The 144,179-nt window shown below is 41.3% G+C and overlaps 2 protein-coding genes across 5 annotated transcripts; one reads left to right on the top strand and one right to left on the bottom strand.

The window, feature by feature from the left end:
* Positions 1-25,860: 25,860 nt before the first annotated feature.
* On the bottom strand, positions 25,861-97,988 carry PDHX (pyruvate dehydrogenase complex component X). 2 transcript variants are annotated; one of them, XM_014851053.3, is made up of 11 exons: positions 97,698-97,988; positions 80,667-80,747; positions 58,460-58,560; positions 51,128-51,327; positions 48,567-48,665; positions 43,286-43,460; positions 41,521-41,668; positions 34,546-34,604; positions 31,309-31,467; positions 29,408-29,472; positions 25,861-27,004 (listed from the first exon to the last, which is right to left on the bottom strand). In XM_014851053.3, exons 1-11 carry the CDS (start codon positions 97,855-97,857, stop codon positions 26,746-26,748), a joined length of 1,506 nt encoding a protein of 501 aa, XP_014706539.2. In that variant the 5' UTR covers positions 97,858-97,988; the 3' UTR covers positions 25,861-26,745. The 2 variants fall into 2 exon arrangements, with proteins under 2 accessions (XP_014706539.2, XP_044606492.2); XM_044750557.2 differs by lacking the exon at positions 97,698-97,988 and adding an exon at positions 86,618-86,661.
* Positions 97,944-130,879, top strand: APIP (APAF1 interacting protein). Of its 3 annotated transcripts, none has more exons than XM_044750560.2 (8): positions 97,988-98,234; positions 116,212-116,253; positions 119,121-119,221; positions 124,251-124,299; positions 124,940-125,057; positions 126,749-126,884; positions 129,802-129,969; positions 130,557-130,879. In XM_044750560.2, exons 3-8 carry the CDS (start codon positions 119,124-119,126, stop codon positions 130,654-130,656), a joined length of 669 nt encoding a protein of 222 aa, XP_044606495.1. In that variant the 5' UTR covers positions 97,988-98,234; positions 116,212-116,253; positions 119,121-119,123; the 3' UTR covers positions 130,657-130,879. The 3 variants fall into 3 exon arrangements, with proteins under 3 accessions (XP_044606494.1, XP_044606495.1, XP_070343616.1); XM_070487515.1 differs by lacking the exon at positions 97,988-98,234 and adding an exon at positions 114,414-114,568; XM_044750559.2 differs by lacking the exon at positions 116,212-116,253 and having other exon boundaries at positions 97,944-98,234.
* Positions 130,880-144,179: the final 13,300 nt, after the last annotated feature.

Here is a 144,179-nt window from a genome sequence, read left to right as displayed (position 1 = left end):
ACACCAAGAAATGGAAGGACATCTAGTGTCCAAGGATTGGAAAACTTAATGTTGTTAAGACGTCAATACTACCCAAAGTGATCTACAGATTCAATGCAATCCCTCTCAAAATTCCAATGATGTTTTTTTCTAGAAGTAGAAAAATCCATCCTAAAATTCATATAGAATCGCAAGAGACCCCAAAGAGCCAAAACAATCTTGTAAAAGAAGCACAGTGCTGGAGTTCTCCCACCTACTGATTTCAAAACTTATTACAAAGCTGCAGGAATCAAAACAACGTGGTGCAGGCGTAAAGACAGATATGTGGAACAATGGAAAACAACAGAGAGCCCAGAAACAAAGACTCACTTACACGGTAAGAGGATTTTCGACAAGGGAGGCCCAGACCATTCGATGGGGGAAAAGACAGTCTTTTCAACAAATAGTGTTGGGAAAACTGGATATCCACACGCAAAAGAATAAAGTTGGACCCTTATCTTACACTATCTACAAAAATTAACTCAAAATGGATCAAACACCTATACATAAGAGCAAAACCTATAAAACTCTTAGAACAAAACATAGGGAAAAGATTCATGACATTGGATTTGGCAATGATTTCTTAGATGTGACATGACAGGCACAGATGATAAAAGAAAAGCATAGATAAACTGGACTACATCAAAATTAAAAACTTTTGTGCATCAAAGGACACAATCAACAGAGTGAAAAGGCAATCCACAGACTGGGAGAAAATATTTGCAAGTCATATGGCTCATAAAGGATTAATATGCAGAATATACAAAGAACTCCTACAACTTAACAACAAAGAAACAAACAATGCAATTAAAAAATAGGCAGAGGGCTTGAATAGACATTTCTTTAAAGTACACAAATGGCCAATAAGCACATGAAAAGATGCGCAACATTACCAATCATTAGGGAAATACAGATCAAAACCACAATGAGATACCACTTCACACCCATTAGGATGCTACTATAGAAAACAAAACAAAGAGCCAGCCCTGATGGCCTAGAGCTTCCAGTTCAGCGCCCTCTGCTTTGGTCGCCCGGGTTCGGTTCCCTGGTGCAGAACTACACCACTCATCTGTCAGTAGCGATACTGTGGTGGCAGCTCACACAGAAGAACTAGGACTTATAACTAGAATAGACATCTATGTACTGGGTCTTTGGGGAGGAAAAAAGAGGGAGGAAGATTGCCACAGATAGCTCAGGGTGAATCTTTCCCAGCAAAAACCAAAACAGAAAATGGCAAGTGTTGGCAAGGGTGTGGAGACACTGCAACCCATGTGCACTGTTGATGGGAATGTAAGATGGTGCAGCCCCTATGGAAAACAATATGGCAGTTACTAAAAAAATTCAAAAGAGAATTACCGTACGATCTAGCAATTACATTTCTGGGTATATAAGCAAAAGAATTGAAAGCAGAGGCTCAAGGAGATATTTGTATGCTCATATTCATAGACCATTATTCACAACAGTCAAAAGGTAGAAGTAATGTGTCCATGGATAGATGAACTGATAAACAAAATGTGGTCTACACACATAACGGAATATTAGTCAGTCTTCACCTTTAAGACATTACGCTAAGTGAAATAAACCAGTCACAAATGGACAACCATTGTACGACTCCACCTACATGAAGCCCCTAGGGTCGTCAAATTCATAGAGACAGAAAGGAGGATGGTGGGTGCCAGGGGCTGGGGAGGGAGAAAATGGGGAGGTGTGTAAGGGGTATGGGGCCTCAGTTTCCCGTGATGAAATGAGCTCTGGAGATGGGTAGTGGTGATGGGTGGACAACAATGTGAGTGTCCTGGATACCACTGAACTGTGCACTTAAAAATGCTAAGATGGTACATTTTACATCATCTGCATTTGACCGCAATTGAAGAAAAAATTACCAAGTATGCTCCATGGACAAGTTCAAGAGGTAGAGATTAACCCAAAAGGTCAAAGTAAAGTATTTCTACCCAAACGGGAAAAATTTTGTTTGCTTTTATTAAAAACCATTTCACAAAGAACACCTTTGAAAATTTACAACATGGCACAAGAAATAAATGTTCACTGTAGAAAATTCAAAAAGTACAGGCAATCAAAAATAAGAAAGGATGTAAAAAAAAATCACCTGTCATATTGCCACCAAAACGTGTATATCCTTTAAATGTATTTTATATATATACGTGTATTTATTTATATATATACAAATATATCATGTACGTATGTTACATTCATACAGATAACACAAATTTGATTGAAGATATTAGATTCTTACCTGCATGCACCAGTCCTGCCACTGTATCTGTAGCCACAGTAACTATACTGACGTCTACATGTACTAAAAGGTAATATTACCAGTGAGAATTGTTATCTGTGGTACAGACAGGGCTGAAAGGACAAGGATGGTCCTTTCACTCTGGGGACCAGTTCACACATGAAGGCTGTTTTATCTCCAATACACCTCTCAACATTTTTATGATGAACATTTTCAAATAGTCAGCTGAAATACTTTCAGAGTGAACACTGTATATCCACCACCTAGGTTCTACCACTAATGTTTTATGATACTTATTTTATCACATACATATCTATTCTCTTCTCCATCTATCAATCCACCTTATTTTTGGATGCATTTCAAAACAAATTGCAGATGTCAACACATATCACCCTAAATACTTCAGCATGCATATTAACTTCATAGTTTTTCCTTTTGATACACGATTTAGATACAATGAAATGCACAAATCTTAAGTGCACAGTCATTGAAATTTGACAAATGCATATAGCTGTTTAACCTAAACTTACCAAACTCTAGTACATTGTCATCACCCCGGGAAGTTCCCTCATGCCCCTTCCCCATAGCCCTGCCCTCACTGCCCAGAGGCAACAAGCACTCTGATTCTCTCCCACCATGGTTAGTTTTGCCCTTTGCAGAATTTCATGCAAGTACAGTCAGGCTTCCGCTCAGCATAACTAACGTCTCTGACTCCTGAGCTCAGACAGAAGAGTCTGGGGACAATTGAATTTCTTTCTGGGCTCCAGTGAGGGCAGGACACCCATTTGATACTGCTGCCACCCCTGCTGGCCACTTCATGTAGCAGATAGTCATATGTGGGTCTTGCCACAGCCTGTGAGGTTGATGCAAATGCCAGGCCACCAGTCAGTGGTGTCAGAGGAGAGTGGAAATCACAGGCTAGATGTTTACAGACTCTGTGCAGTTAACAGACACCTGCCCGCTCCCACTGGAGAGGGTATAGGGAGCTGTTGGAATAGTCTTGTGCAGTGGTCTCGACATTAACTGTAGAGTATAAATCCACAACTGTGTGTTTATTTTACTGTTCAACAACACTTTTATTTGGCAATAAATCCTTTAGGCAATAGGAGCCAAAAAAAAATTTAACTAAAGTTAAAAGTGTATGTTTAGTGAAAAATTAAATACTAAACTTCTGTATCTCAAGACAATCGATGAGGAAAGTGTAATGTGCACAAAATATGTTTGGCACTTACTACCCAAGTCTCTTACTACTAAGGGTAATATCCTTTATTTACTAAGGGTGTCATAGCAATGTCACCAACACCTGAAACCAGAAGGCACAAATGCACCGTTGAAGAAGCATCAGCACAGACCCAACAGCAAGTGGGTATTAAGAAACAACAGGACCGCAATGGGTGCAGCTACAGGAAAAACGTGCGTTCACAAATCACTTCATGACACATGGCTTTTCACTTAGATCAGCTGAATATTCTCCTAAACTAACTTTGCTTGTTTTCAAGTTCAAGTTTCTTGTGCACATTTGAAAAGCGAAGTGGTAGTTATTAGCAAATTGGGAACTTTGCACACAGTTAAAAATTGCCAATTTTACATACTGTCACTTGATACTTCAAATGAAAAATCAGTTTCGTTATTTCCTGATATTGGATTGGTTTTTTTAATCCAACTTATGGAGTCCAAGGAAAGCTCTGGAAGTTCATTCTGTCAAAAGTGAAACACTTGACCTTTTTCTGAATCTTCCTGTAAATTCAATTAAAATTTCTAACAATGATGATAAACTTATTTGCTTTTCCATGGATAATGGAAATGCAAATTTTGGTGAAGCACAGCCACATAGCAGAAACAATGTTCTTACTGAATGAAAACAGCCCATTGAGCAAAATTGTACTTAGAATTGGTTGGGTGTACACACAATCCATAATTTTGTACAAACAAGCCACAATATTTTATCAATAAAAATAGAAGCTAGAGTTGTCAAAATTTACTTACATGCACACACACCCACATGGCAACTAAACTAACAAATTTGTGAGGCAGGCTAATGCTGAAATAAAATTACAATCAATCTTGGCATAGTCATATGACCTTTCTCTTTGCTGCCCATAAGCAATCTCATTTTATATATATATACATATATACACACACATATATATTTTAAGATTAGCCCTGAGCTAACATCCATGCCCATCCTCCTCTATTTTATATGTGGGATGCCGCCCCAGCATGACTTGATAAGTGGTATGTAGGTCTGCGCCCAGGATCCAAACCAGCGAACCCCGGGCTGCCAAAGCAGAATGCAAGAACGTAACCACTGCACTACCGGGCCGGTCCCTGATTTTCAATATTTTTAAGCCTTTGAATTATTATTTTGTAAATCAACCTAAGTGTCCTACAATGTATTGAACTTTGGGTATTTGGAAATGAGAGTGCTAAAATTTGAATTTCATTTAAAATCAGTTGGAAATCTTTAGTATACAATGAATGGAAAGCTCCCTCATGCAGCTTTTCAAGCTTTTGGAGAACTGTCATGAATAAAAACAAAGCTTGTAAACAAGAAGACATTGAAATATATTCTTATTAAAGCAAAAATGGAACTAAACAAATAAGACAATGATCACTCAAATAGTGTATGAAATTTGATTTGGAAAATGGGTAATTGAGTTTGGAGTATCTCAACATGTAGGAATAATATTTTGATGGGACTTCTACCTGTGAAATATTTAGGCTGGAATATTTAGTTATTTCAATATTAAAAAAACAGAATTGAATATATCCTCCATCTAACAGAAATTGCCCTGATCTTTCCAGATACCTCAGCATCTATAAAATCTTTTCTCAATTAAAAATACATTTTTTGGGTTGGCCCAATGGCATAGTGGTTAAGTTTGTGTGCTCCACTTCAGCAGCCTGAGGTTTGCAGGTTCAGATCCCAGGTGTGGACATACATACTGCTCATCAAGCCATGCTGTGGTGGCATCCCACATACAAAATAGAGGAAGATTAGCACAGATATTAGCCCAGGGCCAGTCTTCCTCAGCAAAAAGAGGAAGATTGGCAACAGATGTTAGCTCAGGGCCAGTCTTCCTCACCAAAATATATGTTTTTTGACTTATTTATAAATAAATATATATATATATTTTATATATATATTACTATAAGTTATTTGAATATGCCAAGATTTTCAAATTTATTAGCTATAAATTACAACTTTGAAGCTCTCAGGAATTTTATGAAAAAGAAACCCACCAGAAAATGAAAATATACTGAAAAAAAATTATTCAGAAATGCTAGTGACAGTTTTAGAGTTAAAAATGGCTAAGAATCAATAGGCGGAACATAGAGGATTTTTAGGGCAGTGAAAATACTCTGTATGTATGTCCAAACCCATAGAATGCAGAACATCAAGAATGAACGCTAATATAAACGACAGACTTTGGGTGACAACAATGTGTCAGTGTAGGTTAACCACTTGCAATCCATGTTCCACTCTGGCAGGAGACGTTGATAATGGGGAGGCTGTGCACGTGTGGGGGCAGGAGGTATATGGGAGGCCTCTATAGCCTCTGCTCAATTTTGTTGTGAACCTAAAACTGCTCTAAAAAATAAAATCTATTAAATAATTTGCAAGCACAAAAAAATGACGTTGCTAACAGTATAATGACCTGATAAATGAAAAATTTATTCAAGCCAGAGAAATTTTATGATCAATCAAGGTATCACATTAATAAAGTATTATTTTTCATATTGTTTAAAATTTTCACACCCAAAATAATACTTTTCTAAATTTACTTTGTTATCTACACATCACAATCACCTATATTACATTTTATAATAAACGATTTTAAAGGAAAAAATGGCTAAGAAGTTGATTAAAGAACATGTACCGAGAATATTTATTCTTATTATGTTATTTTAATGGTTGTATAATCAATATATAGACATTTTAAACTGATTGCATTAATGTACATGGATATGTGTTATTTTCAGTTTATGAGAAATAATTTTTGAAAAATCTTTGACTAGAGCAAGAGTTTTTGTCATTCCATCAACATAACAACACTTTCTCAGTCAACTAATATTTCAAAAATATATAACAAATTAGTTTAGCATTCTTTTCTCTTCCCAAAAGTGTGCTGTCACCTTGAGGGCCCCTAAAAGAATCCCGCGTGTTCTGAACGCAGCTTTAAAATGGGGGTCACCAAGGCAATCCTGAAGGAAGACGCTTGGAAAAGGCCAACTCACGTAAAATGCCCAGCATAACACAGAGAAAATAGTCAGTCAGTCCCATCGACTCAGTTCCCCTGTTTGTAAAAGGCAAGAGTTGGTCCTCAACCAGATCCCACAAACCAGGGGAGGGAGTCACCCGCATGCAGTGCTTTAAACACACACTGAGCCCAAATCTCCGTGAGCGACACCCAGAAATCTGCACTGTAAAAGGCTTCGGGCAGATTCTGACGGACAGCCAAGCTGGAGCCTGCTGGGCCGGCTGACTGCTGCCTCTCTCCTTTGAGTGACCTTCTGTACATCCACAGACGTCTGCTCTACCACATTGTAGAGAACCGGGACACGGCTGCCATTCCAGGACACTCTGAGCATCTGCTCCGTGCGGGACATCACTCTCGAGTATGCGTCCTGCCCTCACGGTGCTGTGTGGCGAGAGGGCTTGCCTGCAGACTGCTTCCCTTTCCTCACGCAGCTTCCGCTCATCAAGGCCTTCCCTGGGGAGGAGGAAATCTTGCTCTTCACTCACGAAGCGAGCAACGAAGCTCCAGACCTTCCATCACCAGACATGGTCCAGTTGCAGCAGGTAGGTGCATATTCATTTCTTTTTCTTTTTTTCTTGACCCTTAAACATCTATTGTATTTTTTTCTCCTGTAAACTAGTTACGTACGCTTGACACAGAGAACATTGAAAAGACAGGAAAGTAAAAAAGTCAAATAAAATAAAAATCACGTAAAATATTGCCTTCAAGAGAAAGGTAATCACCGAGAATATGCTGGTTTGTATATTCTTCTAGTCTCGTTTAATTGCATTTTGTATAGATTTTTTTAAACAGAAGTGGAATTAAATTGTATATATGGCTTTGATTTCCTAAAAAATTAGTATTGTGATCATGTGCAGGGGGCGTTTCTTAAACTGTTCTATCACTACTTTTCCTGGAGATTAAAGTCTCAACGTAGATTTTTTAATGAGTCTCGATGTCTCATTAAAAACTTGGATGCACTCCCTCTGTCACAGCTTATCTGCATAAGTAGTTTTCTTAAAATCAACAGCTGCCACTAACGAGACACAGACATTAACGCCCCACAGCCAAATACATTACGATAGAAACGGTGCCTCCTTCCTGATGTGTTGCACACATGTTGGCTGAGATGTATCAGCTGCTCTGAAGTGCAAGATTAGAAAATTAAATTTCATCTATAATTTCCATAAACCAAAAGTCAAAAGCAAAGCACAGCCATCTGTGTCAGATTTGAACTTGGAAGTTAAGTGTAAATAAGACAGGCCTTGCTTTAAACAAAAGCTGCTGGAATCTGGAAGAGTCTTCTTCTAGCAGAGGATTGCCTGTGAGGTCCACTCCAAAAACACTGACCACTGGGGACAGCTAGTCTCATAATTTTGAGTGTTTAAAGTGCAGCAATTCCAGTTCATGAGCACTAATATAATTTGTGAAAACAATACACCCGAAATTGGCATCAGACTGAAACTCCTTGAGATCTCTCTTCTACTGGAGCGTACGGTTGGCTGACTGCTCTCGGTCATTAAGCTGGAAGGGGCACGGTAGGAGAACACTTTGAGGAGCAGAGCAGAGAGAACCAGGAGATTTAATTATTTCCCATATTTCTCTTTCCTTGCTAGTTAACTAGCAAACATTTCTTTCTCTACCCTATCTCTTTCTTGAGGTCATTCCAGCAATTATCTGCCCTACAGTTTATGCAAAGCTACCTGAATAATTCATAATGCAGATGTTTGCAGCTGTCTTCCATTCCCCTTTGCCCAAGAATAATTAACAATGAAAGATTTTTCAAACATACAGAAAAATACAGAGGTAACTAAAAGCACCCAGATTTAACAGAGGTTAAGACTTTACTGTACACGCTTAATATATTGTAACAAAGCTCTTTAGTCATCACTGCTATATTTACAAGAATATTTGGCCTTCTGCTATAATGTGTCTTATGAACACATCCTTTCTCTGAAGTGGCTGCATAGCTGTCAGCTCCATGGTCTCTGCTGTTCCAAAACGGGGCCCTCCGCAGGGTGGGCAATGAGAACAAGTGGTGTAGGGGTTGCAGCATGGCTTTGGGGCCATACAGAACCGAGTTCCAATCCCTGATGACTAGCTGAGTGAATGTGGGCAAGCGTTTGCACCTGGTTTCTCCCTATAAAATGGGGATAATATCTGCCTCGTGGAGGTGTGCAGCACAGCAGGGCATTACGAGAGCACCCAGCACACGGGCAGCGGTGATTATCAGCTTGTGTGTCTGTCGTGTGTGCCCAAGAACCCTCTTAAAGCTTGGGTCCATCTCCAACTGAAGCTGTATCTACCAGGAACCAGCCAACTGCAATCCAGATCATTAACAACTCCTTCCTTGTGGACTCACTAACACACATCACTTTTGTATGTGAGGTCCAATTTAGCCCAATGAAACGGTGGTCTTTTTTTTTTTTTAACAACTGGAGGTAACTTGTTCCCATGCTTCTGATTTCAAAAGAATGATGGAATTTTAGAGAGTTTTATAGCACTCACCTTTATGTGAAGTCAAATTAGCCCATGAGATAAGGGAGCAGTTGGTTATAACCATGAAGCAAGCTCCTCACGACCATGACATTAATTGACTTTATTTCTTTGAGCATCTCCATCTCTTCCTATCCTTAGGTTTATCTATTATTTGTCATTAAAGGAAATTGCCTTTAAAAGATCACATTGTTTAACTCAGTGGTTCTCAACCATGGTTGAGCCTCAAACTCACCTGTGTTAAAAAGAAGTCTATCTATCTGTCTGTCTGTCTATCTATCCATCTATCCATCCATCCATCCCAAGGCCCCCACTCAAGGCATACTAGAAACTCTGGGACTGGGAGTGGTGGAGGTGGATAGGATGAGGGTGGGAGGGGTTAATGTTCCACACAGGTGAGGCTGTTATGTCCCCAGGGCTGAGAATCACACTGGGTCAACTGCTTGAAATGGTACCTATCTGGAGAGTAGTTTAGCTTTTGGAATTAATTAGAAGTCTTCTTTTTTCTTCAATAATTTTGTAAGCAGGATACTACGATTCCAAGTCTTCTGTTGCAAATTATGTCTTCCATAGGAATCAAGCATACACATGGTCCATCCAAGCACACTGTAAATCAAAACACATGTGCACAGCTGGAGCAGAAGCATTAGGACCATCTAACTGGATTCCACTGGAACAAGTCTGTGTGACACCATGCTGAAGTAATGGTAAACAACCCGCCTAAAGAAAGCGACATGAAGGACAGCCAAAACACAACAGACACTGGGTTTAACTCAATTTTCTTAAAAAAAAAAAAGTATAATGCACACACTGTATCCTTTTGCCAACCAAAACACACCAAATGTCAAAAACTGGCATAAGAGTACACTGTTTTCCAGACAAGGAACCCAAACTTTTAATGACCAGCGCTTCCAATATTCACCTTCCTTCTCCCCCTCCTTCTTTATTCCCAATAGCTGTATACTCGCTCAAGCTAATCGGGCAGAGAAGTGCATCTGAAGATGGAGACAATTAAGAAACCATGCTTCTCTTTATTTATCAGTTTCCATGGCAAGAGCCAAATAAAACCCAACTGTGTTCCAAGCAACAAGAGCAAAAGAAGCAACATCTCTCTCGGGCAGGCAGACCTGAGGGAAAGTAACGGTTCCAGGGCCCTACGTGGGCCGATGCTCCGTGCCGTTCCCCAGCCGAGGCCACGGCTCTGAATGGGGCTGGCTACAGCTGAAGACACAACCCCAGAGTCAAGATGCTACCCCTAGACGGTGCCAACGTCTCTATTTTCTTTGCAGGCCTTGTTGCTAAGTTTCTCCTTCAACTGAGTTCCAGAAATCAGACAGTGAACTCTGTGAGGCTTTCCAGGCAACCGAGTCAATCACCAGATCAATTAAACCTGAGAAGGGTCAGAACGCTGGCTGACTTCTTGGAACAAACAAGACCCTAGAATTTGGGCTAGTGAGATACTCAGCAAGTTCTATCCTCAGGACTGAGTCAGCAGGGAAAACGGCCCAGACGGTCGGGTCTTGCAGTGCCTGAAGCAGGCCGCTCCACAGCTGGACCCCTCCTCTGAGAAGTCAGGTCCACCAGGCTGATTAGTAACATAACTCCCCTCCGTGCAACTTCACCCTTGTCACCTCTGTCTTGCATTCAAGTGACTTTGCCCATATAAACTGCAGCAGCTGGCTTTCCCTTTCAATAAAGGCTCCAAGTGTCAAATCATTAGTTTCCACAAACCATCCAACCCAATGACAGCCTTCTCCTGATTAACCTCCACGGACTCCCCTCAGAGGAGAGTGGAGAATGAGGCCTAGAGAGAAGAGGAAAGCACGAGTTTCTAATCATTTGCTTTCATTTTTTTAAAGGGAGGAAATTCTCTCAGTGGACTGATTTAGGGCAAAAATGGTGTCTTGGCTTGGACCTGCCCCTGCCTTCATTCACGTTGGTCCTTTCTATTTAAGTTTTTTATAGTAGGTAGGTTCCCCTCTGCCTAAAAACCGAAGATAAAAAACCCAATTCTTTAATTTACTCACATCCTGCTATGCTTTCTCAGGGTATTCATTTTCATACCGAGCCTCATCTCCAGCTTCATCTTCCTGTTTGAAGGAAAGGGGGAGACAGGTCTGCTGGAGGTTGTCCCGACCTCAGAGGGAGAGAACTCCAGGTGCCTCTTCCTAGTAGCCAGTACCAGGGCTGCCCTAGGCTATTTCACAACGTCAGCAGGCTCAATTCTAGAAGAACCGACCGCTTACTTCCCAACCTGCCAGGGCTCAGCGAAGCATAAAGAATAAATTAAGTAAATTAACTGACAAAATCTGGTAACTGCCAGTTCCTGAGAACCCGAGAGAGAAACAGGAAGAGGTATCCTGAGCCTTCAGGGGGATGAAGAGACTATCTTGGTGCAACAGATAAAGGAACAAGGAACTCTCCTCCTGTTCTAGGGGTGGCCCTGTGCTGTACCCTGACTCTAGGAGACCATCCAACCAGCAAGGTTGACAGTTGCCCACAAAAAAGCATAACCCTTGTTCCCTTACAGTGTGAGCCTGTGGACTGGTTTTACTTGAAGGGTAATTTTTCATTCTTTTCTTCCTGTCATGGAAGGTCACACTATGCCTCATCCCAATCTTTAGATCGAGGTTTCGTTACAATGAAATGAACTTTGAGGGTTGTCAAGAAGGAGCCACAAACGGGGGAAGGAGGAAGAGGCAGTAAAGAGGGGCCATAATGCCTACTTGGTTTGGTTGACGAGGATAGTCATGATCTTGGGGGAAGGATGGTGGGGATTTTGTGTAGATACGTTGAGACATGACTACAAAATAAAGGTACCCATTTTACTGCCTAGTTGGTGAAGCCAGTATTACTGTGCTGCCATACTGAATACGTACATAAACCACAGGTCTTCTTATTTATTTATTTAGCCCCAGTTGGAGAATCCACTTCCGTCTCCTCCTATGCAGACCCCTTGGACGACTATGCAGCCACCAGCTACCACCAAAGCAAAGTTGCACGGCCCTCCAAGTACGGGAGCTCTGGCCGGTAGCTATTTGTAATTTTGCCCTCTGAAATCCTTATCGCCTTCTGAGTTCACACACTCAGAAGTGGCATTATATTCTTAGACTATAAACTTACGCTTATTCAGAAAACCTAAGCAAGCAAGACTAATCAATCTAGAAAATGACTTTGGTCAGCTTGGGATCTCTTTGCCACCTACTGACCTGTCCCTGTAGTGATGTGGTTTGGGGTGGGAAATACTCGAATTATGCTAGATGAGGGAACCCAAGAGGCCAGGCAAAGAGTGCCACTCTCAAGACTAGTTCAGAGAATAAGCTGGGTCTCCAGGGGTCCTCAAAACAGCCGCTCGGAGGCCCGGACAGCCCTATTCTGATCTAGCAGCCTTAGCCTCCTGGAAAGCACATGCCTATCTGAGCCTGACTGGCCCAGTGAGATCTTTGCAGACGAAAAGACACGTTTGTTCATTTATAAAATAGGTCTGTTGAGAACCCCCAAACCCAACGACTCTCTATCAGGAAAGTTCTTGCCAGTTCACTACAGAGAGGTAGTGACAAGAATTTATAATGCCACCTTGATTCCAAGCTCATTGCACCAGGGTCCAAGGTCCTGAATTGGGCCTCTTTCCAATGCTTATTTACCATAGAAAAGTTTCACTGAAATATTATCGAGCGTTCAGTTCTGTGCCCTTCGGGTTTTTTCCATCATTAATCCTCCCGGAGCAGGGTGGGGCTAAACTGAGAACACCAGAATCTAACTGGTTGCAGGTGTCCTTATTCAACCCAGCACATCCATAAGGTAACCCCGCATTTCGGGGGAGACACAAGGGTGCTCTGTGATACAGCTTCAGGCTGCTAGTGGTCACCATCACCAACTTGGAAAGAGCTCTATACACTGATACTCCCAGAGACCTTACCAACCTAATGGCCATGTGGCACACCTGCTATCGTACAGCATGAAATACTTTTCTTTCCCTTGAGCTAGAAGCACACCGTGGAAGCCAGGTGTAGATTCTTTGCTACCATGTCGCTGATTTACCTACTGTACTTTCTAACCCAGGGGAGCTATGAATCATCCTTAACTTTTCAGCTAACAAAAACACGTTCCTTTTGACACAATCTCTTCTTTATCTAGATTTATTTGTTCTGAATCCTTAACATTCTTAGGGCATTATTTCTTACTGAAGACAGTTCTCCCTCGATGTTTGTTTAATAATAATTTTTAACTCAAGCTCTTCCTGACAAGTACGCCTGACCTTTCTCAAGGCTTTATATTCTCAGGACTACCTGAGTCACATGTTGACATATTTCCAGCCTTCATCAATCACAGGCAAGTGGCATATTTTCCTGACTCTTTTCTCTCCCAGGGGTCACTGAATAGTGTTAAAATTCGGATTTCTTTCCGAGGTGAGCTCAGAGACAACCTCTTATCTTTTCTTGCCTCTCTTCATATTCATTAGTTTTAATTCCCAGGTAATGCAACAGATCATTTATTCACTCAAACACTAGTTGAGGAATTACCACGTGTCAGGCACTTTGCTGGGTGCTGGAGATAGCTGAAGAAAGGGTCTGCTCTTAGGAAGCTCACAATATGGTGAATGAGATAAGAAAGGTCAGGATCAGACAAAGCAGGAAGTGCTCTAAGGAAAGAGCCACAAGGCATTTAAAGGGGTGCAGAGGAATGCTTGACCCAACCTGGAAGATCCCAGAAAAACCCATCCAAGAGCCAAGAAGAAGTGATGCTTCATCTGAACTTAACTTTAAAGGACAAGTAGCAGTCATTTCGGGCGAGCCCAAACAACAGGCGGATGGATGTGGATGCAGCAGAGGGACATAACTAAAGGAAAGGGTAGGGAGTCCTGGCCAGATCAGGAAGGGCTCTGTCCCTTGGGCTAAGGAATCTGAACTTTATCTTAAAGTAGAGAGGAGCCCCCAAAGTGCCAAGACAGCAGAATTGCAGTGTGGAATGGTATCACGAATGAAGGATAAAATCTCTGCCAAGTTCATAAAATGAGCATGATTCTGTGTCCCCATTTGCTTCATCTGACATTGCTCCTAGGCCCCAGTGACAGCACACAGAGTGTGGGGAGACGAGTCAGGGCTTCGCACCAATTCACAGCGCCAGTCTCTCTCCAGACTCACGGCAATAACCTTCTCCAAGCTCTCAGAGCTGTGCCTGTTCTGTACCATAGTCTGCCGAGGGGTACAGGAGAGTGATTGTCCTGGAAGCCTTCCTGGAACAGGATCTCTCTGCATAAGGTCATGAAATGAGCGATCCAGGCAGCACGCGTCAGTGAGAAGACAGTGTGTGCGCAGAGACAGAGACACAAGTCAGCAAGCCCCACGCGTGACACGTCAAATACAGAGGGGTGGGGAAGCGGTGGGAAATGTGGTGAAAGAGATCAGAAGATCTGTTGGCTCTCTCTGTTCCATGAGAATGTTGCTGCACAGAATACTGACACATCTCCATGCTGGAGAAGCTAAAGTAGAAAGAAATAGAGTGAACTGTCTCAGAACAAACGTGAGATGGCAGCAATTAATGAAACAAATCACACGGGCTTGCTCGCTTGTTTCCAATCTCTGTTCTCCATGCCCAAGAGCAGCCTGCCCGTCATATCGAGTTAGACATTCTCCCTGCGAAACCATGCATTCACATAGCTGAAGGAAGCTTCGGATGGAAATGTCATTGTTCTAAAAGAAAAAAGCTCCAGTAAGGCCCTGACCGCCTCCCACCGTGCCTCACAGCAGCAGCAGAGCTCACGTGCACTAGGGTACTCACGGCTCACCGAGGACTCGAAACTGCTCAGGGAAACAACCTGACTCCTGATGATCCCTCAACAATTCTTTTCACTTTCTTCTCTGGACACTGGCTTTTTAAATTTTCCAGGAGGAATTGTGGATAAAGCTAATTAATAAATAACAGAATTTTATGAGCGTATGGAAGTTTAGGTTTATCTGATTTCATGCACACCGGCCTCCCTGCTCCACAACCCATAATTTTTTCCCTCATATATATGTTCTTGATGGATTTTTCAAGAATTTAAAAGAAAAGTTTAAACTTTCACTCCAGCTGAGGTTCCTCAGTTTTCATTAATGTCACTGGCCAGGATGCATTGCAGGGACAAAAGCAGTTTCAAGATTGCCGGCTCAGTCACGCTGCCTGCAAGTGAGTCTCAGCCTAGCAAAGAATAAAAAGGTTTGTGTGCCGCTGCTGTCCCCAGACACACCACTATGCTAGTCTGTAACGCCCTCGGTTCCTCCCATTGGGTCACATTTCCTAATACAGCCATAAGGAGACAGGGCTGGATACTGCATGACGAACGCAGGTTCAGTGTGTTTAATGCGACAGGTGTATTTCTACAAACATGTACATAAATGAGGATTTTGTAAGCACCACTTAAAACTACCTGAAGGGTATTTTCTGTGGATCTTCTGATAAAGCAAAAGCTCTTTTGAAAAAAACAACATCATTCCCTACTGCATGTGTTCTAATTGCAGGTTTTCGTGAATTAATTTCAAAACATGATGGAGGTCCCATTCTTTTTCATTTGTTGAGCAAGCTCCACACGAACACAAGAACCCAGCACGCTTTGCTGTTAAGCTTTTCTAGACAAAGACATCTGAAAATGTGGGCCACTGAGACCAAAAACTTCCCCATGAGTCAGGAGCCAACCCCAGAAAAGAGCTCATGCTTCCAACTAAGCAGCCCACAGCCTTTCATATCCAGTTCTGCTTTTTCAGTGGTTTCTACGAGTCTAATTTCTGGTTAGGAACCGAGAGACTGGCTTGGTTTCTACTTCCATAGGATAGTAGTGACACTACCCAAGATAGCCCATGCTAACAGCGGTAGAAAAAGAAGCTGGTCCCAAGATCTCAAACACAGGAACCCTTTTGCCTCAGCCCCCATTCTACCCTCTACCCCATGAGGTTCCCGAGAGAAACAACATAAGAGCAGAGAACGAGGCCAGGTGAAGAATTATTGTTAGTGGGACTCCTGCCTCCAACCCTGACCTGGTGGATCCTGGTGAGCTGGCTTGGGCTATAAGCACTCTTGCCAGAGGAATGGTTCCCACATCTGGTCACACATCATGATCACCTGGGGAGGCATGGTTTTGTTTTGAATTGTAGTTCCAAGTCTCACCTCAGATTTATCGCCAGGGGTGGGATCCTGGATTCTGTATTTTACTTTTTACTTTTATTATTTTTTAAAAAGAGTTTATTTATTATCATTTTTTCTGTGAGGAAGATTTGCCCTGAGCTAATGGCCATTGCCAACCCGCCTCTTTTTTTGCTTGAGGAAGATTAGCCCTGCGTTAACATCCGTTGCCAGTCTTCCTCTACTTTGTATGTGGGTGATGAGTGGAGCTGGTCCGCATCTGGGATCTGAACCCACAAACCCCAGGCCACTGAAGAGGAGCACGTGGAACTTTAACCACTCGGCCACAACCCCTGCATCCTGTATTTTAAAAGCATGGCAGATTGGCATGTCTCCCCTGCTCCCACCCCCACTGGCATTAGAAAATCACTGATCTGAGCTGGAAGGCATAAGGCCAGTGGTGCTAGCTTGTACAAACTCATGAGAGCCGATCGTTAAATTTTCAGGAATTTTGCAAACCTTCATTAAAAAATTAAATTATATAAGCTTACTATTAAATAAATTATATCAAAAACAAAAATAATACCCAAAGCTCAATACCTCCTAATCATTTACCACATTCTACGATTACCTATGTTCTTGAGGTTTTTACATCTATTGTGCGCGTAACGATGGGAAAGCGATATGACAGTACACAGCTGCCCATCTGTCCCCAACTCTGCCTTCAGTGACACCACATTGGTAGCCTGAGATCAGAGCACTTATATCATGAAAAATCAGCAAGTGCTCAAAATCAGGGCTTGATTTATTGTTGACTGTACCTAGACTTAAGAAAGTGGTGGAAAAATGTAAACAATACAGATTAACTTAAAAACACGTCATGTCTGTAGCCGGTACCACAAATTTGAGAAATATTCTTCCAGTATTCAAAAATTGTCTGATTTCAGTAAAGTTGTTATTCTCTTCACTGACGAACAAGTGAACTTTCCAACATGTCTCTGGGGTTCTAACTTTCATCTTACTCTTTCATGTAAAGGAAAGTAACCAACATTCATGCTGGGAACCTACTTAGTCATCAACTGCAATCGCAGTTTGGCTACAGATGCAAGAGTTCCATAAAGTCAATGACAGCATTCTGTGAGAATCGATGAACTACATAAAATTTACGATGAAAAGTACCCTGTGTCTCGTTATCATTTGTGAATTTTACTGGATTATATTACTGCATTTATACACATTGTATTTAATAGTATTGCATATTCTATTAAATTTGTGAATTTTGTATCTTATTATCAGTAAAATTTCTAATAGGCATACCTTCAATGATACATGCATATACATTTCTTATCCAGAGAGCAGGGTGTTAAACATTTCCCAGCACACCACTGCCTGAGCCAAGAGGAAAAACAGGCTGAACAAGCTCTTCAGCTTCTATCCTGTAGCTCCACGCCCTTGTCTCAGCGCTTCAGTGTACCATTCTCGTCAAGAAAAACACAAAGAATTGTACAAGAACACAAACCAAAAGGAAAAGAGATTTTCCTGAGGACGCAAAGCAGATAATTTAACCTGCCGAATCCAGCCCTTCCTAAGAAGGGTCCAAGGAGGGACAGCTTCCAGCTGCTCTGACCACACCTGCCACGTGGGACAAATGAGAGCAGCTTAACAGACGGCAGTCTTGGCACCACAGCCTAACAAATGTCCTCCCCCTTGACTCCACATCAGATGGCTCCCAGGAACAGAGGAGAGGGAGTAGAGGTGTCAAAGCAGGGGACAAGAGGAGTGTCAACCTTCTTGTCGAATCTGGAACGTGTTTGTGGCACATAACTAAAGGACCAGAGAGCATTTCGCCTTTCACCAAGCAGAGTGCACAGGAACATCGTGGTTTCTTGCACATTCATTTTTAAATTGTCATTGCTTCTGACTTAAACGTCTTTCTAAAGGTGAAATAAAACAGTTACCAAACCAAGAAGTACAGAAATTTAAAAAACTCTGTTCCTTAGTAGTCCTGTTTTTTGGTAACTTTAGGCCGATGCCGAAAGCCAACCCTCAGCACTCCAGGGCTTCCTTCAGCGCTGGAAAGAAAAACTGCAATGAAACTTTAAAGTTTTCTTTAAAAAAAAATAGCCAGACCTGTCTCTAATCTGATCAGATTTCTGACTGGCCATGGTACTCGTGTCCTTGTCCACACATTTATTCAACACCATGAGTACTTTCCATTCGCGAGTCCCATTCCCCGCTCATCTTCTCCTTAATGACTTTTCTCTTAAAAAACTAAAGAAGCAAAAGCCCACCTAATATCTGTTATTATTATCTGAGTTTCATGAGGGAGAAACCTTTGCTAAAGAGTCATCCTAGAAGTAAAGGGAGTGTAAATTTTCATTTATAAAAAAACAACTGGTGCAGGTAAGAAAGGAGGAGTCTTCGGGTGAATGGCTTTTGGATGTCTCATTTATGGTGTTAAAAACATAACCGCACAAAAAGACTTCTCTGAGCTCCAAATAAGACATGAGTCAATGCCGCCATCGTAAAACTGTCATACATCCACACCCCTAAAAGGGTAACTGGCCTCAGAACATATTCCAGAAAACATGGTTCATCTTGACCAATGGTATCACTTTTGCTTAATCAGTGTGTTCTTGAAACCTAGGCACAGAAATGCTCCACTGACATTCCCCAGACCCTTAAGAAAAGACGGTTAGGTGAAGGTGAGACTGACACATTTAGGGGTTTGGGCGTGGGGAAGAGTGGGAGAAACCAACCAGTCTAGCGCCCTACAAGGCACGAGCCTGTGTTCTGTTTTACGAACACCGTGTTGCTGACACACTGTAAGGATGAGGGTGCAGAAGCGACAGACTTCACACACGAGCAGGTCCGAGAAACCTGCAGAACATCTGGGAGACTCAGGAGACACTTCTGCTTATCAAGCTCTGGCATCTGCAGAGAAAGAACATGACTTAAAACCACAAAGACATTTATTAAGGTTTAACCAATTTTTGTGACACATTTCTTTTTGCATAACTTATCTCAGAGCAAAACTAAAGAACTCTGGTTGTCACCCATTAACTTGCCCTCTAAATAAGGACATGGAGGTGCTTTCCTGTTTGACCCTTAATTATTAACCCATACCAGCTATCACCCCTTCATGAATCAGAATGTTAAATACATCACTCATTAATATTAACATCTAGAGGACACTAAATGTCAGATTACTGTGGCTTTAGCCACAGACTTATTTTGACGATTGTTTCTGTAGGAGATGCTACTGAGAAGTTCAACAAGCTGTTTTCACTATATCGACAGGCACTTCCCCAATCATAAATCTTTTTCTTTTTAGGTGAGGAAGATTGTTGCTGAGCTAACATCTGTTCCCATCTTCCTCTATTTTGTATGTGGGTTGCCACCACAGCATGGCTTGATGAGCGGTGATAGGTCCACATCCAGGATCTGAACCTGCGAACCCTGGGCCACACAAACTTAACTGCCACGCCACCAGGCTGGACTCCCATAAATCTTTTTAATGTGCTAAATGCCAGAATTTCCTAACGAATTGATGTTTTTAACTGAGGAGTCTTTTGTGAGGCTCTGGGGCCAGATTGCCTGCCCTGAATCCTGTCATTGCCACTTGCTAGCTGTGTAATCTAGGACAAGTTACTCAACACGTCTTCTGTGAAATACTGATAATACCGACACCTATCTTATGGGGCTGTGGGGAAGCCTCAATGAGTTATAATACATCTAAAGCATCAGAACAGTGCCTGGAACACAGTAAGGTAACTATGAGAATTGTCTTACTGTATTTTCATGGTCACCATGTATAGGTTGAAGAAGAGAAAATGAGAACAAAGTAATAAGTAGAAAAATTATACTGAAACATCTACCTAGAAAATAAAAGTCCTGTCGAGAACTTCCCAAGTAAAATGATACTTCTTAAAATTAATTTATGGTTTTTTTTTTTTACCAGTTTTTTCACTTTTAAGACTTTTTAGGAAGCTACTCCCCCCAATATTTTCCAAAGTACTAATGATCCATTTAGGAAACAAGGAAACAAACATACAAAAACCCTACATCCCACTGCATGTTGAGTTTCTATTTTGTCCAATTCATGGGCTCATATACTCTCAGATTAAAGGAATAAATGGCTTTAAGTGTTCTCTGAAAAATGGCTAAAACTGAAAAACTTAGGAGAGTTAGTCTACTCTCAGGACAGATACACCTACAAAACTTAGCATCCACGCTCATTCGTCGCAAGCTGTACCAAAGCATTAAAAGGGTAAAGAGAGGGCCAGCCCTGGTGGCCTAGTGGTTAAGTTCCGTGCATTCTGCTTTGGCGGCCTGGGTTCAGTTCCCAGGTGCAGACCCACACTACTCTGTTATCAGCCATGCTGTGCTGGTGGCCTACATACTAAAAATAGAGGAAGATGGGCACAGATGTTAGCTCAGGGCAAATCGTCCTCAGGAAAAAAAAAAGGGTAAAGAGAATATCTGGAAACTCATCATGATATTCAGATTAGTATTTAAGTAACAGGGTGAGATGAAATACATTCTTATTAATTTATCAATAAGTAATAGATGATTTAATAGCATAAGGTATTCAGTAAGTAATGAAGTCGAGTTGACTGTGGGGCTGTGTAACATGTGAAGAGTAAAGTTGGCCTCTCCATCTCAAAGGTTCATTTTGAACTAATAAATTTAAAGAACATACTAACTTGATATTTAGCATTAAAGATACTACTGAATAGTAAAAATAACACTCCTATAGTTTTGCTCAACTAGATGGAAAGCCCAAAGATGATTATGATTTTCTGAGAATAAATTTGATCAGGTGGTCCCTTGAGAAACAAAGCAATGGGCGTGGAGATACGTAAAGAAGTGGCTGTCCTGGCAGGTGATGTATTCATTAACTAAGTACACTTGCACACACAAGATGGTTTCAAAAAGTACGAGCTGGAGAAGAGGTAGGAGAGTGGAAATGTTAAAATATATTTCAATGAAACAATGTATGAGCATTTATTCGTAAATGAACGTAACTTTCTTTAGGCATGATGACTTGGCAAAGCACATTTTCTTTGCGAGACGTAGGGTGTCAAGCTTCCTCTACCCATGCAACTCCTCACTGACTAGCTTTGCTTCCAGCTCAGTTTCTAAGCTTTGCTGGAATTCAGGTTATTGCAGTGACGCGTACAGGTACCGAGTCAAAGTCAGTGGAAAGGAATGGCTGAGCTTGTATGTTAGGTTGTATAATACGTACTAAATATTTGGCTATTGAAATTAGAGAAACCAGAAACAAAAGGGCACTGGTCACAACCAGCAGTATAAAAATCTGGCTGAAATGTTCCCTCCTCTATGAAGCCTTTCTCTCAACTCAGGCCCTATGCAAACACTTTGATTACAGAATTTACTGAACTGCATTTCACTTACCTAAACAATGCGGCCTGATGATCACCTTCCTGAGGCCCTTCCAGTACAGACCCCACGTGCTCCAGGCCTCCCACCTGCAGTGGCACACTGACCCCTCTGGGCACCAGCCCACAGCTGAGGCTCACCTGTGCCCTGGAGGGGTGCTTCCTATTTCCCTGGGGACTGCAGACAGATCTGGCCTGGGCAACCCACTGAACCTCTGTGCCACACAGTGGGCCGCAGCCTCTGGACACTAGCTCGTCAGCCCGTGGTACAGAAGAGTGGACCCTGACTGATACAGTCACCTGTGTAGAAGACTGGAGCCCTCAAAAGAAAAACTGAGGTAACCACTTCTGGTTCTCAACTTGGAACAGATTCAAAGTTATTTATTAAAAGTGGAATGTTCTATATCATGCTTTTATCCCCAGAGGCACTAAGCCTCTGCTTTTTTTAGCTTCTATTTTTCTAAACCTTCCATTCAGAAGTACAAGTTATGACACTTAAGGTCAGCATTTCAGGTTAACAGCAGTTGTCCATAATGAAAACAAAACATCTCTCAGCGCTTTCTGCATACGATTACCAGAAAGGCACAAAGAGAACCACTACGGAGAGAACACGAATTAAGAGCAGTCGTGTAGTAAACACGTTGCTGTTATTACTGCAGAGAAGACCATCAGCTGCTGTGAGTGGAACACACTGCTCACACAGGACCATCTCAGCGGCAGCAACACGACACAGGAAGCCGCACACTGCACTGAGCTGCCTGAGTGTTCTGGTGCTGCACAGACCCAGGCTCAAATCCTAGCTGTGGCACTTCCGTACTGTGTGCCTTTGGCCAAATTCTACAACATCTCAGTGCATCTCCTTATCCTACCTTGCAATGAGACTGTAAAGTGGGATATACTCACCTCCAGATTGGAGAGGATAAACCAAAGAACTAACCACTGCTGTGGTTAACATCCCCCCCTACCCCCGTTTCCTCATTTTATAGATAAGAATATGGAGGCACAGAAATAAGGTTTTTAGCAAGGATGCAGTTAACATATCTGAAACTAGGCTTAAAATACTCTCGATTTAAGGATGCAAACTGGGGAAACAAAGTGTGTAGTAAAGACCGGCAGCTCGCTGAGAAATGCCGGCCTGGAGCTCCTCACACACGCCCCTCCGTATCACGCAGACTGCCGCGGAGCCACTGACCGAGCGCAGGACACGGCAAGTCAACACCCTACGCTCGCACAATACCTCATGCTTTATAAAGTGCCATGACCGACAGCTATGACTAGTATCATTTCATTTGAACACAACAGTCTTATCTTTAAAGAATGGCACCTGAGCTAACATCTGTTGCCAACCTTTTATTTTGTTCTTCTTCTTCTTCTCCCCAAAGCCCCCAGTACACAGTTGTATATTCTAGTTGCAGGTCCCTTTGGTTGTGCTACGTGGGACGCTGCCTCAGAGTGGCCTGATGAGTGGTGCCATGTCCGCGCCCAGGATCAGAACCAGTGAAACCCTGGGCCGCCAAAGCAGAGAACATGAACCTAACCACTCGGCCATGGGCCAGCCCCAGTCTTATCTTTAAAAGACACTTTTTAGAGATAGGAGTAATAAAGAATTTTGTAAACTAAGAAATTTCAGAAAAATAAATTATTTTAGGTGTGAATAAAGGCAAATCATGAGTAATGATTTTGCTAATAATTTCTTAACTTTTAATAAAAGTCCAAGTTTCCCTTAATTGTATACACCATATACAGAGGAGGTTAAATTAGGTTTAAAAAATAGCCATTTTGCTAGGAAGAAAAAGGCTGCCTGAATTTGTTGCAAAAATATAGGTAAGTGATAAAATGTGAAAGTAAACTTTATATGATCAAAGAAACAAAAGATTGCCACTAACAGATGGACTTTTCAAAATCCATCTTTATACCTTATAATTTCAATTACACGGTGCCTCCAACACGGCAAGTCTACAAAGCACACCTTCCATCCAACCCTGTCTGCCCCCATCTTTCCAAAGCAATGCAGACGCGAGAAAATGAACTCTACAAATCCACAAAACTACTTACAATGATCTTATTGGAAGACTAGTGCTTTCTCCATTTATAAGAAATTTCAATGTCTTCTGATATATACCACTTGCGGTACATACCTTATCAGACCTTCTTATTAACCTTCTGGACACTGGCTATGTGGGCCACGGGGCACTGTGCTTTGACCGGGAAACTGCATGGTGGCTGCGGCCTCATCTGACAGCACACACTTACCCCACAGATTCACGGTACACCCAGCACACTAACACGTCCAATATGCTCATTTTCTCCCTTCCTTGAAGCCAACTGACCCGGTGCAGAATCGAGTTAATGCACGCTTTCACGACAGCAGAAGCTTCCGGCTGCTTCCTGCTGACTCCCTCCTCTCTGTGCTTCGACCTGCCTTACACGTTGTGGCCGGACTGATCTTGAAGCCATTTTGCGCTGTTACTTCCTTCTTCAAAAATCAACAGAAGTTTTCCATTGCTAGTGTCATGTTTAAATTAATGGTTAATTCTTACCTGTAACACACTTTGTTCTTTTATTTCTTCATTTCACCTGAGACAAAGTCCATCATGATGCAATGTGGAATAAGGACAAGTTTTCCGTGAAAACTAAGATTTAAATGCCATGTTACTTTTTCTCCCATGCTCTAACGACAATATGTTAACTCATAGCACCACCTATCTTTCAAGCCGAGGCTAGAAAACTAGGCTTACTTCTAGCATAATTCCCAAATGATTGGCCTAGAGAATTTAGTGTGAAATTCAAGTCCAAAATGAAAAAAGAAAAAAAATCTAAAAATAGAAGTTCCATGTGACACTTTATACAAAATACCTGTCCCGGTGTATATAAATTTCTCAGTAATGTTTCAGACAAAGGAGTTTGGCCAGTAGCATACTGATAACTTTAATCTGTCACAGCATAGTGAGCAAACTATAAGTGTCAACTAGAAGACGTAATCGAGGAGAAGCAGGGCCATCTGGACTTCTAAATGCTAACAGTCACTGATACTCTCATGCCCAATGTTAACTCGGAACGTGCATAGCCTTTTCCTTAGAAGTCTTTCCAATGTTTTAGTCATTTGTCCTGTTCAAACGAGAAAAATGACAACCAGGTATAAAATTTTATTTTTATATCCTCTCAGTACTATGAATAAACAAATATATATAAAATGTTAACGGGAGCCTGCTCATGCAGCACAAAGTTCATGCTCTATAATGACCCAAACTAAGTAAACCATACTCCTTTCTCAAATCAGTGTTATTCTCTGACCTCATACTGCAATCGAATTCTTCTTTTGAGAAATGCCAACTTCCTTACATAAACCTAATCAATAGAGAAATATTAGAGAAAATACTTTTAGCTAGAATGAACAAGCATTTGTGCCAACAGCTGAGAAGTCAAACCACAAAAAGTCAAACCATGAGAAGCAACTGATTACACGAAAAGCCTGGCTGTGATGGGCATGAAGAAGTACCACGTTTTCAGTCCACGCAGCACTTCTCCTCTGCGGGTCACAGTTCCATCAGGAAGGCTAGGGCGAGTGCCAGGGCTGTTCCACTCACAGGGAAACAGATGCACCTCGGTTGATGCACGCCAGTCCCCGGAAAACAGAGCTCCAAGCTGAGGCCTTTTCAAGGCTGTCTCATGCTCTACACCTCAGATATAAAAATTCGAAAAAACCAAATAATTTCAGTCAAAACTGAATGAAAATAATGTAATAGAAGTTATTTCGCAAGTAGCACTTGGTTATAATTTTCAGTGTAACTGATAATACGGCAAAACTTTTACAGACTATTTTCAAGAACGGCTTGTTAACTTGGAGTCACTGGATCAAGCACTTTCCTCACTGCTCACTGGGGCTCCAGTCACTTCTGGAAGCTCCTTTGTTGGAGTGTCCGTACTCCATCACGTCATCCTGTACAACTGGCCCACACACTCCTTCTCCGGGTGATTCACAGCAGACACTAACACGAGCCTTTCTGCGACGGGCTGACCACACTGCCATCCAGTTTCAGTACGGTTACCCTGTCAGTTGTAGCAGAGCTTTTAGGAGTGAGAAATAAGCTCTTCTGGCCTTTACAATACTTAGCGAAAATCTATTATCAATGCGATCAAAAGGCTAGTTCTCACTTGCTTCAGAAGCCTTCTCTCCTAATCTCTTTCCAAAGTTTTCCCTTCTATACCCGTTATTTTCCGTATGTTACATCAATTTTAAATTCCTTCTTTCCTCCTGGAGAGCTCCTCTTTAGCTGTTCCAGGAAAATTACTAATCTACTTCAAAGTTTTACTAAACTTCTGTGTCCTAACATTTAAAATACAATAGAAATTTTTATATTTTCTCACATTTTATTGTACAATACAAACTTGATTAAAATGCACTCAGAAACAACATTTTGTGTTTAAATCAACACTATCTTAAACTGTTTAGCAGGAACTAGCATAATTTATTTTCATGTACTCCAGCTTACTGCGAACGCGAACAGTTTATTTCTGCAGGTTTAGATATTCCAACTATAGTTTACTACTAAAACAAATTTTTTGGTCTCTTTCTCTTCATTTTTGATTTTTTTATTCCTCTTTAGTTCACAGTGTCATAGAAGTGAAAAATCAGACTGACAAAACCCACTCTAAAACATACGGTTTTATATACATAAAAAATTCAATAATGTTGCCACAACCCCCAATACAATGCAATCCTTGCTTATTTACTATTATCCAGAATAAATTTCTGTACACATTGAACTGTTCAAGTTTATCTAGAGCAGTGCTTGTACAATGGGAGGCCCCACTGCCAAGTTAATAAGGGATCCTCTTTGCAGATCACTTCTAATTTCAATACAACGAAGGTAGAGTTCTAAAAACTTTTTGATTTTATAATTTACAATACATTCTCAAACATTCTAAAATGCTCAAATGAGCCAAACATATAATTTAATTTACACCTAGTTTAACATCACTTTGTAGAGCACCAGAGGTTAAAAATGGATCTAACCAAATACTCTCTCCTATCAGTTACAGTATGTTATCATTTATTTCTATAACATTAAACCCAAGTTGAAAAGGAAGACAACTTGGCTAAACTTTCACCTTAAATAAATAAACACTTGATCCACTTCACACTTAAATATGTGATTGTTCTCCTATAGTGTACGTCTCTGGGTAACAACTAGACAATTAACTAAGGCAAAGACCAACTTCTTCTCTCTGAGGACTAGATAAGCCTGGCAGGATTCTCTAGGTTTGCTTTAAAGCTTTCGAGAAACCTGGTGGCCAGTTCGTCATCCACCGCTCGGCTGTCACTGGACATGGTGACCTTTATGAGCTGGTGCTGCTGCAGGCTGGCGTTCCCCTCTTCATCCTGCGCGAGCTTCAGCACAGGTCGGAATCTCCCAACAGACAAGATGCACGCCTGAGGAGGGTTGATCACTGAAGTAAATTCATCGATGCCAAACATCCCCAAGTTGGAAATACTAGGGGGAAACAGAAAGCTCTGAGGTCGCACATCCTTCATCAAAGCACCTTGCCCTGAAGCATGTATTTTCACGTCACTAAAAACTGCACTACAGAACCTCATACCAAGTTATTTAAAGACCAAAGACAAACAACACCATTTATAATAGTGTCAAAAAATAAATATTGACACACATACAGATATGATGTCTAATATAAAGATTTATTCAGCACTGAACTTGGAAGTCCTCGGCAGTGGAATATGGCAAAGGAAAGAAATGCGAGTTATGACAACTGGAAAAAAGAAAGAGAACTTTCATTACAGATGAACTGATTGTATACACAGAAAAATCCAAGACTACAGATAAACTAGTAAGAATCCTAAGTGAATTTAGCTAAGTCACTAGATAAAATGTGAATATAAAAATTCATTTTGTATCTATATATAAGCTGTAATTAGAAAATAAAATTTAAAAACAGTACCATTTATAATAGTATAAAAAAATGGAGGAATAACTCTAATGAAACATATAGAAGACCTCTATACAAAAATTACAAAACATAAAGAGACCAAAGAACTGAACAAACAATGGTTTATACCATGTTCACTGACTGGAACACTCAATGCCAGAAAGATGCCAATCCTCCTCAAATTGATCAAAAGATTCAACGCAATCTCAATCAAAATCCCAGCAAGGTTTGTATGTGTGTGCGCATGTGTGTCTGTATGAAAAAGGGTAAGTTAATTCTAAAATATATTTGGAAAGATAATCTCGAGCCGGAACAAAATTGGAAGACTTTCACGACCAGACATGAAAAGTTACAGCCTGGGGGTACTGAGCAAGGGAGGGACAAGCAGGCCTATCGCAAAGAAGAGAGGATACAGAAATGGAGCCAACACACATGGTCACCTTCTCAGTGCTACGGAGAAGGAATAATCTTTCCAATAAGTGATGCTGGGTCAATTTAATATCCATATGGGGAGGGGAATTTTGACCTTTATCTTTACACACACACAAAATCCAACTTCAGGTGACCTACATGTGAAAAGTTATAAAGCTTCTGGAAGATAATACACAAGAATAACTTCATGATTTTGGGACAGGCAATAATTCCTAACATAAAAAGTATAACTATAAAGAAAAATACTGATAAATAGGACTTCATTAAAATTCAGAACTTCTGCTCATTAAAAACACCATCAAGGAAATTCCAAAGGCAAGGTAGAGAGTGAGAAAAGGGTATTTGAAATAATGTATATCCTACAAAGTCTGTGTATTCAGAAATAAGAACTGAAAATCATTTTTAAAAATGGACACAAGACTTCAACAGGTACTTTATCTGATTAGTTTCTAGACATCCAAATGGCTGATAAATGAAAACAGTATTCAACATTATTAATTTGCATTCGTCTGACCACAAAGAGTACCACTACACACCCCCAAAATCATTAAAATTTAAAACTTAACATTACGAAGTGTTGACAAGAACATGGAGCAACAAGAATTCTCATATGCTGTTGATGAAAGTGTAAGTTTATATAACCACTTTGGAAAACTGTTTGTCAGTACCTATTAACAGAGCTTCCAACTCAGCAATTCTACTTTCAGGTCCACACAAGAAAACTATGTGCACACACTCACCACAAAACATACGAACGTTCAGGGCACCATCATCTGTAACAGGAGCAAGCTCTAAACAACACAAATGCCCAACAACAGTAGAATGGATGCTGGTACACTACGCGGCATACCACAGAATCCTGTGCACTGTAATAATGGCAAGCATTTGACTGCTTCCCACAGCAGCAGGTTAATCTCACAGACATCGATACTGAGTGAATATGCAGACACCAGAGAACACGCACTTATGTAAAGATCAGAGCTAGCAAAACAAATCCATGGTGATCATTTGCAGAACGCAGTTACCTTCGAGGGGGGATGCTTATGAAGGGGAAGGAAGTGTATCTTGTCTTGGTTGGTTAGTTTTCTTCACCTTGTAAAACATTCAAGCTACACTCAGGGTACTTTATTGTATGTAAGCGACACAAAAACAAAGCTGATAATAACTGAAGGATCTAAGTGTTAATATTTTTCTCCAAAGTATCTTAAAACAAAGATCACAAGTGGAAAAAAAAAAACAGTTGAGATTTCTAAACATACCCTAAGTATAATTTTTAAAACTTTTTAAGTTTCAGGCCCTGAGTATCTTTCTATGAACATCTGAACAGGTTAAAACGAGCTAACCCTACTAGCTTTGATATGAAAGCCTGAGGATTCTGAAGGATATTTTCACATATCCTGCTGTCTAAATAAAGTATGCGATATTTAGCTTAAATTAAAAAAAAATGTTTCAGGAAATAAATGGAACAGGTTGACGTGGACTTCATAAGTCTCATATCAGTTAAGAGTTTAAAATTTTACCTGAAAGATCCTCCTTGGTATTCTTCAGGTAACAGTTTTCCATCTCTTGCCTTCTTTGACAGAGCCTGAGGAAAATACACACAGAGCATGACAACCAAGACCAGGTTACACAGTTGATTCTGTCACCTGAAACATCTGAGCAGGGTGCACACTCATCTCTGATGGGCGCTGATCTGACTTTATGAGATTGGTGCATGTAATGAAATCGTCTTCTCTATTACAATTAAAAAATGAACACGTTAGACCATAGGTGATACAAGAATCTAAAGACGTATATCAAAACTCTAGAAAAAATCACTTCCCTTTAAAAATTCTTCACATATTGAAATTACCCTTTGCACCATTACAACACAGAATGTTTCAGTGTTTTCTATATATAAAATACAATTTTCTATTTTGCCCATAAAATTTTTTCTTGTAAGACAAAGTTTTAGAAGAAGCCACTCTTGTCAATCTAGTAGCCTTTAAACAAATTATCCAATAGCAACAATTCCACAACCAACATACCAATTTTCCCCTTTCAGTATTTGCTTCTTTTCTACCCATAAGATATACGCAACTTCAGACAGTTAAAAAAAATAGAATTTTATATTTCACTTCTCAATATTATAAGCACCTTCTGTGTTGTTAGTCCTTATAAATGATTTCCAAATGTCTCCTTAACATTCTAAAGACTGTTTCAGGTCTGGCCCAGTGGTGCAGCGGTTAAGTGCGCATGTTTCGCTTTGGCAGCCCAGGGTTCGCTGGTTCGGATCCCGGGTGAGGACATGGCACTGCTAGGAAAGCCATACTGTGGCAGGCATCTCACACATAAAGTAGAGGAAGATGGGCACGGATGTTAGCTCAGGGCCAGTCTTCCTCAGCAAAAAGAGGAGGATTGGCAGCAGATAGCTCAGGGATAATCTTCCTCAAAAAACAAACAAACAAACAAACTGTATTTGCCACAATTTAGTCATTCCCCCAGTGTTATAATTTGGTTCACTGGATTCTTTAGAATTATTTCATATAAATTCTCAGAAACAGAATTACAAAGCCCTAGAAAAATGGACATTCTTTTGATTCTTGCTCCTACAGCTGAGGCATTTCCTGAATGAGCTAGTTCAACTTAAACTGCCACAAGGAATATAATGTAGTAATTTCCTAGGAGGATTGAAAACACTGCTTTCTAAAAACTTATAGAGGGAAAGACAGATGACACTCTGAGAGTGACATTAAGAAAAGTAGTTAAATTTTTCTCTACCTGCACTTGCAACCAGCCAAACTTATGTTTTTATTTTCAAAGCTTCCAAAAAAAGCAAAGGAACAGAGGTTGAGTCATTACATATAAAAATTAATAATGAAGTTCTTTAGGAGGGGAAGAATAGAGAAAAATGAAGCTATTTCATTTGGGCAGATGAAACAAATCTGGTGCTTACTTTATTTTCTGTATTATATAGCTAGCATAGGCACAACCACCATTGAAAACTATTTCATCTTAAACCAAAGATAACTGAATTGTTGAAAAATGAAACAATCCAAATGTGTTTTCCTGCTTGCAACCTAATTTTTTAAGTGAATATGTCTTTTATTCATTTCAGCCTGGTCCTCATCAGGATATGCTGAGATCGTCTGCCTTTAAAGAAATGCCTTTCGAAGTTCATGTGATATGTGCCTGTCCAATTCACGTGAGCTAGGATCTGTTGTTAGTCTTCTTGTTTCCTCCCCAAAGCCCCCCAGGGCATGGTTGTAAGTTCTTTGAGTTCTTCTACATGAGCCGCCACCACAGCGTGGCAGCTGACAGACTGATGGTGTGGTTCCGTGACTGGGACACGAACCTGGGCCGCTGAATGGGGAGAGCACCGAGCTTTAGCCACTAGGCCGCGAGGGCCGGCTCAGAAAGAACAGCACTTGTTAAGACGCACCTTTACAGAGTCAGCAATTTCCTGTATGCCCTTAGCAGCAGCATCTTTTATGACTGGTGTAATTAAACCTCTGTCTGTTGCCACAGCCACTGAAATGTCAACGAAGGGCAGCTGCTTTGGGCCCTCTCCATCCCAGCTTACATTGACACCCGGCATTTGCTAGGAAACAAAACAGAAAAAACAGCTTACTCAAAAAGTAGCTTTAGACCAAGGTGGCTACAGAAAAGTAACTAACATTACGATGCATTTTTGAAAGTGAATATAGCTAGACAGAAGGAAATAAAGACAAATTTGGTTTGAGAAAATGGTTTGGATCTCTGCATTAAATATTTTTTATGTTTGAGAAGAATAAACATATCATCTTTTTTGAAGCAAGCTGGAGGAAATTTTGAGAAAATACAAGTTCTGATCTCTTTATATCATGGTTAAAAAAGGGGCTCCCATTGTTAAATCTGATTGCCAGAAAGTATTTAACATTTGTTATACTTCTTGCCTCATCTGATGACCGACATGACCCTGAGGAGAAGAGGGGAGGAGGGTAGGCAAGTGACATTCACCCATACTATTCCAGTGACATGAAGGAGGTCTGATTTTCCAGAGCAGCCCTGGGAGACAGTAGCAGGTCCTTAATAAATGTCTTCACTATTTAAAAGCGATTTCCCAGGCTTCATAAACATATGATATATACTTCATATGATACAGACTAGATATGAGCATGTATATGTTTTATATATATACAATGGCACTGAGGATGAAAAAAACAGATGAAACGTCTAAATGCCTGGAAACCGTGTGTATGGATAATGTTGCCAAAGATCACAGGAGAAGATGATGCTGAAAAACAGAAATCAAAAACTAATTTCTCTTCTCAAAAACTCTTTCTAGAGAATAAGATCCAAGCCGCCCAGCACATCATTTAAGCATGGCATCCACAATTTGACTCCACCCTGCCTATCTAATTTCACTGGGGACCACTGCCCTAAGACGAACTCCCCACTTTACGCAGGATGCTCACTGCCAGGCAGGGCACACTTCCATTTCCTCCCTCTTCACTGGCCTTTTTCACTCTCCTTCTTTCAAGGCTCAGCTCGTTCATTCCACAATGCCACTATGTCAAAATAATAAAGTCTCAAACCCTCAGAAGATTTTAAATTCTTCATAGACAACACTAAGTAAGAGGAAAAAAGCGCCTCTCACAAATAAAGAATATCCGGCAAATAAATTTAACTAGAAACTACATAACAAAAACCTATGGGACATAGCCTGAGTTGTGTTCAAAGGAAAATTCATAATCTTGATCCTTCTTACTAATAGAAAATAATTATAATGAATTATACATTCAAATTTTCTGACAAAATATTTCTAACCAAAATAAACCTAAGGAAATGAAGGAATACATAATAAAACAATATAAAAGGAGTGAGAATACAAATATGCAATAATAAAAGCAAGACAGCATTCAGAAAAACCCCAGGCACTGAGGACATTAAAATAATTACAAGAAACAAATTTAAATGACTCCAGGCTAATAAGTTTGGGAATCCAGATATAGAAATGATTTTCCAGGAATATATAAGTTTCTAAAATTGATTCAAGAAAAAGCTGAAAATTAAACAGCTCAATAATTATGGGGAAAAAATGGGAACGTTACCAAGGCCCCTCCTCCAAACAGAACCTGGTTCAGATATTTTTACTGGTGAATTCTATACGCACAAAACATAAATCACAATTACTTACGGCTTCTGATACAAAATTATGAAATGAAATATTAACAAACAGCCAAAGACCACGAAAGATTCACTTACAGAAGGCAAGAATGATTCATAATTCAAAAGTCATCAATATAACTCAAAACATTCTCTGGTCAAAAGAGAAGAGCCATATGAATTTAGATACTGAACGGCTGAAAAGCCGTGCCTTCAAAACTCTTCCACTGCAGTGTTCCAGAAACAAAAATAAATTCTTTACAGACGCCCTTCAAACACAGCACTAACAGGAAGCGATCAGAAAGCAGCCTGGTTCTGGGGAGACGGAGTGACAGCAACAGGGCTGTGCAGGGGCAGGAAGCCTGGGCTTAGACTGGCGTCCCAGCCACATACTCCACTGAACTGCACCTCTCGTGTCCCCTGGCCCCTGCACTCTGCCCTGGGACACTATTAGGCTTCTGAGACCTAATTTGTCCAAACCAAACTCCAGACTCCCTGCCTCAAACCTGTTCCTCTCCCATTCTCTCGATCTTAGCACAGGGAAGGTTCCATTTCTCCCACTGCTCGGGCCCAAATCCTCATCTTTCTTTCTCTCACACTCCACATTCGGTCCATCAGCAAATCTAGTCGGCTCCGCTTTTGAAAGGCCACCAAAATCTCCCCTGCGCCCTGCCCCGCTGCTTCCACCTCAGCCGAGCGCCTGTCTTCTGCCTCAGCCTGGCCTCTCCACGGGCTGTCCCATGCGCGACCACGGCGGCCTCTCCTTGTTCTCTGTAAACCTAAGTCAGAGCATGCTAGCCCTTTGTTCAAAACCCTCCAAAGGCTTCCTTCTCGCTCACAATAAACCCCAGTCCTTACCATGGCCATCAAGGCCTCACAAACAATGGTTTCTCTTCAACTCTTCCCTCCTTTATGTTTCTTCTCATCGCTGCCCCTCTCTCCTCCTGCTCTCGCCACTCCAGGCACCCTTGGCTGAAGGAACCACCCACTCCTCACAGCCTTTGTGCCGCGGCCCCTCTGCGGGAGCACTCTTCGCTCAGCTCGCTCTCTTGTACAGGCCTTGTCTCAGTTAGCACCCTGCCAGAGAGGCCGTCCTTGCCTACCTTTGAAAGTAACACCCCTAGTCATCCTGTCCCCTTATTCTGCTTTCTTTTACTCCTCGCACTTTCACTATCTGATGTAAATTTGCTCCTCTCTCCCAACTGGAACGTGAGGCCCACAGAGCAGAACCCATGCGGGGCTTTTCCTCACTACTTATCTGCAGAGCCTGGAATGTATTTAGCATAAGACAGGAGATCCATCAGCATTGTGGAATGAACGGTCTTTATTCTGCTATAATTATTTGTAAGCCATTTGAGTCTCAGTGTCTTCATCTGTAAAGTGAGGGAGTGAGATTAAATGATCAAATGTTTTTAGCAATACAATTATAAAATTTTTGTGATTTAACAATAAGAGTTCTAGTTATCATTAGAAAAAGCCCAAGACAGAAGACTACTTTAGAAGCCAAAATTACTTGGGGTTTGCTACTTACTTTAAGGGTAACAGCTGCTGCCTTGATGATAAAATCGTTTACTGACACTTTAATGTTATCTGAAAGAAAAACAAGCATATCAAAAGGAGTATCTCTAATAAAACTTTAGCGTTGACCACCGTGATTTCACGCTTGTGACTCGTGGACGGTACTGACAAACAGCGATAGAGAATACTACAGGTGTGTGCTTTGTTTGCTGAGTCAATAAGGCCCCCCTGTTTGGGAAAACCTGCATTAGATGAAGTCCTGGATAATGAGGTCAAGGTCATGGTGCTTGACCATGAATGTAAAGTTTACTTCTGGGCCCCAATCACAATTCCTTTAAGTTGCTCAGATATCATACATGACAACTTCAAAGACACATCATAACCATAAGCAAAGAAGAGAAGCCACTCCTCCATCTCTAAGCAGACAAATGGCCTCCCTGTGGTGTGAATGACCAGGTGGTATCCAAGGTGACTCCTTTTCTCATCCTTTTCAAATGTGCTTATCCTGTGCATGCCTTATAATATACTGATCATATTAGAACAGTTGTATATACAGTCACTTTAAAGAAACAAATATAGAGAGAAAAGGGAGGTGTTCAAAAATTCCTTTCTACTAATGGGGCGCACAATGAACAACTTTAAGACCATCGCATTAAACAAGAGCTGCTTTTTAACTTAAGAAAACAGGACACAGCAAATGCCAACGAGGAAGCAACACCGACACAGTCCCTCGTGCAAAGAACAGAGCGAGGCTCTCTGTTTAGTTTTATGGTCAATCCAACTGAATCTACTTCCTTCCAGTTTACATAACGATTTCAACATAAAGCTCAGGTCCCCTCCCTTCCCACAGAGCTGATCATAACTAAAGTGTTTGATTTACACTTTGCTTTTCCCAGTGGGAAAACTGATTCTTTATTGCAACCGGTTCTAGAAAAAGACTTCAAGATCAAGATCTAGTCAATAGCAGGTGGCAGGACACACAAATCCTGTTACTATAGAATCATGGAATTTTATGTGAACAGCTCATTCCAAAGGCATGCTGGGGCTTTCAGAAAGAGGTTAGATGAATTATCATAAACCTACATACTGCCAAACTGCCATGGCAACTGTCAGCTGCTCTCCTAATTCACAACTCTCCTAATTCATACTTCCAGAAACACGTATGCATTTTCGTTTGTTTAAAATCCCTTTAGGAGCAGAAACATAAATGGATATCCAGTGCTTGGAGACTTTTCCTGGGAACGAGAGAAAAGACTTGGTGCATACATTCAAATATACAGACACAGTAGGTTATGAACTCATCATGCTTATCCCTCACGCCTCTCAGCCTCCTCCTCACTTTCTCCACTCTCTGAAGGTCTCCACCCAAACCACCTGCCAGCTGATCATTTCCAAACCTGCCGCCCAGTCCATGGTCCTCACCTCAAATCTCTGCGCTCATCAGACTGCAACATTTAGTTTTCTAGACTGTATCACTCTCTTCATCTTGACTGAAACACTGTCTCTTTCTGGCTTCTCTGTCACTAAGCTCTCTGTTTTTTTCCACTCTCCGCTCACTCACTCACTTTCAGTCCCTTCCTCTCAGTGTTGGCATCTCCCCAGTTGAGAACTTTCAGTTACATGGTTTTGATACCATTTATATGATGAAGATTTGATGATTCCTCCAAATTCCACCTCTAATCCTGATGTATCTGGAGCTTCAGACTCATCCGATTTCTCACATGACATTTCCACTTACATGTCTAACAGGCATCATCTCAAATTTAACATATGCAAAGGAGATTTTTTTCAAGTTCCTCCATTTTTAACTCTTTATTACCGAAATTTTCAAACATACTGAAAGGAGACCATTGGTGACATTTATTAAGAAGAGAGTAGGAAATAGTTTGTAAGAGAATATCAAACCTTTTCATTTGCATCTTGTTATAAAACAAAGTGTGGAACATGCTTATAGAATGTGATATAACCTTACACAAGAAAGAGGAGTGGAGACACAGAGATCACGTGGGCTCTTTCAAGACTCATCAGGAAATTCCCAATTGCAAGGACACACAAAAAGCTGGAGCAGGCAAAGATGCTACACTAACCCACACCTTCACTGAAACAGTACTGCTTGCTTGCTGCCTCATGAGAGGAAAAGTATTCCCACAATAACCATGATATCTTAACCAAGCAAGCATGACTTGAGACCTATAAGGGGAGCTTCCAGAGTTAACTTTTTGAGTATTGATCACTTTCCTTCAAACAGCTTTCCACTTGGTTCCTTGAACTTTCCAAAGCTATCAGGTTGTCTTCAAAGTCTTGAAAGTCGCCTTGAAAGTCTGTACCTATACTGACTCATCAGTCCTGCTTTCACTTAGGATGCAGAAAGCCACAAGAGCAAGCTGTTCCCATCCTAATAAGTGGGAGAAAAAGTAGGATAAACTATAAAATCATAACTTCCTAGAGTCCATTAGGGAGCTGACATTACAAAGCAAACAGGTGAACTGAAAGTAAAGGGCAATGGTGCCCTCTGAGGAAAAACGGACACAGGAAGTGATTAAGCACTGTCAGAATATGGGTGGAACAGAACAGAGAATGGGACAGCATGCAGGAACCAATGGGGAATATCTGTAGACAGATGGAAACTATACAAACATTCACACGGAAATCCAGGGGCGGAACCATGCTATCAAAGAAAGAATCTCTTTTGTCAAGCTTCACAGACTTAACAGCAGAGAAAGAATCAGTGAAATTGAAGCCAGGTCAACAAGAAATTCCAAAATGAAACACAAACAGAAAATAGAGTGGAAAAAAAAAAGCACAGAGCATCTAAGAGCTTTGGAAAATTTAGTCTAACATTCATAACTAGAGTCCCAGAGAGAAAACACACAAAGCAGATGATATAGTTAAAAATAATGGCTGTGAGGTCCAAAATTAATGAAAGACAACAAACCACAAATCCAAGAAGCTGAGAGAAACCCAAACAGGATACATACAATAGAGAAAAAAGTTCAGGCACGTAACAGTCAAACTGCTAATGGAGAAAATCTTGAAGGCAACCAGAGAGCAGGGAAAACATCAGATACAGGGGAACAGAGATAAGAATGGCAGCACATATTTTGCAAGTCAGAAGATAATGGAATGATATCTTTATTTAAAGTACTGAAACAAAAAATCTGTTTACTCAAAATTCTATACCCAGCAGAAATATCTTTCAAAAATGAAGGAGACACACTGATTAGGATGGCTACTATCAAAAAGAAAAAAAAAAATACAAGTGTTGGTGAGGACGTTGAGAAATTGGAACCTTTGTGCACTGCTGATGGGAATGCAAAATGGTGCAGCCACAAAGGAAAACAGTACAGCAGCTTCTCAAAAAATTAAAAATACAATTACCACATGATCCATAAATAACACTTCTGGGGATATAACCAAAAGATTTGAAAGCTTGGCCACAAAGAGAGATTTGTACATCCACGTTCACAGCAGCATTATTCACAATAGTCAAAAGGTGGAAGCAACTCAAGTGTCCATTGACAAATAAATGGATAAACAAATTGTGGTGTATATATAAAATGGAATACTATTAGTCTTAAAGAGGAAGAAAATTCTGACACAAGCTACAATATGGATGAAGCTTGAGGATAATATGCTAAGTGAAATATGCCAGTCACAAAAGGACAAGTACTGTACGGGTCCACTCATACGAGGTACTTAAGGTAGTCAAATTCAGAGACAGAGAGCAGAATAGCGGTTGCTGGAGGTCGAGGGGAAAGAGGGATAGGGAGCTAGTCTTTAATAGGTACACAGTTTCCGAGCTGCATGATGAAGAGTTTTGTGAATGGATGGTGGTGATGACTGCACAGCAATATGAACGTACTTAACACCACTGAACTACATACACTTGAAAATGGTTAAGAGGGTAAATTTTATTTTACATACGCTTTGCCAAAACTAATAATTAAAGAAAGGGAAAAAATGAAGGAGGATAGCCTTTCCAGACAAAAGCTGAGAGAATTCATTGCCAGCCAACCTGTACTACAAGAAACATTAAAAGAAGTTATTTGAGCAGAAGTATGATACCAGGTAGGACTCTGGATCTATACAAAGAAATGAAGAATGATAAAAATGGTAAAAATACGGACAAATAGAAAAAGATTTTTTTTCTCATTTTTTAAAACTTTTTAAAATATAGTTGATTTGATAAAGCAAAAAACATCATACATATATTTTGGGGCTTACATCGTACACAGAAGTAAAACACGAGAGCAGCAGCACCAAGGACGGAAGGGAGGAAATGCAGGTGTATTGTAAGGTTCTTACACTATACATACAAGTGCTGTAAGGAAACGTGAGGGTGGACTGTGACAGGTTAAAGAATTACATTATAAATCCTAAGGGAACCACCACACACACACACAAAAAAAAACAGAGAGAAGAGACAGAATAGAAATAAAATGGAATCATAAATAAAAAATTAACAAATCCAAAAAGAGTCAAGAAAACAGGAAAAACAGGAAGAAGAATGGGACAAATAAAAACAAAGGACAAAATGGTACAAAGGACAACAAATGGTACAAAAGAAAAAGTGAGGATAAAATCATTAAATGTGAATGGTTTAAACACCTTAATTTAAAAACAGAGACTGTGGGACTGGATAAAAAAGTGAGAACCAATTACATGACATCTGCAAGAAATCAGTTTAAATATAAAAACATAGACATGTTAAAACTAAAAAGATGTAAAAAGACATACAAACACTAATCAAGGAAAGCTGGAGTGGCTCTACCAACATCAGAGAAAGAAGGTTTGAGGACAAGGCTTATCACACCAGGAACAGAGGGACGTTATGTGACAGGTCTTTTCAGCAAGAACACACAGAAGTCCTAATGTGTATGTGTCTAATAAGAGACCTTCAAAACGATAAAGCAAAACCTGATGGAACTAAACGGGGCAACAGACAAATCCACCATAGTAAGTGGGGATTTTAACACTCCTCCTTTAAGAATTGACAGAACAAACAGATGGGAAATCAGTAAGGACACAGAAGACATGAACAATACTACCAACAAACTTCACCTAACTGGCATTTATGAAACCCGTCTCAAAACAAAAGTAGGAAAAAAAACCCCACAAAAGTAGAAAATGCACTTTTTTCAAGTACACATGAAACATTCACCAAAACAGACCCTACTATGACTATAAAATAACTCTCAACAAATTTAAGACAATTCAAACAAAGTGTGTTCTCTAAACACAATGGAGTTAAACTAGAAACCATAAAAGAAAGTTAACTGAAAAGTCCCCCAAATATTTGGAAATTAAACTTACACTTCTAAATAATTCATGGATCAAAAAAGAAATCACAAGGGAAATTAGAAAACATCTTGAATTGAATGAAAAGGAAAATAAAACATCAAAATTTGTGCCATATAGCTAAAGCACTGCTTAAGGGAATTGAAAAGCATTATATGCTTATGTTAGAAATAAATGAAGTTTATCATATTGATCTCAGTTTTCACCTTAAGAAATCAGGAAAAAACCCAGCAAATTAAACCAAAACAAATAGAAAAAAGGAAATAATAAAGGTGAGAACAGAAATCAGTGAAAACAAAATTATAGAAACAATAGAAAAAGTGAGTGAAATCAAATGCTGGTTCTTCAACGAGATAATAAAATTGATAACCCTCTAGCCAGATTGATCAAGAAAGTCAAAAGACACAAATTACTAACACTGAAAATGGGGACATCACTTCAGATTATACAGGTGTTGTAAGTATAATAAAGTAATCTAATGAACAACTTTATGCCAGTAAATTGGTAACTTAGATAACATAAACAAACTTGAAAGACACAAACTACCAAAGCTCATTCAAGGAGAAATAGATAACTTGCATCTATTTAAAAAATTGAATTCGTAGTTAAAAAGTCCCCTGTAAAGAAAGCCACAGGCCTAAAAAGCTTCACTGCTGAATTGTACCAAACAATTAGAAATAAAACTAATTCTACCCAGACTCTTCCAGAAAATAAAGGAGGAAACATTTCCCAACTCAGTCTATGAGATCTGACCACAAACCCAGAAAAAACACCTCAATAAAGGAAAACTACAGGTCAGTATTTCTCACGTGCACAGGTGGAAAGATTCTTAGCAAAATTTTAGAAAATGGAATCAAAGAACACATAAGAAAACTAATGGTTAAATGAGTTTTAATCACTCATTAATGAGGAATCACTCACGTAAACAAGGTTGATTTGGCATTTGGAAATCAACCAACATAATTCATCATATTAACAGAAAAAGGAAAGATTATCTCAAAAGATGCACAGAAAGCATTTGACAAAATTCAACATCCACTCATGCTTAAGACTCTCAGCAAATCAGAAATACAAATTTCTTCAACCTGCAAAGGAAAGCCACAAAACACCTACAGCTAACACAAAAGACTGAACGCTTTCTCCCAAGACCAAGAACGAGGCAAGGCAGCCTGCTTTCACCACCCACATCCATCACTGTACCAGAGGTCTTCAATGGTGCAATAAGGCAAGAAAATGAAACAAATGTCTTACATGTTGAAAAGAAAGAAAGAAAACATCAGTTCATTCTAAAAATTCACGTCTCCCAGTAACCTAAGTTTTAACTGATTTGGGGGAGGAAGATTACACATTTAATCACCTGAAAATGAATTTTGAAGAAATAAAAAAGCTTGCCTAAGGAAGAGTGATATCTAAGCAGTATTTATAATCTAAAACATTCTTAAATCAGTTTTGGACTTTTTACATGCTGAGACTGCTTCATTCAGGTATCATACCAAAAAGTATTATTTCTTCAATACTATGGAACCAATTTATTCTTACAGGAAAAGAGAACCAAATCATTTTCTCTAGCACTAAAATATGCCCAGATGATGAAATTGAAACAGAAAGCTACATAATGTACATTTTATAAATAAACGATTTCATGATAGTTAGCACGTGTATTGCATTACGTAAATTCAACTTTACCAACCTCTGATCAGATTTTGTCTAGCTTTTAAAACAGCTCCAAGGTCACAATCGACAGTAGTATATGCGTGAGGTATGGTACTTTTAGATTCAGTCAACCTCTTGGCAATCACTCTTCGAATATTGCTGGCGGGGATTTCAGTGAATGTGCCCTGCAAAGAAATAGCAATTTTCCATTAAACCATAAACAGAAGGGGAATAAACAAACAAACTTCCTAACTGAAATCCAGTCTGTTACTTATGATAATAACTAAAGATTAATACAGGAAAAGTACTATTAAAAATTCTTAGTATAAGGAGGAATATAAGAAATCTGAGGACTTTTAATTTTATAGTATACTACTAGAAAAAAGTAGAAAACATGTTTCAATTGTGAATGGGACATCTCATGTTACTATGTTTAAGATGATTTAAAAAGAAATCTGCCAAATCTTGAATAACTCCCCCACGGACATGAACATGCACACACACACACACAGCCACTACCTGTAAGCAACTTTTGTTACAAACATCATTTCTTAATAAAACTCAAAGCAGCCAATAAATCAACAAGTAAAAGCAATTCTTACTTATAATAATGGCATACAGTAGAAAAAAATAATGCAATATACTTCATAATCTGCTAAACTATTTCTATTTTGGCTTGTCTTTTTAAAAAATCACAGGAGTACCTTACTTCCTAGAAATTCGTGATCTAAAGTATGAACGAGATAATAAAATCTTCCTGTAACTTCACTGTAGCTTTTCCGCTCTGTCCCCTGAACCTCTAACAAAGGCAGGATGGACCTTAAATTACGTCTAATTCCTTCCCTTCCTTCGCTCCGTTCTGGGACTGTGGTCCAGTCCCTTCAGGACAACACAGAGAGGAGGAAAGTGCAGCTGATTTCTTTTTCTACAGATGCTCTCTTAGGAAATCAGACATTTCATGTTAGCAAAGCAGTTGATCCCATAGAATAAACGCTCTCTACATACCAGAAGAAGTGAAAGTAAGGTTTACCATCCTAATCCGAGTAACTTTTTTAAACAAACAAGATTTGACTAGTGCACATAAACTTTTTGTGCATGTAGTCATGAATCATTAATCTACATTAAAAAAATGTTTCCTATGAAAGTTAGATTGTTTTCAATTCTTTTAAAATATTATATTGGAATATATTTCTTCACAGACCTAGCACCGCTCGTCAAGCCATGCTGTGGCAGCATCCCACAGAAAATAGAGGAGGAACGGCAGATGTCAGCTCAGCAACAATCTTCCTCAAGCAAAAAGAGGAAGACTGGCAACAAATGTTAGCTCAGGGCCAATCTTCCTCACAAAAGAAAAGGGCTGTTATACTGCATGTACCCGAGAAGACAAGAATAACCAGCTATACAGTGTCTGCAGTTCTTCACAGTGAGACTGTCTATTCAAAGAATGAAACACATCCACAAAAGGGAGCCAGTGCCAGTTACGGATTATTAGTACCACACCTGAGAAAAAAGACGTGGAAAGTGTCATGATTACAGAGCATATATGCGGTACTGAAACTGCAGAACTTTGGTATCTAAACGGAACCACAATTCCTGTGCTCTATTTGGAACTTAGCACTGTACAAACCAACTTGGTTTGTGTTAGAAAATCTGCAGAACAAAGCATTTGGAGAATTCTGTCTTTATCACTTTAGCTACTACTAAAATAGATTGCTAAAAGTATTAGTAAAACAGACAATAACGGTTCTTATTTTCTCTCTCACTTAAAGTCTGAAAAACAGAATCTTCTCAGACGACATTACCGCTACATTAGGTTGTCCCGGAATCGACATGGGTGGGATCATGGGCCGGGGATAAGATGGTCCTGCTGGGGCCTGTGCAGGCAGAGGTACCGTGGGAGCAGCTGGAGGGGCTGGGGCGGGTCTGGACTCAGTGATCTTGCCCAGCTGTTTCAAGTGGACCAGTTTGAGAGCATCCCTGGAGATAAGAGAGAATGAGACAACCATGATTAGCAACAGGGAATATGAGAGAGCTCTTAGAAAATGGATGAGATGTGGAGGGAAGACACAGAAATATGCAGACGTCAAGGAGAACAAGGCTTCTTCTAAGAGCAGAAAGCAGGCCAGTGCGGCAGAAGTGCAGTGAACACAGTGAGGGGGCTCAAAGAGGAGGCTGGAGAGGTGGGCAGCTAAGAGCTGCCAGGCCCGGATCACACCCAGGCATGGCCAACTCCAAAGCCTGCAAACGTTCTGCTGCTTTTCTAATACCTATGCACAAGTAGGCAGATTAAACAGAAAGTGAGGCAATCAGAAGAACATTTTGTCACTAGAACAGACTAGAACAGAATTAAATAAGGATACCTCAAATTAACAGTTACTCTGGGACTGAATGAAGGGTAGGACCTCCTGACAAAGGCCTTTTGCCCATTACACAAAGGGTAGCATGGAAATAACCGGAGGCTCCCAATGCTGATTCTCAAAGCATGGGCCCCAAGACAGTGATGGTTACGAAAGACTGAGGGGGCAAGTGTCCTGGACAACCATCTTATGGACTGCTAGGGCTTTCGACGACAAGCGTCCTGGACAACCATCTTATGGACTGCTAGGGCTTTCGACAACAAGCGTCCTGGACAACCATCTTATGGACTGCTAGGGCTTTCGACGACAAGCGTCCTGGACAACCATCTTATGGGCTGCTAGGGCTTTCGACAACAAGCGTCCTGGACAACCATCTTATGGACTGCTAGGGCTTTCGACGACAAGCGTCCTGGAGAACCATCTTATGGACTGCTAGGGCTTTTGAGAACAAGCGTCCTGGAGAACCATCTTATAGACTGCTAGGGCTTTTGAGAACAAGCGTCCTGGAGAACCATCTTATGGACTGCTAGGGCTTTTGAAAACAAACTTACTTATGTTTGGAAGGTAAGTTTTAACTTATTCAGGATATTTATAACCAAAAGCAGCATTTTCCAGTTAATTGTGATATCATTTACATGAGAAATAAATGACTGCCAATACAATTTACCGGCATGAGCCAAAACCCTAGCCAGATTGATAAAAGTGTGAGCCCTGGTATAAAATAAGGCCTTTTGTGATTCAGAAAAATGCCTTCTATGAAACATACTTAGCCTGTAAGAGCTCATATAAGTCACAGCCTAACATTACTAGTCTCTCTCCATCCCATAAAGGAATTAAATACATCTCTAACAAAATCTTACTAATCTGTGTTTTCAACCAAATAAAGTGTAGCATCAGAGTGGCAGATCCAAGACACATTAATGTCTTTGCACAGGGATCACTAATTTACCTCAGTAATCAGTTAAAAATAAAAACACCAAACACAATGAACATGTGAGGAGACTAAAAAATCTAAAATAATGCCTAAATACATCTATTTTAAAAAAAGGTTGGTCCCACCAAATAGACACATTTTTATTTCACTACCAGCTTAACTCCTATACACAGTATTTTATCAAGAAAAGGCAGTGCGGTTCCACCCCTGCAGTAATTGAGATTCTCAGGTCAAGCAGCACTTGGTGAAGAGTAAAAGTAAGGGACTCTTTAACCCTCTTCACAAGGGAGCAGAGAATCAGTCCGGCTCCTGGTCCCAGCACATTGTACTGCTGACTTTACTTCCAGACCTCAGGGAGTATAAATGTGAATTACTGCTTAATAACAGTCAACGATTTAGCTTGTATAATGCAGAGAATGATTTTAATGATTTCTGTCCATTAAATAATTTATCAGACTAAACCTGAAGAATTAGGCAGGCAATAAGAGCTATAAAAATAAAAAGAAAAATGCCATCATACACTTCTGCAGGATGCTTTGAGTTCACTCAGGGTGGAACCTTCTCTGCCAGATCCCTTCATCCATTTGAGGGTGTTATGAATTAGTTTTAAAAAGAGATACCAGTGAAAATGTAACAGACACTTGTCAGTCATGCCTACCAGATTTCTGATGCTGTGATATGAACACAAACATTAACTACAACTATGATTTCAGATGTAGATATACCAACGATGTTAGGCTGTAGGCAAAGAACCTAAAAGTATTCTGCCTGTAACTGTGACCCCAGCACTTGTTTTCTTAAGATAGTTACACACACAGGCAAAGTCAAGTCTATATGCTTTTGACAAGATATATTCTGGGCACTATGTTCGCTTCAATGCAACATTAAAAAAGCGACCATGACACTTATGATTTTCTTCAATAAATACACTGGAACAGAGGGTCTTCCTCAGCGGATGGAACTGACCCTTCCATTTTACTTGCACGTTTGGTTGACAAGGTGAGGAGGAAGGATGTCCCTCACTATTTGAAGACTGTGTGCTGAGGTACTGTGGGAGCCGCTTATACCAAAGCTTACAACTTCTCAGTTTTATCAGATGACATTTCTGTATTTGACACAAGGACAAAATTTTTTTCAAAAGCTCACCTTAATGTTAAAACACAGATATTTTTAGAGGTATACAAAGCAAAAATCCGTAATAATGCATGCTTTAAGGATCTATTTTTCTCATGAAGTCTTTTGTAATATGTCATATTCTGAAGACCACAGGTTGACTCTCTTATGGTGGGAAGTTAAAGGCTAAGGGCAGGGAGGAGAACTGGGTAATAGAGAAAGACGGCAAGAATATTAAAACATAACTCTTCAACACTGCTTTCTTAGGGTACACAGCAAGATAACATGATTTTATTCTCCTTAGGAAATGTCAGATTACTATTGTAGCTTTCACTTTGGGTTTAAAAAGATCCTTGTCCATCACTTATGTATTAAGTGCGTATGGAAAGAGAGGGGATAGGAAGGGAGCTCTGCTTGTTCACTCCAGCGCCACCACGCCAAAGAACTGCCTTCTGAAACGTCACCTAATCACCAACTTACAGAGCCTTTGCTCAGACCCCTTCTTCCTTGACTTTTTATCCATCTCACAGATATCCCCCCACACACAGGAATTTCGGCCTTCTCAAAAGTTTACCTATTGGTGATCTTAACTATCACTTTATTATCTACCAAATCTACCTCTCTAGTCCCAAACTATCTCCTGAAATGCATCTTCACCTCACTGACCCTGATACCTGGATGGCTTGTCAGCACGGACAATAAGCTTCAAACAGATGGCTTGTCAGCATGGACAATAAGCTTCAAACCAAACACATTAGTTATTCCACCAAAACAAATGCCTCCCAAATCTTGTTTCTGTTTATGAAGCCAAAATTTCATCACTCAGATCAGAATCCCAAATTCATTCCTTGACTTGTTCTGGATTCTATCCTTACAATGCTGTCTCTGTCAGTCATCTCCCTTTTACATCTTCCATCCACCTTCAAGTATTCACTATCTCTTAGCTGGATTACTTTAGGAGCCTATTAACCTATCTCCTTATCTCAAGCCTTTTTCTGCTCTAATTTATCTTTCACAAATTTGCAAAATTGATCCTTCTAAGGTATGGCTATGATTATTTTACATTTCACCAAATCTTCAATGATTGATGAATTAAATACAGATTCTTTATCCTTTCCCTCAGATACATAGGTAAGTCTACTTTGTTATAAAGAAAGTTGCTTTATCTCAGTTTTACAGGGTTTTAGTAAGCTAGAGACTGGCAGAAGTTTAACAAAATTAAGACACAAATAGTAGACACTAAGTAAGGATTGATGTGGGGAAAAAACTAGGTGTAACTAGCTATCAAGATTCTTCATTTTAATTTTTTACGGCTAAGTGAAAGTTTTAAGTCCTTTAAGTAAAAACCCAAAGTCTAAGACGCTGTCCTTCAGCCAGGGGTCAGGACAGCTGACTTTCAACTCATGTAAGTAGGGCACCAACGTCACAGTTGGTGTTTAAGAAAACCACACACAAGTGTTGGATCAACAAATCAGTAAGGGTGTAAGACAGATAAACGAGGAAAGCCGAGCATTAAAGCTGTATCGCTTTCAATAAATATCCAACAAAAAACCAATGCTTTAATGAAGGGTAAAATAACCCAATAAAAGAAAAGCCACCTGGTCCAGCACTGCCACTTAATAATTTCATAACCATTGCTCTATCTCAACTTATAAAAATTTTGGCCAATATTACTGATCAATTTCTTATCAATATTAGATAAACAGAGAATAAGCATACTGCTTTAAAACATTAACTCAATTTGAAGAATTTAACATTACTGCCAACAGAAATGCGGCACACATCACTACAGTAATTTCACATTAGTTCGTATGCCTGTTTGATTCATCTTTGTTTTCTCCTCTAGACTAAGTTTCAATAGAGCAGGGGCCACCTGTTTTAATATACTCTTCAAAGACACAAAATGTAAACAAACGGAAAGACACACCAGAGTTCTTTAACAGGAAGACTCAACATCATAAAGATGTCAGTCCTCCCTAAGTTAATTTAAAATGTGATACAATCCCAATAAAAATACCACAGTCCTGCCCAGCCCTGCCTGGGCCTAGAAGGATTGATTAAAATTCATTTGGAAGCATAATAGAACAAGATAAACCAAGAAAACTGATTTATTGAAAAAGAAGAACAAAGATAGCTTCATCGGATTTTAAAGCTTACTATAAAATATTTCTAATTAAGACTGTTGTACTAAAAAAGCAAGGTATTAACTCATGGATGGATCAATGGAATAGAAAATAAAACCTAAAAAGAGAACCAACCTTATTTGGAAATTGCTTTGATCAAATAAGTGAACAAAATCCAAATGGAGAAGAATGAAATTATTGTTAAAAGTGTATTTCCATGTTTTAGAAATTTAAATGATTGTATGATTATTTCATACAAATTTAAAACAATATGAAGTTTCGCCATTCTGTACTCTAATTTTCTGCATTAAACATCATTTCTAAAGATCTGGCTCAGTTACCAAACTAGATCTCTTCTTCAGTAATGCTGCAATTATTCAGAAAACAACCCTCGCATAGAGTACAATTTTATACTAACAGAAGCAATTAAAGGTACAAGAGAACAGTGTCCTTCCCTTTAAACCTTAACACTGAGAAAGCTCTTCTTTAAGTATTTCCAGAAAAAGATGATGGTGATAAATGATGGAATTGGTTATTACAAAAAGTGCACACATACTCTTTGGTGAATATCCCCCGGGGGCCGGTGGCTGTGCCCTGGCTAGCATCCAGTGTGTGTTTTTCCAGAATATTGCGGGCAGCTGGACTTAAACGAAACCTAAGAAGAAAATATGCAGATTAATGGAACAAATTAACACCTATATTTGATTCAAAGATATCTAAATGTCAGTTTTTGTTTTGCTGATGATTAGAAAAATAAAAACTTACAATAAGGCTAAAATGCCTCCCACTGATAGTCATAGTCAAATAAATTAATCTGGACTATTCTGGCTTATTTTACTCCCAAAACATTTTCATACAAATTTAACTGGTTACTATTTCATGTAAATACCAAGGGCTTTAAAAAATAGATGAAGGATGCAATTCAATGACAACAAAACAAACATCGTGATTAAAATGGGCAGGGGACTCAAAGATACATTTCTTCCAAAGAAGATACACAGATGGCCAATAAGCACACGAAAGTATACTCAACATCACTCATCATTTGGGAATTGCAAATCAGAAACACAATGAGATATCACTTCACACTCCCTCCTCTCAGTCTCTGGCAACTATCATTCTACTCTCTTTACCAATGACTACTCTGGGTAGCTCCTGTAAGTGGAAACATACAGTATTTATCCTTTTGTGACTGGCTTATTTGACTCAGCATAATGTCTTCAAGGTTCACCCATGTCATAGTGTAGGTTTAGTATTTTCTTCCTTTTTAAGACCGAAAAACACTCCACTGTATGCACATGGCACATTTTGGACACATGCAATGTTTCCTCCTTTTGGCAACTGTGAATAATGCTGCTTGAGCATGGGTATACAAATATCTTTTTGAGTCCTTGCTTGAGTATATACCCAAAACATGAACTGCTAGATCACATGGAAATTGTATTTTTAATTTTTCAAGGAACTGAAATATTGTTTTCCACAGTGAGTGCACCACTTTATATTCCACCAACAGTGCACAAGAGTTCTAATTTCTCCACATCCTTGTCAATTTATTTTCTGTGTTTTTGTTTTCTGATAACTGCCATTCTAATGAGTGTGAAGTGATATCTCATTGTGTTTATGATTTGCAATTCCCAAATGATGAGTGATGTTGAGTATACTTTCGTGTGCTTGTTGGCCATCTGTATATCTTCTTTGGAAGAAATGTATCTTTGAGTCCCCTGCCCATTTTAATTAGCTTGTTTGTTTTGTTGTCATTGAATTGTATCCTTCATCTATTTTTTAAAGCCCTTGGTATTTACATGAAAGCATTTTTACTTTACATATACTCCAGAAGAGTAAGTGAGGCAAAAACAATTATGTTGATTATATAGACAAGGAAACTGAGTCACAACAAAAGGTCGCATGACAAGTAAGTGTCTACTCTTCAATTAAGGCCTCCAAGAAAGCAGCAGACACAAATGATGACAGACAGATAAAGAAAGAGAGTCAAATATGCTGGGTCCAGAGTTTGTAACTCAGAAACGGAGAGGAACAAATGTGGCACTTGCTGTATTTCAGGGAAATAGCTCTAGCTGACATGGGCTCAGTGCCATCACACTGTCACACTCTTCAAGAGAAACAGAAACTTTAGATTTTTATGTAAGATTAACTAGTAACCAATGAATTAAAAAAATGCTTTTAAAAAAGAAAATCATGGCATGGACCAACAATGTGTAGGTTCATGGGTGAGCCGGCTTGAACCTACACCGAGGGGCCTCAGACCCATGTTAAGTCTCAAATGATGGATCTTGACAGAATGACAGTGCACGTGCTACTATCTTGGCAAGAGGAGAAGAGCACTAAGTATAAACCCCCGTGAGCCTGCCTTCCGATTTTCATGATAAATGAAAGAAGAGAAAAGAAAGAGGAGTCAAGTCAATTTTTTTAAATGAAAGAGTCTGCATTTTTATTTAAGTTCAAATGTGGTTCTTAATAGGACCTTTTCTCTATGAAGAACTTTTCCTTATTAAGAAATTTTGTATAATTATAGAGATTAAAATAAATAAATGAAACCTTTCGAATTTTCAGAGTCCATCAATTAAAGCTACATAAAGCTAAAGCAAAACAACGTTTACTGAGTGTCTGTGCTTCTACAGGACTGAACAAAATGGAGCTCTAGTCTGTCTCAGAAACTCGAACGCAGAATAGGTGGAAAAGGAACGCATGTGAAAATGCTAGTTCCACTTTATATCGGTTATACATTTGAAACTGGAATTCACCTTACAGTAATTACAACTCCATGAATGGGAACACAAAGTGAAGTTTGGTACACTGAATTCCATGCTGGAATCCTGAGACCTAAGTTCCCTGTGGACACAGACTGTTCGCTCTGTCTCCACTGGGTGTGCTGGGCTTTCGAGGGCCTGGAGCACAGCAGGGATTCAGAAACTGTGTGGAGTGAACAGTGGTGATAAAATAATCATTCCTACGCCTCAGTTTCCTAAGAGAAAAAACGGAAGGTCAGCAAATTCCTACTCACTGTGCAAAGATGTTTCAAACACGGTAATGATTAAAATACCCGGAAAGTTGTCATAACGTATTTTTTTTTAACATCATTCAAAGAAACATACTCACTGCAGTTTCCCTGGTGTGACTTCCGGTTTGACAGGGATAGAAATCTGTGGTTCTGGTGAGGGGTGAGGCACTGATGGTTTCGAAGCTGGTGATGGAGGACCTACTTCTTTGGGAATTTCAACATGTTTCCAATCTTGTCCTTCTTCAACTAGCAAACCAATTAGTGAGCCTAGCCGTATATTTTTAGATCCTTCTTCAACCTATATTTTAAAAAGAAAATAATTCCAGAGACGGAAAGGCCCACGACCTCAAGAAGTAGCTTATTCCTTGGACAACTCTGCACTCATTAGAAAGGTCTCTCAATTTGAGCTAAAACCTACTTCCCAGCCAGCCTGCCTCCTCCTCCCCCACCCACCACCTTCCTCGTCTGCCTTCCCCGACTTACACCTTCCTTCACCACTTTCTCCCTCCCAGGTACTAATGCCACCTCCTGAAATAAAGGGAAAATTCTAGAATCTCTCCTCTTTCTGACAGCCTTCAAATATATAAGAGCTAACACAACCATCTTCTTTCTGATGTCCATCGGTACAAATCCAAAACAGGAGGCTGTGGCTACAGACCTCAACTGCTTGTCTTTCCGGACAGTCTCTATACAATGGCTCAGGAATTCCACGCCTTACCTTGTAAGGGATTAACTCCCCCAAATTAGTCCTATTTGCTGAAATTAATTTAAAAGAAAATATTTTCAGTAAACTTAGTCTCTGGAAAAAAGAACATCCCATTGTATATTTAATTTTTTCCCTATATATCTACGTATTTACAAAATCTGAGAAATAAAATAAAACCTCGTGAATTTTTTATAAGCACATCAGAAACACGGTGGTGCCTCAGCAAACCAAACACTTTTTCACCGATAACGTCAATTAAAAGCATAAATAAGATCAATGATGCTGTTTAACTCAAGATCAATGTCATTTAAGCATTTCAGCAGCATTAATTTACAAAGAAAGGGTTGATCCTTATTTACTTATTAAAAGAAGGCCCCAGAGAGCCTTCAGATGACAGCATTTTGTAAGTTCAGTACTGGAAGAAAATGTCATTCCTTTAAAATTTTCTATTATTCCCTTTCAATTACTTTAAATAAGGTTCATTACAGACATAATTTAATGAATAATAGAATGATAGGCTGCAGGATGTTCTCTGATACAGTAATTATAAGTAAAATCATGACTCCGAGAATGCATTTGACATTTCTGAGTAACATTAATTTTGATGCGTATTAGTATGCGCACTATTCTTAAGATAATATGGCTTCAGTTTTGCCAGTTAGGAAGCTCCCAAGTTTACTAACTACTCATGAAGAAGAACAGGAACAATGTTCTGATGAAGCAAAATATAAAGAAAAAATGGGTGTATAAAACTAAATAAAGACGTCTAATGAATGCAAGCTGTGGAAAACACTAAACTCAAAAACAATTTGTTTAGTTTGTCACATAACGAAGTCTTACTTCTGTGGACTGCTCATGTTTCTTTACTATGTCAAAAAGATGAGTTAAGATTATGATTAGGTTAAAATTTTTTCTTCTTCTAAAAATGTCTAATTACTTGCTTATGAACCGCTAACTCAAAACCACAAAGTAAAATGACTAACTTTCTAAAAAATTGATAGAAAAAGCACTAAGTGATATGAAGTCCACTTGATGTTAATTCCTATCAAAACTGAGCCAGAACTAAGACCAATATCCACGTATCAAGAACAGCACTCAAATGCAAAGTATTTTTTTAAAAAAAGCAGTTTTGTTTTAAAGATATCAATAGATTTCTCAAATTTGAATCAGACACTACACTGAATCTGAAACTGACACCTCATCCTGTTTCATTTACTACAATAAATCATACAAATGATTCCATATGTACCCCACCTACTGACACCTTCACAAATAGGCAATAATAAGCATTTCAATTTTTGCCATATTGAAATATCAAATAAACTTTACTAATTTTTTCCATTAAAAAATGACACCATGACCTATGTATGACTTATCAAACCATGTTGTGGCAGGTGTCCCACATATAAAACAGAGGAAGATGGGCACAGATGTTAGCTCAGGGCTAATCTTCCTCAGCAAAAAGAGCAGGATTGGTGGCAGATGTTAGCTCAGGGCTAATCTTTCTCAAAAAAAAAAAAAAAAATGACACCATGAAACATTAAACCCAAATACAAGGGACAAGGACAAAGGATATGCTACCACACAACTTGAACATAAAACAGAAGTTAAAACAAAACAACGCCTAGTAAAGCTCCATTTAAAGTCACTAAAATCATGGGGCTGGCCCCGTGACTGAGTGGTTAAGTTTCCTCGCTCCGCTTCAGCAGCCCAGGGTTTCGCCGGTTCAGATCCTGGGTGTGGACGTGGCACCGCTCATCAGGCCATGCTGAGGCGGCGTCCCACACAGCACAACCAGAGGGAACTACAACTAGAGTGTACAACTATGTACTGGGGGGCTTTGGGGAGAAGAAGAAGAAAAAAGAAAGACTGGCAACAGATGTTAGCTCAGGGCCAATCTTTAAAAGAATGTCTACAGTAGTATTTCCCAACAGCGAAACTCTTTGAGGGGCTTCAATCCATTAAAGGTGCTGGTAAATAGTGTCTATTTTAATTCTGACATTGAAAAATAATAAGTCAAGCAATTATTTCAATATTTTTCTTCTTTAAGACAGAACAGTCTGAAAACCGCTGAGAACTGCAGGGGACGCACACGGTTACCGGGGATGCCGAGCCACAGGACTGACTTGGTTTGGAAACTTAGCAAGATTTCCGGCCGTCGTTTAAACCATTATACGGTTTTAAATTGTTTTTATTCTTTAATATGTGTTGTTAAACTTATATGCACGACGAACTTTGCTTTAAAAGGAGGATACATAAGGAACACTGAAGCTGAAAACTAATTAGCAACAAGCTGAAACGCAGAGGGAGAGAAGAAACCTCCACTAAGTGCTGGAGGAACGGTCTGTCCAGCTTTCAGGTGCCATGTACTGTGCTAGCACAGGATTAACTCACTTAATTCTCCTCGTAACCTTACGAGGTGAGTGTTATTATTATTCCCATTTATGGATGAGGAAACCGAGGCACAGAAAGCTTAAACGATTTGCTCAAGATGACAAGGCTAGGAAGTACCCAGGCCAGGATTCAAATGCAGTCTGACATGAGAGACACCATTCACATGATCAGCACCACATCTGTGAATCGTATTCACGTGATGGAAATTATCATGTAGCCCCTAAAGATGGGGCTACTATTTTTAAAAACAAGCGTAAGAAAGAAGATATAAAGGTGATTAAAATTAATTTAGCTTTTAATTCATGAGGAACATAGACTTATTTACCACTTCAATATGTCATTTACTCATTTCAATACGAGAAATTAGAACTGAGAATATCTTCCATTTAGTAGGATCTGCTCTTAGCTTTGAGGGGATATTTTCTCAGTTGAAAATATTCCAGTCTACAGACAATCAAGCGAAGGTCTCACAACTTGAAATTCCAACCATAAACTTTCAAACTATAAAACGCAACTCTGAAGGCAGCTGCAGGCAATTCAATGGAAAATAAGGGCAGGAGGTTCTAACAATGAAATAAAACCACACAGATAAAACCCTCTTCTTTAGAAAACACCAACGACATAGTATTAGAGTGACATACAGCTAAAAAATTGATTGAATAACATGAATAGTACCAAAAATAATAACTGCTTTTTAATAATCAGATGACCAATAAAGGGAAAGTTTACAAAAACATTTGTTTCACTATCCATGGATGCTAATTCTCAGAAAGATTCTATCTCTAAAAATTGTTCTGAATAATGGTCTACCACTAAAATAAAAATCTATCAATGAATGTATCGCCAGTCAATAAAGTAAAACTTTACAAAATTATGTAAGTTTGAATAATCATAACATCCTACACCAGTTTCACCCTCAGAAGTATCCTGGTTTGTATGACAAATTATATAGTAACCCTAAATATGCTCAAAGCCAAACTAGACAATCTTCAATAAACTCTCCAAATGGCATCCTAATATTCTACTTTATTACTTTATTATTTAAAACACTTGCTGTCCAATTTGCTGAATAAATTTAAGACTAAGTTTATGAACTAATATATGTGTAATAATTTAAGGTTTCTGCATGACAATTTACTAGCGATTAAATGAGAATTTAACAACTCTCCCATTAACTAAATTAAATTGGAAATGAATCATAAAATTATCTACACTGACAGCAATTATTCTTTATCCTCATTATTAAGAGCTTCTACACTTTTTTCTGGTTCTAATTGAAATGTAATAAATATTATTTTAAATTTAAAATGGAATTCAGAAGTAAAAATTATGAGTGAGTACAAAGAAAAGAATGAAACTGGGGGGAAAAGAAAGAACACAAAAACCTCTCAAAGACTGTGGAAATAACTCCCTAGAAGAGCAAAATCGGTTACCATTTCCAATCTTTCAAAAATGTGGGCAAACTAAAAACTAGAGTTTTGTATCAGCACTTGCCTTGTAGTAAGTTCAATTATCCAACTCCTTGATTCTGAAGGTAAAAATCTCTTATATGTATTCCTATAAAAATCATTTTCGTATGTGTGCTAATATGGGAATTATTCCACCATGAAAAGCAAAGTGGGGAGGTTGGGAACGGAGTAGGGTGAAAGGCAAAAAAACAAAACCCACCAGTAATACCACCTTAATTTTTTCTCCATTTTCCCCCCATAAAACTACGTATATTGGGACATGAATACACTCCCATTCTTACTATCCCAAAAGCATGTGGAATAATAATAAAGCCACAAAGCCCTTGAAATATACATACGATCTTTGTTTTGCCAAGGAAACAGCTACTTGTGTCCTCGCCGCCCCACTGTTTCAGAGCATGAGAGGCCAGATGAATGGGCACTGCTGACCACGCCACAGTCAGCCATCCGAAATGCATTACTGAGCAGCTAAGCGGAAAATGCTGTCAATTCTGGAAGACTTTCACAGCGCAACAATCCAGAACTAGGGCCAGGAACACAGCTTGCCAAAAGCACACACAACAAAATGTAGCTGGGTTTATTACCTATGGGAATTCAAACAATCTTTTTCCTTTTCAAAACGCTGCATAAATTAGTCAAAGAAACTATTTTGGTATGAATATTTATATTTTCCTAGTTATAAAGGTACAGAAATTTTACACCTCCACTGATATTTCCTCCAAGGAAGTATTTTCAACAATGTGTTTCAACATAGCTGTTAATATTTTAGATGGCAAGTAAAGGAAGTTTGACAAATTAGAACATAAGAAATAAAATATAAGTGAGTAGAAAAAAGGGAGAGGGATTTTCTAGTAAGAAACAGGAATGAAAAACTGTGTATAGATCTACATCTAATTAGGGGATGACATTCCTCCACGTGTGGTCTTCGGGTAAAGACGACAAAGGAAGGCAGTTCATCCCTGCTCAAAGCGGAGGGGAGCTGGCAGCTCAGAATTAAAAACACTTCAACAAGGCACTACTGATAAATATGCAGCTTATCCGTACAAATCAAACTACAGAGGCACGAATGGACACCTACTGTCCAGTCACAAACAACCAAAACACACTAATGCACAAACACACGACTGACATGGGCGCTAATGGTCCCCAAGAGCTGAGTGAAGAATTGTAACATTAACCAGAATGGCAACATTTATTAACACTTGCCGGGTGACAGGTCTTGCTCATGTGTATTATCTCAATTTCTACTACTATCCCATGATGTAGGTATTATTGTAGCTCTACTTTATTATAAAGAAAAAGGCAGAGAATCTGCCAATTGCTACAAAACTAATAGCTGGCAGAACGTGCTAGCTAATGGACCAGGCGGCAGCGTGACTCGAGAGCCCGGTCTCAGCTGCTACACCACGCTTCCTCTAACTGTTCAAGAAGCTAAGAAAGCAACGTCCTCCATCAGCGAATATACCACCTAACCCTAAACAGTCATGTTTCCAGCATTTTATTTTACTGACTTTTCACATAAATTCATACTGCATTATAAGAATAAAGAACATATTATAAAAAATTTAGAAAATACAGAAAAACAGAAAAAATGGGGCAGGTAAATCACTTAGTTCTACTCCCTAAAGACAAACACTCAACATTTTTATAACACTTTATTCTAATCTTTTCCACATTTATGTTTTTCTGTAAAAGTCCTACAAGATTGTAATCACTGTCCACAGGCAATTTTAAAAGCATTTTTTCAGGGGTCGACCCAGTGGCGCAGCGGTTAAGTTTACACGCTCTACTTCAGTGGCCCAGGGTTTGCAGGTTTAGATCCCGAGCGTGGACGTGGCACTGCTCGTCAAGCCACACTGTGGCAGCATCCCACAAAAAATAGAGGAAGGTTAGCACAGATGTTAGCTCAGGGCCAATCTTCCTCACACACACACAAAAAGTATTTTTCCAAAAAAACTTTTTGAACTTCCATTAATGTATAATACATATAAAGAAACCACACATTTTTTTCTAGAAACAATTTTAATGGCTACGTGATTCTCCATATTTTCTTCTGTTATTCAAGTAGCCTCTTCAAGTATTGCTACACATTTTGGTTGAAAGACTAAAAAAAATCAGCTTCTAGTAACATCACCAAGCATCCAAGTTGTAGCCCCATAGTTTTAATTAGTCATAAAGCAAAGACTGCCCAGAGAAGAGGATTCAAAATTACTGCATATATTTAAATTTAGATGCAAAAGGAAATGGCTTTGGTCTTCCTAGACCCACAAGCATATTCTCCATAAAAATGCTCATGGAACAGAAAATGTACTATCAAAAGACAGGTCACTGAATGTGGCTAGGAAACCTACACAGCACAACTGACGGCAGTCTTGTCTAGAGAGCAGGAGCTGAGCAGACAGTCATTTTACATGCTTCCAGCCCTGGGAGTCCTAGGGATGGATAAAGACACGACTGTTTTTCTCATGTGGTAAGAGTAAAAAATTCCTTCTTTTCGATTGTATCAACTACAAACTTGAAAATTGCTAGCTCTAAGCTTTAACCCATTCCTTCCTCTATCTTCAAATTCCACCTCAAATAATCTTCTCTCCTCCCTCAGGCCTGAATGCTTCTCATTCTCCACTAGGGAACCCAAAAGAATGAGCACCACTGTCATGGCTGAAAAAGTTCTTTGTCAGCTGATCATCACTGGCTATCATCGGACCTTAACACTAAAATATTTTAAATATCTGAATTAAAAATGTACTATGTCAGATAATACAACACTATAAAGAGGTAAAAATAAAAGGTAACTTTATTTCAAGAAACTCTACAGTTAAGAAATCTTCATCCTGTTGAAGACAATCAAAATGAAAACTTACCACTATTCTGGCCAAAATGCCATCATCACTCGCATCTAAGGTAACCACAGCTTTGTCGGTCTCTATTTCACATAAGGCATCTCCAGCACTCACAGCTTCACCTAGAAAATAAGACTGGGTTTGTTCTGTTTTTTAAAATATGAATACTAAAATGTGGGGGTAGGTGTGTATATGTGTGTGGAACATGAATAATAAATACCGAAATATTCAGGAGCTATTTCTGGGCTGTGGAATTACAAGTAATTCCCATTGTGTGTGTGCATGCATACATGTATGTTTTGTTGTCTTTTCCAAAAACACTATAATGGATATAAATTGTATTTGTTATGATAAAAAAAGTGATTACAAAGATTAATGAGCAAATATTAAAAACAAAATCACATTTTAGAGACAACAGCAAGAAATGCATATCCTCCTCTAAACACATCAATTCCAATCCCCACATTTTTTAACATACTTCATTATTCCATGAAGAGAAAAGTTCTACAATTAATAGCACTTCTGGGTTAACATCGTAGGGTGAGTTCAGAAATCCTGTCGGCACCACACAGCATAAATGAATAAAGCATATTAAGGCTAAAGAGAGAAAATCAAAGATACAGCTCAGGTCAAATAAGAAACACCTCTGTGCAACAGAAACAGTATGGATACTCAACAATGCTGAGCAGGACCTGACTTGCTGGTTTCTGGATCTAGAAGCAGATTAGGGGGTGGTGGGGGTGACTTCCTTTTGAGTAAAGGGAACGAAAAGTGGCCTGCGGAAGACAGGGCCTCAAGTCAGATTCTCTACTCAAAGCTAGGGCTGGGTTAGGGTTCCTCCACTCAGAAAGGAGGCTGATAAAACGGCAATCAAGCCCACTGACTCGGACGATGGCTTGAATCAGAACTGTGGGTCTAGGAAGGTGGGGAACAAAGTCACTGCCTCAACACCAGGATCTGAGCCAAGACCCCCTCCGGCTCCATACTGCATCTTCTGACATCTCCAACACCAACAGTAAATCCCTGGACTCGGGATGGGGGAAGGGGACAGGAGAGGATGAGCGGCAAGACATCGAACGCTCAAACAAGACCTTCCACTCAAAAGCAAACTGCAAGACAAAGTTCCAAAACACATGAAGAAATGTAATGCTAAGAAACAAAATCAGTAATCAGAACAGAAATTCATTCCAGATGCAATTCATTTAGTGCAACCTGCCAAAGATTTTAAAATAAGTATCTTGAGGATGTTCAGAAATAGAAATGAAGGTAGGAGACCCATCACAAGAACAAGAGATTGGGAAAAATAACGTACGAAATAAAACAAAACAGTACCATGCAGAAAGGAAAAAAATTAATTGGAAACCTTGGAAATGAAAAATACAGTCATTGAAATAAAAAGAAACAACCAATGGGATATATTCCAGACCGGACATAGTGAAGTGAATTAGTAAATTAAATGTGGCATTAAGGAACTACCTGGAACTTAACGAAGGGAGACAAAAAGATAAGAAATAGAAGAGAGCAGTTGAGAGAGACAGACTGAGGCTGCCAGGTGTGTCTCATGGAGTTCCAGGGGAGAGACTGCAGGGGACGGTAAAGAAGCAGTGCAGGAAGACAGAATTGTCGAGAATTTCCCAGAACTGAAAAGATACATTCCCTCAAAATGAAAGAGCTCTGAGTGAGTTCAGAAGCGCGGCTCCTAGGGTGTCTTGACCAGCAGGGGCTCAGGGAGCCTGGCGGCCTGCTGGCAATACTCTATATCTTGACTAGGCAGTGGTGACCTGAAGCTGTGTGTGTGTGAAAATCCACAGAGCTCACACTTGATGCGAGTTATCCTCAACAAAAAATAAACAGGAAAAAAGACGACGACTCTGTGTAAACACGAACCCACATTAGATGCACTGCAGAGAGACTGCACACTACCAACAATGAAAACAATCCTAAAAGCTACCAGAGGAAAAGAAACCAGGTTACCTCACTGGAATGACAGACTGAGAGCACGCTTCCAGCATCTCAACAGAGGTCAGAGACGACAGAGCGATATCTTCAAGAAGCCAAGGAAAAATAACTGTCTAGAATTTTATATGCAGCAAACCATCATTCCAGACTGAAGGAAGAGTATTCTCTAGACATAGAAAGGCGAGGAAAATTTACCACTTATTGATGAGCTATTATAAAATGCAGTTCATCAAGAAGAAAAGTAAACACAGAGGGGACCTACAGGCTACAGGAAACAAGTTACCAAAGAAACTGATAAAATGCTAACTATTAATCATTCAAAAGGCAATTTCTCAGGGTTTAGAAAAGTGTAAAACATGGCGCCGGCCTGGTGGCATACGGTTGGATTCACGCGCTCTGCTTCAGTGGCCTGGGGTTCCCTGGTTTGGATCCCAGGGGTGGACATGTGCACTGCTCATCAAGCCACACTGTGGCAGGTGCCCCACATATAAAAGAGACCAAGACGGGCACAGATGTTAGCTCAGGGCCAATCTTCCTCAGCAAAAAGAGGAGGATTGGCAGCCGATGTTGGCTCAGGGCTAATCTTCCTCAAAAAATAAATAAACAAAATGAAATAAAAATAAAATGTTGTTTTAAAAAGTGTAAAACTCAAACTCAAAACAATAATAAGCTGGGAAGGGAATGTTTAGTTGATAGTTAAAGCATGCTAAGAACTCTGATACAGATAAGCGGAAAAATGCTAGATAACTCGACTTTGTTGGCAAAATTTAATTACGTATCCAAAAAACTTAATGGTATATACCATAAATAAAAACAGAAATACAATCCACAGCAATCAAAAAAGAAGAGACAAAATTAAATAACAAAACCTGCCATCCAATTGCAGACACATGAAAAGAAAAAAAAAAAATAGAAAACACAAAAACGGCAGAAATAAGTTCAAATGTATCCATACTTGCAATAAACGTAAGTGAATTTAAACCACCTACTAAGAGCAGAAATTACCAAAATGAACAACAACAACAAAAATCTGGGTAAATGTGGCTGACAAGAGACAGACCTAAAACAAAAACAGACTAAAAAATACAGAAATAGAAATATATGTAACATACAAATACACTCCGTCACACACAGCAAAAATAGGTGGTAAAGCAACAGTTATAGGCACACAACAAAAGAACATGAAGGAAGGCAGAGAAGAGCCAAGATGGCGCCGTGAGTAGTCCTCTTTGTCTCTCGCCCTTCGAGTCTACAATTATTTGGACACTTATCGCTTGACAAAGGATATCCAGACAGCATCTCAGGACGTCTGAGACACCCACGCGACTATACATCGGAAGGCGGATGGACTTTCCTCCGGGAGGATGTGGAAATAGGTGAAAACTCTCCGACCCCGACGGGCAGCCTAGTACCCGCAAGCGGCTTTCTTCTAACGGACGCCCCCAGAGGATCCACACACATCTAGGGCAGGAGCGAGAACACAACAGAGGAGCGACGGTGGAAACAGGTGACCAGAACCCTACCTAAACCCCCTGCAATTACTCCTAAACGCAGAGGGAAACTTTGGAGTTGCACACCTGAGCCCGCGGGGAGAGTCTCTCCCCGCCATTGGCGGGGAGACCCAGCCTGGTGCTCGGGGCGCCCGGAGGGTCCCAGAGAGAGACACGGAGGGCATGGAGATCTCCCAGCTGCCGTTGCCCGCCCCGTGGGACTAGAGATTGCCGGAGATCTTGGAGAGGACCGGGGCCGGGGGAACTTTCAAAGGCCGGTTCTGCGACCCGGAGGGGAAGCGCCGGAGCTCCGCCCGGGCAGCAGACAAAACTCTCTGTCTGCCGTTAGCAGAGGGGCCACGCTGAGCATTCACGGCTCCGGGAGAGGCCCGGAGAGAATCCCAGAGGGCGGGGCGACCCCCAGCTGCCGTTGCCCGCCCCGTGAGGCTAGGGATTGCCGGAGATCTCAGAGAGGACTGGGGCTGGAGAGAGTTCCAGAGACCCAGCTTAGTAGCCTAGGGGGAAACCCTACAGGCTCACAGCAGCCTTAGGGAAAGCCTCTGCACAGCACCAGTAGAAGGCACCCAGCCGCCAGCCACAAGGCTGGAAGACCCCAGGGCAAAAGCAGCATAGCTAGGTGTACTAACCACAGACTGTAGAAGATGCCAATAGCTCTCCTGCGACCCATAGAGGACAAGTGAGATTTGGTGGGTGCCGACAGCAACGGAGCGACAAATATAAGTGATCCCACCCCTGGCCGCTGGAAAAGCCCATAACACCGTTGCAGACCCCAAGGAGAGAGCACATCTAGGTGGGCTGCAACAGTAGGCACCTGCAGCCTGAAGCCCCCGTGTGACGGCCCCCACGGCAGAGGAGGGAATCCAAAGGGCCACTGTGGCTACGAAGAGGGGCCCAGGCCCAGTTAGCAACTACGGACAGGGTTCCTGGTTGGTGCAGTATAAACAGCTGCTCCTCCCACCGCAGCAGCTGAAACAAGTGAAAGGAGCAACTAAACTCTATCTCCATGCGGAGGCACAAATCAACAACATCAAGCAATATGAAAAAATACATTAAATCTCCAGAACAGAAAGAAAGCAACAAATACACAGAAAACAATCCCAAAGAAAATGAGATATATAACCTAAATGACGATGACTTCAAAACAGTCATCATTAAGATTCTCAATGAGTTAAGAGAGAATTCTGACCGACAACTCAACGAGTTCAGGAGCTATGTCACAAAAGAGTTTGATACGATAAAGAAGAACCAAACAGAAATATTGGAAATGAAGAACACAATAGAGGAGATTAAGAAAAATCTAGATGCTCTGAACAGTAGGGCCGATAATATGGAGGAAAGAATTAGCAATTTGGAAGATGGCAATATAGAATTGTTGCAGGCAGAGGAGGAGAGAGAAGCAAGACTTAAAAGAAATGAAGAAACTCTCCGAGAATTATCAGACACAATTAGGAGATGCAACGTAAGGGTTATAGGTATACCAGAGGGAGAAGAGAAGGAGAAAGGGGCAGAAAACCTATTCAAAGAAATAATGGCTGAGAACTTCCCAAATCTGGTGAGGGAGATGGATCTTCAGGTGACAGAAGCCAATAGATCTCCAAACTTTATCAATGCAAGAAGACCAACTCCACGGCATATAGTAGTGAAGCTAGCAAAAGTCAACGACAAGGAGAAAATATTAAGGACAGCCAGGCAGAAGAAACTAACCTACAAAGGAACCCCCATCAGGCTATAAGCAGATTTCTCAGCAGAAACTTTACAGGCTAGAAGAGAGTGGAATGATATATTCAAAAATCTGAAGGGCAAAAATCTACAGCCGAGAATTCTCTACCCAGCGAAAATATCCTTCAAATACGATGGAGAAATAAAAACTTTCCCAGATAAACAAAAATTAAGGGAGTTCATTGCCACAAAACCTCCTCTTCAGGAAATCCTCAGGAAAACCCTCATTCCTGAAAAATCCAAAAAAGGAAAGGGGCTACAAAACCAAGAGCAGAGGAGATAAGTAGAAGGACAACAACAGAGAGTAGCAGCTCTACATCAGAACAGATTAAACCATGGGACGAGAAACAAAGGAAACTGAAGAAAACCGGAAAACAAGACACAAAATGGGAGTGGTAGGCCCCCACGTCTCAATAATCACTCTAAATGTAAATGGATTGAACTCCCCAATCAAAAGACACAGAGTGGCAGGATGGATCAAAGAACAAGATCCAACAATATGCTGCCTCCAGGAAACACACCTCAGCCCCAAAGACAAACACAGACTCAGAGTGAAGGGATGGAGAACAATACTCCAAGCTAATAATGAACAAAAGAAAGCAGGTGTCGCTATACTAATATCAGACAAGGTAGATTTCAAAGCAAAACAGATAAAGAAAGATAAAGAGGGACAGTATATAATGATAAAAGGGACTCTCCACCAAGAAGACATAACACTTATAAATATATACGCACCCAACACAGGAGCACCAAAATTTGTAAAGCAACTCTTAATAGAACTAAAAGAAGACATCAACAACAATACAATAATAGTAGGGGACCTCAACACACCATTAACACCAATGGACAGAACATCCAGACAGAAAATCAACAAGGAAATAATAGAATTAAATGAAAAATTAGACCAGATGGACTTAATAGATATATATAGAACACTTCATCCAAAAACAGCAGGTTACACATTCTTCTCAAGTGCACATGGAACATTCTCAAGGATTGACCATATTTTGGGAACCAAAGCAAACATCAATAAATACAAGAGAGTTGAAATAATATCAAGCATCTTTTCTGATCATAACGCTATTAAACTAGAAATCAACTACAAGAAAAAAGCAGAGAAAGGTGCAAAAATGTGGAGACTAAACAACACGCTTCTCAACAAACAATGGATCATTGAAGAAATTAAAGAAGAAATCAAATATTATCTGGAGACAAATGAAAATGAGAACACGACATACCAAATCATTTGGGATGCAGCAAAAGCAGTCCTAAGAGGGAAATTCATCGCAATACAGGCTCACCTCACTAAACAAGAAAAAGCTCACGTAAGCAACCTCAAACGACACCTAACGGAACTAGAAAAAGAAGAACAAACAAAGCCCAGAGTCAGTAGAAGGAGGGAAATAATAAAAATAAGAGCAGAAATAAACGATATTGAAACAAAAAAGACAATAGAAAGGATCAATGAAACAAAGAGTTGGTTCTTCAAAAGAATTGACAAACCCCTAGCCAGACTCACCAAGAAAAGAAGAGAGAAAGCGCAAATTAATAAAATCAGGAATGACAGAGGAGAAATCACAACAGATACCAATGAAATACAAGAGATCATAAGAGAATACTATGAAAAACTATATGCCAACAAATTGAACAACTTGGAAGAAATGGACAAATTCCTAGACTCCTACAATCTCCCCAAACTGAATCAGGAAGAAATGGAGAATCTGAATAGACCAATCACAAGTAAGGAAATAGAAACGGTAATCAAAAACCTCCCCAAAAACAAGAGTCCAGGACCAGACGGCTTCTCTGGAGAATTCTACCAAACATTCAAAGAAGACTTAATACCTATTCTCCTCAAACTGTTCCAGAAAATTGAGAAAGATGGAGAACTCCCTAACACATTCTATGAAGCCAACATCACTCTGATCCCCAAACCTGACAAGGACAACACAAAGAAGGAGAACTACAGGCCGATATCACTGATGAACATAGATGCAAAAATCCTCAACAAAATTTTGGCAAACCGATTACAGCAATACATCAAAAAGATTATACACCAGGATCAAGTGGGATTTATACCAGGGACACAGGGATGGTTCAACATCCGCAAGTCAATCAACGTGATACACTACATCAACAAAATGAAAAACAAAAACCACATGATCATCTCAATAGACGCAGAGAAAGCATTCGACAAGATCCAACACCCATTTATGATAAAAACCCTCAGTAAAATGGGTATAGAAGGAAAGTACCTCAACATAATAAAGGCCATATATGATAGACCCACAGCCAACATCATACTCAATGGACAAAAGCTGAAAGCCATCCCTCTGAGGACAGGAACAAGACAAGGGTGCCCACTTTCACCACTCCTATTCAACATAGTACTGGAGGTGCTGGCCAGAGCAATTCGGCAGGAAAAAAAAATAAAAGGAATCCAAATAGGTAACGAAGAAGTAAAACTCGCGTTGTTTGCAGACGACATGATCTTATACATAGAAAACCCCAAAGAATCCACAGAAAAACTATTAGAAATAATCAACAACTACAGCAAAGTAGCAGGGTATAAAATTAACGTGCATAAATCAGTAGCATTTCTATACACTAACAATAAACTAACAGAAAAAGAACTCAAGAACTCTATCCCATTCACAATCGCAATGAAAAGAATAAAATACCTTGGGATAAACTTAACCAAGGAAGTGAAGGATCTATACAATGAAAACTACAAGACTTTCTTGAAAGAAATAGGCGATGACATAAAGAGATGGAAAAACATTCCTTGCACATGGATTGGAAGAATAAACATAGTTAAAATGTCCATACTGCCTAAAGCAATATACAGATTCAATGCTATCCCAATCAGAATCCCAAGAACATTCTTCACAGAAATTGAACAAACAATCCTAAAATTCATATGGGGGAACAAAAGACCACGAATTGCTAAAGCAATCCTGAGCAAGAAAAACAAAGCCGGCGGAATCACAATCCCCGATTTCAAAACATACTACAAAGCTACAGTGATCAAAACAGCATGGTACTGGTACGAAAACAGGTCCACAGATCAATGGAACAGAATTGAAAGCCCAGAGATAAAACCACACATCTATGGACAGCTAATCTTCGACAAAGGAGCAGAGGGCCTACAATGGAGAAAAGAAAGTCTCTTCAACAAATGGTGCTGGGAAAACTGGACAGCCACATGCAAAAGATTGAAAATTGACCATTCTTTTTCACCACACACCAAAATAAACTCAAAATGGATCAAAGACCTAAAGATTAGGCCTGAGACAATAAGTCTTTTGGAAGAGAATATAGGCAGTACACTCTTTGACATCAGTTTCAAAAGAATCTTTTCGGACACTGTAACTCCTCAGTTGAGGGAAACAATAGAAAGAATAAACAAATGGGACTTCATCAGACTAAAGAGCTTCTTCAAGGCAAGGGAAAAAAGAATTGAAACAAAAAAACAGCTCACTAATTGGGAAAAAATATTTACAAGCCACTTATCCGACAAAGGGTTAATCTCCATAATATACAAAGAACTCACACTGCTTAACAACAAAAAAACAAACAACCCGATCAAAAAATGGGCAGAGGACATGAACAGACATTTCTCAAAAGAAGATATGAATATGGCCAATAGACACATGAAAAGATGTTCATCATCGCTAATCATCAGGGAAATGCAAATCAAAACTACACTAAGATATCACCTTACCCCCGTTAGATTGGCAAAAACATCCAAAACCAAGAACGACAAATGTTGGAGAGGTTGTGGAGAAAGAGGAACCCTCATACACTGTTGGTGGGAATGCAAACTGGTACAGCCACTATGGAAAACAGTATGGAGATTTCTCAAAAAGTTAAAAATAGAAATACCCTATGACCCAGCCATCCCATTACTGGGTATCTATCCTAAGAACCTGATATCAGATATCTCAAGAGTCCGTTGCACCCCTATGTTCATCGCAGCATTATTTACAATAGCCAAGACGTGGAACCAGCCTACATGCCCAGAAACTGATGATTGGATAAAGAAGATGTGGTATATATACACAATGGAATACTACTCAGCCATAAAAAAAGACGAAATTGGCCCATTCACAACAATGTGGATGGACCTCGAGGGCATTATGTTAAGCGAAATAAGTCAGTCAGAGAAAGACGAACTCTATATGACTCCACTCATAGGTGGAAATTAGTATATTGAGAAGGAGATCTGATCGGTGGTTACCAGGGAAAAGGGGGGGTGGGGGGAGGGTACGGAGGGGGAAGTGGTGTACCCACAACATGACTAACAAAAATGTACAACTGAAATTTCACAAGCTTGTAATCCATCATAACATTAATAAAAAAAAATAAATAAAAAAAAAAGAACATGAAGGGAAATGTGAACCACCGAGATAACAAACATGCTCCAAACGATCTCTGTACAGAAACCACCCCACTGCATACCAAGATGCTCATACACACACTGTATTTTCAGTTGAAATACTTCAGAACCACCAATATGAACTATTTTAATGAAATAAACAAGTTTATCTGTTAGATGATATTTACTGAACACCTAAAATATGCTCGGTCTAACCCCAAAGAGATTGTTTTCTACTCCACAGATATTTACTGAAAAGTTTACTGAAAAAAGTTAGGGCACTAGGGTACAGCAGTCAGGGAGAAAAGTTAAGATTTCTGACCTCAAGAAGCCTGCTTACCATCTACCGACAAGTTAACTGGGAATTACAGTGGGATTGGGTGCAGTCAGGATGCTGTGGAACATTCAGGAGAGGCGTCTAATGCAGTTTCTGGAGGGTGTGAATGCTTCCTAAAAAAATGACATCGAATCTGAGCCTGAAAAGATGAAGAGACAGTCAAGTGAAGGGCAGTGAAGCAGGCAGCAGGCACCACACAGCCAAAGCCCTGAGGGTGAAAGAGAACAGGACTCGGGAGCACCCGGCTCACGGTACCTGAGAAAAGCAACGAGACTGGGGGTGAGGTAAGGAGAGATGAGACCAAAGGGCCCCTCACTGGTCCTACAAAGGAGGCGACAGCGCCAGGGCACGTAGCTGCTCACACATTCCTTTACAGGCCAGATGCTTTAGCAGTTGAAATAGATTGCCTCTCAAAAGGAAAAAGTCACACCCTTATATGCTTCTGCTGTAACCATGGAAAAAACAATTGAACTAGGCAACCTAACAATCAAATACTTCTTCTAGACTCCTAGGAAGGAATTCTGGTCACAGGAAAACAGTAAAATGATGTTTATCACTTGTGCTCACCTATTTCAAATTCCAAACGCCCATCCACAAATTCTACTTCAGCACAGATCAACCTAGATGATTTCTTTCCCATTCCTGAATTCCTATAGCAGTCCTAATCAATTTGAATGAATCACAAATTGCATTATCAAAAGCTATGTTGCATTATTAGCTGCTTTTTACAATCGGGTGCTCCTCTGTCCAGCAGACCAGGAGCTTCTTCACGAGGTGTTTTACGTCCTGCTTCCCTCTCCAGGGCTCTAGCTAGTGCCTCCAAACAAAGCGTCTGAGATTGAAACACTTCAGGGAAAAATTGCAATAATTTCACAAATCCCCAATTCCTCATAAGGTGTACATCAAATTGTCCTTTCTATTTCTTTTGGTTCTAACATTTGATTTGCAGTATGCTTCTAACACTTAAAAACTTAGGTAGCTTGCTTGCTTTTTATTTTAATTATATGTACATCTCCTCAGCTAACATAGACATATATATATCAGCTCTATGAGAATGCCGAGAGAGAGAGAAAATGGAGAGAAACAGAGAAGGAAAGGATCTATCCGTCGTGCGGTGAGATTTCCTGAGCAACCACAGCAAAGCTTAAACGTCGTATTATTACACCAGGGCACATTACCTCTAATTTATCACAAAACTCAAGTTCTATCTATCAATAATAAAACATAATGTAAATGCCTAAAGAAAATTTTGAGACTAAATAATGAGCCATGAAGATTCCAAATCTATTCAGGTTCAGCCTTGATCAACAATTAGGCTACAATTCAGAAAAGCCACAAGCAGGATAGTTAAAAAACCTCTTCCAACTCAGACACAGGTTTGATTCCAAGTTCTGACACTTAACTAGTAATCGTGACTAAGTTACTCAATCTCTCTGAGTCTCAGGAAGGTTTTGAATGTGCAGCTACACACACACAGAAATCATGGAACTGAAAACGACAGGTTACCTCTCCACAGACATCTTCAAATAACAGTTCAAAACATCTTTAGATAAAAATGTTCAGGATGTTATTAAGAACCAAGATTCACTCTGGCTGCCCAGTCCATATTCTGAGATCTCAAACAGATCATTCGACAAACATCAGTGTATAACTAAGCACTAGGTATAAACACAACGATAAGATAGGGCTCTGTCTACAACGAGTTCATAGCATAGAGAAGACTGAGAAGCCAGGACAGACTATCACGGATGGTGTGAGTTGACAGACGGCTCCTCAGCTGCCACGTTGATGGCTGACCAGTTGTGGAAGGAGATGGCAGCCTTGCAGTGTCCCTGTGCCATCTCCTCGTGGTGTGTCAGCAGGCAAGGCGGAGCGGGCCCGGAGCGAGAGTGCGGGCCCCAGGAGGGGCCGGAGCAGAGGCCCGCCCGGGGGCCGCTCCCCAGCACTGAAGCCAGCATCATCATCCTGTTCCTTTGTCCAGATGGGCAGCTGCCAGAGCTGAGGACTGGAGCATACAGAGGCTTCCCTTTCTCTTTTTAAACTCTGGGTAGGAAGTATAGTCTTCATGAACCACAGTTAATGGCGATGTTTATATTATGAACTAAACACATTCTGTGGCTTTCACAAAATAATTTTTTTCTGCTAAACATTAAGAATAAAAGTCTTTATTTAAAAGGTATGTGCAATGATAGTGGTGGGGGAGAGTTAGTTTTTATCTGTCAGACCAAAAAAAATCACACCTACATGAACACTATAGGGAAAACCTCTTCTTGTGTGATGTTGAACAATGATGACAACCAGGATTAAAGAGAGAAATAAGTCAAGTGTTTACTCAACAAATATGTACCAGCTGCCCCGTGTGAATGACACTGTGCAAGACACTGTGGTAAAAGTAATAATAAGACAGACCTGCTTCGAGAAGCTCCTAATCTGATTGAAGAAGAGTACAAACAAGCAGACAATGCCACCTGATCCGGGCAGTGCCTACGGCGGTGTGCGAAGACAGAGGAGAGGTCCCCAGGCAGTGTTTGCCAACTCTCCTCACTTCATCACACAAACAAGAAGGGGTGTCATGTGCATGGCCCAAGACCCAGGCAACCTGGCTCCTTGGCCATCTGAGTTCCTTCCCTGAGGGCTGAAGGCAGGAGCAGCAGCTCGAGGAGACTGCCAGGAACCTCCCTCACACCCTTCTGACCCTTAGATTTCACTGTGTTGCCCATTTCAAGTGCTTGACACCCACGTGGCTAGTGGGGACTGTATTGGTCAGTGCAGACACGGCACTTCTAGCACCACAGAAAGTTTACTGAAGAATACTCTCCAATTCTAAAATTCTGACATAATAGAAATATTAACAGAAATGCAAAAAAGCATTAACGCTGGAATGCAATTCAGCAATAAAAAGAATGAACTGCTGATACATGCTACAACATGGATAAACCTCAAATTCATGCCAAATGGGAGAAGCCAGTCACAAATGGTTAGATACTATATGACTCTATTTGCACGAAATGTCCAGAAAAAGCAAAATTTTAGAGACAGAAAGCAGATAAGGCTGGGATGGGAGAAGGAAATGACTGCAATCAGGTTCCAGGGATTTTTTTTGGGGGTGATAGAAATGTTCGAAAATTGGATTTCAAGGACGGTTGCACAAGACTACATATTTACGAAAAATCATTGAATTGTGCACTTAGAATAATATTTACTGAGATAGACCTCCACAAAGCTGTTAACAGTAGTATACTCAAAAAACACTGAAGCTATTTATAAAATGCACGTTTCAAAAATTTTCCATTTTAGCACCACAGACATGTAAACAAATCCCCAGAAATAAGAGAAACCAAAGCCTCTTCTACAGCAGAAGCCAGAGACCCATGTTACTCTCTAGTGGCACCCAGTGACAATACTCCAAACAGTCTACAAACTCCTTCCAAACAGTTCTACTTCTGAATTTTATACACTAAATTAGTTACAGTCTGAGATTCACACAAAAACTATCTGCAATACTCAGAACTCCCAGTCACACGACAGAAGGAAGGCCCATGCCAAACGCCGTCTGAGGGAGCCCCAGGAGCAGCCGCGGGACGACGGGGGAAGCAGGTCCTGTGCACGGCCCAGGCGCTGGGCTGCGTGCCGCACATCCCAGCCCAGCTCTGAGCCAGTGCTTCCTCTCTAATGTTTCAAGAAAGAAACCAATGTTTTTCATACCCTCAAATATACTCTCACAAAAGGGAAGAACAAGAATATTTTCTTCCTTTTTGTTATTTTATCTAACAGACCTGACCTTCCAATTAATGAAAAACTACATCATATCTACTTTCATTAAACTGAAGATATCTGAAGCATACTTTTCTTCCCCAAATAACAAACTTGTAATAAAAATGTGGAATTACAGCTCAACTCACCTTTCAAGAGACTTTGAAATTGTACATGTCACCCAGGACTTTTGAAGTGTTTTCTCTACTAATTTTATGATGCAAATTCTTTACTTAATCCTCAGACTGAAATTAAGGATTCTAATACTCATTACAAAACTCTTTTCTAACATTAATTAGATTAACAAAGATGGGAATAACTTATATGCCATATTACTGCATGTTTCCATGACTTCAAAAAAGAAAATGAAATTGAGTTATTACAGAATTCTAAAGCCAGGGAGATACCTTAGCTCTCATCTCAGGCAACTCACTCCCAGATCCTTCACGGCAGAGTGGGACCCCAGAGGACGAATGTGATCCCCAGGCCAGAGCACTCTGCAGTGGACCCTTCTTGCCTTGGCTTCAAACACACACACACACACATTACTAATAGCAGTCGTGAGTTACAGAGGCTCAGATTTTCAAGAATCTTAAAGGTCTGTAACACTGAACTGCTATCCACTAAAGGGTTATCAGATCATTAGCCTTTGCTTAAAAATAAGCTAGACTCACAATTAGATACAACACTATTCTTCTTCATGAAAAGAAGTTCAATCCTCTTAACATTTGATGGTCTAATCTCATTGTTTTAAATAACAGTCACCATACATTAATAAAAACCTCAAGATAAATTTTTAAAAAAGAGACAAGAGAAAAAGGTATATAAAAAGTTTTCTGCCAGAATATAAATATTTTAAAGACAGAATGACTGAACCAAGTTATTATAAATGTATCAAGTACCAAACCTACTTAGACATATAGAGTTCTACTCATGTGTACAGCACATAAATGTTAATGAAAAGAAAATTATGTTCAAAAGATCACAATTAAATCACAAAGGTGACGAACTTAAAAAAGAAGCCAGTGAATTATTGAGAACCAAGGATTAAGCTTGCTCTCAATTATTTATAAAGTATTGGTACACAAACATTTCCCTTCAGGTGGCAGAACACAGAATTTAAGAGCAACCTTGAGGGAAACACGCTCCCGGGGCTCCAAGTCGATCCGGGCGTGTCCTACGTGAAACAGCACGTTGTCAGCAGAGAAAAAGAACAGACTGATGAGGCCAGATGTGTCCTGGCTCTTCATCATTCTCTCCACATCCTAACGGGTGTGAATAACCTATCAGACTGCCAGTGAGCAAGAAGTCTGAGAGATGAATGTGGTCCAAAGAATCCTCTCATCTACTTGTGCATCAGTTCTCCAAGTGTGAAGACATCCCATCTTTTAATAATAACCCTAAAAGGCTGTTCTTGTTCTGTGTCTGAATCATTATTTAATGACACCAACAATCTGTCATCTTGAATATGGAAATAGCCAAGGCTCCGTAATTCATCAGGAAAAAGAAACCTAAAAATAGACTCTAATTGATTACATTATTTATAAAGGTGAAACTTTCTTAGATACTGGTAATTATTTTAAAAGATGGCAGCAGCCATGCAGAGCCAATTACTCAAAGTGCTTCCTAACGAAGAACTGGCTCTTTCACTTATATGACATACGTCTTTTCAAATTCTAGAAAGTTCCCTGCCATTTTTTCTTTGAATATTATCTCTTCCTCATTCTCTCTTTTTTCTCCTTTTGGAAATCCTCCTCTCAGATGATTCTCATTTTATTCTTCATGTCTCAACTTCTCTTTCATGTTTTCTCCTGCCTTCTCTCTCTGTGCTGTGTACAAGCTAATGTTTTCAGGTTGCTCTTCAGTTTACGAATTGTTTTCAGGTTGCTCTTCAGTTTACGAATTCTTTGATCAGTCACATCTAATCATACTTTAACCAAACCATGACTTTTTTGTTTTTTAATTTTAGAGACATTAATTTTCATTCCTAGAAGTTCTATTTGTCCTTTTCAAATCTGCCTGGACTTTTGGATAGTGTCTGTCTTTTTTCATATTTTCAATTCCTTCTCTTACATTTTTAATCATTTCAAACATACATTTTTATATATCTAGTAATTCCAATTGACTGAAATTCTTGGAGGTCTAGTCCTGCTGCTTGTTATATCTACTGACTTTTGCTCCTAAAAGACTGCTTCCTTGTGAATTGTTAAACTTGAGATTGTGAACTCTTGGTAAGTAGGACCTTATCTGGAATCTTCCGTGACTTGGATTAGATGCAATGTCTTTCCAGAATAATGGCTTCTGCCAGGAAACCCAGGAAGATCAACAGCCCAGAACCACTTTATCTCTACCTGTGGGTTCAGAAAATGCAAGTACTATAAATTTGAACCCCAAAGTCTCATGAGGACAGACCCATGAGAGCAAATTTTCAAGGGAGTAGGCATTCCTATTCCAAATAGATCTAAAGTCAAACAAATAAATTTGCCTATCAAATGGCTTTAAAATCCATTCACACGTTGACAACTCTCAAATTTCTATCTCCAAGCTGGAATTCATTCCTGAACTTCAACTCTTATAATCGTCTGTTGAACATCTTCCCTTGAACATCTAATAAACATCTCAAACGTTACCACATCTAAACCTGAATCTAATTTTTGATTTCCCTTTCTCCCTCCTTCCCCCTCAAACGCACCTGTTCCTCATCTCAGCTATTCCAGTCTTCCAGCTCAGGCGCAGTGGGGCACGTGGCTTCGACTCTCACTCACCACTCTGGATGTTGCTGACATTTGGTGACCCCTTTCTTGAGTTAAAGCTCAACTTACATTTAAAAGATTTGTTTTATAATGTTATATCCAGTGGTGAGGAGAAGCTTCACCCCATCTACTTAGATGGTCAATATTGACTACAAGTCCTCAGCACTGACTTTTTAAATGTGAACAGGCAAATGGGCCTACTTAAATTGCCTATAGTTAGCTCTTGATACCAGAATGCTCTTAGGGTCTGTTCCACTCAGTGTGATGCTACTAATATGGCTCAAGAAAGTACACAGAAACCACTTCCTATTAAATAACCATGAGTGTGGGTGTGTCTTGGCTTCAGGATAAGGACCCTCACAGACTGACAAACTGCAGACTGGAATTCAGGATCCTTCCTATAACGTATCTTATCTCATATCCACTATGCCCTTAATGCAGCCAGAACTACCTGCTGTTGCCAAAATATATGTCATGACACCTCACTTCTCAGATTTTGCCCATACTGTTTACATTACCTGGAATGCCCTTCATTCTCATTGTTTTTTTTAAAGCCCATTTATTCTACAAGGACCAGCTCCAGGAGCACCTCATCTGCAAAGCCTTCTCCGATCCCTGTCATATTTGCTGCTTTGGGCTTCCTCTCTCTTCTGCCAGTATATTTGCTAATCGACTACTTACAGTGGTACCAGGTCTGTTCCAATTACTATGCTAGTCATAACAGGGAAAGGAGACGTAGCAAAACTCAGACGTATTCCCCAGGAAGGAATAGAATTAAGTAATGCTTCCAGTCACACGTTATATCTAGCACACGAAGGACCAGCCATAGTCACCTGGATAGACTCAATGCACCATATCTCTTAACCTCCATATTGGCCCAATCCATAATCCCAAGCTCCTACTGTGAGGCCCATTCTGTAACCTGTCCTGTCACCTTTCCTAGCACCCCTGTCTCCCTCAAAGAACTGGGGCCTTCTCCCAAACTCCCAAGTTCTTTGGCTCAAGTTCTGAAGTAAATACTTGGTAGCCCTCTTCCTGATCCCCATACTTGTCGTCACTGGCAAAAGTGATGCCATGAATGGCTCCACCTCCTGGAATCACAACATAACCCTGTCAGACTCTGAATTCTTGCCCAATGCCTAAACTCTCTCAATGTTATTTTATAAGCACTAGACTAGACCTCTCAGTACCAACGTTTGCCCGGATGACATCTGCGCCCACTGAAACACACGTGACACCCGAGAAGTCCCTGCCACAGCCAGTCTCTGGAATCAGACAAGGTCTCCCAGGCCATGTCCTTCATTCTCAACTCGCTCTTCTCTCCTCTCTGTCCATTTTTTAACACTTGGCTCACCATTTCTCAAGCAGCATAATAATGGCTGTGGGGAACTCATCTGGTCACTACAATTTCTCTGTACATCTGTCTGACAATCCCTAATGGGGACTGGAGGCTTATCCTCCTCCCTCCACAAAAGTTTAACATGTTACAAACTGAGTGGAGCATAGGGAAAGTCGGTTACACAGAGCGCTAAAAGAAGCTGTCCTGAAGGCAGCCCACTCCAGAGGGAGGGAGGCCACTCCACCGCCACATGCAGCAATGACTCCAGTGAGAAAAAAGGAAAAGAAAGCAGCAGCCAGAAAAACAAAAGGTCTTCCCCAATTTCTTTCACGTTAACTGTTCCTCTGTCCTGCGCTGTGAGCACGGCAGCACACTCAATCTGCCTGGCCGTCAGAGTCTTAGCCTTATTTTCTAAGCACCGTATTGAGTACTTAAATCCGGCCAAACGGTTGCTATACACAGTAGACTAACACAGCTTTCTAGGTAGTATTGTAGCAAACATCTTCTTGGTAACAGCAACATTCTCATTCATCTGGAGGTTATAAAAGGGTGAGGAAAGAGTAGTTTCTCACTCCAAATTATATCTCAAAGGTTATTTATTGATTGTACAACTTTCAAAAATATATATTATTATAAAAATTTCAAAAATATACAAAAGTAGTACAGAAAGTTTAATGAAGCCACATGTACCTTTCACCCAACTTATACAATTGTCAATGGATTCCTGAATAGTCTTGTTTCATCTCTATCCTGCCCCATCCTTTTATTCTCCACCAGTTATTGTGAAGTTAATTCCAGACAGACTATCATTTCATGTATAATGATTTCAACTCATATCTCTTAAAGATAAGATTTTTAAAAAATATAACCACAGTATCATTAAACCTCTAAAATGATTAATTCCTTAATATTATTAAATATACCATTTTCGAATGTCCCCAAACGTTTTGTCAAAATACAGTTCAAACATGGGAACTGGTCTCTTAAATCCTTTTTTTTTTTTTTGAGGAAGATTGGCCCTGAGCTAACATCTGCTGCCAATCCTCCTCTTTTTGCTGAGGAAGACTGGCTCTGAGCCAACATCCGTGCCCACCTTCCTCTACTTTATATGTGTGACGCCTGCCACAGCATGGCTTGATGAGCGGTGTCATGTCTGCACCCGGGATCCCAACTGGCAAACCCCGGGCCGCCGAAGTGGAAGGTGTGCACTTAACCGCGGCGCCACCGGGCCGGCCCCTTAAATCTCTTTTAAGCTATACGTTCCCCTCCCTCCTTCCTTTTCCCACCCCCACCTGCCCCTTGAAATTTATTTGTTGAAGGAAACGGGCTGTAGAATTCCTCATAGTCTGAATTTTGTTCATATACTCCTCATGGTGTCATTGAAGACATCCCTCTTTCCCTTGAATTTCCTGGAAAATAGTAGTGAGAGCTACAGGTTTGATCACATTCAGTTCAATTTTCTGGCAAGACAGCTCCATAGCTGGTGTTTGCATGTCTTAACATCAGGAAGCATGCAATATCTAGTTTTCTCTCTTTTTGTGTTATTAGCAGCCATTCATAATCACTGGCTATATCCCTTATTTCATTAGAGGATGCAAAATGGTTATACAGTAACATTGTATCATTCTTCCATCTTTTTTTTTTTTAAGATTTTATTTTTTCCTTTTTCTCCCCAAAGCCCTTCCGGTACATAGTTGTATATTCTTCGTTGTGGATCCTTCTAGTTGTGGCATGTGGGACACTGCCTCAGCGTGGTCTGATGAGCAGTGCCATGTCCGCGCCCAGGATTCGAACCAACGAAACACTGGGCCGCCTGCAGCGGAGAGCGCGAACTTAACCACTCGGCCACGGGGCCAGCCCCATCATTCTTCCATCTTTTAAGAGTTGGGACATGCTAATAATGAGAAACTTATTCTCATCAACTACTTGGTTATCCTGAGCTACAGTTAATATTGGAAAGGCAGGGGAAAAAGACTTGAATCTTTTAATTGATTACCAGTTTTCAAAATAAGTTAATTTACTAGCATCCTCCAATGCAAAACAATTATTAGGTTTTTTTTCCTTTATATTACTGTGAACTTTGGATTCAAATATATTTAATGTGTTTCTACACTGCAGTTGCTATCCTTATTGATCTTCAAATTGTCCCATCTTTGGCTCCCGAGTCCTTTAGGGTGCCTTTAGCAGTTCTGATAGCTTCTTTGCTTTCTAAATTAGCTTGGACAAGATGTTCTAAGCTCATCTTGTACCTACATTCCCTGCCCCAGACCTGGAAGTAGCTGTTTTCCAAGGAGCTTTAGCTTACTTTAGTGGGAGCTGGCACTCAGGACTACAGTCTGGTTGCTAAGGGTGCCCACTGCTACTAGGCTGGTCCTTTTTCTAGGCTCTGCCAGGGAGAAGAGCTTTAAATTTGCCGTCACAAGATTTTTCCTTGAATTGAGCTATCTTTTAACTGTTTCTCCTTTAAACCACACCAAAGTCTGGGTTCCCAATGATATCATCTTAATCACTCTATTTGCTTTATTCCATAAAATACATATAAAAGCCTTAGAATAACAATAGCAACACAATCACTACAATATGATTCCCTTAAACAGTTTAGGATTTTTTTTTTTTTTGGAGATTCTTTGGTCTTCAGTTATAATCTATTAAGGATAGACAGTCGGGTCTACTGAGATTTGAAATAATCCGTCTCTATATGGTTCTATCAGCAGCTCGATATATAATTAGGTTAATTAGGTTCATCTGTTTCATTTTGTTTCAACTTTTAGGGATCTTTTAAATTTTAATTTTGCTTTAAAATTATTTAAAATATGTATATGGTTCCAAAGTTAAAGAGGTGAAATAAGATATATTCAGAGAAGTCTAGTTTCTACTTTCTCCACCACACTGTTCGCTCCAGTAGTCAGTCGATAGGTAATCATTTTTTATTGTCAAATTTTTGTTTTACCTTTTCAATTTTTCAAATACTAGTACTCCCATCCCTTTCTTCAATGAATAGTACATACCATACCTGTCTCCACTCAGCTATTTTACCCTGACGATCACTCTACCGTAGTATAAAAAGATACTCTTCTCTTCATTTCTTTTTATATTGTGGATGTAGTATAAGTTATTCAATAAATCCTATACTCACCAACATTCGGGTTGCTTCCACCTTTTGCTATTACAAACACTACTGCACTAAACAGCCTCATGCATGTGTCTTTTCTTATTTTTGCCAGTGTGACGCTGAGATAGCATCCCTAGGAGTAGAGCTGCCTGGCCGAAGGGCAGATATAAACATCACTTTTCTAGATATTGACCAATCCTCTCCCCTAGAGCTCGTACAAATGCGCATTTCCTGCAGCAAGGTATGAGAGAGCCTGCTTCCCCCTTTCCTCCACGGCCTCACCAACAGAACAGCTTGTCAAACTTCTTAATTTCTGTCAATATGATCAGTAAGAAATGACACCTCAGTGTAGTATTGCTTTGCGTATTTCTTATTAGTAGAAAGATTAAGTATCTTTCCATATGTTTCAAGGAATTCAGAATTCTTTTTCTGTAAACCATCTTGCCTATTTTCTTATTGAGTTGACAGTTTTCTTATTCTCTATTTTTTAGGGTATTCACCCTTTGTGATAAAAATTGGAAATATCCTTCTCCAATTTGTCACTTGTTTTTTTACTTTGCTTATTCTGTTTTCAGCAATACTAGTTATTATTTGTATCATCAAATTTATCAATATTTCCCTTATTGCATCTGGATTTTGAGTTGTAGTTAGTGTGTTTATTCCACTTCCAAGTTCAGAGGAATTCACCAAATTTTTTCTTAGTACTTGTACGCTTTCATTTTTGTACACTATGTGTCTGATTCATTTGTAACTTTTCCTTGGCATAGTACAAAGAATAAACCTAATTATCATTTTCCTTCAGCATACGCTAAACACCCATGTGCAACTGCGTCTACTGCCTCATTTTCTATTCGGCTCTGAGAGGCTCTTTTTAAGCACCAAGACCACAGTTCTATTACGGGGACTTAATGATACGTTTCAGCACCTCGTAGGGCCACAGCCCTCCCCCACCGCTCTTCTTTTGAGAGTTTTCCTTATTATTCTTATTTCCTCTTTCCAATGAAATGCATAATCAACTTGCCTAGCCCAGGAAAAAACCATACACACGCACACACAGAATCATCATAAAGTTATAAACTAACTTAAGGGGATCAACAAATTCATGACATCGAAACTAAAAGCTAAGTATAAGGACTAAACCTTAGAAAAAAGCCTTAAACTATTTTACCATTCTCTGCTTGAAAAGACAGGTTGAACCCGGAAAATCTTTGCTACATTACCATGGGAAATTTATTTAAACAAACTGAGATTAACCAGCAAAGGAATCCAATTATTTCATATATATCATGTATTGTATAACATAACTCATTAGAAAAAAAGCCAAAATGATCCAAATAACACAAGGCATTAGTAATGTACTTGCTCACCTTCCTTTTTCAGCCATTTCACAATGTTCCCTTCCTCCATTGTAGGAGACAGTGACGGCATTAGTATCTTAATAGGATCAGCTGGAATTGAAAAAAGGAAAGATTAGCCACAAAAAAAAAATGCACTTTGCGCAGCATCAATGAAAAGTTCAAGTAAATTAATATCAAATTCAATTTGAAAAAGAAAATATTCGAAAGTCTAAAAGACTCCCAACTGATGAAGCTAAATGTCCAGTAAAGAGTATGGAAACATAAAACTCTCAACTTTTTAAAAATAAAACTCTTTTTTGGAGTACTTTCAACTCCTTTTTCACAGTTCCCCAGTCCTCTATGCATGTTTGCTGAGGAAGATTAGCTCTGAGCTAACATCTGTTGCCAATCTTCCTCTTTTCTTTTGCTTGAGGAAGATTAGTCCTGAGCTAACATCTGTGCCAATCTCCCTCTATTTTGTATGTGGGTCACCACCACAGTATGGCTGACAAGTGGTGTAGGTGTGTGCCCAGGATCTGAACCAGCGAACCTGGGCCACTAAAGCAGAGCTCACCAAACTTAATCACTAGGTCATGGGGCCAGGCCCCTCTATGCATATTTTTAAGCCAGGTGCTTACAAGATAAAAAATAAAATTTTGACTTATGTTTCATCTTCTTCTCCTTTCCCTTTTGTTGCTATAAAAAATATTTACAAGTAAAATGATGGAAAGAAAAGATAAATAAGAAAATAATAATTTTAAAAACCTAGGGTTCTGATAAGTCACAACAAAACAATCAAATCAGACTTCTTTTTAAATTGGTTGTGTTTTCATTTTCCTCTGATATTATACTATTCAAGAATCAAAGGTTCTTACTGGTTAAGTGTGAAAGGAAAGGTGTGTCTTGTCAAGCACGATTAACCTAAGCTGCTAATCTCAACTAGTGTTTAGTGTTCCACACCACAATTCACCGGGGATCCAAAAGGGCAGACTCAAACCAGGGCAGCCTCTCAATGAAACACAGCTCCTTCTTCCTTAGATACTAACAAAGGAGACACTCTCTGCATCTGGCCAGAGGGGCTTCCCAGTAGTCATGCACTGTCCAGGACCACACTCAGAGAGCACACAGCGGAGAGATTACAAATTTATATGAAGTTTATACTAATAAATAGTTAATAGCATGCTCCAGCTCTTAGCAGTACCCATGGTAACAAATTACACTCCCTGACATCTTCCTATTCTCTCCTCAGATTATTCAACTCTCTGACTCAGAAAAGCAAAACATCGTACCATATCTAACATAATTCAAATGTGGAAGAGGATAGAATGGGGCTTCTTTTTTTCCCCACGGACATTTTAGGGTTAAAGGGAACTGAATACTAATGTTAAATGAGGTTAAAGATTTCCTTTGGGAAACTGAACTAATCTTACCATAATTTCGAATGGAGAGTTCCTACGGCTTCACGGCACAGATCCAGCTCCAAAGCATCTGGAGGCAAGCTCTGTCCTCCCTCCACTTTTCACTCTCTCCTCTCTAAAGAACCGGCATAAGGACTCGAGCACACATACGTGCCGCAGCCTTTTCCTCACTTTTGTTTTAAGACCTGCCTGCCTACAGGGAACCCACATTTTCCTTTCAGCTCTCCTATGTGCCAGGCCTAAATGGACCTGCCTTTCAAAGGCAGACAGAAGCCCACTTCTCTCTGGTGCCGCCATCAGGGCCCACGGGTGTGAGGAAGCCATTCGGGTGTGCGTGTGTTTGCTTTGTACACACAAACTCTCCCCCTCCAACAAAAGCCCTGAGTCTAAATGTGGGGCTGTACTGCAAAGTCCAACTGTAGGCCACAGATCTAAGTCACATTTTCCAATCCAACAAAACCATCAGCCTTAAAACTGTTACTGTGATCTCCATCTGTGTGACTTTTTTGCCTCTGTCTCAATTGGCACCAAACTCGAGGAAGAACAGAAAAGTAGAATTATCATTCCTAATATCCCAACAATGAGAAAACCACAATCCATTGATTGAGGGATTTGAATTCTGCCTGCCTAACTCTACTACCCAGTACTACCTCTCATCATTAATTGATGATCCTTACAAATATGGATCATCAATTAATCACTGGTTATTTATAGCCTATTCACTCAGAAATTCAAACACAGCAAACCAGACATACCAAGCCCATGTGAGCATTCTTCATATGTCCAATCAAATATCCTAATAAACACTTTCCCTACCTTGTGCATAAAGAATTCCTGTATTAAGAAACCTCTTTTACTACTGACAATGAATATTTCAAACGTAGAAGACAACAGGTAACCGTTAAGTGCATTATATTTTGGAATTAAGGGAGGAAAAATAGCCACAAGGAGTTTCCCAACTCCTGTTTTATTATTAAAACACACAGCTATCTCAGAAGAGACTGGAGAATGGAGAACACAGCCATCGACTCCTGTATACCATGTCTCTCAATTTTCACCGCAACAGTTTCATTTAATTTCCAAACTACCTCTAGTTGAAACGCAAATTACCACAGCAATATAGCTTAAAATATCTTCACATATTTTCTTTAGTAAACTAAGTTCTTGTGGACTAAAACAGGCACCTTAAGACACTGAATAGGTAGAAAATAATGCAAACTGCTACGCACAACCTCAGGGCATTGCAGTCTATAAAACACTGGAGCACGAACTTCCGGAGTGAATCAGAACTAGGGAAGAGGGTTTAGGAATGCACGCACAGGCAAACTTACACTGGAACATCGTGATGCATCTCCAGCTGCAAACCTAGCAAGCCTACACTTGATGGCAAGCATTCCTCCAAAGTGCCAGAGCTCCACATGCCAGACACATTCGGAAATAACAAAAGGAGCTGTCTAACCCCTGCATTCCGCTGTGTCTATTATCTTTCTCATTTTTCGCATGGCTTGATGAAGAAAACATTCGCCTAAAGAATATACAGCCAGCCCAAGTCTCAGCATTTAATCTTTTTAAGGTCATTGTGACAAATGGGGTTTAAAAAAAAGCAAAGCAAACAAACAAACAAAAACTACCTTCTAATAGCACCCTGACAAGAGGCCAGCCTCTTCTTGAAAATCATAGCTTAAAAAAAGGCCCAATACAATGCTTCTCTCAAAAAGTTTCAACCTGGCATTATGAGATGAGATATTTCATAATCACATACACATTAAATTTATGCATCAAATACAGTTCCACTACAAAGAAGCAAAAGAAATGGACTGCAGTGGTTCTATGTCCAGACTCCAGTTTATGACAAACACTAAATCGATTCTCTCGAGACGAAGGCTCTCTCCAGTATTTTTACACCCTGCTTCTGGGCGCCATGGTGCAACCCACATTTACTTTACGAGTCTATCTCCTATTATCATCTCTCACCTATAAGACCTTCACATTTCCATTATTCCTGACATTAAGGACTATATTATAAAACTTTTGCCTTTATTAAGTATTATTTTCCAAATTACCACATCAAAAACCTCAAAAATTTTCATACTTTAAAAATAAAAAGAACATAATCATTCCTCATACAGCTACCCTTCACGGATGAATTGAAATTGCCTCTGAATAATGGCAATAAAACATAAAAATTCTGTAATAGATCACTGTCCTTACTCTGAAACGAAGGTGACAAAAACCAAAGAAAGACATTTTGGCTATCTCCATTATTCAGTACTCTCTCTTGATTGATTATACTGCCTTACCACAGAGAATAAAATGTGTAATGTATTTTCTGATTAATCTAACCAATCTATCTGCAGACTCTCATGCTAGAAAATCATTTCAAAATGTAAGCATTACTTTATTAGTAATGGGACGTATTTCATCCCAGTATACCCTCTTTCAACTGGAACATTATACACATCTTTTCCAAATGTACTTTTCCAGTGGGAAAGTAATTATACAATCATAATATTAGTTTTGAGTGACAAGGCTACACACAATTAGTATCTACCCTTTATGGCTGCTGCCAGTTCTATTCAGATACTAATGGCTTTTCTAGACTCCTTGGAATTTTAACCTATACCTAGGATTGTTTAATTTCACTAGAAATTCACTACAGCTTCCCTTTTCATTCTAGCAAGCAGTACCTTCTACCTTTCTCCTGTCGAATTGAGGAGGCCTTGAAATGTGCACCAATTATATCTCCTACTAATAACTGGGCACGACTACAGGTAAGAAGAAAGGAAATGTGGTTTTCTTCTCCACTGATTGCACAGGTTATTTCAGTTAGTACTCAAAAAAAGCACCCCAAATGTAGTTGGAATTTTACTCTTTTGTAGTCATTTTAGTATTCTATTCCTCTTTATCAAGCTAACAAATTATCTCTTGCAATTTATAAAATTGTAAATTTATAATTTTAAAAAGGGCTATAAAATCTACCTTTCTATAGGAGCTAAAAAGCATATTTAAAAATTTTTAAGATAACTACAGTAATGTACAATTCCAGTTTATACTTAAACATACTGACAAAGTAGAATCCCACACATCACTACAACTGTCAATCTTTTTTTGACTCAATAGAACGACACAATAAATATTTTTTGCTTAGTATATTGCTGCTTTGCTTTCCATATCGAGCACACAATCAATCACTGAGTTTTACAGCAGTTTCTCTAAGCAATTTCTGTATTTCTTCAAATTTCTTCTTCCAATCTTTCTATAGCATAATTCTCTCTTCAATTTCAAATATGGTACTCTAATCTAACTTCTTGTTTCCTAAAGTATGTCTTTTACCATAGGAGTAAAACATTCATACTTCAGCAAAATCAATTATATCAAAGCTTTAAATTATTGATCTACACATCAATTCTAAACGGTCTCTCCAGATTAAAGAAATTAACATAAGCAAACTCTTAAAATACGAATGCAGAACAAACTGTTTTGTAAATAATATATCTAAGCTCCATTACTCTGACTGAAGTAATCAAAGAAATTCAGCAATTTACATATGGTGCTTCTTGAGTGCCATTAATACAGCTATAATCTAAACACACAAAAATCATGAAATGAAGATAGACCAAAGGAAGAAGTAAATTACACAGTACTTTCTTAGTTTGGCTCCTGATTCCTAACATTAATTTGCTTTCTCTCTAATAGGGAGAGACACTCCTCATTTAATTACCTCTCTTTCCAATGCAAGAACTTGTTAAATAAAATTGACCTTTAAAATTTCCATTCAAATAAAACAATTCTGCCATCTGCAGGCTGGATGAAATAAAGCCAAATGAAATACAGGTAATCCAAAAATAACACCAGGGCACAGAATAATATTAACACTGCAGTTTTAAATAAAGGCAGCTAAAGGAATTTTTTTTTTTAAACGAGTGCTTGTCATGTGAATCTTTGTTTAAATAATTCTGGCGTGGTATTGGTGTAAGAATAGATTGAAAAGGTCAATGGATGACAACAGAAAAGGTATGCATAATAGTTTGTGTGAAAATAGCATTTACAGGTCTCGGCATGGTAATAAACCTACAAAACATGTCCCACAAACACTGTATGACATAATCCAATTTCTACCTGCTCAGCTTATACACAAAGACTGAAAGGGTATACTCCAAAATGACAATAGTGTCATTTCTTGTTGGTAATATTATTATAAGTGATTTTATTTCTTTTGTTTCTTATAATCTAACTTGTAATAATTTAATAATTTTCCCAATAAATTTATCAAATTTCACTCCCTCCCCAAAACTTCTCTAACACTAAGCAAAAAATGTGCTTTTGTTTTGATCACTTTTAGACATAAACCCACAAAGACAGGGAGAAAAGAAGGAAGAACAGTACACAGTTTTGGAAGCAGAAAAGAGATGAGTCATAACTGACTAAAGAGACTCTAGAGCTGAATCCTAAGCCAGAAGTGGGGAAAGCTGAGATGATCGGCCTGGTTGACACACAGAATCCCCCAGAGGCCCAGGAACTGGGGTACTGAGGCCCTTTGGAAACGGGGGGGGGGGGGCGGACCTGGGTGAACACTACTGGAGATGCAGTTAGACAGCTGGATCCCCTTCCTCAGTCCGGTGCAGGTAACACCCCACCTGATTCAACAGCAGACTGGAAGACCGGAGACCGTTTTCTTTGGAGAGGTAAAAGAGGGAACCCTTGGAATGGAGGTTCAACCTACACCCCTGGGGATACACAGACACGGCAAAAATAAGTTTCCTGAGAGATTATCTGATGTGACTGACAATACAGAATATTGTGCTGAGAAGCTATCAGGTGGCACGGGATGATTTAGCAATACGGAGAAAAAAAGAAAAAACTTAAAAGGTAGAAACTTCAGGAAAAGCAAAAAGAAAGGTAACAATAATAATAAGGGACAATATATGACAATCATAATAAGGGAAAATATGTGCATAATATTTGTTTACTGTAAAAGCTGAATACAGATTTAACCAGGAATTGCAAAATAACTACACTGGGCGAGTCGGGGAGGGAAAACACAGGGGATGACACTGATCAGAAGTCATCCAGATAGTGTGTAAACAGAAATAGGCAGTGAGCGAAGGCCAGAAGAAAGCTACGAGCAAAGCCTGCTGCTTCTAAGGAGCAAGAGCACTGGGGATGGGGGAGGAAGGCTCAGAGACCCCCTGCACTGGCATAGGCCTTTAGTGCTGTTTGACTATTTAAACTAGATGCATGCATTACTGTGTTAAAATAAACATTTTATTATTTACTAAAACGATTAATTTTTTTTTTAAACTTAACAAGCAGCAGCATACGATGGTGATTTAGAGAACCGACAACGGAGCCAAACTGCCCGGGTTCGAATCACAGATCCATCGCTGCCAAGCTGCCTAGTCCTTCTGTGTCTCAGCTGCTGCTTCTGTAAAATACAGAGTTTCGTAAGGATTAAATTAGCTAACACATGCAAAGTCATTACAATGGGGCCTGGTAAAGAGTAAGTCAGTCTCAAAACTGTTAGCTATTTATTACCGACTGGCAGCACAGAAATGCTTAAGAGGGCGGACTGTGGGGCATCCGGACAGTCGGCTCGATGTATCACAACATCCCACTTTATGATCCCTCAAGTGATGAGACGGGTTCACAGGTTCCCTTCACCTTCCCAAACCTGAAAGGTTCCTTTTTACTCTCTCCTTTACCTAATTCAGCCTTGTTCTCACAGCTCAAGTCCACTAACTCTTCATCTCTACGTCAGCGGTAGTGCACATCCGAGAGCCAAACTCTCACTAAAATCACTGGCCAACATTTCACCTTTGGTGGTACTGTCACAATGTTCACCACCAAGGCTGAACGGCACACCAGGCATTCAACCAACACCTACTGAGCGCCTGTCATCCTTGCCCTAGATGGATACGAGACCACCATCTTGACCTCAAAAGGGTATAGTTTAAATGGGAAGTCAAGCTAAATACACAAGTACCAGAGGGGAGTAGATAGAAGTGGGATGGGAACACCAAAGAGCTATGACAGCTGAGATTCCAGCTGATCAGAAAGAAAGAAAGAAGAAAATCTGTGCTAGTCCCACTTCATAATGATTAGAATAGCTGCTATCAAAAACCAGAAGACGAGTGTCAGCACGAGTGGAGAAACTGGAACCCTTGGGCACTGCTGGCGGGAAAGTAAAACGGTGCAGCCACTGTGGAAAACAACACGACAGTTCCTCAAAAAATTAAACACAGAATTACCATTTGATCAAGCAATCCCACTTCTGGATATACACCCAAAAGAAGTGAAAGCAGGAACTCGAACTGCTATTTGTACACCCGTGTTCATAGCAGCATTATTCACAACAGCCAAAAGGTGAAAACAACTCAAACGTCCACTGAGATGAAAGGGTAAACAAAATGTGGTATATACATATAATAAAATATGATTTGGCCTTAAAAAGGAACGAAATCCAGAACCTTCAACAACACAAATGAAACTTGAAGACATTATGCTAAATAAAATAAGCCAGGCACAAAAAGACGAATATTTTATAATTCCGCTTTTATGAGGTACCTACAATAGGCAAATTCACAGAGAGAGAAAGTAGAACAGTGGTTCCCAGGGACTGGGGAGGGGGATTGGAGAGTTATCGTTCAATGAGTATGGCGTTTCAGTTGGGGAAGATGCAAAGGTTCTGGAGATGGATGGTGACAGTTATAGAAAAATGTGAATGTTCTTAATGCCACAGAACTGTACACTCAAAATTAGTTAAAACGATAAATTTTATGTATATTTTACAATAAAAATCCTTTGAATTAAAAAAAAATCTGTGCTAGGCAAATAAAACAAGGTAAGGGGAACATCATATGCAAATAAAGAGGTAGGAATTATAGTTTAGTCTGACTGACGGGTAGAAGATAATGAAAATGGAAAGTGTGCCACATAAGTTAAAACAGTATGCTGGTACTATAGCTACTACAAGGTAATACACTTTAATACCGAGTTAATGGGTTTGATGTTATTTAAACAGCAATGGAAAGCCATGAAGAAATTTTTGAGCAAGTAAGAGAAATAACCACGATAAAAAATTGAACTTGTTTTCAGTTCCACATATATGGCCACATTCACAAGTCTGTAATTGACAAAAAACAAAACAAAACTGCACATGCTTTGAGATGGTCACAACTATAAAGCTAAAATAATGGGATTTTAAATACAAAGTGAAGATATCCATGAATGTGTCACCTGTTCTCATTTACTCAGATCATTAGACCTGAGAGACTGAAAAGGCACCTGGGGACCAGATCCTTTGAACATCTGGCCTTCATCCCAACAGTGGCAGAGAAATGGGAGGGTTTTAAGCTGGGAGTGGGCATTTCTGGAAGATAATTCCATGGCACAAGCATAGAGTGGAGAAGGAGAAAGACAAGAAGATCAGTTTGGTCATTCATTTGTTCATGTATTCAACAAATATTTATTCAATGTTCTTCTAGGAGCTGGAGATATCAAAAGTAAAGAAAGACAAAAACTCCTACTTTCATGGAGTTTACATTCTAAAGAGGGGAGACAGAAAATAAATAATACACCATGTCTGGTGGTGATATGGGCTAAGAAAAGAGGGGGAGGTAGGGGATCAGGCTGCAGGAGAGGAGCTGTTTTATCAGCTGATCAGAGGAGGCCTCCTCTGATACAGTGAGCAGAGCTGACTGGAGGAAGCCACGCAAACCCTACGGCAGGGCCTTCTAAACAGGGGAAAGAGCAACAGCGAAGAATGAGTAAAGTGTGCTTGCTAAGTCACAACACACCAAGGGAGCCAGTACGCCGCCGCCGCCGCAGCGAGGGAGGGAGGGAGCAGAGGCATGGTGAGAGTCGAGGTCAGAGAGGCAGAGGATTCCTATCACACTGGGCCTTGTAACCACAGCAGACTTCAGATTTTATTCTGAGTTTAAAGACAAGCTCATGGAGGGTTTTCAGCAGAGGAGCAGCATGGTCCGAGTTATAATTTAAAAGAAGCACTCTGAAAGTTGCATGGAGAACAGTCTGTACTGGGCCAAGGGTGGTGGGAGGGACGTGCACTGGGACACTCCTGCAATTATCTAGATTAAAGGTGGTGGTAGCTTGCACCAGCGTAGTTGGTAGCGGAAGAAGCAGTGAGGAGTGGTCAGATTACATTTAAAAGGTAGAGCCAACAACAATTCTTGATAGATTGGACGCGGCATACGAAAGTCTGGAGTCAAGGATGCCTCCAGTTAAGAGTCAAGTGAAAAGACAAAACTCAAAATTAGATGCCATAGATCCAAAATGAAAATCTTTCTTCCTATAAAAAGTGCCCAAAGAGCCTTATAAACTACATAGACTTGATTCCTATCCATCTATTCAAAGGTAGACAGAAAAATTCCACTGAAAATCAGGTCAGTTATAAAGATCTGTGCTTACTCTTGTGCAAGGCACCAGCCTAGGGACACAATCCAGGGATGCTACACTTGATCCTTCCACGTGTAGAAATTATACTTGCTCTCTTCCCTTCTTAGCATGAGAACTGCCATACAGACACACAATCCAGTACCCAACAGTATAAAGTGTATTGACTGATGGTGCGAGTGAGCTGGACGTGGGCAGTATCTCCCATTGCCCCTCCAGATCTTCTGTCAACCTGACCCCACACTTCTACAGACCTCCTTGTGCTCTGGCCTCCAGCTGGGTTCAGCCAATGGGCCGCACAAGCAGGAGACTGAAGGGAGAGAGAGAGGTCAGGGTATTTATTTCCTCAGCGTCTTCTCAGTGAAGACACCTGGAGCTGGCTGAATCTTTTACCAAGGGGCACAGCTTCATCAGAGGTCCTCCCACAGGCTCCCTCTTTTCCAGTTCTAGTAACTGCTTCCTTCCCACACCTCTTCAGGCCTCGGGGTAGTGACAGCACCTTGTTCTAAACAGTCCCTTAATACAGCACCACCTCTATACCCTGAATTCACAAAAATGGCCACTTTTAACCTCACCTCAAATTACTCATTTTTAGAGTGTCATCTGTTCCCTACTGGGATCCTATAGAAAGACTTAAGAGGGTGGCACTTAAGTAATAAGAAAGGCTTCAAACCATAAGGAAGGTCATTCCATTTGAAGGAATAATAATAGTAAAAGAAAGGAAAGTACAGATGTTTAGGGAAAGGTGAGTGGTCTGATGACCCTAAATGCACAACTAAATTAACCCAAACCCAGATCTGAATCAGGATTTCCAAACTACTGGCTTTGCTGTAGTCACTTATGTAAACAGGTCCACTAGTCATTTGCATCTAGTCAGGACCCCTACATTAAAACACATCCTTCTTATCCTCAGATATGGTAAATATCCTTGCAAAGTAGAACAACTATTTTATGTAGGAAATGATCAAAACGTTTACGGAAATAGGCTGGAGAGCAGGCAGGATTTGTAGATAAACTACAGGGAGACCTACGAGCTCCCTGGAATCACATACAAAATTGAGCACGCGTGCATTTTTCTGAAGAAGCGGTATAGCTTTCATCAGTTTTCAAACAGATTTGTGCCCTGCTAAAAACCAGTCCTAGTAGATTCCCAAGGAAGCTCTCCGGAATTATAACTTTGCCAACCTTAATTCTTCCCTAAAGCAGTTTCACGTAATAAAGTCCCTGATGGCCGACAGGTCATCCGTTGATGGAATCTGCCGATTCTTTCAGACACTTAGTATCCAACAGCACGTGCTAAGGAGGCTGGCTGGAATGGCTAGGCACTCCGGCTGTAGAACTATTTCCTCCGGGTGAAATAAACCAAACACTTTAGAAGAGGTCTCAGCTCACAATACTGGTCTTCTTGGTGCTAAACCTTAAAATTAAAATTCTACATGAATCCCAGTTTTCTTTGCAATCTTGGAACAAGGGCAAAAAGAAATCACCACTCCACTTAAGAGTCTAGCAAAAGAATGAAGACACGCATAATAGTTTGGGGATTTACACATTTTGTTATAAAAGGCATCTAAAGCTCAAGACAACAATAAGGAATTTAACAGCACATCATCTCAAACTCACAGATAGGAGGACATTAACATATCTCTAACTCTCTTACAGGGTCCTGCCACCCTTTGTACACAGTCTAGATTTTCAGTGTCTTAAATTATTCTAAAATGATGTGGTATCATGACTCACTGAAATACTATTTCACAATGTAGATATTACTGAAATGTCTCACTTCATTAAAAATAAAGCAGAGGTGTACAAAAGAACATACACATGGTGAACAAAACTTCCGCAAGCTGACAGTGTTCTGCTGACGTCTACAGCCAAGCTCTCACTTGACAGGGAGGTAGGCCGTGGTTAAGGACACAACCAGACACGGGCTGAAACCAGAGCTCTATCACAGAGAACAGCATCACTGCTGTGGGTGCTCAGTGACTTAATCACGTAAAGTGCTGAGAAGGGTGCATGGCACACAGCAAGCTCTCAATAAACACGACTTATTATTCCCAAACCCACTCCTCCAACTTCTTTCTTGCTGGGAGACCCCCAATTTTGTTCATTTGTGTACCTTTCTTGTGAATACATGCTCTGAGTTAATGACCCCACTGCCCCGTGTCTTAGTCCGTTCATACTGCTGTAACAAATACCTGAGACTGGTGGCTTATAAACAACATTCATTTCTCACAGTTCTGTAGGCCGGGAAGTCCAGGACCACGATGCTGGCAGGTTTGCTGTGGTGGCTGATGAGGACCCACTTTCTGCTTCATACATGGCACCTTCTGGCCACATCCTCACATGGTGGAAGGTGCTAGGCAGCTGTGTGCGGTCTCTTTTCTAAGGGCACTAATACCATCCATGAGGCCTCCCCTCATGTAAGCATCTACCAAAGGCCCCCACTTCCTAATACCACCACAGTGGGCATTAGGTTTCCACATGTAAATTTGGGGGTGGAAGGGGACACACAAATATTCAGTCTCCAGTACCCAGCCCCTTGATTCGTCAAAGTCAATTCATTCTAAGACATCTAACAAGAAAGGACTCCTTTTCTTCCTCTGGATGCTACGATGAGCATAGTTCCTAAGTAGGCATCCACCTAACTCACGAACCTTGGCCCAACAGCTAAACCTCACTGCGTCTCTTTTTCCTCACCTGTAAAACACAACTAACCCTTGCAGGTTCTCATGATGATCAGACGTAATGCAAGTAAAGAATCCAAAATGAAGCCTGGCAAACACTGAATGCTGAAGCTACTTGGACTATCCCACTTCCACATACAGAACAAAATGTCTTAAAGCAATGCAAATGTGTACTTAGTACTTTCTGATAACCCACATCTTACTAGTTTCTCACGCTGTAGCTTCTACTAAGATCTTATTTATCCCCTTCCTTTCTCCTTCCACGGCCACACACCTCAACTACTGAGTAGCCTAGATCTGTTTTGCTTAGGTGACCATACATTTCGCTTAGTCATTACTTACCCCTAGAAACAATTAAGACGGAGAAGCACATCACTACTGTCCTACTTTACCCAGACTGTCATAGTAAGAGACATGCCAATCATTGATTCCCAACTGATACTTCCTTCTTAAAGACAACGTCCAAACTGCAGGCTTTGAAGGAATCAAAGGCTGTGTGCCCTATACCACAACTGACCTACACTGGGTCATCAGCTTCTCTATCCAGGGAATCTGGAATTAGATCACAGAAAGGATGGTGCACACTTGAACTAAACTGAAAGAGCATGAGCAGAAGGGCCTGAATCAGCAGGAAGGCAAGGTAAGCTGACATTACAGAGAAAAAAAGTCGTGAGTAAGCAGACTGGCAAGTCTGAGGAAAAAACAAATGAGAGCGAGAGAAGACGACAGTGGGGGCCCTAGAGAAATGGATGGGATGGTCACGGTGCAGACGGCCCTGCAGCACTTCCTCTATGTGGCGTGAACTCTTCTTACAAATCCTACTTTACTTCAGCTGGTTTATGTGTTTCTGCTTCCACAGGTAAAGGAGAATTCAAAGAATGGGATCGGTCTCATCAGTATCAGCATAGAAGGATTTAGTAAGGACCAGGCCTAAAAGAGCATGCAAGTTTGGGCAGAAATACCATACCATCAGCTCCTATCAAAGAAACTGCCTCCTTGCTACAGAACTACTGTCAAAAACTCAGATGCCTACGGGGAACAGGAGGTAAGAGAGGTGGGCTAGGACCACCTTAAAGTTTTTCTTTAGATCCAGACACGCTTTATTTTCATATTAAATCTGTACGAATTTTCTTCCTTTACATAAACACCCACAGTATCTGCTCTCTCCCATTTTTCCTGGTCTACTTCTTGTTTCCTGCTTTCTGTAGAGTTAAGGGTACAAGACGAGACCAACTAGAGGTGATGACAAACACTAAGGGACATTCAGCCTTGCTGGCTGAGAGGTAACAGAGAGTAGAGGAGACGCGGTAAACTAGAAGGAATTTCCCACCTAAAGAGAACACTCAGTCTCACCCAAATGTTAGCATATAAGACCCTAACTTTAAATTTTCAAGAGAAGACAAAAATCTAGATTTTTATGTAAAGTTCCCAGTGTTTAAATGTTGTCTGTAAATTTAATTTTCTTCTAAAATAATGTAAATCAGTTCACCAGCTGCCAATGTGCAATCCTACTGTAGACCTCTGTGTCCTTTTCTATGTGCCTAGATTTTAGCTTCCCTAGATATGTTTATTTCACATCTGTATATGCAAAGCCTGTGGTCATACGATAGGCAGAGCACTACAAAGGATGAACCTCATTTATTCTCTACTTACATGTTATTTTAAATTCAACAAGTTATTCCTCAGAGACAACTTAAAACCAGTATTATTAATTAACAACTTATTAATAATTAATTAATTAAGTTCCAAACCATGCCATTTACTCTGAAAGAAGAGCAATGGGAACTCTTTAAAGTTAACTCCTTAGGTTGAAAAACTGTTTACAAACGCCACGCCACTCATGTAAACGCCACATCTGGCCCCTGGGTCTTTATGTCTGCTCTTCTCTCAGGCTGAAGGGCTGCCACCTCTAGGAAGCCTTCTTAGGTAGCCCCCTATCATCCCTAACTTACCCCACAGAGCTCACTGCACAAAGTATCGTAATCTTAGAAAGATCTGCCCTTAACGTTTCTCTCCCCAAGCGAACTACAAATACCTGAAGGATAAGGCCTACGCAGAATTTAGGATTGCAGCTCCAGAAGCTAGAGGTGACTAAACGGGCCACGAGCCAGAAGACAGAGAACACGCTCCGTTCAGTGAGTCAACCACTCCCCAAGCAGGCTACCACGTGCCTGACTCCTCACGCTCATTCTTTCACTCAGCATCAGCAGAATGGTCCACGACCGTCTCCACCTTCTCAATAAAGTTCAAAGAATGAAACACGCTAGGGATGTGTTACGTCAAACATAGATAAAAAATTATATATACATATATTTTTTCCTCTTCAGTTCATTAATTATATTATGCTGTGTGGCTTTGGGAGATCCTCTTAATTTCTCTGAGCCTTACTTAGTGTTTTCGTCCAATAAAATGCAGACAATGCCAACTTTACTAGGTTGTTGTGAGAAGGGAGTGAGGAGTTCTACTAAGTGCTAAGCACTGGCATATGTCATAGTTCATTAAAATGCTGCCAACAAATGCCTTTTAAGGAAACCAAAACTCCAAGAGTACTCCCAACTGACAGATTTCTAAATCTTGGATAGACGTGTGAAAGACAAAATAGCTCAATAACTGTACTTAATCCACATAGTCTATAGATTACCAAATAATTGCTTAGTTTTACGAAAATACAATTTCTACCAATCTCAGAGAAAAATGAACAAACATGGTATAAATTCATGCTTTGTAAAACTAATACTTCAAGGATTGCCACGCGTATTCAGCACGGCAAAACAAAAAACTATAGATGAAAAGTGACACAAATTTTGACTCAGTATTAGAAAAAAATCCAAAATTTCCAAGAAACTTAGAGCTACCCAACAACACAGGCAGCTTCTGTGGTGGGCAGAATGCCCTTCCCTTCCTAAGACATCCAGTCCTAAGGCCCAGAAGCTGTGAATATGTCACTTCACATGGCAAGGAGTTCAGGTTGAAGCAGGAATTAAGGTTGCTAACAGCGGACCGTGAGATAGGGTGAGCATCCTGGATTATCCAGGCTGGCCCGTCTAATCACAGGGTCCTTCTAACTGAAAGAGGGAGGCCTAGGAAACTCAGACAGCTTCCTCAGGATGTCGTGTCCTCTCCCTCACAAATGATGTCCAAGCAGAGCCGGGAAAGTTGCTCACAGTGTGCGGGGGGGTAGGTAAAAGGTCATGATGCATCACAGAAAGATTGCCTAATTGAGTTTCTAAAGGCAAGAGTCCTTAAACTGGGTCTAAGGAAAATCCCTGAGAAGGTGTAGAGCATTCAAAGATTCTCAAAAGGATCTGTTCTACAAGCAAGGTTAAGAACACTTTTCCTAGATTACTTTCAACACTGAGCGTTTACTATTCAATGATTTTCTAAGACAGTGAGTCTCAAAGTGTAGCCCATCAAACACCAACATATATCAACACTCACCTAAGGTAGTTTGTAAAATGCAGATGCCTGAGCTCCAGCCCAGACAGAATCTCTGAGAGGTGAAGGAAAGTTCAATATTTAACAAACTGGGGGGAGCAAGGACGGAATTCTATACACAGTTAAAGAACCACTGCTCCAAAAAGTATTTTATGAAACATTAAGCTGAAGATACTGAAATAAATTGTTCCCATCTCCGAATCTTTAGAAATCTCAGTTCACTCATCTTCCCGTGTGACAGTAACGTTTTTTTTCCTGAGCCTCAGGTAGCTTAGAATATGTAGGCAATGCCGACTACACCTAATTTTTTAGATTAAAATTCATTCTGTGGAGTGCCAGAATGATGATTAGCAGGTAATATGTAACACACAAAAATTGTTAGTCCTATTCCCCCACCCCACCCCTATGTAAGGGAAAATAATGCCGGCATCCTGTATCAAGTGCTATTAAATACTGGAAGCCTTGTATTAATTGGGTCAATATCATTACTAAATGCCAACTTTCTACGATAAATTTCTTGGTATGACTCTCCTCCTAAATTTTCACTATTTCAAACGCATGTTTTGCTTAAAACATTCTCCCAGACCTATGTCTGAGATGCCACGGACGTTTAAAAACTAAGTCCTTGACTAGTCGTAGCGGGGAGCAACCCGAGTGGCCTCGAAGAAAAGATCTCCTAATAGAGACGGACCAAGGGGATGAATAAGGACGGCTAAGAGTGGCTTTTGAATCTCAGCAACCTTAGGCAGCTTTTCCCCGCCCCAAAAGCTTGACAACCCTGAAGCCACCTAAGCCGTGACCGGGAAGCGGCCTACGAGAAGAGCGTTTAGGACCTCTCTGCGTGCCTCGCAAATAACCCAAATTCTAAGGCAAGGTCACAGAGCAGCCATCCCAGCAGGAGACGAGGAACGGAGTCAAGTTCCCCCGGCTCCCCAGAAAGCCCTTCGCGGCATGCACCAGGCCAAGTTCGCAGAGCCCTCCCCGAAAACAGGCCAGGGGATCAGGGAGCCCCGGGTACCTCCACGTCCCAAATGCAGGCCCTCAATCAAGAAGCCCCTGACCCTGGCCCACCCTCAGCCAGCCCGAGGAGCTGCGCGAGCCCAGCCACTCACCCTGCAGCCGCCGCGTGCTGTGAAGCCATCTCCGACTAGCTCCGCGGCCGGCGGACCACCCGGCAGCCCCCTTAAGCACCGCCAGGCCTCGGCGGCCGCCGAAGCCCAGCACGCAGCGAAGCAGCCGCGGCTCCCAGCCCAGCCTCCAGGGGGCCGCCATCTTCCCGGCCTTCTCGCGGGCTGCCCGCGGCGCCGCCTGATCGCGCAGTCCTCAGGCCCCCGAGCCCCGCCTCCCCCGGAGGCCACGCCCCCTGGGCGCCTCGGACCCACGAGCCCTCGTGGCCCCGCCTCCCGGCCGGGCGGCCCCGCCGCGGGATCTGCGGTCCGCGAGGCCCTCCGGCCTGCCTTCCGCCGGGTCCGCCCCGCCCCCGGGCTGCCCTCCGCGCTGCCTGCGGGCCTGTGTGGTGTCGCCGGTCAGCCTCGCTGGAGGCCGGGAGCAGCGCGCGTGAGAGTAGAGGCCGCGAGTCCCCCGGTCCGGCCATGTCGGGCTGTCACGCTCCGGAGGGAGACTGCTGCTCGCGGCGAGGCGGCGCGCAGGTAGGGGCGGGCGGCGGGGGCCTGGCTTCCGAGGAGGCGGGCGCGGCGGGGGCAGCGGGGCACGGGGAGCGGCGGAGGGCGGTGAGGGTCACGGGGGAGGCAGCGGGGAGCGGCGGAGGCCGCTGGGGGTCACGGGGAGCGGGAGGGCGCGGGGCTGGCGGGGGGCTGCAGGGCACAGGGAGCGGCGGGGAGCGGCGGGGAGCGGCGGCGCGCGGGGCTGGCGGGGGGCTGCAGGGCACGGGGAGCGGGAGGGCGCGGGGCTGGCGGGGGGCTGCAGGGCACGGGGAGCGGCGGGGCGCGGGGCTGGCGGGGGGCTGCAGGGCACGGGGAGCGGCGGGGCACGAGGAGCGGGGTCCAGGGGGTGGCGGAGGGCTGCGAGGCACCGGGCGCTGTGGGGCGGCGGGGGCAGCTAAGGGGGTCGGTGGGGAGTTGGGGGTTGCTGGGCACGGGGCTCGTCTCCGGGGTCGGTGAGTCGCAGAGGACTGAAGGGCACCAGGGGCGGCAGGGGACGGCAGGGGCCGCGTGGGGCTGCGGGGCACTGGGGGGCCTTCGGGGCGGCCGGACGCGCCCCCTGCGCCCCGGGTGCGCCGCGCGGCCAGGCGGTCCAGGCTGTCGAGGGCGGGAGCTGGGCAGCGATGGTTGAAGAGGGTGAAATAACGAGTGAGCGGAGCGCTGGCGTCTTGAGGGTGTGCTTCACGACAGCCGATGGGGAGGACCGGCCCCCGGGGAGGTGAAGCGCTGCCGTGGACCGGGAGCTGGGACTGTGCGCGCGAGCTTGTCCCCTTTGCCCTGGCCGCCAGCCCGGCGTTGGGCAGCAGTGGACACTCGGAAACTCAGGTGTCGGCCTGAGTAGCCAGCACCTTTTCTCCGGGCGTTGCTCTCTGCCCGCCACAGTTTAGATTGACTGTGGGGTCGTCGTAGAAATGATTCTTCCTTAAGCAGATGTTAAAGGAAAATCCACCCTCGGGCTGCATGCCCTTTTCAGGCATTATCCACACCAGCAGTTTTATGGAACACCTCCTTGCTCAAGGGTACAGTAGTGATCAAGACAAGTGGCCTGGGGTCTGGAGGAAAACTAGAGGGATGAGCAGTTACAATGCAGTGTGAGAAGCCCAGCTTAAGAGGTGGGAGAGCCCCCTAAAATTACCCCTCTTATTTCTCCTGTGGTTTTTTTCTTAGGGCTGAAGGTCCCAATTAAAAAGTGATAACACATGGGAGATTTTATCGGGAAATACTTGTCAGTGTCTTCTGAGGAAAATTCGCGGCAATTCAAAGAGCAGCAGATATTTGAGCAGTTAGAATTGCAATTTGGGAGACAGGTTCAGGCAGAAACCCAAAGTGTGCTCTGAAGAAGATAAGAGGAGGCGAGGGTTTATAAAGGCAGAAAGAGATCAATTACACGGGGGGTTTGCAAAATTTGTGATCGGTGCTGGCAACAACTGCTGCTTCTTAGCTATACTGATTGGTTTCGAAGGCCATCTATAGGGCAAAAAGTTACCTATGAGAGTAAGCATGTTTCTCGAAAGAAGGTTAAGATGACAGCAGTGAAGCACAGGTCAAAAGTTACATTCCATGTGGGTAGAGATGTGTGTCTCTGAGCCCCATGTCCTTCATGGCCTCGCAGCCCCATTTTAGCAGCCTTGACATGGTTACTCCATTTTGTTATCCCCATCCCCATTTTCCCCTTTTGCTCAAGATCTTTCTGCAGAAAGCACCACAGATCAACTGTTTGATATATTGATATTTCCTTCGTTGCCAGGAAGGCTCATTCCTAGGAAGTCGTATCTGTCTTAGGGGTTTAGAGCAAGGTGCACAGTAGGAGTAATGCTGTCAGAGGCTCTGGCCGCATCTGAGCAATGAGGCAGTCAGAAAATGAGTCTTAGGCATAGTCTCTAGCTGGAAAAAGTATCAAGTCCTTTATTCGGAGGATCCTCTCAAGGTTGGTGGATCATTTCAAGTCGCTGAGCAATCGTTATTCTGGAGGTAGGGACAGGCATGCAGCATCAAGAAGTGCGAATCATTAGCAGTTTAAAGGTGGCAAAGATTGAACAAAGCAGAACAATAATCCTTAGTAAGGCTTAGAACCCTGATCTCAAAGGAGCTCTGAGGCCAGAGGGTAACTGACCAAACAGGTCAGAGTGTTCTGGGAGGCAGCAGTGTGATCTGTATGGCTGAGGAGTTTGATATTATCTTTTATGACCTTCAGCTCTTGTTTTACGTGGCCAGAGCGATTTATGTAGGAGCAACATTCTTCTCCCAGGAATGCACAAGTGCCCCCTTTTTGAGCAGTTAGGATGTCAAGAGCCCTTTGGTTGTCTGATGCAATCCCCCTGGGGGAATCCAGGGATCGTTGTTGAGCCAGTGCTCGAGTCTAGAATTTGCCAAGATAGCTGTGGTTGGGGATAAAATTTTTGTCAACAGGTGATCATGGAAAACATCAATCCAAGGGACAGAGCCTTTGGCAATGGTAATCAGTGGAGAGTAGATGGGGTGTAAAAACGGGTTGCCAAGTTTCGCCTAGATCTGTGAGATTGTGATTGGGTTTATTCTTTAACAAGAAGTTGAAATGGAATATTCTGATATCCTAAAAGGTGTTTTGTGTCATATACCAGGTGTCTAGACATTCGTAAGTCCATGGTTCCTTGTAGTAATCACACACAAAGGTGAACCCAAAAGGGAGCACATAGTATGCAGTGCCTTCTAGTTCTATAGTGGTGGCAGTGGTCAGGAGCGCTTGGTAAGGTCCTTTCCAAATGGGGCTCCAGGGCTGCCTCTGAGGATGCTTCCAGAATACCTAGTACCAGGCTCTAGACTGACTAACAGGATCCTCTAAATTGGAATCTGGGAAAGCGTCTTTAACCTGCTGATGATGGATTTCAGTATAAGTCATTAGAGACTCAGAGTAGCTGGTCATACTAGCATAAGACAACAGGGGGTCAGCAGAAGGTTGTTTACCAGTAGACACTGATCTGCTGGTGACTGTCTCATGAGGAGTTAGTCTCTGTTTTCCAAAGAGGGCACTGCGAACAGTCAGCAGGACCAAAGGCAATACCTCAGGCCAGAGGAGTCTAGTCTACAGTATATAACAAAACCTCAAAGGCTATAACAGGACTAGTTATCTAATATTTACAAAGGTGCAAACGTGATTTTTCTCTACAGTTACCCTCATTTTTTTACCAAAGATAATCACAGTAAAACTGATCTGTTTATATTAAAAATTTGACCTGATTATTTATACAAGTGAAAACAAGAACACTCACTGAGTGTTTCTGAATTCTGGAGGGATCAGGTAGGGAGAAAAAGTAAATGTGTCATCCTTGTTCACACCAAATTGTAGATAGCTTAAGAGAAAAGGTTTCTTTAAATCTGGAAAAACAAAACATTAGAGCATCTTTCTCAGCTCATGTAGTCTCGTGTAATTTAATATTTCTTCTGCTTGAGTCCAGTTTTTCCATTCGTTTTCTCGACTTTGCCTGATGATTGAGGATAGTAGGAACAGTGATAATTCCAACAAGTTTGACAAGTTTTTGTTAAGGTTTGTATGATATACCCAGTGAAGTGGATGCCTTAATCCCTGGAGATTGGAAGGTATACCCCAAGTGGGAAATACATTCCCTAACAGTTTCTTTGCTGCTGTGAGGGCATCAGCTCTGTGGCAAGGGAGGGCTTGACGCCATCTGGAAAACATGCATACCATAGCAAGAACAGAATGATAACCCATGCTAAGTGGCAGTTGAATGAAACTCAGCTGCAGGTACTCAAACGACCCAGAGGGAGGAGTTCTGAGGCCCCTGGGGACAGAATTCTTTTTCTGGAATGTAAAAATGAAAAAAATGGGGTTTGCCAGGGAGTGGGAAGAACCAAGCAGCCATTTTGGGTTTCCGAGAGCCCCAACTGTTTGTTTAATTTACAGCCATTGTTTTCCCACCTTAATTTCTCTGATTCTGGAGCAGACTGTTGCCATGTTACGAGGACATCAGGATGACAAAACTCTGGTAATGAGAGGTCAACTTTTTTTTTCTTTTTTTTTTTGCAAGAGAAGCAGTGGACTTCATCCACGTGTGTCATAACCTTTAGATTCTGTTGTTGCTGCCTTTGCAGGAAAGTCAGCTAAGGAGCTTTGATATTCAGCGTGAGCCTTAATTTTGATGACAGACAACATTTTACACCAGGACATGTTAGACTTCCAAGATTTTTACATAATTTCTGGAACTATTATAACATATACTTATAAAGATTTAGCATAAAGAGGGCTTAATGTTATTTCTTATTTGAAAATGCTTCCCATGTAACTTAACATCAGATAGGCCTAATGAGTTTAATATCTTTCAGGTCTCAAAACGAAGACTTTATTTAGAATTTTATTTTTGGAAAGTTTTTCAAAAAATATCAAAAAAGTTTTAAAACATTCAATCAAAAAGGATCACAGATTTTTATGAAACAGTACTTAATTATCGATTTAACCAAAGTGACAGAGATTTTTAAGGCAAACACAAAGTTACATAGTTCTGAGCAAAACCCAGCGTTTCTAAATAATCAAAGACTTGGTAAAGACAAAACACGGAATCTTTGTTTCCTAGGCGGGATACATTCAAGATACAAAATCTGTCTTTACAATTTCTTAGTAAGAGCAGACCAGTAATCAGAAGACTTTGTCCTTTAATATAGAGAAAAACCGAATTGTAACTTTGGACCAGTGTACTTTTAATATTAAAATTCATTTTTAAATAAATTAATTTTAATTTTAGCCAACTTGACTACACATCAAAATTTCTTTTTAAAGGTTCCTTTTTCACAAACCTACAACTTTCTATATCTATTTCCTATGTCTATTTACTTTCTATATTTATCTATTTATATCTTATCTTTTTCTTTCTTATTTTGAAACAATCATTTTAGGACAAAATTACTTTCTTGTTTTCATTTAACAAAAACACATCTTCATTCTTCATACCTTCTCTTACGGAAAAATCATATCCTACTTTCCTTGTGTACTTTTCATATATAATCATTTTCTTCATTTCAAAAACTTAACAAAGTTTAGCTGAAAAAAAAGAAATGATGGGGGCCGGCCCAGTGGCCTTGTGGTTAAGTTCTGTGCACTTCACTTTGGTGGCTTGGGTTTGATCGGTTCCTGGGCAGGGACCTCACACCACTCATCAGCAGCCACGCTGCAGCAGCGACCCACATACAAAATAGAGGAAGATTGCCTCAGATGTTAGCTCAGGACAAATCTTCCTCAGCAAAAAAAAAGAAAGAAATGATATAAGGCAGTTGTTATGGAACTATTACAGATTTACTCTTAGAGGATAGCATAATTGCCTATGCATTACATTAAATAAATATAAACTGTGTGATACAGTTCACATGAACCATACGCTCTTTGGAAATTCCAGTATGAGATTCGCTTGTGTCCATAGGTTCATCGTGACGTTGCTCTGCTAGACTGAGAATGACAGAACAGGCAGAGGCAACAAGATCCGCACATTCTTGCTAAAGTGGGTGCCCTAGGTTGAGCAGGCAGAATAAAGATTGGAAAGATGGAACCACTTCTAAACTGATGACAGAGCTGTAAATACCTGGGAAACTACCACCAGCATCCTCAGCCTTGTAAGTAGTTATAAGAAATGGGGAAAGTTCCTTTAAGTAAAGGTTGTTGCCTGGCTGTAAATCTGAAAAGACAAGGCAGCAAAGTATGAGCCTGTCAGAGAGTGATTAAGCCTGACCTTGAGGAGTTACCACTGTGCGTGTGCAGGCCAGGAAGGGTGCTGGCTTCTCCATCTGGCCACGTAGACCCTTCTGTTGCTCAGTTTACTGTGGTATAAGAGCAGTGGCTTTCAAACATGTTGGATCATTCCACAGCAAGAAATAAAGTAGATGTTATGCTCCAGCACATACCTACATATATAAAACCATAAGTATAAGTGAAATAAAAATGTAATACACTGACATCTATTTCCTGTTTTTAGTATATGCCACACATGTCTACTCTATTGCATTTTATGAAATCGCTTTCTTCTATTTATATAATAAGTACGTTTATAGTAAATTTGTATATTATAGATAAAATTGAAGATATATCTTATTCATTTATCTGTTTTGATAAATATAGATGCCATGTACATTTTCTGTTTAAATAAATGTTACTCATAATTTATCACTGGTATGTGGCTATAGTTTGTAAAAGAAGAAGTTACAGTAAATCTTGCCACAGTAGAAGGACGCTCTCCTGAGAGTCCACGGCTACTGCTCCAAAGAGGCACATGCCGCTCTGCCCGCGTCCTCTCGGCGGCAGTGCACCCAGTTTGCACACAGCTAATTTACTGTTGTTACTTTAAGTGTTCTGACATTTTCTCTTTGATCCATTTGTGTTCTCAGCTCTTCTTCCAAGTTTTTTTTTTTTAGACTATTTATAATCTTTACTTTCCAGTGAAAACTAGAAAGCAGGCAGTTGTGAACTGTCTGTCATATAGTAGCGTCTAGTAGCAGATTAGCAAACCCATAACACAGTTTATAATTTCTAGAAGCATATTTCTCTTTATAGCAAACTTTTCAATGTGGTACAAAACATGCCTGTTGATAACTCTGATATCGTGTTTCTTTCTGAAAAAAAATTAGAAAAGCAAGGGGCTGGCCTGGTGGCGTAGTGATTAAGTTCTCACACTCTGCCTTGGTGGCCTGTGGTTTGCAGGTTCAGATCTCTGATCTCCAGCACAGACCTACACACTGCTCATCAAGCCATGCTGTGATGGCATCCCACATACAAAATAGAGGAGGATTGGCACAGATGTTCACTCAAGGCCAATCTTCCTCACCAAAAAAAAAAAAAAGAACTTACATTTAGTAATCAGTGTCTCAGTATACTTGCCATATCCATAGGAAATGACTTAGATGTCCAATGAATATGTATTATTTAGTTTAATTTAGTATAAAGTTTTATCTTATTTACATTTATTTAACACTTCTTTTTAACAATTACGTTTGGATTAGACAGTACATAGTTAACCATCATCTCAAGTCATTCCCCCTGCAGACAAATTCCACAACAGAAACAGCAGGAGCCTACCTGGCCAGTGAACCCAGGTAGAAAAAGTTGTGTTTGTGTTAGAATCAGTATCGATAACTCCGAAGACATATCTGTTTTTACTAAACCAACAAAGTTAAACTATCTTTTATCGAAGATTATCTCAGATCACTTGAACTGGAAAAACATTTGGGTTAGTTTCTATATTTCTGAGAGCTATAGGAATACTTAATTTACATAAATGTTTAATTTTGGCAATATCATCCAGAGGTAGAAAAGTATCGAATGGAGAGAGGGACATACATACATAGACAAACAGACAAACACAAACAGAGATCTTTAAAAATTTTAGCCGCGTCTCAGGTACGAAATTCAAGAGAACAGTTGGATCCAAATTGTGTTTCTAGCAGATGGATTAAGTTGAAGTTACCTGCTCAGATGGCCTAAGATTTTTACTAAGGATTTCTTTTCCTTTTTTTTTTTTGCAAGCCAAGGGCTCCTTTTTAGAGTTGTTTTCAAGTCTTTTTGTCTTTAGAAGCTCCTGCATACCAGCATACCAATCGAAGCATGCATTCCTTTGTCCCAGAAGTCTGGAATCCTCTCTTTTAAGGCAGACCCTTAAGGTGGACTCATCTGAAGCAGCTTCCCCAGAATGGCCATTACAGTTCCACGTTATCTCAGAAGTTCACCCACTTCCACTTGCTTGGTTTTAGATCTGTTATTTTCTGACCGTGCATGCCAATAAACTAGGTATTTCAAATGAGCCCCATTGGGGCCAAGCAAATTTTAAATCATCTTTGGGTAATATGGATCCATTGAGGTAAAAAGTTACAAGAAGAGGGACCATATTCTTTAAATATAAATCCAGCTGGGGTTCCTGAAGGAAGCTGATAATTTATGGTTGTTCGAGAACAGTTGTTTCTCATAATTTAGAGAGCTGTTCTCTGATGATGAAGGCGGGAGGGTGTATGTTCTGGGTCAGGTATGTGCTGTGTGTGAGGACCACTTCCCAGAACATCACCAATGGGCTGTTGGTCTCTCTGCTACGTGTCTGGGAGATTACTGAGCACCGAGTGGTGTCAGGTTGCTCAAGGTGCTAGGATAACCAATCCTTTCTGTGTCCCTTCTGGATGAGCATGTGAAGTGCCTTCTGACTCGGGGACGGGGTATGTTCTCCTGCCGGGAGGCCCTGTAAGACTGCTGCATGTCACGGACACAGTCCCGACACTTCCGCTCGGTTTCCAGTCACCTAAACCAACCCAGAGAGGGTCAGGAGGAGCAGTGTTTCTTCAGAGTCAGAGGACCCTCAGTGGATAACAGGAGAAATTAAGAGGTCTGCATTGGTGATGAAGAACAGATGAATTTCAAATTTTAAGAGAATGTGGCCACTTAAATAAAGCGGAAAACTACTAAAGCTGCAGTAACACTCACCAGGAAATGTCCTTAAACCCAAATCCTCAGCCTAGTTAAGACGAGGACAGAATCCTCCCCCCAGAGGACTGAGGACAGAAGCAGGGAATCTGCCCAAAGAAAATCTGGTCTGAACCTCGACTGAAAGTAGGAAGTTTGCATCCAGGAGAACTTAGCGCCAGACCTTCGAGGCTCGCTGGTGAGAATGCTGGAGAACAAGGGCCTCCTGGAGGTGTCTTCCTTGCATCTGCGGAGGCGCCAGGGGTCAGGCTCGGTTGCTCTGGATTGTGCCGACTGTGCCAAGAAGTGTCGACCACGGAAAAATCCACTACAATTCAAATAGCAGGTATTTGGGCAATTAGAATTGCAATTTGGGAGACACCCAGGTTCAGGCAGAGACCCAAAATGTGTTCCATGGAAGACAAAGGAGGTGACGGTTTGTAACAGAAAAATCACACAGGTTGCTCTGCAAAACTTAGGATTGTTGCCGGCAGCAGCTGGTTACTTGGCTATACGTGATCGGTTGCTAAGGCCATCTCTAAGGCAGAAAGTTCTTATCTATGGGAGAAAGCATAGTTCTTCAAAGAACGTCAGGATGACAATAGTAAAGTATGGTTCAAAAGTTCCGTTCCATCTGGGTAGAGACGTGGTGTACATGCGTAAGCCCCATTTCCTTCACAGCCTCCCAGCTCCATTTTAGAAGCCTTGAGATATCTTGCTCCATTTTTTATCACTGTCCACATCACCCACTGTCTCGTGTGAATAAATGACTTTCCCCGGAATAGCTAAGATGAATCTCTGAGGGCAGAGTGCTGGAGAGGGAAGATTGGATGGAAAGGGAGAAGATGTTGGATCCAAGACAGGCAGCTCAAGGTGCTTCTTAGGCAGGTGTGTGTGGAAGATGAGGGAAGCAGAAGCAACCTGTTAGAATCATTGCAGGATGTTTCAGTAGCGTACGTGTTACTGCCCCCAAAATAAATCCTAGTGAAGCGTAATCTAAATGAAGCCCGAGAGAGCCTCAGTCAAGGGGTCCGAGAAAAAACTAGAATTCTCAGACCAAGTGTGGCCCACAGACAGTTGGATGAATAGGCATGTTTGCTCCACTCACTGTTCATAAGAAACTTGAGCCAACATTTCAAAATTCAGAACATTTCTGGCTTCCCTTAAAACTTCAGAACACCTGAGGTTCTCATCTCCCCGTGGGCTCTGGAATTGAGCGGACTGGTGCGTACTACCTCCATGGGGCCTGTGCTTGCTGGGTCACCACAGCTCCACTACTCACCGAGGTGTGCGTGTGCTAGCCCCCCCTACAGGTGTGTGCGCCTGGTTCTAAACAAACAGAGCAATGAGACAAGTTTCAAGAAGTCATAAAGTTTGAGTGTAGTTTTAGGTTTGTGAACTGTTGAGGGCGACAGTTTCTTTAGCCTTAAGGAAAGGGAGTGTTCCACTGTAAGTGGTTAATTCAACGAATATTTAGTGAATGCCAGGCATTTGTGGGTGTAACAGAGAACAAGCTGCTTGTGGTTCCTTCCCCCATAGAGCGTGCTGTATAGTGGGAGAGAAAAGTAAGAGTTACCCTAAAAAGTAAAACAGTCCTTAGTTTACCAGCAAAATAGGTTTAGTCAGGAATTTCAGAGAAATTGCAGTTTAGGACAAGCAAGCTATAGCAAAGGCTGTGGGCAAGTCCAATAAGAAAAGGAGAGAATGTCGTTGTATAGAAAAAGATGAGGAAATTGGGAGACGTCATTTTGAATGAAATTCCATTAGAGGAGACCATGAGTCCAGGGTGACGATAGGTTCTTGTTGGCTTAGTTGCTCAGGTAGTCAGTCGATTTCCTCCAGGAGATGCGATGTACATCTTTCCTGTTGAGGCCTGTAACTGACAGTTCTCTCCTGCTGAGAATTCTTCTTGGGGTCTGTGACTGACTGTCCTTCCTGGAATTGTGATTGACTGTGGTACTGCTGGGAGCAGCACCTCTGGCCTCCTGCCTCCGCTTTAAATGAGGTTTCCCTGTATTAATTTTCACAAGAAATAAGGACAGTATGACAGTGTGACATTGTACTATGATGGGAAAGTTCAAGGTATTGTAGGAACACAGACTTGAATGGGTTAGAGAATGTCTCAGGAGGATATTAAAGTGTCAACTGAGGCCTAAAAGATGAGGAAGATGTAACTGTGAAATGGGAGTAAGGGTTTCCTGGGTGGAGAAAAGCATGGCATGGTGGCTTCTCTCTTACAGAGAAGTTTGGTCTTATTGGAATATAAAGTAGGGGGTGGGACTTGGGAATACATGAGGCTGTAAAGGAAAGCTAGCACCAGAACTTGGCTTGATACGTCAGTCTCACAAACAAATTTCATACCAAGGGCAATGAGACAATCAAAAAGATGACTGACGAAGGCCTGGGGGTGCTCCTGGAGTTGGAGACTAGAGGCTTGGGGACACGAGGGGAAGCTGTGGCAGGGATCTCCGCAGAGACGACGGCGGCCTGAGGGAGCCATTTAGGCGGTACAGTCAGGAGGGTTTGGTTGTTGATTGGAGGTGTGTGTTGAGACAAGGAACCGAGAAGCCCTTCTGGGGTTTTGACGGAGTGATTGCGGCCTGGTGGTTGATCAGAGGAGCGCCGGAAGGAGCAGCGGTCTGACGCCGCGCCTGTTGTGGACGTGCTGAGTGTGAGGTACGCATTCAGCGTGGGGCGCCGGAAACTAGATTGTCGTGTTGACGGCTCTCAGGCTCAGGAGAGAGCGGGACTGGAGATGGGTTTGGGATACTTGCTCACCAAAACCTTCCCTTTCAAGACCCCTGTATTTATTAATAGACACCCTATTCTGAACCCGTATTATGTTACCTGCCTCCCTTCATAGCCCTTTCAATACCATTACTTTATCGTTCTTTGTTGGAAACTTTGCCAATTGATTTATGTTTCATGGACTTTCTTCTGATACCCTAAAGATTCTCCAGGCACTGAGTCTGTTATTTTCAGGTCACACTCAGCTTGTAACAGTAATCTCTGAATTGGTTTTACAGTTCTGAAATTAAATTCCCAAGGAGTTACTTAAGGCTCTTAAACTGATCAACAGAAGTCAAGAAGTGTTTCCCTCAAAGAGAAAGCGTTTACTCAGAAACTGTATGTTAACAAAGTCTGGACTCTGAAAAATGCAAACATGAATGAGTCGCTGTCCCTGCCCTGGGGAAACTTAGTTATTAATGCACACCAGTGACATATACTGTGGACCAGTCGTGAGCACTTGGTGGGGCAGGGGGCAGAAAGAGCACAAAGTTCCTTAGGAGGAGGACACAGTATTTTGCAAGTACAAAAGCAGGGGAAAGTCCTTTCAAATGATGATTCACAGGAGGCTTTGTGGAGAATACGGCATTTTGGATTGGCCCAGATTTCGAGTTGGAGTCCACAAAGAAGTCCTAGGGCCAGTGTGTGCTCTGTCTTAAGAGGCAGCGCCACACAACTCCAGCCTTTTTGCTGTGTGGGAGTGTGGGCCCCTTGTCTAAGTTCTGCTTCTTTAAGGGAAGCTAGAAATTCCGATTTTGTGTGAAATCTGATTTTTGAATGTTGGCTCAGATTCTGTGTGAGCACTGTATAGGTCAAATACCCCACTTCCCGTAAGCCTGATTCCATCCGTAAGCCTGATTCCATCCGTAAGGTACCGGTTTGTAACCTCTGATGGAGGACTTCTCTTCATGTGAGAGAGGTGCTCTTAATTCACCCAATGTGTGTTGAGCAAAGCACTTGGTAGGTTTATCTGTGTATCAAGAGGATGTCTCCTACCCTTTAGGGGGCTGCGCATAGTTGGGGAGATGAACCAAGAACGGCTGCTTTTTTTAAATCTTACTTTACCTGTCACAGTATCTCATATGTGTGTTAACCCTGGAAAATGTTTGTTTTTGATAGTGCCACCACGCAGTGCCATCCAATACCCTTTCCTCTGTTTTCCTTGACCTCATGGTCAATCTTCACCCTCCCCTCCCGCTACCCATTCCCGTGGCCGTATCCTTCCCTGCCCAGCCACTGCCCCTTCACCCCACACGCTTGTGGTGAAGGATCCTCCATACATTCTTTATATAAACAATTGCCTTTACTTGAATGCCTCCCTCCCAGACCCCCAAGGGATGGGGGGAGGGGGTCACTCACTACATACATTTGTGTCTACAGATATCCTGGTATCCTGCTGCATGTAGCCCCTGACCACCTCATGGCAGTCCTCTGGGGAGCTTCTTTCACAGTCCCCTAAGGAGCTATCCCAAAACCTCACCGTCTCACCTCATCCTCTTCCCCAAGCCTGCTTCGCAGATGACCTTGCCTCCAAAATCACGAGAAACTAGAAGCTATTAGGTTGAACTTCTTAACTTCATTCAGTTTCTTCCTCTTCCCACCTCCATTATAATGTAAAGGCTAAGAACTAGGCATCTAGGATCAGACTGCCTGCCTTCAAGTCTTGGTTCTGCCAGTTGTTATCTGGTTGGTCTTGGACAAATTCTTATATGGTTGTTATAAGGATCAAGGAAAGTTGTCCACACAAACAAAGCCTTTAGAATAGTGCCTGGCATAAAATGAGCACTCAGTAAGTGCTGGCTGTTCTTCTCGTTGGCTGTCTTCGTACATGCTTACCTGTGTCTTTGCTCTTCCTCCTGTCTGAGACCCCTGCCTCCTAGTCCCAGCTGCTTCTGTCTGCACAGAGACTGGCCTGTTGGTTAGGCCTTTGCCTCTCCTGGTTCCCTAATCTCACCTCTTGACACGTGAAAGAAGACTCTATTAACCAGGTTTCCCTTCTATTTCCCTGTCTAGCCTTGGTAGCAACACTTGTGCAAGAGTCCTTGGAATTTCTAAGTTTCATTCACCTCCCAACCCATTGCGATCTGGCTTCTACACCCTGTCTAGTGAAACACTTGTTGCTCAAGGCCGTGGTTGACCTGATTTACAAATGCACTTGACCTAGCAAGACCCAACCCTTGATGAACCCTGCCATCCATCCTCTCTGTGATTGCACTGAGCTGCTGGACATTGCTGCAGAAAATTCCACAGCTATGCTGCCCGTCCTCACTTCATATTCAAGATTTCAGCCTCAAATTGGCTCTTGATGCTGCCCAGCAGCCCTCCTGCGTTTCCCTGGTAGTTCACTGTCCCGCTCCCTGAAATGGCCAGTGGACACCTTTCATTCTCTCTTCAAAGCTTTCATGCCCGGTCCCCACGCTCTCACTCAGCTGAAGACTGTGTTTATTCTTAAGAAAACAGAAGTCATTACATATGAACTTCCTCACCTTCCTACCATAAAACCTACAGATCCGCCTGAACATAACCCCATCCTCCCACTTCATAAAATGGAAGAAGCCCCATCCTCCCACTTGTCAGGGTCTCCATCCCCTCCCACCTTCTGAAGTCGTTTCTCTCCCTGTCTCTTACCGTGAGTCCATTCCCTTCTGGAAGGTCTGTTCTCATCAGCACGGCTTTCAAATCGCTTCATGATCTGTTCCCTACAAACTCATCTGCTGTCACTCTCGGCACACCTTCAACGCTGCTCGAGTCAGCTGCTCTTCTTTCTCTTCCGTAAACATGCCGAGTACTTTCTCGCTCCAGGGCCGAGCTGTTTCCTCTGCCCAGCCTTGCGTGTGCCCACACACTTGTTCATCACACACTGGCTGTTTCTCATCCTTTAGGCCTTAGATTAAATGTCACCTGCTCAGAGAGGCCTTCCTTAACTGCCTTAATCAAAGTTGATCTCGTATATCAGTTATATCTCAATAAAACTGGAGCGGGGGGGGGAGTTTAATCTCTGCAGTTTTTCTCTAAGTTCCCTCTTTGCTTCTTTCTATTTATCCAGCTCAGTTATTCGTTTGTTCTTCTGTTTGCTTCTTTAAACTGCCCCTAGAGTGTAACCTTCACTGCAGGGACTTTGTCTTGTCCGTGGCTGACTCCCAGGAAGGGCTTGGCATGTGTAAGCAGTCAGTAATATTCACGGCTGGCATCCCAGTGAATGGCGTCACTCCCCACTCAGCTACTTAGCCAACCAAAAACTTGGAATTCCTTGAAGACGTCGTTTTCTTCAGTTTTCTCACCCAAAGTCCATCCTTTCTTTTTAATTTCTTAACTATCTTCCAAATCCACCTCCACCGTCTCTGCCTTACAACGTCATTTTGAAATGTTCCCACAGCCTCCTTAAAGGTCTGGTCTTTTGCCTCCTCAGTCGTCACCCTTCAGTCTCTTCTCCCCACTGCCGCTGTAGAAATGTTGCAGAAACAACATCTGATCATGTCATCTTCTATGTAAAACTGCTCGTGCTTTCTTTGACATCAGTATTAAAAGAATCTTTTCGGACACCATGCCTTCTCAGAGAAGGGAAACAATAGAAAGAATAAACAAATGGGACTTCATCAGATTAAAGAGCTTCTTTAAGGCAAATGAAAACAGGATTGAAACAAAAAATCAACCCACTAACTGGGAAAAAATATTTGCAAGTCATATATCTGACAAAGGCTTAATATCCATAATATATAAAGAACTCTCGCAACTCAACCACAAAACATCAAACAACCCAATCAAAAAATGGGCTGGAGACATAAACAGACATTTCTCCAAAGAAGATATACTGATGGCCAATAGGCACATGAAAAGATGCCCATCATTGCTGATCATCAGGGAAATGCAAATCAAAACTACACTAAGATATCACCTTACACCCGTTAGAATGACAAAAATATCTAAAACTGATAGCAACAAATGTTGGAGAGGTTGCGGAGAAAAAGGAACCCTCATACACTGCTGGTGGGAATGCAAACTGGTGCAGCCACTATGGAAAACAGTATGGAAATTCCTCCAAAAACTAAAAATAGAACTACCATACGATCCAGCCATCCCACTACTGGGTATTTATCCAAAGAGCTTGAAGTCAGCAATCCCAAAAGTCCTGTGCACCCCAATGTTTATTGCAGCACTGTTTACAATAGCCAAGACGTGGAAGCAACCTAAGTGCCCATCAACAGACGAATGGATAAAGAAGATGTGGTACATATATACAATGGAATACTACTCAGCTGCAAAACAGAACAAAATCATTCCATTTGCAATAACATGGATGGACCTTGAGAGAATTATGTTAAGTGAAATAAGCCAGCGAGAGAAAGATGATCTGTGTATGACTCCACTCATATGAGGAATTTAAAACTATGGACCAAGAACAGTTTAGTGGATACCAGGGGAAAGGTGGGGTGGGGGGTGGGCACAAAGGGTGAAGTGGTGCACCTACAACATGACTGACAAACATTAATGTACAAGTGAAATTTCACAAGATTGTAACCTATCAATAACCCAATAAAAATAATGGTTAAAAAAAATAGTAAAACTGCTCGTGGTTTTCAACCATCTATAACATAAAGTCTAAACTCCTGTGCATGGCATGGAAGACCTTTATACCCTCCCTCCCTTCCCCCTCCATCCCACAGAACCTAACTTACAACAGTTCCGACTACTGAGAGTTCTCTGTGTCTGAAAGGCCCTTTCTCCTCTTCACCTACGCACCTACTCCCCCCGTCCTTCATTAAGACTTTGCTCGGCCATCTCCTCTGGGAAGCTTTTCCCAACTCCTGCTCCCGCCCACCAGTAGCTTCTGCTCCCGTGATGCCCTAGACCGTCTTGCACTATATATTGCTTTGTCGTTTCCTGTTAATTAGCTTCTTCACTAGATTGTGAGCTCCTCAAAGGTAAGGACTTGATCTTACTTGTGTTTATTTCTTCAGGGCCTTCAGTGTAAGTTTGCTGAACGAATGGCTGAGAGGGCTCTGCAATAAGCACCCAAGGGAAAATACATAAAGCACGTGCTCTGCACAGAGTTCCAGGGAGGACTGATCACTTCTTGCCGAGAGGATGAGAGGAGGAGTCAGAGGGGAAGTAGGTAGGCAGCCTGGTGTAGAGCCGACAAGCAGGAGTGGACAGCTAGAGTTGGGACGACTGGAGATCCAGCATGAGCAATAACAGTGCAAAGAAAAAAAGACATGTTCTTGGCTGGCAAGAAGATATGTCTTAGTTATTGCTGCGTAACAAGTACCCCAAAATGTAGGCTTAAAACCCAACATTTATTGTCACACACAGTTTCTGTGGATTAGGAATCCAGGAGAGTTTAGCTTGGCGTGCTGGTACGGGGTCTCTCATAGGGTGGTAGTCAAGGCCTGACTGTGGCTGGAGGATCTGTTTCCCAGAGCACTCGTGGTGGTTGGCACGTCCTCTGTTCCTCAGGATTATTGGCCGTAGCTCTCGGTTCTTTGCTGCATGGTCTTCTGCACAGGCTGTCTGAGTACCCTTACATGCAGCTGGCTTCCCCCAGAGCACGTGATCCAAAAGAGAGCAACCAAGAGAGAAACTACAGTCTTCCATAGCCTAATCTCAGAAGGGACATACTGTCACTTCTGCCGTAGTCTGTGGTTGCACAGACCAGCCAGGGACCATGGGAGAAGGGACGATACACCAGGGCCTGACTACCAGGAGGCGGGGGTCATTAAGATCCATCCTGGAGGTTGAGTGTCACAGCTAGGCTGAAGAGAACCGAGGTTTATGTAAAAAAGTGAAAGAAAGTATTTGAAAAGTTAAGGTGGGGCAGGAATGCAGAAGGACTTCAATAACGGACCAAGGAGGTGGCATTTGCACATTAAATGATTTGAGGAATGGAGTTCAGTGATCCAAGTAGTATATTGTTTTAGTGCTGATAGTAGAGTGAGGCTAAGCCGGTGAGGTAGGAGGATTGTGGGCAAGGAGACCAAATGGGATAAGACAGCCTTAATCCTCCCCATCTGAGTCCCTGGAAGAGTTCTCCCTCAACCGGTGCAAAATAAGAAAAATAAGGACAATGAAAACGTTAATTTCACAAAATTAATTGCATTCAATTAAAGGACTACCTTTTATCCTGAAGACTACCTTTTACCTTTTCTTCATCTTTCCTACTCTTTTTATGTTAAAAATGCACTTTCGTTTTTGAAGAAGGTGATAGTAGATGGTTAAATATAATTAATGTCATAACTTGGCAACCTTATGTCAGTCCCTAAAATTTAAAAAAACAGCAACAACAAAACTACTGGTCATGAAATTCGCAAGTGTGGGAATCACTGATCCAGATTGTTAACATAAGGAGACTGATACCCAGGAAGAGTCACTGACCTGCCTTGGGGCACTCAGCTAGTGGGGGTCAAAGCGGAAGCTAGGCTCCAGGTCTGGTCAGTGCTTAACTGATGTGAAGAACAGTTTGTAAGTGTGGTGAGGGTGGAAGGGAGAATTAAGGCTTTGAGTAGAGGCGAAGCGAAGACAACCAGTATGCACAGAGAGGAGAGTGAAACAGATGTGCAGGAAGAAATAGACTGAAGACGGAAACGCTGACAGCTTGGCTTTCCTGCATCCAGTCCCTCCCTGAGGCCAGTGTCAGGAAAAGTTGTGAAAGCCTGAAATGGGCAAAAAAGATTACTAGGTGTCTTGGGGCCGTCTTTAGCTACTTTACAGCTCCATAAGTTGTGGGCTGCTGACAGTAATGCAGATGGTTATTGTTCACAGAAATGCCAGTGATGTTATGGCGACTCAGCTTACTGCTGCCAGGTGGGTGTGGTCCTGTTTGGCTTTTATTTGTAAATCCAGGATTCCTGGTTCTTGTGTGTGTGCGCATGTGTTTTGAATCCTCTTTGGAACCAGTTGTAACATCTTTGTGGTTCCCTCGTTCATTGATGGGTTAAGTAATATCTTTGACCTGTGTTTACTTTGTTTGTACGAGAGTCCCCGGGAAGGCCTCTCTTGGAGCAGTGCACGCCTCTGTGGTGCTTCCATGGAACGAGAAGGCGGGGCAGGGGTTAGAGCCCCCGCTGGCTGTGAGCAGGTGCCTCAGGGACAGTCACAGCTCACGTCCCTACAATGACTAGGTTGAAGATTTGGAAAAATAGGGTATTGGTTCAAAAACTTTTTAGACTTTAATGTTTTTAATATATACAAAATAGTTAAATGTTTCTCCCTCACACAGAATAGAACTTGTACTGTGAGCAGTTGGTTGTAACCCATCTCTAGATGCATCTTTCCAAAAACTTCTTATTCTAATTGAAAACCAGATGTAGCAATAAGACATGAGTTAAAGGATCGACGTTCAAGGGAGAACTAAATAATGGCCTTCCCTTCTGGTCAAGTTTTGTTAAAATGCATGGTCTCATCATTCTGGACAATTTAAATGACTGTGTTTTTACCAACCATATCTCTGTTGGTTCCCGCTGCCAAGTGATTATTTACCTTGAAATAATAATTTTGTGGGTTTGAACAACTGAATGAAACTTTGTTAACAACCACTGCCTGGTTGTTGCTCTTCCTGCAGCCTGAAGCTGGCTGGTCCTCTGGTGCCTCAGGACTGGAAGAGACAGGGGAGGGGAGGCCCGTAATGACAGGCCGTTTCCTGTAATGTTTGGACTTGCTGTGCAGATTGGTGGTGTGGAGGATTGGAAAGCTGCAGAAATCTTCTCATTAGCTCTACTTTTGTATACAATTAAAATATTGTTTATATCCATAAAAGAGGAAATAGCAGATTATACAAGCCATGAATAATTTTGGCTACCTTTTGTAAGGACAGATATAAGAAAAATCAGCGTAGCTTTATTATTAATTCAGGAATTTTTAACTCATTAAAATGGGAAGGAAGCTAACATTGACTGTGTCACACCTTGCTGTGTGCTGTATATCCGTCTCATCTCACTTTGATTCTCACGCTGTTCCCATCTTACGGACGAGTGGAATGAGACCAGCAGTCATGTAAGCAGTGAATGGGGTAACGTGGCTTTGACGTCGTGTCTGTTAACTCCTCAGCCTCCGTTGAACCAGAACTTTAAAATATTTTAACGTTCCCTGGTTCTTAATTTTTTTTTGAAGGCCACTCCATCAAATTATCATTCATAATACTTACCTAAAATCAAATGTATATGTAAAATATTAGCAGTGAACTTGGAGAAGCATCGTAAGTTCAGGTATCGAGTTAAGTACAGTCACCCACAGGGACTGTTCTGAGAAGCGCGTCATTAGGCAGTTCCGTTGTCGTGTGAACGTTGCAGAGTGCACTTACACAAACCCAGATGGTGTGGCCTACGACACACCTAGGCTCTATGGGACTAATCTTAGGGAGCCACTGTCATATATGCAGTCCATTGTTGACTGAAATGTCATTACGTGGTGCATGAGTAGCTGAAAATTCAGCCTGTTCAATAATAACTCCTCTTTGGACCCAAAGACGTTTTTCCTCCTTACCCAGTGGCAGGATGAATCATATGGCTCAGTTTCTTTGCCTGCTTTTCTGCACAGTGGGTCTGTTTCTCGTCTGCCTGCATCTTGAGGGTGCAGCCCTGGGTTCCCAGGCTTCTGTGGGGTTTCTGTTAGATGCCCCCTTTTGAGCACGCCCTGGGTTTTGTCTCGGTGCCTGGTGCCTTGTATTGCTGTCAGACTTGAAGCTGGAGATGGCCAGAGGCTTGCACAGACTTCAGGGAAATTGGGGCTTGGCGCTCACCTCCCACCTGGTAGTCTCGCTCTCATTTCTGTTATGGCCCCGTGACACCTGGCTTTCTTGCCAGCTCAGCAATTTATTTTGAAATAGTTTTTTAAATAATTTATTCAGCATTCTTTGTTTTCAAGGTAAGGGTTGTATATCATATTGCCAAAAATGGAATGCATTGTATTTCTTCTTTATTGTTTTCGTTTTCATTAATTTTAACTTTAAAAAAGAGGGAGAAACTTGGGTGGTTTTTTCCCTAAAGAAGTAATGTTTAGACTTATATAAAAATAAGGCTCGATGTTTATCCCAACATATATACGTCTGTTCCTGTATACACATATCTTCATAGAAATGGGCCAGTAAGTCTTAGTTGTGGTTGTTTCTGTGTGTCTGCTTTTTTATGTTATTTTTTTGACTTTATATACCATAATGAGTATTAATTGCTTTTGTAATAAGAGAAAATAATCCAATCACTATGGAAAAAAGATGGGACATTTTAGAATAAAAATAAAATTGAACCAACACAGAATATGAACAAACAACCGTGAGACTATCTCATATGCATGTTGTGCCTTAATTGATTGAGGTGTTTTACATAGAGAGATGTTCTGGACAACCCGGAGCATGTGCATTCCAGCACCAGAGCCTGTTTTGCTTCCACCTTTCGGTAGAGACGTTGTAACGGCTGCTGGGCATCTCCCCACCTTGTCCCTGCAGCCTATTCCATAGTGTCGGATTGTATGGCCCTGCACTCAATAATCCCAGGCTGCCAGATAACATAGTAGATCCACTTCCTAAATGTTAAAACCATAAAGTATGTTTCGGAATAGTTTTCTCCCTCACTGTACCCTCTCTATGGCAGGTTTTCTTAAACTTCCTTAAATTGGCTTCTTAATAGAGAGGTCAGCTAGAATCATCACTTGGTAAACATCATTGTCTTCTTTCTCAGGACATGGAACATCCAAGGTACCTGATCCCGGAGCTTTGCAGACAGTTTTACCACTTGGGCTGGGTGACCGGCACTGGAGGAGGGGTGAGCTTGAAGCGGGGGTGAGTCTCTGGCTGGTTTCATTCCTGAGAATGCGCCACTTAAGTCGACCGCCGAGAGCGTAACGTGGGCTGTGTCCGGAGAACAAGTGAGGAGCACTGCTAGGTGGCACTGAGGGCGTTTAGTGTCTAAATGGAGAAATGGTCGTTTGCATAACTGAGTGGAAAGTGTGCAGAAGTTGCAGTTATCATAAATATCTCAGGATTTAAGAACCACAATTTCTAATCAGGATAGTTTGGTCCTCCGTCTTTGGAGTACAAGAGTTAAGTAACGTGCTGCCTTTAGTCCCACCTCACCTGGGGTTTCACTGTCTGGGGTTTCAGTTCCCCTTGGTTAACTGTGGTCCGAAGATGTTAAAAATGGAAATAAACAATTCATAAGTTTTGAATCGCATACCGTTCTGAGCAGTGCAATGAAATTGCACACCATCCCTCCCAGGGCGCATCCCTGTGTGCGGGGTGTCCACACTGTGTTGGCTGCCTGCCTGTTATTCACTCAGTAGCTGTCTCGGTGATCATATCGACTGTCCCAGTATTGCAGGGCTTGTGTTCAGGTATCCCCTTTCTTACTTACTAATGGTCCCAAAGCCAACTTTATTATTACTTATTATTGTTAATGTCTTATTGTGCCTAATTTGGAAGTTAAGCCTTCTCATAGGTGTGTGTGTAGTATACATAGGGTTCAGTACTATCCACGGTTTCAGGCGTCCACGGGGGTCTCAGAACCTGTTGCCCGTGGATAAGAGGGGACTGCTGTCTGTTCATATGTTCATACGTCTGGAATTATAAAGGATCCCATCTCGGTAGACAGGGTTCGTTTCAAAGGTTTAGATACATATTTTAAAGTCACTTAAATACAAATGAAACCATTAAAAATCCTAAAAACTACATTTTCTTGAGTCAAAGGCAATAGGCCTTTCTAAGTGCATGTATCCTTCTTAACGGACACGGCACCTGCTGGGCTGTGTTCCTCAGAGGCCAAGGCGAGGTACGAGGTGCTGGACTTAAGTAGAAACAGGAATGAATAGTATTTAGTTGTTCATCACATGGATACGGTGTCTTTCCTCCAAGAGGATGAAGAGAGAAAGAACTTACAGTAAAGACAGGTGGAATCTCGTTCTCGCAACTGTTTCTGGAGGAGGATTATTGCTTTTCCTCCAGAAATGTTTTAGGAATATTACTGTCTGGAGGCTGAGTGGTAAACTGAGTGACTTGGTTTCTATCTTTCTTTAACAAACTGGATCACTTCCATATTTACTATTGAATGTATGTAGTGCCGCCCACAAGGAGGCTGCGTTGTGCAGAAAGGAGTGAAAAGCAGAATACAAGCAGAGCACTTTGAACAAAAGGATTTCACGGCACACCACTAGATGACACAGTTGTAATTTCGCGTTCCAAATCACCAAGTAGCTCGTGAATATTAATTGTGCTGTGGGAGGTGACAGGAGGGGCCTTAGTCACAGCTGACCTCAGGGAGGTAGGGACGCGCTCTGCTGCCACGGGACACCGCACGTCCATGCGCACCACCTCTCACCGTCAACCCAGCACTCACGTGTCCGTTCAGCATTTTGCAGGCTTTCAGATTATTTTGGCAAAACTTTCAAGTTGATCTGTTGACAGCAAAGTCCTTTTGATAACATTTGTTGTTTCATTTATTCATTTAGGAGTTGAATTCCAGTAATTTGGTTTTTCAGCTCTATTTATAATAAATCATATTCTAAATGTTGCCTTTAGGTAACTACTTTTTATTTGCATGTAGTTAAATAGTTTGTGTAGGTATGAAATAGAGTTTTCTACCAGACTGAGTTAAAGTAACCATTTTTCACTGGCTCTTTAAAAAAACAGCAAAGTTAAAAATAGCGGAATTCAGATAAAGGGCCATTGAAAATCTCAAGAGGAGTTTTTTTAATGATGAAAGGACTGTATTCTTTCTAGCAGAATTTTACTAATCTTTGCACTGAAATTGCATGTGGTCGCCAGAAAATACTCACTGGCACCTTTTAAAATTAAGTGGCTTTCCTAGCACTACCCTCAGTTTATAGGAAAGTTGCATCATCTGTGTAAAATGCTTTTTCCTTAGATTCTTAGTGGGTGAGGAGCACCTCCTTGAGGTCGCAGGTGGAAACAGCCACAATTTTATGGCACTATGTTTGGAATCTGTTACATTTTTACATTACGGAGTAAAATAGGTTTTTTATAGTAAAATGATTAATTTTTCCCTAATATTTAAATGAGTCATAAGCCCACGTCAGTAACTTTATCAGCAATATTATTCTCATGTTGTTAGCGAAAGTTTGGTTTTCTTTGATACTTAGAGCAAATAAATTTGGAATGTAGTGCAAACCCAATAGATTATGTTTCCAGAATAATACTGACAATAAGATCTTTGGGAGTATGAAATTATTTGCTGATTCCATGATTTGCTGATACCATTCCAGCTTATGCTTTTGATGTGTGGTACCAAAAGATGTGTATAAAAGACAGCTTAAGACATTTTGAAGAGTTAAATGGAAGGAGGAAATGGAGGACCAAGAAAATAACAGTAAACAAGGCAATTCCAGGATACTCAGCAGCCATTGTGTTTAGCTTGGGTCCTTACCATTCAGATTTAGCATTTCCTGCCTTCACAGCGTAATATTGGTATGTATCAGACACAGTAATCCTCTTGCACTCTCGTAGAATTAAAATTAGTAAACCCATATTGTAGACAAGACAGTTGATTTTTTTTTAATGACTCCATGGTAAGTAAAAACAGAAGCAACTGAGGGACCGGCCCGGTGGCACAACGGTTCAGTGCGCACGTTCCACTTCGGCGGCCTGGGGTTCACCGGTTAGGGTCCTGCGTGCAGACACGGCACTACTTGGCACGCCATGCTGTGGTAGGCATCCCGCATATAAAGTAGAGGAAGAGGGGCACGGATGTTAGCTCAGGGCCAGTCTTCCTCAGCAAAAAGAGGAGGATTGGCAGCAGTTAGCTCAGGGCTAATCTTCCTCAAAAAAAATAAAAAAGAAAAAAACAGAAGCAACTGACCATGGATGTGTTGTGAGCTCTTGGGTTTTGTCCTCCCACTTAGCACATAGTGAAAGAGCAGAGAGAAATAAATTCCAAATAATACCTTGAAATTCAAAATGCTGTCTGTCTGTGGCTTACGGCACCAAGTGAACGCTTCTCTTTTAGTCTCTGGCATGTTTCCGTCCTAAAACAAGAGCTCTGTCATCTTTGTACGTTTATCCAGGTATCTCCTTCTTTGTGGATGTAAATATGTCTTTTCTAAAACCTATTTAGCTAATCTTTTAATTACCCAAAGTTGACAAAAGTCTAAACTGATTTCTATTTTGCAAGGGCAGTAATAAAAAGCAGACCTAGCGGGCTAGTCCAGTGGTGCAGTGGTTAAGTTCGTGCACTCTGCTTCAACAGCCCAGGGTTCACAGGTTCAGATCCTGGGCACAGACCTAGACACCACTCATCAAGCTGTGCTGTGGCAGCGTCCCATATGCAAAGTAGAGGAAGATTGGCCCTGAGCTAACTTCAGGGCCAATCTTCCTCACCAAAAAAAAACCCAGACCTATCATACCAAATCACTTGAATAAACAGAATAAATACCCTGGATTTTCCTACTTTGTAAATGGGTTTTATTTTATTTTACTTACCATCAGATTGCTTCGTACTTTATTTGGGTCTGTTTCCAGGGCTGCATAAATTTCTCCCCACACAAGAAGACCTACGAGCCCACTTACCAGTGGTGATGATTAGCCTGTGTAACGCACGGGATTCTAGAGTTTCTTCTGTGTTCCCGAGGACAGAAGGTCTGGATACGTGGTGGTGTGAAAGGCCCTGCCCGTTCCCACTGAGTGCAGAGGAGGGCCTCTCTGGTTCTTAGCACAGAGCTCTACAGCACTGGCTACTTCGTGGAAACAGATGCCTGCCGGTAGCTCACTGTGTTCTGGTTCTCACTCCATGGTCAGGCTTCTGTGTCCTAGACCCTAATTTACCAGTGGACTCCACGTTTTTGTCAGTTGCAAGTCTATAGTTTGGTTAGTCCCCTCAGCTTTGACAGCTTGATTCGGTCTGGGCCGTCATCCTCATTTTCACGCGAAACAGTTAATATTATTTGATGTCCCTGTGTCCATGCCTCAGTGGCAGAGGCTGGGTGTGCAGGGGCTGGCGTTTCCCTCCTTTGCACATATGTGGCAGCTCTTTAATGCCGTCTGGCAGCAACTGAAACTGATAAATGAGTCAGAGGACCTTGTTGAGAGCGAAGAGAATTTAGGGACGATTTTGGACTTAATTTCCAAATCAAATTTGAGGGCACCTTGTGGTGATGGTAGGGTTGTAGCATCTCTTAGCACAACATCCTGCAACAGAGATCTCCAGACAGAGCCATTCTGTTACATTTGTAGCTTTTGCAATTGTGCTAGCTTTATTACCAAATATTTTCACAAGACAGATGTGCTTTTCCAATAGGAAGTATCCTGTCCCACCCAGAAGGTAGCCCAGTATTAACGTGTAATTTAGTAAACTGTCCAGCAGAGGTCTCTGAACGTCATGTTTTATCATAAGAGCATTTCAAACAATAAAATTAACCTGATTCCTTGCAAGACAGAAGTGTACTCCTGGTGAGCCTATCTTCCCCGATTGGATTCTAGAATAACTGTATCTCACGTATAGTAGGATAAACCCTGCTTATTCATGCTTCAAGATGGGAAAGACTTACATTTTCAGAATTTTATTTTCCCTAACCAGATGAAAGCCTGGTTACCCTTGATTTTCCACTATAAGATGAAATAAAGAAATATATATATGAGGACATGGAAGACAAAAGCAGCTATCCGTGTTTTACTGTGTTGCGGGCAGTACAAAGGCACTGTGGTAACTTGTACTCTTTCTGTGCAGCCTACACCCTTAATCAAGCAGCTGTCTGTGGGACTTGATTTGTAAAGAACATAACGATTGTACTACAAAGATAGACTTTGTGCAAAAGCAGAACATTAGAGTTAAATAAATACCAATTTCTACATTTTGTGTTACCAGCAATGAAATCTACATTGCTCCATCAGGAGTGCAGAAGGAGCGGATTCAGGTATGGTAAAGGGGTCCTCCTGAAACTCAGATGTCTTTTCTTCTCTACTCAATTACTGTTGGGTGAAATGAAATTAATTTTTAAAGAAATGTTAGTTTTGAAGAGTGGTTATATTGTGATAATTTAACTTTAAGAATAACATACCGTGCTGAGATTAACATTTCTGAGTACCAGTTCAGTTTCTCAGGGGATAAGAAAATTCCTCTTATGTTATGAACTGTGGGGAAAAAAATTATAACACCCGTCTTAGAATGAAGGTTTCTTTGTATAGTCTCTCTGAAATATAGTTGTGAAACTACAAGGGCAGAGTTGAGAAGCTACACTGATAAATGACAGCAACATGATTACATACGTGTTAAATTTTACATATCACTCTAGTCTTCAAATTCTAAAGTAAGGTTTTTAACACTCTTGAGAATATTTTTATTAGAAAACATTTTTTATTTCTCAAAATGGCTAAAAAATTTTGAGAGAGAAACTATATGTGAATATTTAAAATATGAGTTAAATGTATACATCTATCTTAGCCCTCTGTGTGTGGATAACATACGTATAACACATGTTCTGCACACACGAGAGGGGACATTTCTAACTGATATTGTATAAGCCTTCGTTTTTCTTTTTCTCCCTCTGCAAATAGCCTGAAGACATGTTCGTTTGTGACATAAATGAACAGGATCTAAGTGGACCTCCAGCATCTAAGAATCTAAAGAAAAGCCAGTGTACTCCTCTTTTCATGAATGCTTACACCATGAGAGGTAGGCAGAAAACGTGTGTGACATACAGAATATTGGCAGTTTGTTGTTGCCAGCACCCCATGGGCCGCCGAGCTGAGGCTGCCGGCGCTGTCAGACAGGGCTCCGCGCTGTTCACAGGGTTCTCACGGCCGATTTTTTCGGAAGTGGGTGGCCAGGTCCTTCTTCCTAGTCTGTCTAGTCTGGAAGCTCCACTGAAACCTGTCCGCCATGGGGGACCCTGCTGGAATTTGAAATCCTGGTGGCAGAGCTCTCAGCATCACAGCCACACGCAGCCACCACAATGTGACAGTGTGGGTCCCTGACCAGGAAGGGAACCCGGGCCGTGACGGTGACAGTGCCGAGTCTTAACCACCAGCCCGCCGGGCCGGCCGTTTGCAGAGTAGGCTTCCCTAAATAATAGTAATTATTATTCTGGTTCACATTTCTTGATTACCTACTTTATGTGCAGGAACTCTAAGTGTGTTAACTCATTCAGCCCTCCCGTCAGCCCGTGGGGAAGGTCTGTTACTATTTTATATATGAGAGGACCGAGGCTCAGGGAGATTTCCCCAAATTAAACAGCCAGTGAGGATAAGGGCCAGAATTCGACCCAGGTCAGTGTGGCTCCACTAAATTGTCACCTTGACTGACTAAATGTTGTACTTCCAATCAGATTCCCACTCCTAGGGTAGAGGTACACCTCTGAGACCTTGTAGTAGCATTTAGTCAAGTTACAGATGAGAGAGAATTAGGGCATTTTCTTCACTTCAGTGGGTGTGGCGCTCTCTTTTTGAAACAGTTACTGCGTGATCGAAGTGGGAGTCTTGCTGTAATTCCCAGAGATGGCGGTGGGAAACCAGCCTGGGAGGGTTGAGCCAAGGGGAGGGTGAAATAGGAGATTACTGCTGGCGTGCAGGCTGAGCATCACACCGAGGTCCCGGGACCCATGTGAGGTCCCCTCCAGGAAGGGGTCGCACCACCCTGTTCCTGGACCTTTGCAGCTACTGCTGCCAGGATGGCACTTGGGGACCAGCCTCTCACAGCAGGAAGCTCAGTGGACTTCCAAGGCAAAAACAGCCATTCCTGAATTTTATAGCCTGTAAATCCTTTTTAGGTAAGTCTATTATGTCTATACCTAAAACTTTTTTCCATCCCTCAAGTTACCAAGACATGGCCTGTGCTGTGAAGCCTAACCTGTGATTAAGAGTCTCGCCGACCTGGGTTCGAATCTGAGCTCTGCCACCCTATCTCTGAGCGTGCACACATGGCTTAGCATCTCTGAGCCTCCATTTCCTGGCCGAAACTGGGGGAACAGAGTTTACCTCTGTGGTGGCTGTGACGATGCCGGGAGATACCATGTGTAAGGGCGATGCCCAGTGCCCGGCACACAGGATCCCCATTAGTCGTGTTTGCATTGTGATTGTGATCTCCTTAACTGTTAGAGCTGTACTTCAGGCCATCTAACAGATTTCTCGAGCATGTGTAAAGCATTGTGGATTGTCCTCATGCTGGATAAAATTTAATTATTTTGCTTTCCAACTCGTCTATCGTTATTTCTCTCGTCCTCCCTCCCACCCTCCTCCCCACTGCCGACTTACTATTCCATGCCGTAACACTATGTAAATGTATTTGTGTGTGCGCACATATGTGTATCGTTTCTCTGAAAGGTGTAATTTGGTTTTCACGAGCGTGTGCCTTCACTCTCCCCCCAGGAGCAGGCGCGGTGATTCACACCCACTCGAAAGCTGCTGTCTTGGCCACCCTGCTCTTCCCAGGACGGGAGTTTAAAATTACACATCAAGAGATGATAAAAGGAATAAGGAAATGTACCTCGGGAGGATATTACAGGTATTTTTTTCTGTTTTTACTTAATAATTTGAAAAGCGTTTTTCCTTCTTTTGATCTTTTTATGCATTTAATGAGATGCTTGCGGGGTCTCTGTTAAATGATACCCCACTTAACATACATGCAGATCTGTTCTCAGTGACACAAGTCAGATGCCTCCTGCCCTTCCTTCCCACCGTCATTTGGTCTTGGTAGATTGTCAGCAACGCTAATAACAAAACGTTTGTCAGAGTAAAATGAAAAACCGTGGCTGAGATTTCTAAAGAGAGGGGAAGATGCTGTTCCTTTACTGAAGAACCCAGAGAGCAGAATCTCCTCACTCTCTCTTTGTCTCGGGGAGTTTCAGCCCTGACTAAAGTTTAGACTTCATTGTGATTTAATTTAGTATTTCTAAAACATTTTTATATTTAGAAAAGTTTTATAATTATTTTAATTAAGTAGATCTCTGTATTTTTATAATTTCTCAGTATGGAAAATGGCATAGGTAGTATAGAACAGAGGCCTCCTAGATAAAATCAAATCGGTCCACCAGCACACAGAAGTGTAGGAATTATCCGTGAATCCAGAATCCAATAACGTGAAGACACGTCCTCTGCTCAGGTCCAGGCCCCACCTGTCATCTGAATGTGTTGGCCTTCTTTCTCCTGAACCCTCACCCTGCGTGATTCCCTAAAGGGCCTGATCCTGCCTTGTTTAGAGAAAAGGGTGTCATTTTTCCAAAGTGTTCAACATCTTATTGTTACCACATGTCACAGAGTGTGCATGTTTAAACTAGTGTGCTGAGAAATTGATTTGGTTTCGGTTAATATTTATCGTGTGCCTAAAGCATTCTTCAGCACTGTGAAACACCTGTTTACATAAGTTAAATATTTAAATTCTGAAAGAGCACATACTAAAGATAGCAGAGCCCCCTGTTGCCTTTTCCACATCTGGGCCCTGAAGGAGTGGCATGCCGTGTGCCATCAGTGTCATCAGCATTTGATTGCTTTGGTGAAGAAGTAACATAGATGAGAAGGACCTGTGAAGAAAGGGTGAGTAGAGGGACAGAGCACGTAGACAGCCTTTGGAATTTTGTGGAAAAAAGGACATGAATGGAAAAACGCTATTTCTTATGCATCATAACATACATATTTTGGATATTATTTTGAATGTTTTAGAATTTAAAGAATGCAAGTTTTTTTGAGCTGTTCTTTGCAATTCTGGTTGAGCCTGGCTGGGAAGTCAGTAACAGGGTCATTATTTCAGCTCAGGGAACAGTCATATTTCATCAGAATTGGGGGAGAATCCTAGAGTCCAGTTTTCGAAAGAAGGGGCAGTGAAGGCTGGATGAAATAAGAAAGGAGGGTTTTGATATTCTCTACTGTATTTTTTTTTTTTAAAGATTTTATTTTTCCTTTTCCTCCCTAAAGCCCCCAGTACATAGTTGTATGTTTTTTTTTTAGCTGTGGGTCCTTCTAGCTGTGGCATGTGGGACACCGCCTCAGCGTGGCTCGATGAGCCGTGCCATGTCCGCGCCCACGATTCAAACCAACGAAACACTGGGCTGCCTGCAGCGGAGCGCGCGAACTTAACCACTTGGCCACGGGGGCAGCCCCTCTACTGTATTTTTTTTAAGTCTATCTTAGGGGGAAAAAACCTTTCAAATAGCTAATTCTTATCAGTGGAGGTTACCACATTTAAATATGATTGTCTTCCCTTTTGCAAGCAACATGCCTGTGGTGGAGAGAAAAGAACACTGTTTGAAGGCCACAGCACCATCCTGACACCCCGACTTCTGTTCCTCCTCTAACTGATAGGTGCTCTGTCTGTGAAACGGGTGGCTTCGATTAAATCAGCTTTCTGGTCTTATTTTGCCCTTGAAAATATGTCCAACTACCAAGTATGTAGTGGAGGAAAATAGAAGTTTGTGGTTCTCCTGGCCAGTATTAGGAAAGATTTTGAACCAGCAATTCCTTCCTTCCATAATTAAAAATGTTTTATAATTACCTGTGTTTTACGTAAGTGAGATAATGAGCAACTCCATACTGCTAATGATAATGGCTGGCCAAGTTACTTAACACATGATTGCCCCTTAGCCTATACGTGCCCTAAAGGGGCACTTTCTGGTAATACTTTAGCTAGAACTTTTTTTTTCATTTAGCCCTTACAGAGGTGGTGAAAAAGCAGATGTTACATTAACAAGGCAAGAGAAATTCATGTGACAAGGAAAACATGTCTGACTTTTGACTAGTTCTAAATGACCTCAGGGATAGACTTTAAATTTTACCAGTAACTAAGTAATTTGCTTAAATATTATTACGTGAATAAAAAGGAGAAGGCATACTCCTCACAAGGTAGAAGTAAAAGAAATTCTAATGCCACAGATGTGAGAATGTTCTGGAAATATTATCATGCCTTCAACAGTTGTCTCCAGAAGGTTCTTGCTATCCCAGTGCTGCAACCCATGCCTGTGTCTATCTGCCTCTGAGACACTTTTGAGTCCTGCAGAAATAAAATGATTTTATATCCTTGGAAAAGTCCTACTTAATAAGTAGTTCAATTGTTAATCCTTCTTCCTAAGATCTTCTTTCTAAGATCTGTCATTTCCCATCTCCTGTTAAAAATATTATGATGATCTCTGCTTCAAGGAAATGCTTGTATGGTCTTGATAATTTCTTTGAGAGGTTTTGGTATCCCATACAAATTTCTGCCACTTTACTGAGGATTAGAACAGTGCCTGCGAGATTCCCAAGGCGTCTTTTGATACCAGTGTTTATGCAGGATACACAGAATAACATGCAACATCTTGTTCCTAATTTGGAGTGGCTTTCCAGATGTAAAGAGCATGTCTAACTGGTTACTTGACAAATATTTAAATTTTACATGTGAACACCTTTATTTGTTTTAATGGGAAAAAAAATGGCTTTTTTTTGTCTTACAGATACGATGATATGTTAGTTGTACCCATTGTTGAGAATACTCCTGAGGAGAAAGACCTCAAAGAGCGAATGGCTCGAGCCATGAATGAGTACCCAGACTCCTGCGCGGTTCTAGTCAGACGGCACGGAGTGTACGTCTGGGGAGAAACGTGGGAGAAGGCTAAAACCATGTGAGTATAAAGCAGCGAACTCTAAATGTGAAAGAGGACAAGGCATGTTTTAGGATTTAAAATAAAGTATGATTTTTCATATGTTATTGGTTTAAATTTAAATAGTTTATCATTATTATTTCTAGACATTTGATTTGTATTATGTATTCATTTATTAAGAACTGTGTATTGGATAAGGTATTATTTAGCAAAGCCCTGTGCACTTTGATACAAAGAAGAAAGAAACACAGATCTTGTTCTTGGAGTTTAAGGCTGGCAGGGAGAATAAAGCAACCCAATTTAGGTGATGATTTGCCACATTCATTGCAAAAAGTGGCATAGAGTGAAAAATCGAGATTTATGTTAATATATTTTAAACTCCCCTTTATTTCCTGAGATGTATATATATGTGGTTGCATGATCAGTATGATTCCCCTCCATGTTTTAATAATGTTGGGGGCAAAAGAAGAAAAATTTGGCCTGGGAATTGAGAAAAAAAATATACCTGGAACAGGATTAACCTGATGGAGAGGAGAAGTGTGATTATCAGGATTAGAGAGCTCAGTTTCCCTGAAAACCTTCAGTTCTTTCTGCTTTTTCTTTCACAGGTGTGAGTGTTATGACTATTTGTTTGATATTGCCGTATCAATGAAGAAAGTAGGGCTGGATCCTACACAGCTTCCAGTTGGAGAAAATGGAATTGTATAAGCCAGTGGAAGTTTAATTATATACAGAGACAACGCTTATCTTAATTATTACTTAAATGAAACTTGATTATTTTTTTAAATGAATTGAAAATTTCCATGAGGGCTGTTAATTTGTCACTAAATATGCAGATGATCATCCTGACTCTCTCTGACACTGGATGATATTTTCTTATGTTCTGGTAATTTTAAATGACAATGCAGTGGAATAAAACCTTTATAATGAACTTTTTCTGTTTATTTTTAAATCCTTAACAACAAAATATTTTCCTTTAAATTAATTCCTTTTTTATACCATGCCCGGAGAATTCCTCTTATTCTTTAAAGTTGCTGGTGATAATAGAATTCATTGGAAAATTTCCACTTAATTATGGAACGAGCATTTTCTTGTTGATATTGGCAGGAAATTTATGTGAAAAGTTAAGGCCAAATATATCTTTCAATGTTGATGTCAAAAGTTTTATGGATTTCCCCTATATGCTGTAATGCCTCCCTGTAAGAAAACATAGGGCACTCATTTTATATTGGAGATTGATTGTGAAATTCAAATTCAAAATATGAACCCAGACTCTCCTAGCCAGACCAACCCTGACCAAACCAGTGATGTAATCAGAAAGTGCTTGTTTTTTTTTTTAAAGATTGGCACCTGAGCTAATATCTGTTGCCAACGTTTTCTTCTCTTCCTCCTCCTCCTTTTCTCTCTCCCCCCCACCCAAAAGCCCCCCAGTACGTAGTTGTATTTTCTGGTTGTGGCATGTGGGACGCCACCTCAGCGTGGCCTGATGAGTGGTGCCATGTCTGCACCAGGGATCCCGACCAGCAAAACCCTGGGCCACCAAAGTGGAGCACACGAACTTAACCACTCAGCCACGGGGCTGGCCCCCGTAAGTACTTGTTTTAATGTAGCCAAAAGCAACATTAATTTGATCATAAAAGTTTTATTTGGGGGCCGACCTGGTGGCATAGTGGTTAAGTTCATGTGTTCTGCTTTGGCGGCCCAGGATTCACAGGTTCAGATCCCAGGCGCGGACCTGCACACCACTCGTCAAGCCATGCTGTGGCAGCACCTCACATACAAAATAGAGGAAAATGGGCACAGATGTTAGCTCAGGGCCAATCTTCCTCATCAAAAAATAAATACAGTTTTATTGGGTTAATGCTTTTTTTTTATTTGAGGAGAAAATTAATAATGTACCATCTCCAAAATCTCAATCTCATATACTCCTCTCTTAGTTTATCATCTTTACCCTTTGAGTTCATTTACCCTGGTTCTTTCCCTCCAGCAATTCTCTAACCTCATCCGGATTCCTAGTCCCCTGATCATACCACTGGTCATCATCCGTGACCCCTTTCATGTCCTTGCTTCCTTCCCCGGGAAGCATAGACTGCAGCCTTGTATTTGCACCACTTCCTCACAAACGTCTTACCCGCCTTGTGTCTCACTCTCTCCGTCATACTCAGCTGGCGCAGCCCTCAGTCCTTGGTAAGCCACCCACTGAGCACCTGCACCCAGGCAGCAAGGCCTGATGGGGAAAAATCACCCAACTGTGTTGACTAATCGCACTTGAGATTTATGACCACAAATCTCAGATGGGCACTCGATACTGCCAAACAGACCTCCTGTATTTCCCTAGTAAATTTGTTTTTCCGATCTCATGACTATTTCTCCTCACTGTTATCTTTCATCCAATCACCGACATTCTGCCCCCCCCCCGCCCCATGGTAACTTCCTCTCATACTTGAAGAAACTAAAAGGATTCATTGCAAAGAGAACTAGCCAACCTTCCCACTTGACGCTTCCACAGCCTTCCTGCCTGCAGCCTTCTGTGCCATCTGCAGGGTTGGTTCTAATGCCAGTTACTCCACTTAGGCCTTGGATCCAGTGTCCTCTGACCTTGAGGGCTTTGCTTCTGCAAGGATCCCCACATTTATCCCTTTTCTCTCTTGTACTGTCAATTTTTTACCCCCGTAACTGGATCTTGGTACTAGTATAAAAACACACTGTAATAATCTTCCATCTTCAAAGACACACACACATACAAACTTTGCCTTCAGCTAATCCAGCACCTTTAGAGCAAAGATTTTGGAAAGCGTTGTGCACTTTTCTGTCAGCTGCTTCTCTCTCCCTTCCTCCTTGACACACTGCCATCCCAGTGCACCCCTCCACTGAACAGCTTCCCGGAGCAGCGGAGTCCCCCACATCCTCGCCTCTGGCTGCTTCCCTTCCTTCACTGCTGCTCTACATGAAGCTGTGTGCCCCTCAGGGCGATGCCCCGGTGCTCTCCAGTGCTGGCGGTCCGCTTCCCCCTGCCGTGGGTTGGCGTGAGTGAACGCACTGAGCACTGATTGTCTTTCCCTTCTCTTGTTCCGTTCTACTCGGCAACCCTCAGTCACAGTGCCCCCGCTCCTCTGACTGCACCTGTACCTGTGTGCCTTTCTGTAGCTGAAGGGAAACAGCCACGTTCAGGTCAAGTGGCCTTCATGCTGCCTGGGAACTTTGCTTTGTTACCCCTGTCTGGTCATCAACCCCTCTCCTCAGCAACTGTTCTCTTCTCAAACTTCAAACACCTCTTCTCTGCATACTCGCTCTTGGCTGATGACCTTGATCGCCCTTTCACTGAAAAAAGAGAAGCTATCCAAAGGGAACTTGCGCGGGCCCCACCTGCCTGCATGTACTCCGCAGTCCACGTGAATGGTCCATGCTTCCCGGAAGGGCCAGCCTCCTCTCTTGCCCTCTCATACTCAAGGACGGTGTCCAGAACGGAATTCCTGATTCCTGAAGTCTTCCCCAGCTCAGAGGGAAACTCCATCCTTCCTGTCAGTCGCTCAAGCCGATAATCTGGGTGTCGTGCTTGGTGGTTTCTTTCACGTGGTACATCCAGATGGGCAGCAAATCCTGTCAGCTTGACACTCAGAATGTATGTGGGGTCTAAACTTCACCACGTTCACCGTTACAATCTGGCCCAAGACCCACTGTTTCTCACCCCAATGATTGCAGCCACCTCCTGACCACTTTCCCCGGTCCCAACAGTCTTCTCAACACGGCAGCCTGCCAATCCTGTTAACATGGACTCAGCCAGTGTCCCCCTCTCCTCAGAGCCCTGGCTCGCCATCTCACAATGAAAGCTCTACACAGTGTCCCCCGGCCCCCGTTGCCTCATTCAGGGACCCCGCTCCTCACTCTGCTCCAGTCACTGTGTTCTCATGGGTCTTTAACCTCACCAGGCACTTTTGCACGTGTCCTTCCCTCTTTAAATGACCTTCCGACACCCACACAGCTCATTCCCCTGCTCATTCAGGTCTCCAAATGTCACCTCCATGGGCTCGTCCCTCAACACCCAGCCCTCGGCCCCACACTCGGGCTCTGCTGCTTTAGTTTTCTGAGAAGTGCTTATAAGCGACTGGCATCCTGTGGTTCCATCGTCCATCTTTGTCCTCTCGCTGGAACGCGAATCCTGTGAGGGCCGGGACTTTGTTCACTGGTGTATCCCTTAGTCCCTTGAGTGGTGTCTAGTATATAGTTGGACTCAATAAATATTTGTTGAATGAAAGACCACCTTTTGCCAAAATTAGTGGTCAGTTCTCTGTATTTTACTTGACTTCTCGCAGGGTTGCTAGTGATTACCCCTCTTTGAAACATTTTGCTCTGTCCTCCGTGACACCAGACTCTGCTATTTTGTACTTACTCGTTGGTCACTTCTGTGTTCTTTTCTTCACTATTTCTCCTCTTTCAGATGTTGGAGGGCTACCCATGTTCTCCCTCTTGCCTTTTTTCCTACGAAATCTCATTCAGTGCCACAGCTCTAAGTGTGATCCATGTGCTGATGGCCCAGCGAGCTTTATCTCCAACCCAGCTCTCCACTGCATTCCAGACTCTGCCTCCTACTCCTCACCCTGTGGATGTCTAGTAGGCATCTTAAACCTGCCGTGGCCCAAAACAGCGCTGTTGACTTTTCTTCCCTGTGCGATTACCCTCTCCTCACCCGCAAACATTTTCTGGATGCTTATGCCAAAAACCTCTTTGAGACAGACCTCCGTCTTATTCATTACCAAGAAAAATGCCTGACACACGGGAAGCGCTCAGTAAGTATCTGTGTTCTGGGTTCTTGGTGGAGGCTCTTCCATCAGGGGCAAATCATTTTGGTCACTTCTGCATAACCTCATTTTCCTCATTTTCAAAATGGGGCTAATGAATGAGGTAAAGTATGTGAAAGAACCAACCACAGTGATTGACCCATCATAGCTAGTCAACAAATTCTAATTACCCTCCTTTCTATAAGCCCCACTTAACCCTCACAGGAGTGTTCTGAGGTGGGTCCTGTATTACCCCATTTTTTTTTAGATGAGGAAATTGAAGCTCAGATAGGACTAATACGTATAATTTAAGTAAGAGAAAGTATGTATACTCACCACGGTGCCTGTCATCCTAGGAGCGCACTCCAGCTATCCACTTCCTTTTCTAAACACTTCACTTGGCTCTCCTGGAGGTAGGTGTAATGGAGGCCAGTCATGTGAGCTATGCTGCAGCACAGCGCGTCTCCCATTGTGTGGTTCGTTACCGCTGGAAATTCAGAAGGATTTGCAAAACCTGATTGAGAGTAGGGGGAACTGCCGTATCTCCTAGTTAATTTTCTTAAAGAAGAATATCATCCCTACTATGTGATTGCCAGGAGCTGAGGACCAAAGGAGAACACAAACACAGCTCTTATTTCATTACGTGCAGAACTTTCCATTCACTCTCATTGAATAAGGGGTTAACGTAGTTTAGTCAAGAGTATGCCATTTGTTTCTGTGATTTTAGAGCTGTTGGGTCCTCCCCAGCTCTCTCTTGTGAGAAGTACCTCAAAATAATAGAGTTCCCCGGGAATGTCTCAAACAGAAAGCTAAAGTCGTAAGCCAAGGGAGAGTTTCATCATATATGAATTTCAATTTGTTCAAATACTTCCCTGTTGATGAACACTGCCGTGTCTCATCAGCAATTCTGGTCCAGGTGGTCAGATATGGGACTAATAATGTTGATATCACTCTTCAAGAAGCAGTTAGAATTCTCCCACCAAGGTTCTTTAAAACAGGGCTATAAGAGAAAGAGAATTTGGTTTTCCTTTCATTGATCTGTAATGTATAATCACTGAATCATCAAGTTTGGGTTGATAATCACTGAATTAAGTATTCTTCTTTTCAGGTTCTAAGTTGTAAGCAGACTTCATCTCTTTCTCTGTCACAGTTCTCTCCGTGTAATTTTTATTGTTTGAAACTATGTTTTCTGAAAATTAAAGAAACTTGACTTAAGAAAAAATAGATATAGTTTTCCTCCATTTATTAGTACCTCCTTGTTTAAAATTCTACAAGTTTTTAATTATTAAACTTTCTGAAGCCATAGAAAAAGCAAGACAATTCTTTTTGTAAATGCTGTATTAATCTCCTCTACCGTGATTCTTGAAACTTTCTGATTTAGATTTAAAGATCGTGAGGGTAAATGAATTTATTCACGTCATTAGAACGGCCCCCAGCACAGGCCAGGCGTAATTGGAGTCATCAGAGCAGTTTCTATTTCTTAGGAGCCCAAGCACTATGGTGAGGGCCTTTAAATACATTATATCCAATTCTGATGATAACCCTTCAAGGTCTTATTACCCCATTTTACAGATGAAAATGAAATTCAGAGTAAAAAATTTACCAAGATCACCCAGGAAGCCTCTGTGCTTTCCCACATTAAGTCAACTTTATCTCACCAATATAATACTAATTGCTCTTATGGGTGTAAACAGAGCTTTCCTCTTAAAGCATACATGGCTTCTGAGATAGGCATTAGGAACTTAGGAATCTAACAATTATTTTTCCCCCCTGAGGAAGATTTACCCTAAGCTAACAGCTGCTGCCAATCTTCTTTGTGTATGTGAGCCACCACCACAGCATGGCCACTGACAGATGAGTGGTGTTGGTCCGCGCCCAGGAACCGAACCTGGGCTGCCGAAGCAGTGCACACCAAACTTAACCACTAGGCCATGGGGTTAACTAGGCCACCTAACATAATTTTTAATATGTTCACAAAGAAGCATCTTTGGCTCTACTGATCTAATATTTCCCAAAATTTCTTTGGGGACCATTTATTGATGATACATTGGGTTTCCATTTATTATTCAACTGGACAATCAATTTTTATCCTTTTAAATATAAACATAGTATTTTCTTCTTTCTACTATTTTACTTATAATTTTACTAAGTGCCTTTTACTGTCCTACTTATTATTATTTATTATTGCAATAAGGGCCACATCTATACAAATGAAACCAAGGAATTGTTTTTTTTGATATACAGTAGGGCTGCATCTTACTCAAAGTTGAGTAAAGTGAAAATCTCCAAAAGTCAAAATTACCTTTAAAAATCCTTTAAATCACCCATAGAGTATAGTATTATATATGTGATTTGTGAATTTAACCCAGTTTCTTTCATTCTTTCAATGGTAAGAGTTTATCTATGGCCCTCAATCATACTGTTTTCCTTTCTTTTATTTTATTTTTTATTTTTTATTTTTTATTAATGTTATGATGGATTACAAGCTTGTGAAATTTCAGTTGTACATTTTTGTTAGTCATGTTGTGGGTACACCACTTCCCCCTCCGTACCCTCCCCCCACCCCCCCTTTTCCCTGGTAACCACCGATCAGATCTCCTTATCAATATACTAATTTCCACCTATGAGTGGAGTCATATAGAGTTCATCTTTCTCTGACTGACTTATTTCGCTTAACATAATGCCCTCGAGGTCCATCCACATTGTTGTGAATGGGCCAATTTCGTCTTTTTTTATGGCTGAGTAGTATTCCATTGTGTATATATACCACATCTTCTTTATCCAATCATCAGTTTCTGGGCATGTAGGCTGGTTCCACGTCTTGGCTATTGTAAATAATGCTGCGATGAACATAGGGGTGCAACGGACTCTTGAGATATCTGATATCAGGTTCTTAGGATAGATACCCAGTAATGGGATGGCTGGGTCATAGGGTATTTCTATTTTTAACTTTTTGAGAAATCTCCATACTGTTTTCCATAGTGGCTGTACCAGTTTGCATTCCCACCAACAGTGTATGAGGGTTCCTCTTTCTCCACAACCTCTCCAACATTTGTCGTTCTTGGTTTTGGATGTTTTTGCCAATCTAACGGGGGTAAGGTGATATCTTAGTGTAGTTTTGATTTGCATTTCCCTGATGATTAGCGATGATGAACATCTTTTCATGTGTCTATTGGCCATATTCATATCTTCTTTTGAGAAATGTCTGTTCATGTCCTCTGCCCATTTTTTGATCGGGTTGTTTGTTTTTTTGTTGTTAAGCAGTGTGAGTTCTTTGTATATTATGGAGATTAACCCTTTGTCGGATAAGTGGCTTGTAAATATTTTTTCCCAATTAGTGAGCTGTTTTTTTGTTTCAATTCTGTTTTCCCTTGCCTTGAAGAAGCTCTTTAGTCTGATGAAGTCCCATTTGTTTATTCTTTCTATTGTTTCCCTCAACTGAGGAGTTACAGTGTCCGAAAAGATTCTTTTGAAACTGATGTCAAAGAGTGTACTGCCTATATTCTCTTCCAAAAGACTTATTGTCTCAGGCCTAATCTTTAGGTCTTTGATCCATTTTGAGTTTATTTTGGTGTGTGGTGAAAAAGAATGGTCAATTTTCAATCTTTTGCATGTGGCTGTCCAGTTTTCCCAGCACCATTTGTTGAAGAGACTTTCTTTTCTCCATTGTAGGCCCTCTGCTCCTTTGTCGAAGATTAGCTGTCCATAGATGTGTGGTTTTATCTCTGGGCTTTCAATTCTGTTCCATTGATCTGTGGACCTGTTTTAGTACCAGTACCATGCTGTTTTGATCACTGTAGCTTTGTAGTATGTTTTGAAATCGGGGATTGTGATTCCGCCGGCTTTGTTTTTCTTGCTCAGGATTGCTTTAGCAATTCGTGGTCTTTTGTTCCCCCATATGAATTTTAGGATTGTTTGTTCAATTTCTGTGAAGAATGTTCTTGGGATTCTGATTGGGATAGCATTGAATCTGTATATTGCTTTAGGCAGTATGGACATTTTAACTATGTTTATTCTTCCAATCCATGTGCAAGGAATGTTTTTCCATCTCTTTATGTCATCGCCTATTTCTTTCAAGAAAGTCTTGTAGTTTTCATTGTATAGATCCTTCACTTCCTTGGTTAAGTTTATCCCAAGGTATTTTATTCTTTTCGTTGCGATTGTGAATGGGATAGAGTTCTTGAGTTCTTTTTCTGTTAGTTTATTGTTAGTGTATAGAAATGCTACTGATTTATGCACGTTAATTTTATACCCTGCTACTTTGCTGTAGTTGTTGATTATTTCTAATAGTTTTTCTGTGGATTCTTTGGGGTTTTCTATGTATAAGATCATGTCGTCTGCAAACAACGCGAGTTTTACTTCTTCGTTACCTATTTGGATTCCTTTTATTTTTTTTTCCTGCCGAATTGCTCTGGCCAGCACCTCCAGTACTATGTTGAATAGGAGTGGTGAAAGTGGGCACCCTTGTCTTGTTCCTGTCCTCAGAGGGATGGCTTTCAGCTTTTGTCCATTGAGTATGATGTTGGCTGTGGGTCTATCATATATGGCCTTTATTATGTTGAGGTACTTTCCTTCTATACCCATTTTACTGAGGGTTTTTATCATAAATGGGTGTTGGATCTTGTCGAATGCTTTCTCTGCGTCTATTGAGATGATCATGTGGTTTTTGTTTTTCATTTTGTTGATGTAGTGTATCACGTTGATTGACTTGCGGATGTTGAACCATCCCTGTGTCCCTGGTATAAATCCCACTTGATCCTGGTGTATAATCTTTTTGATGTATTGCTGTAATCGGTTTGCCAAAATTTTGTTGAGGATTTTTGCATCTATGTTCATCAGTGATATCGGCCTGTAGTTCTCCTTCTTTGTGTTGTCCTTGTCAGGTTTGGGGATCAGAGTGATGTTGGCTTCATAGAATGTGTTAGGGAGTTCTCCATCTTTCTCAATTTTCTGGAACAGTTTGAGGAGAATAGGTATTAAGTCTTCTTTGAATGTTTGGTAGAATTCTCCAGAGAAGCCGTCTGGTCCTGGACTCTTGTTTTTGGGGAGGTTTTTGATTACCGTTTCTATTTCCTTACTTGTGATTGGTCTATTCAGATTCTCCATTTCTTCCTGATTCAGTTTGGGGAGATTGTAGGAGTCTAGGAATTTGTCCATTTTTTCCAAGTTGTTCAATTTGTTGGCATATAGTTTTTCATAGTATTCTCTTATGATCTCTTGTATTTCATTGGTATCTGTTGTGATTTCTCCTCTGTCATTCCTGATTTTATTAATTTGCGCTTTCTCTCTTCTTTTCTTGGTGAGTCTGGCTAGGGGTTTGTCAATTCTTTTGAAGAACCAACTCTTTGTTTCATTGATCCTTTCTATTGTCTTTTTTGTTTCAATATCGTTTATTTCTGCTCTTATTTTTATTATTTCCCTCCTTCTACTGACTCTGGGCTTTGTTTGTTCTTCTTTTTCTAGTTTGAGGTTGCTTACGTGAGCTTTTTCTTGTTTAGTGAGGTGAGCCTGTATTGCGATGAATTTCCCTCTTAGGACTGCTTTTGCTGCATCCCAAATGATTTGGTATGTCGTGTTCTCATTTTCATTTGTCTCCAGATAATATTTGATTTCTTCTTTAATTTCTTCAATGATCCATTGTTTGTTGAGAAGCGTGTTGTTTAGTCTCCACATTTTTGCACCTTTCTCTGCTTTTTTCTTGTAGTTGATTTCTAGTTTAATAGCGTTATGATCAGAAAAGATGCTTGATATTATTTCAACTCTCTTGTATTTATTGATGTTTGCTTTGGTTCCCAAAATATGGTCAATCCTTGAGAATGTTCCATGTGCACTTGAGAAGAATGTGTAACCTGCTGTTTTTGGATGAAGTGTTCTATATATATCTATTAAGTCCATCTGGTCTAATTTTTCATTTAATTCTATTATTTCCTTGTTGATTTTCTGTCTGGATGTTCTGTCCATTGGTGTTAATGGTGTGTTGAGGTCCCCTACTATTATTGTATTGTTGTTGATGTCTTCTTTTAGTTCTATTAAGAGTTGCTTTACAAATTTTGGTGCTCCTGTGTTGGGTGCGTATATATTTATAAGTGTTATGTCTTCTTGGTGGAGAGTCCCTTTTATCATTATATACTGTCCCTCTTTATCTTTCTTTACCTGTTTTGCTTTGAAATCTACCTTGTCTGATATTAGTATAGCGACACCTGCTTTCTTTTGTTCATTATTAGCTTGGAGTATTGTTCTCCATCCCTTCACTCTGAGTCTGTGTTTGTCATTGGGGCTGAGGTGTGTTTCCTGGAGGCAGCATATTGTTGGATCTTGTTCTTTGATCCATCCTGCCACTCTGTGTCTTTTGATTGGGGAGTTCAGTCCATTTACATTTAGAGTGATTATTGAGACGTGGGGGCCTACCACTCCCATTTTGTGTCTTGTTTTCCGGTTTTCTTCAGTTTCCTTTGTTTCTCGTCCCATGGTTTAATCTGTTCTGATGTAGAGCTGCTACTCTCTGTTGTTGTCCTTCTACTTATCTCCTCTGCTCTTGGTTTTGTAGCCCCTTTCCTTTTTTGGATTTTTCAGGAATGAGGGTTTTCCTGAGGATTTCCTGAAGAGGAGGTTTTGTGGCAATGAACTCCCTTAATTTTTGTTTATCTGGGAAAGTTTTTATTTCTCCATCGTATTTGAAGGATATTTTCGCTGGGTAGAGAATTCTCGGCTGTAGATTTTTGTCCTTCAGATTTTTGAATATATCATTCCACTCTCTTCTAGCCTGTAAAGTTTCTGCTGAGAAATCTGCTTATAGCCTGATGGGGGTTCCTTTGTAGGTTAGTTTCTTCTGCCTGGCTGTCCTTAATATTTTCTCCTTGTCGTTGACTTTTGCTAGCTTCACTACTATATGCCGTGGAGTTGGTCTTCTTGCATTGATAAAGTTTGGAGATCTATTGGCTTCTGTCACCTGAAGATCCATCTCCCTCACCAGATTTGGGAAGTTCTCAGCCATTATTTCTTTGAATAGGTTTTCTGCCCCTTTCTCCTTCTCTTCTCCCTCTGGTATACCTATAACCCTTACGTTGCATCTCCTAATTGTGTCTGATAATTCTCGGAGAGTTTCTTCATTTCTTTTAAGTCTTGCTTCTCTCTCCTCCTCTGCCTGCAACAATTCTATATTGCCATCTTCCAAATTGCTAATTCTTTCCTCCATATTATCGGCCCTACTGTTCAGAGCATCTAGATTTTTCTTAATCTCCTCTATTGTGTTCTTCATTTCCAATATTTCTGTTTGGTTCTTCTTTATCGTATCAAACTCTTTTGTGACATAGCTCCTGAACTCGTTGAGTTGTCGGTCAGGATTCTCTCTTAACTCATTGAGAATCTTAATGATGGCTGTTTTGAAGTCATGGTCATTTAGGTTATATATCTCATTTTCTTTGGGATTGTTTTCTGTGTATTTGTTGCTTTCTTTCTGTTCTGGAGATTTAATGTATTTTTTCATATTGCTTGATGTTGTTGATTTGTGCCTCCGCATGGAGATAGAGTTTAGTTGCTCCTTTCACTTGTTTCAGCTGCTGCGGTGGGGGGAGCAGCTGTTTATACTTCACCAACCAGGAACCCTGTCCGTAGTTGCTAACTGGGCCTGGGCCCCTCTTCGTAGCCACAGTGGCCCTTTGGATTCCCTCCTCTGCCGTGGGGGCCGTCACAGGGGGGCTTCAGGCTGCAGGTGCCTACTGTTGCAGCCCACCTAGATGTGCTCTCTCCTTGGGGTCTGCAACGGTGTTATGGGCTTTTCCAGTGGCCAGGGGTGGGATCACTTATATTTGTCGCTCCGTTGCTGTCGGCACCCACCAAATCTCACTTGTCCTCTATGGGTCGCAGGAGAGCTATTGGCATCTTCTACAGTCTGTGGTTAGTACACCTAGCTATGCTGCTTTTGCCCTGGGGTCTTCCAGCCTTGTGGCTGGCGGCTGGGTGCCTTCTACTGGTGCTGTGCAGAGGCTTTCCCTAAGGCTGCTGTGAGCCTGTAGGGTTTCCCCCTAGGCTACTAAGCTGGGTCTCTGGAACTCTCTCCAGCCCCAGTCCTCTCTGAGATCTCCGGCAATCCCTAGCCTCACGGGGTGGGCAACGGCAGCTGGGGGTCGCCCTGCCCTCTGGGATTCTCTCCGGGCCTCTCCCGGAGCCGTGAATGCTGGGCGTGGCCCCTCTGCTAATGGCAGACAGAGAGTTTTGTCTGCTGCCTGGCGGAGCTCCGGCGCTTCCCCTCCGGGTCGCAGGACCGGCCTTTGAAAGTTCCCCCCGCCCCGGTCCTCTCCGAGATCTCTGGCAATCCCTAGCCCCACGGGGCGGGCAACGGCAGCTGGGGGTCGCTCCGCCCTCTGGGATTCTCTCCGGGCCTCTCCCGGAGCCGTGAATGTTCAGCGTGGCCCCTCTGCTAACGGCAGACAGAGAGTTTTGTCTGCTGCCCGGGCGGAGCTCCGGCGCTTCCCCTCCGGGTCGCAGAACCGGCCTTTGAAAGTTCCCCCGGCCCCGGTCCTCTCCGAGATCTCCGGCAATCCCTAGTCCCACGGGGCGGGCAACGGCAGCTGGGAGATCTCCGTGCCCTCTGTGTCTCTCTCTGGGACCCTCCGGGCGCCCCGAGCACCAGGCTGGGTCTCCCTGCCAATGGCGGGGAGAGACTCTCCCCGCGGGCTCAGGTGTGCAACTCCAAAGTTTCCCTCTGCGTTTAGGAGTAATTGCAGGAGGTTTAGGTAGGGTTCTGGTCACCTGTTTCCACCGTCGCTCCTCTGTTGTGTTCTCGCTCCTGCCCTAGATGTGTGTGGATCCTCTGGGGGCGTCCGTTGGAAGAAAGCCGCTTGCGGGTACTAGGCTTCCCGTCGGGGTCGGAGAGTTTTCACCTATTTCCACATCCTCCCGGAGGAAAGTCCATCCGCCTTCCGATGTATAGTCGCGTGGGTGTCTCAGACGTCCTGAGATGCTGTCTGGATATCCTTTGTCAAGCGATAAGTGTCCAAATAATTGTAGACTCGAAGGGCGAGAGACAAAGAGGACTACTCACGGCGCCATCTTGGCTCTTCTCTGGGGTTTGCTTTTTTTTCACTGTTTTCCTTTCTTGAGGCTGTGGGTCAAGCCATCACCAACCATTCATCTCCTACTTGAACAATGTAAAAATCACTCACAAATTTTTCTATTGATTTCACAAATGTTCACTGTTGACTTCAGGTATAATTGCAACCTCACTTTTAATACAAGTCAGGAAAAAGGAATACTGCCGTAGTATGCAGTCCCTTTAAATTAACTTGAACGTGATTCAGTACTACCGTAATTGGAACTTGCTAGCTAACTAAGATCCATTCTCTCTCCTCATGCAAGGTCCTTCCCAATTAATAAACTTTTCTTTCCAATGCTCTAAACATAAAAAGATGGTGTGTGTGTGCGTGTAACTTTATGCTCACTTAGGCTTGTGTT

The sequence above is a fragment of the Equus asinus genome, chromosome 17 (assembly GCF_041296235.1).
Source record: "Equus asinus isolate D_3611 breed Donkey chromosome 17, EquAss-T2T_v2, whole genome shotgun sequence".
In the NCBI taxonomy this organism is placed as follows: Eukaryota; Metazoa; Chordata; class Mammalia; order Perissodactyla; family Equidae; genus Equus; species Equus asinus.
Note: the sequence above shows the minus strand (reverse complement) of the source record. Positions and strands in the feature narration are given on the sequence as shown.

Excerpts from the sequence above, each read along its gene's own strand:
- PDHX (XM_014851053.3), bottom strand. The coding sequence starts at position 97,857 with ATGGCGGCCCCCTGGAGGCTGGGCTGGGAGCCGCGGCTGCTTCGCTGC. Across the intron at positions 80,748-97,697 it reads CAGCACGCGGCGGCTGCAGG|CTGATCCTATTAAGATACTA; the intron begins GTGAGTGGCTGG and ends TTTCAATTCCAG. Across the intron at positions 43,461-48,566 it reads CGGGGGATATTCACCAAAGA|GGATGCTCTCAAACTGGTCC; the intron begins GTATGTGTGCAC and ends TCTTATCTCCAG.
- APIP (XM_044750559.2), top strand. The coding sequence starts at position 98,178 with ATGTCGGGCTGTCACGCTCCGGAGGGAGACTGCTGCTCGCGGCGAGGC. Across the intron at positions 119,222-124,250 it reads GGGGTGAGCTTGAAGCGGGG|CAATGAAATCTACATTGCTC; the intron begins GTGAGTCTCTGG and ends TTGTGTTACCAG. Across the intron at positions 125,058-126,748 it reads GAATGCTTACACCATGAGAG|GAGCAGGCGCGGTGATTCAC; the intron begins GTAGGCAGAAAA and ends CTCTCCCCCCAG.